General features: G+C 34.4%; 1 protein-coding gene and 1 pseudogene across 1 annotated transcript; one reads left to right on the forward strand and one right to left on the reverse strand.

Moving 5' to 3' along the window:
• The first annotated feature begins 51,832 nt into the window (after positions 1 to 51,832).
• Radx (RPA1 related single stranded DNA binding protein, X-linked) lies at positions 51,833 to 113,744 on the forward strand. Its single transcript, XM_047536231.1, has 14 exons — positions 51,833 to 52,523; positions 59,918 to 60,060; positions 64,433 to 64,625; positions 72,085 to 72,193; positions 72,394 to 72,485; positions 72,585 to 72,707; positions 75,224 to 75,328; positions 76,705 to 76,869; positions 77,874 to 78,034; positions 82,685 to 82,860; positions 89,017 to 89,090; positions 99,902 to 100,192; positions 106,682 to 106,849; positions 112,524 to 113,744. Exons 1-14 carry the CDS (start codon positions 51,881 to 51,883, stop codon positions 112,652 to 112,654), a joined length of 2,574 nt encoding a protein of 857 aa, XP_047392187.1. The 5' UTR covers positions 51,833 to 51,880; the 3' UTR covers positions 112,655 to 113,744.
• LOC124972200 (AP-4 complex subunit sigma-1-like) lies at positions 81,707 to 82,198 on the reverse strand (annotated as a pseudogene).
• Positions 113,745 to 144,179: the final 30,435 nt, after the last annotated feature.

Genomic DNA, 144,179 nt, shown 5'->3' on the forward strand with positions numbered 1-144,179 from the left:
GAGATTGCAAAGGAAAGCCTGGGAGATCAGGCAAAGTGCAGCAGGGTCGTAGTCCCTGCAGACAGCCCCTGAGAGGGTAACACATGAAAATTTGATAAGGAACCTGAAGCTGCAGTGGAGACCCCCAAGATTAAGAGATGCCAGTACCATGGGATATCTGCCAAGAACCATGCAGATGTGAAGCAGAAACCAGCGAAGAGAGAGGCTATGTGAGTTTCAACCAACAGGCCATAGGGGTGGAGCTACACAAGCCCTTTGGAGAGAAAATTGTGATGCCATGTGCCCTAGATTCTGGACATGGAGTTACAGGATATGTTTGCCCAGTTCAATTACAGTCTTGCTTTGGGTCCATCCCTCCTTTTATGCCCCTATTTCTTCCTTTTAAAATGGAAATGTTTACTCTGTGCCATTATATATTGGATGTATGTAACTTCATTTTTGCTGGGGCTCACACTGAGAGTTTGCCTTGAGTCTCAGAGTAGACTTTGGACTTGGACTTTTGGACAAGGCAAAAAATGTTAAGACTATGGAATTCTTGGGAATGGAGTAAATGTAATTTTTTACAACAAGGTACTTATTTTCTAGATGTCAGAGGAAAGAACTTGTGGACAGAGAGAGAAGAAAACCACTAAGTCTGCTTATGGGAATCAGAAACTGCTTCAACAGATAGGTTATATTTGAACTCAGTTTTCTTTTGTAAGATTTAAAAGATTCAACTCTACAGAGAAGTACTGAGAAAAATAATTTTTAAAACACCCTGAAGCTAACTATACAGTTCTAAAAAGCATTTATTTTCTTTTTCTCATTTTCCCCGAGAAAGAATAAAAATGAAATAAGCCATGATAGATATGGAATTAAATTCCTCTTTATTATTCAACTAAGCATTATCATGAATATGATATATTTATTTCCTGTCCATATTTTCATGCTTTTACATCAAATGTGTCCAAGAATTTAGTATTGTTTATGTGGTTTTCTAAGTGATATGATATGTCACATTTTGTTCTGCAACTTGATTTTTATCAGATAACTTTTAAAATATATATTCAAGTTTAGACATGCATCTTTAGTTTATTAATTTTGCTTGAACAATATTCCATCCTGTGAATATAATATAAGTTAGTCATTAATTTCCACACTGATGTATATTTTGGTGGTTTGCAGTTCTTCCTTACTACACCATTGCTCTGAACTTCCTGTCATATGTCTCTAAGTACACATGTGCAGGTGTTTATCTAGGGCAGTGGTTCTCAAATTGGACTGTACATTCAAATACTTGGGAAATTCTTAAAGAACACATATACATCTCCTTCCATGTAAAAGAAGTAGTTCCTGATAGACCAAGTTTTCTATAAAGAACAACAAGAAAGGTCAAATATACTGCCAAGATCTAGTGCAGAAGAGGCTTAAAAGATAGCAGCAGTGAAACATCAAAACATGGAGTCAGACTCTTTAGTATAACACCTAGACAGGTGCAATTTACCCTTCTTCGTCATGAAAAATAAAGTATGTTTTTATATAATGGAGATAAACAGAATATTCTTGGTAACTAAGTGATTCCCATGGGTGTCTCTTAGTACTCCTTTACCCAGTTTTGATGGTAAATGGAAAAGTGCCATAACCTTAGCCGTGATAACACTCACTTCAGATTCATCAGGGATGTCACCAGGTCAGTGATAGACACCAGTTGAGGGAATCTAGACTAGACAGTGGAGAAGGGAGATAACTGTTAGCAGTTGTGATCCTGAGACCAGTTACAGTAACAGAACCTGTAATTCATTCCACAAATTGAGACCCATCAGAACCCTGCAGGAGTTATTTCCCAGATTTTTATGAAGTAAATTTGTTCAGCAAAAGGGGTGAACAGTGTTGAACATGAAGGTGCTCCAAACGGATTCCTCTTCAACAAAGAATTTATTGTTCCACATGCTAGGAGTTCTGTTAGCACTGTTCAGCTTTTAGCCCCTTCAGTGACAACCTCCACTGCAGAGAGACATCACTCAGATACAGTAACTGATTAAGATGGGTGTATAAAGGCATAACCATTTTGTACTTACACAGGACAACTATAATTGGCCAATTTTGCTCCAGATTTCCTCATGCAGTCATCCAAGGCTGTTACTATTTTGGCCTGCATTTCTGCTTGACTTCTACCCCAGTCTAATTATATTTCTTTCCTTTCATTTTTACAGGCATCAGTCCCAAAGTCATTCCCACATAAACATCATGTACAGTAAATTCTGTTTCAGAGTTTGCTTCTTGGAAAACCTAATGTACAAAATTTCCACTACTGCTACCAGTTTATGTATTAGTAGGAGCACAATTAGACTGCTTAGTAAATGGATCTAGCAGTAAATCAGATTCTTAAGGGAATATGTCTTATAGAGGGTTTTACCTTGTTTTGAAATAATCCAGTTCTTTCACCAGCAGTTTCAGCCACTTCCTGATGAAGACAGTGTTTTACACCTGCAATTCCAGTTACTTCTTTGGAAGATTCAGTGAACATGTTACATGCTGCCCTGCTGAATTTCTGCCATGGAGGGGTCTGTGAGGCTGAACTCCAAGTACTTCAAGATATGTTCTTGGGTTTGGAAGTAGATCTCAAAGGAAAACATGTCCAAAACTTCCAGAAATGTTCTAGAGGAAAAGATGTTCTGGGCTGGGGTCTCCATAGTGAACCTCTAGTACAGGTTGAATGCAAAACCAGCATTGATGAATGGCATCTTATAGAGAATGGCATTTTATTGAGGCAAATGGCAAGCAGTTTTTTTTTTTTTTTAACTTCAGAGCTGTTAGGTGGTGCATAATGAACTGTGGCATGTAACCCAAGTACCAAAAGAATCAAAAACTGAAATGGCAATGTTTTGGAAGGAAGGAAATTCTTATGGTTTAGATATGAGGTATCCACCAAAAGGTCCTATGGTAATGCAGCAATGTTCAGAGGTAAAATGATTAGATTATGAGAGCTATAAACTGATCAGTCCATCCCAATTTGAATGGATTAACTGGGTGGTAACTATACGTAGGTGGGGCTGAAAGAAGTTAGGTCATTGGGAGCACACCCTTGGCCATTCTATCTTGTCCTCCCTCCTCCACCCCACCCCTGCTTTCCATGAAGTAATCAGCTGTTTTAACCAACTTTTTCACTGCTGCAACTAAAAGACCCAACCAGAACAATTGTAGAGAAGGAAGAGTTTATGTGAGGGCTCATGATTTCATATGTTTTAGTCCATAGAAGGCCGGCTCCATTCCTCGGGGATCAAGGTGAGACAGGACATCATGGTGGAAGAGTGTGGTAGAGGGAAGCAGCTCACATGATGATCAGAAATCAGAGAGACTCCACTTGCCAGATACAAATATATACTCCAAAGTCATGCCTCCAGTTCCCACATCCACCAGTCCCACCCACCACTTCAGTTACCACTCAGTTAATCCCTTTCAGGGGATTAATTCACTGATTAGGTTAAGACTCTCACTGCCCAATCATTTCTTCTCTGAACCTTCTTGCATTGTCTCACATGAGAGCTTTTGGGGGACACCTCACATCCAAACCGTAATGGCCATTTCCTCCACAGCTACCCTTTTGAAATAATGTGCTACCTCATCTTGAGCCCAAAGTGATGGATTCATGTGACCATGGACTGAACTTCTGAAACCATGAGCCCAAATAGATTTTTTCTCCTCTAAGTTGTTATTGTCAGGTATTTTGGTCATGGTGACGAATATCTGACTAACACAGAAATCTATAAGAGATGAGGTGGTAAAATCATTAGGGAAACTTAACTGGGCAAAACACTCTTAGTCAGAGACATAAAATGATCATCCACATTGATTACCAAAACAATAGCAAATATTTTATGATGCGCTCACCAGAGGCTGGGCCAGGGCCTCTTTCTCCTGAAAAACTGATGACACATGTAATAGGAGCAGGGCATAGGAGAAGTGACTTGCCGAGGCCACAGAAATAATGCCATGGACTCTCATCTGGATGTGATAGCAACATTATGAAATGTGTGAGTAAATTAAATTTATGAAAATCGATTCACTTTTTATTTGAACCAGATCCCTTAGGTAAACCCAGTGTACTCTCTGCATACATTACTCTTTATAGATTAGAATTTTGGATTGCATTATTCTTTAATTTAGTATTGTAAGATAAAATGTATAAGATATTACATGAGAGAAGGTCTATAATTTGGCTAAATGAAAAGTAGAGAATAATTTTCAAAATATATGTTTAATTGAAATGGAAAAGGTAGTAGTTTAAGGAGCCATGATCAGGTTCGTGTGCTGAAATCCTTGCATTTGTGTGATTCATGAAAGTCACATAAGTATTTCTAAACAAGAAGATGAAAATATATAGCATTTTAGATCACTCATTGTTATTATCACCTAGTCATTCCTAATATATAAGTCACCTTAACACCAATATTCTTATATCCATGTGCATCATGTCTAAATTACTAAAAAGGAAGCCAGAAAGATATGGAATAAGATGATATGAGCCTGGAAGAGTATAAGACAATGAAGAAAGGAGTTAGATGTTTGTTCAGATGGAAGAGACCCAAATCAGAACAGGGCCAGGGCTCCTTCCACAGGCCTCCATCCTTTTTCTGGTTTATATAATCTACTCCCATAAACTCAAATACAACCTCACAAAACAATATATCTTTAATACAGATTGTTCTTATGAACTCCTAGCCATTTATCAGCTTCCTATTGGATACATTCACCAGGATGGTCCACACATGCCTAAGTCTCAACTTAGAAATCTCAAGTTTGCAAAAGTGTACACCTCATCTTCCCACCTTGCTAGCCTGCTCCTTTGTCTTCATTCTGCATCTGAGTCTATTGCATGACTGTGTGTGGAGAAACCCATGCCAGAAACCTGAGAGCCATCCTAACAGCTTTCTTCATTCTCATTTTCCACTTCTAATGTGTCATACACCTTATGAATACTACTTGAACACCTCTCACAACTTACCCTTCTCTTCATCCCAACTTCCACTGCCTCAGTACATGACCAGAACCACTTCATCAGCTCCTAGAAGGTCACAATGCCTCCTCTATCCTCCATCCCAACTTCCCTCCTTTCACCACAATATCCAATCTCCATGTTGGCATCAGAGTTCTCTTTCTATAAAAGGCTAAGATTCAATAGAAGATCACTTATCACATGACAACATTGAAACCTTGACTCCTGTTCTTAGGAACTTGAAGTTTATGGTTATTTTGAACTCTCATTTGATAACAGAAATGTTCAGAATTCCCAAAGAGAAAAATTACTTTCAGCATATGCCCAAGAAGCCAGGGTATCTCTCAGAAAGGAACACCTTCCTATCATTATAACACTCCCTCTATTGCAAAACTAGAGCATGCTTAGTTACAAACTAACCCTGACATGAACCCTGAAATGATATGCTCAAAACTGAAGTACACAACCAAGGCCAATAAGAAAAAAAAACTGTAAAAATGATAATATCTGAACTTTGGGTGATTACTTTGGTTGCTAGATTCTTCATCTGAAACAAAAGAGTCAAAGGATTGTCAAAGCTGATGGGGTCTAGGTTCATGCAAAGGAAAGTGCCTTTCCAACAGACAGACTGATTTCCATGGACAAAAGTGACAAAAGTCAGCAGGAAAAGGCAGTTCTCACCATCAAGGCCAAATAGTGCCGGGACTGGCAACCTTTTGAAGAAAAGATATCCATAAGAAGAAGCTGAGTGAACCTCTATAATGGGTGCTATAGAAATGATTTGTGCATTGGTGAAGGAAATATTGTCAGACATAGCTTCTAAACCTAGAATTCTGATGCTTCACACACGTATGTCTACTGGGGGGAAACCAGTCTTGTCCTCTGGTCGTTCAAATCCCTTGTACACAAGACACAAAAAGAGGATATGGGTGAAGCTGAGGAAGATGGAATCAAAAATTTGACTACCCATGATTAACTGTGTACTTGTTATGTACAAATAAGCAGTGAAAGTAAAGAATACTAGACTCAGTCAGAAGACCAGAGTTCACCCTTGCCTCTGTCAATATCTAGCTATAATTGTAATAATAGTAACAATGACTTCTGTTATTTGAACATGTGTAGGACATGGCATGAAGCATCTTCATTCTACACACGGCCAGTTTCAGAACTACATTAAGAACATATGTGTTTAAGTCAACTGGGGGAGGGGATTAAGTAATGGGGAATAGTTTGCACTAAACCTAGATGTAATCTATGGTGGGATTTGGAAGCCAGAACAAATAAGGCAGACTTTATCATCAGCCAATTAGGAGACCAGGAGTTGGGACTAAGCAATGATTAAAGAGAGTGTGATAGTGCTCTACCATTTTTTCTTCTCAATCAAACAGACTGAGCTCCAAAAGTGTGGAAATCACCACACTCAGCACTGGGGTTTTACAGGTGAATGCTGAATATCAGTCTTGGACCCAAGAGTTCTCCCTAATTTATATCCACTCTCTTAACTAAATAGAAGAAGGCACATACCACATGGTTTTGGCAGTGGTATGTGTGTCCCATAGAAAGGCAAAGTCAAGTTCAGGTCTCTCAACTCCTGAAAGAATTGAGAAGGGAGAAACTGATATTTACAAAATAATAGGTAGGAAGTCAACATCTCACTATTAATAAAGAATAGAATAACTGGTCACAAGATCAACAATGTATTCAGAACATGACCAATACCATAAATGAAATAAAACTAACAGATATATACAATACACTCCACTTAACAACAGTAGGGTACACATTCTTTCAAATATACATGGAAATTCTCCAGGATAGGTCATATGTTAGGCCAAAGTATCTCAATAGTTGTGAAAATATTGAAATCACACAAAGTGGGGAGTGTTATAATGACAGAAAGGTGTTCTTTTCTGAGAGATGCCTTTGGCCTCAATGGATTGAAGCTTCAAATCCATAACATAAGGAAAATAGATTCATGAGTAAGTGGAAATTAAATAACATACTTGTAAACAACAATATATCAAAGAAGAATTCATAAGGTAAATTAGAAAATACTTTGAGTTGAATGAAAATGAAAACAAAATATACCAAGTCTTAATAGGAGCAGTGAAAGCCATGCTAACAAGGATGTTTACAACTATGAATGCTTTCTCTGATAAGTGCATGACAATATATAACAATGGAGGGGTGGTGGGGGGAAGAGAAGAATGAAGGAACTTTGGATGGTGTAGAGGTAAAAGGGGTGGGAGGGGTGGGGATGGAAAAACAGTAGAATGAAACAGACAGTATTACCCTATATATATGTATGATTACATGAATGGTGTAAATATACATTGTGTACAACCATAGAAATGAAAAGCTGTACCCCATTTGTGTACAATGAATCAAAATGAGTCCGTAAAAATAAAAGATATTTTTAAAAAATAGGAATCTGAAAGTATTCCCTCTAAAAACTGAAACAAGACAGGGCTGCCCTCTTTCACCACTTCTATTCAACATTGTTCTTGAAACTCTAGCCAGAGTGGCTGCACCAATTCGCAAACCACCAGCAATGTATGAGTGTACCTTTTTCCACACATCCTCACCAACACCTTTTGTTGCTTGTATTATTAATTTCTTTGGTCTGTTTAATTGCTCTGGCTAGCAGAAGACATCAGGGAGGAGATAAAAAAAATTCTTACAGGTAAACGAGAACAATGATACAACATATCAAAATCTCTGAGACACTATGAAAGCAGTACTAAGAGGAAAATTCATTGCATGGAGTGCATTCAATTAAAGAATAAAAAACCAACAAATAATGACCTAACATTACAGCTCAAAGTCCTAGAAAAAGAAGAACAGATCAACATCAAAGGTAATAGAAGACAGGAAATAATTAAAATCAGAGCTGAAATCAATGAAATTGAAACAAAAGAAACAATTCAAAAAATTGACAAAAAGTTGTTTCTTTGAAAAAAATAAACAAAAATTGATGAACCCTCAGCCACACTAATGAAGAGAGGAGAGGAAAAACTCAAATTACTAAAATTTGGAATGAACAAGGAAATATGACAGACACAACTGAAATGCAAAACATAAGTAGAAACTATTTTGAAAATCTATACTGAATCACAAGGACATATAGAATTTAAACAGATCAATTTCAAACAAAGAAAGAGAAGAAGCCATCAAAAGCCTACCAACCAAGAAAACCCAGGGACCAGATGGATTCTCAGCAGAGTTCTACAAGATCTTCAAAGAAGAACTAACTCCAATACTTCTCAAGTATTCCATGAAATAGAAAAGGAGGAAACCCTTCCAAACTCATTCTATGAAACTGGTATCACCCTGATACCAAAACCAAACAAAGACACATCAAGGAAAGAAAACTTAAGACCATATCCCTGATGAACATAGATGCGAAAATTCTTAACAAAATTCTGGCAAATTGCATACAAAAACATATTAAGAAGATAGTGTTCCACGATCAAGTGGGGTTCATCCCAGGGATGTAAGACTGGTTCAACATCTGGATATTAATAAATGTAATTCATCACATCAATAGTCTTAAAGTTAAGAATCATATGATCATTTCAAGACCTGTATAAAAAGCATTTGATAAAATACAGGACCCCTTCATGCTCAAAACACTAGAAAAAATAGGAATAGTAGGAACATACCTCAACATTGTAAAGGCTATTTATGCTAAACCCATGGTCAACAACATTCTAAATGGAGAAAAACTGAAAGCATTCCCTCTAAAAAGTGGAACAAATCAAGGATGCCCTTTTTCACCACTTCTATTCAACATCATCCTTGAAACTCTAACCAGAGAAATTAGACAGACCAAAGAAATTAAATTGAAATGAGAGGGAGGGGGAGCATGAAAAACGGTGGAATGAGACAGACATCATTACCCTATGTACATGTATGATTACGTGAATGGTATGAATCTACATTGTGTACAACCAAAGAAACAAAATGATGTGCCCCATTTGTGTACAATGAATCAAAATGCAGTCTGTAAAAAATTTAAAAATAAATAAATAATTAAATTTTTAAAAACAACTATCAGCAAAAAAAATTAAGTATAAATTTTAAAATAGAAAAAAATGGTAATTACCTCAAACTATTAACTTAGAATTACCCTTTTAGAAACTAGAAAGGGAAGGGGAGCAAACTGAACCCAAAGCTAACAAAAATAATTAAATAATAAAGATTGGAGTAGAGATAGATGAAGTAAGAAATACAAAAGAATGGAGAAACCAATGTTGATTCTTAAAAAAAAATTCAACAAAATTGATAAAATGTTAGCCAGACTAACTAAGAAAACAAGACATGAAGCAAATGTCTATAACATGAGAGGATATTTGTACCACGCTTAGAGAAATAAAGGGATTATAAGACAATATTTGAAATTTTAAGTCAACTAATTAATCTAGATGAATGGGGAAAAAATCATAGAAACATTCAAACTACCAAAACTGAGTAAAGAAAAACTAGAAAGTGTAAAAAGACTTAAAAATTAACAAAATTGCATTGGTAATCACAAAAACCCTAACAAAGAAAAACCCAGGACCGAAGAGTGAATTCTATCAAATATTTATAGGAAAATTAACACCAATCATTTTTAAACCCTTCCAAATACACAGGCAGAATGAACACTTCCCAGTTCATTCTATGAAGAGAGTATTACCACAATAACAAAGCTAAACACAGAAATCACAGAACACTAGAGCTGAATATCACTTATGAGTATGCATACAAAAATCCTGAACAAAATACTAATGAGCCAACACCCACAAGACTAGAAACCATGACCATATTGGATTTATCAATTCCACTGTGGTTCAATATATAAATATCAATGTAATAAGCCATATGAATAAAATGAAGAAGATCAATAACATTGTTATCCATATCAGGGCAGATAAAGCATGTGAAAAAAGTCAATGCTTTTTCATCAAAAACTATTCAGCAAACCAGGAATAGAAGGGAACTTCCTCAACATGATTAAGGTAATTTATGAAGAAATCCACAGCCAACATCATACTCAATGATGGAAAACTGAAAGTCCCCCGACTAATATCAGGAACAAGGTAGATTCCTATCTCTCACCCTATATAAAAGTGAAGTGAAAATGGATCAACGACCTAAATGTAAGAGCAGAAACTTTGCACACATTTGAAGAAAAAATAAGAGAAACACTTCACAATATAGGTGCAAAGACTTCCTAAATAAAGCCTTTATATCTCAAGAAATAAGAGAAAGAATCAATAAATGGTATGGCATCAATTTTAAAAATTCTGTGTAGCAAAGGAAATGACAGACTAAAATAACAGCCTAGAGAATGGAAGAAAATCTTTGCCAGGTGCACTTTTGATAAAGGATTAGTATATTGAATATATAAAGAACTTAAACTTAAGACCAAAAGAACAAATAACCCTTCCAACAAATGGGCAGTTAAACTGAACAAATGCCTCTCAAAAGAAGAAGTACAAATGGCCAAAAATTATATGAAAAAAAATGTTTACATCTTTAGCTATTAGGCAAATGCAAATCAAAACTACACTGATATTTCATCTCACTCCAGATAGAATAGCATTCATCAAGAGTACAAATAACAAAAAAAAAAAAAGAAAAAGAGTACAAATAACAATAAATGCTGAGGAATATGCAGGGAAAAAGGAACTCTTATACACTGTTGATGGGAATGTAAATTAGCATAACCACTATGGAAATAAATATAGAGGTTCCTCAAAATACTAAAAATAGAAACAGTGTATAACCTGGCTATATTACTCAAAATAATTGAAGTCAGCATACTTTAGGTCTACATGTATACCTATGTTTATTGCAGCATAATTCACAATAGCATAATTATAGAATCAGCCTAGGTGTCCACCAACAGATGAATGGATAAAGAAAATGTGAGATACACACACATGCAAATGTACACACACACTGGAGTATGATTTAATTATAAGGAAGAATGAATTCATATCATTTGTAGGAAAATTGATGGAACAGGAGAACATTATGTTAAGTGAAATAAGACAGGCACTGGAAGACATATCAAGTGTTTTCTCTCATGTGGAAACTTTAAAAAAAAAGGGAATAAAAAATATAACCTGAAAGTAGAAGGGGAAGGGGACCAAGGGGAGAAGGGAGACAGGGCATAGCAAGAGAGGGTAGTAAGGATGGTAGATATGATTAAAGAACAACAAATGCATGTATGGAATTGTCACAGTGAATTTCACTGACTTGTACAACTAACATGAGTTAATATTTTAGTATTAATAAATACAATAGTAAAAGGAAGAAAATTTAAAAAATAAGACTCAGAAAAGTATCATATATTTTCTCTCATGTGAGAACTAGAGGGAAAAAACGGGTGCCATAAAAGTTGAAAGGAGAATTTTAGGGTAGAAGGAGATCAGGGGCATGAAGAGGGGTAAGATGGGAGAGGTTTTAAAGAATTGAATTGATTGAATTATGTTTTTAGGTATGCATGAATGTGCCACACTGAAAACCATTATTCTGTATAATTAATATGCACCAATAAAAAAGCTAAAAATGTTTCCCCACTTTGATCATTGCTGTTGAATGCCATTATAAAAGAAAAAAAGGAATTGGAAAGGAAGAAATAAAATTACCTATATTTCCAAATAACATGAAAAATCCAAAAGAATACACACACATGCACACACAAAGTTGTTAGGGCCAATAAACATATTTACCAATGTTACATTTTACATAATCAATACACAAAATTCAGAGATCTTTCTATATACTAGCAATGAATAATTGAGGAGGAAATTAAGAAACAAAGTTTACAATAGCATCAAAATGAATAAACTGACCTCTAGTTTATGATCAAGCGTATAAGACAGAAGTTGCCATTCCATCCTAACAAATAAAAAGCAGAACAAGCTGAATAAACAACTATTTATAAATCCATCAGAGAGGTGGGGGTCAGAGGGAAAACCACTGTGCCTAAAGTGAAGAGACCAATGGGAGAATACAGAGACCCACAGCTTGCTGGAGCAGAAACCCATGAGCACAAACCTCCATGGGGGTTAGGGCTAAAGTAAGGAAATATGAACTATAGCTGATGAATTGCTGGGGGCTTATCTTGGACAAGGATGAAAGATAAAAACTCCAGGGAAGCTCACATATTGGGGAGGAGACACACATTTGTTAGTTTTACCTCCAGAATCTCCATCAGATTCTCATGGTGTAGATCAGAGAAAATCTCCTGGTGTTTCTGAAATGGAGTAGGGAAATGAACCTTTTGGAATACACAAGAGCATTATGTTCTTCTTAACAAGGCTTGCCCTCAGGAGAAACTAATCAAAGTCTAACCTGGAGGCATTTTATCAGAACCTAATTGATATGGGTAAAGAGAAAGATCTAATTCCTGCTGACTTTAGTCATCCTCATAGTCTAGTGGTATATGTTCACCAAAAGACTGAGACCTATCCATAGGACTATAGAAAACTTCCTCTTGCCCCAAACCTTAACACCATATTACTAAAAGCCTCTTCACAGCATTTTATTTTATCCAGTACGTCATGTCCAGCTATTAAGAAAAAAATTACCAGACATACTAAAAGGACAGAAATCCCATATAGAGGGGGAGAGAGAGAGAGAGAGAGAAAGAGAGAGAGAGAGAGAGAATGAATCATCAGACTGAGATATTCCTGAAATATTATAATCATCAGGCTGGGAATTTTTTAAAAAATGATTAAGATGCAAAGGGTTCTAATAGAAAGCATGCACGAACTCATGAGCAATGTAAAAAGAGAGATGGATATTCTAATAAATAATAAGAACAAAATGCTAGAGATTGAAAACACTGTAACAGAAATAAAGAATGCTTTTGACAGGCATATTGGTAGACTGGGTTCTGATGAAGTCACTAAAACAAAAAAAGCAATGAAAAAAAAGATGAAAAAGAACAAAATATTCAAGAACTGTGACATAACTACAAAGGGGTAACATGCATAATAGGAATTCAATAAGAAGAAGAGACAGAAAGTAACAGGAAAAATATTAGAAACAATAATACCTAAGAATTTCTCTAAACTATTGTTAGACACAAATACAACCCTACACCTGGTCATATAATTTTCAAAGAACAGAAAATCAAAGACAAAGGAAAAATACTAAAAGAAACCAGAGGGAAAAACACCTTAATTAAAAAGGAGCAAAAATAAGAATTACATCCAACTTCTCACGAACCAGGAAGAGAGGGCGCAGAATTTTTCTAGTGTTGAGATAAAAACTACCAATCTAGAAATATATACCATGCAGTTATTCTTCAATAATGAAGAAGAAATAAAGACTTTGTCAGAAAAACAAAAATTGGGGAAATTTGTTGCCAGTAGGCCTGTCTTGCAAGAATTGTGAAAAGAACTGATTTACAGATAAGGAAAAGTACATAGTTCAGAAACTGAAATCTACAGAAATATAGGAAGAACATTAGGGAAGAAATGAGGTAAAATAAAAACTTGTAATTTTTATTAATCTAACAGATAAAGAGTTTGTTCAAAATTGCAATGGCTTATGCATAAGTATATATATATAAGAAATGTATGACAGCAATTTGTAAGTGAAATTAATGATAGCAATGATACAGAGACAAGAAGGAGGAATCAGAATTATTTTTTGTAATTATGTGGCACTCACATTACCTGTGAAATGACATAGTGTTATTTGAAAGTAAACTTAGATTAGTTGCAAATATATATTTCAAACTTTAAGGCAAAAACTAAAAAGTTTTAAAAGAAGAATAACTGATATGAAGGACAGAAAAAGAAATCATATAAAATGTTCAATTAGCCAGGCAGAGCGGTGCACACCTGTAATCCCAGCAGCTCAGGAGGTTGAGGTGGAAGGATCACAAGTTCAAAAGCCAGACTCAGCGACTTAATGAGGCCCTAAGTAACATAAAAGTCTCTTTCTCAAAATAAAACAAGCTGGGGATGTTACTCAGTGGTACCGGGTTCAAACCCCAGTACCAAAATTAAAAAAAAAAATATTTAAAACTGCAAAAGGCAGAAAATGAAGACAAAAATAGGAATAGGAACAAGGGAAACAAATATAAAACAGAAATTTGGTAGATATTAATCCAACATCATCAATAGTCACTTTGAACAATGGCAAAAATGCGACAACTAAAAGGATTAAAAGAATGAATCAACTAGACCCAAATATATGTGCTCTACAAGGAACCTACTTTAAACATTAAAAATGCATATAGATTAAACATAAATGGACGAAGAAATAGGTAGCCAAGTGCTGTAGTGCACGCCTATAATCCCAGCCCTATTTTGTATTTTATTTAGAGACAGGGACTCACTGAGTTGCTTAGCGCCTTGCTTTTGTTGAATCTGACTTTGAACTGATGATCCCCCTGCCTCAGTCTTCCGAGCTGCTGGAATTATAGGAGTGCACGTGATGCCTGACCTCTCCCTGTATTTTTGACATAGATTAACTTGAGGCTGTCAAGTCATCTGTGAAAACACCACAGCCTTAATTTTTTGCTCTGAGTAATTTTATTAATTGAAAAGTTTTACAGGGGATCACATTGGTGTAATTTTCCCCAGTACGCTTTAATAAGTTGAAATGTTTTAAATGTGTGCTTGTTCCTTAGAATCTCTCTATACCTTACATTTTATAGTTTGGGGTTAAATCCAGTTGGTTTGCCAAATGTACAAGGACTGAAATTCCCATGAATAATTTGTTTACAAACTCATTCTTTCTATGCTCCCCTCTTTCTTGCATTATTTTACCAATCAAATCCAGCAGCAATAAATAAATCCTACTACCACAACTATTAATGCTACTAACATTCTGTTTTTCAGGCACATTTCCTAGAATACCACTTCTACTAACATTTTTCCCTTTATCTCTTTGAGTTATAGGTTTCTTAATTTTATGTGCCTAGTCTTCTGCAGGTGACAATTTTAACAAATTTTGCTGCTCCAAAAATCTAACCCCAAAACCACTTCACCAATATGACATTTCAGGTTTTCATTAAGATAATACTCCTTTCAGTACCATTTTTTATTAATCAGGATACATTAAGCTAGGTAACAATCCTATAATCTCAGTAACAATACAATAAGAACATGCTACTGACACATATACATTACACTGTGAGTTTGGACAACTCTTACGTGTATCTTCTCTCTATAAGGTGATTTAGTAATCAGGCTTCTTCAAACTTTAAGCTCAGGCATCTCAACACAAAGTCTCTTCAGTTGCTACAACTAGGAAAAATAGGTGTTAAGAGATTTATACAATAGCACTTAAATGTTTCAACCTGGAAACAAAACATCACTGTTGTTCACAGATTCTTGACCAGAACTAGTTAGATGGTCCTCTCTACTTACAGGCTGTCTAGAAACTATAGCTTTCCAGTGCCTATAAAATGAAGGAGAACCAGGTATTGCTGAACTGTAGTAATAAAAACCTCACATACCATTGGAAGCAGTGTAGTTTATAGGTAAAGAGTACAACTGGATTCAAAACTCTAAATTTAAGCCCTAGTTCTCTGGCACTTGCTACTTGACAAGTGATTTAAACTCTGAGCATGGGATTAAAGTGTAGGCAATAATACCTGCCAAACTGGATAATTATTATTTCATATTATGCTTGTACTTGTACAATGCTTAGCACAGTTCCTGGCACAAAACACATTCAATTAATTATTTTGTGATATATAATACAAAAAGAGATTGTGATCCACTAAGTTGTGATCATGACCAGTAAAAGCTACTGAGTCTCAGGGACATCATGGCAGCACCACTTGTGAACATATGCATTATGACAGTTCTCGGCCATTTACCAGTCTTTAACAGACTGGGAAAATATTGACACTGTTATAGTCCCCACAATAAATTAGAGTGAAGACCATGATGAAAGAAATGTGTTGACAGGAAGAAAATTACTGTGGCAGAGGCTATTTCATTTTTCTAAAATGTTATATATTTTGTGGAACAATGGTCATTTACTATAATTAGTAGATACTGCAAAATTACATGCTGAAATAGAAATTTGAAAAGGAAACACATAGCTAGAGCAAGTAAATGACCCTGAAGAGCCTCTCAAAAGAGCTATTTGTAACATCCTTTTATTTGGTTTCTGGAAATGCTATTACATCTCCTGAGAAGTAATTTTACCCAACCTTTATCTGGCATCAATAAGGACTTTTGAATAAATAAATTTTCATAATTCATATCATTGAAGGATGATTTGGCCCTTTTAAGGAAAGAATCTTTATTGAAAACAGAGATTTTTCTGAGAGAGAACTAATAAATATATTTTTATGCTTATGATACTAAATGCTAAGCATTTACGTAACATTATTTTTCTTCTCTTAGGTAACAAGTTTATTACAAATTTAAAACAAATAATAATTACACCATGCATTCTTCAATTTATATATCAATATTAAATAAAAGATTTTCAAATGTGTATATTTCTTCAATCTGTAATTATGCTTCCAGAACTATAAAATTAATGTGTTCACTCCAAGAAAGGGAATGAAATAGTATAATGATTTTATAAATAATTAAATTTCACATATTCATATGCCATTCCATTCCTTACCTCCAAACTCCAAATAACATACTGCTTAGTACACACTATTCTCACTAATCATTGTGTGTGTGTATGCATTTCATGTAACAATATATCACAAATAACCCTTCTATTTATTAATACAGCTATAACTCATTCTTTCTCTAATAGCTGGAGAAAAGGTCTGTTATTAATACAGCAAAATTTGTTCAAGTTTCTACCCATTGGTGGACATACAATTAGTTTCCAGTATTTTGTCATCATAGACAATGTTTCAATAAGCATTCTTATGCTAATACAGTATATTGATAAAAACATTCACCTCTCATTGGTAGAAGGAAAGAAAGAATAAGAGTTACAGTCCTCTTGGTACCAAATCTAAAATGAAAGACATCTAGAATATTATATACATACGTGTGTGTGTGTGTATGTATGTGTATTATATTAACAAAAGTGTTAATAGAGAATATCTTGGAAAGGGATCTAGTTATAGGGTCACAGGGAGGACAATAAAATCTTACTTAATAGATGTATTGTTTTTCTTAAATATGAACTACCTTTGTAGTCAGAAAAGTAAATAAAATATAAACATTGCAAAACCTATTCCTTCTGCAAATAATTCACAACATAATGATGTAGACAGTATGAGCATGGAAGGATATTAAATATGCAACTGAGTTTCTTAATATTTATAATTTTTATTTACATGTATTGTACATATTATGGGGTTCAGTGTAATTTTTAAATGCATATATTCGATGTAGCATACACTGATCAAATCCAGCCTTGCTTTATCCACCCTCCCTATACCTTCCAAACCTCTAGTAATTACTATGATACATCCAGGTTAACTTTTTTTAACTTTCACATATGAGAGTGAACATATGATATTTTTTTCTGGGTTTGACTTAATTTCTTTTCACATAGTGTACTTAAGTTACATCTATATTTTTTGTCAATAACAAGAAATCTTTATTCTTTGTGGCTGAATAATCCACTTTGTATATAGACCACATTTTCTTTATGTAATCATCTGTTGATAAGACCCTAGGTTGATTCCATATTTGAGATATTGTGTAGAGTGCCACAATAAACATAGGTGTGCAGGTGTCTCTTTGGTATATTAATTTCATTTCTTTGGGATATGTGCCTAGAAGTGAAATAGCTGGATCTTATGCTAGATCTATTTTTAGGGAATCTCTATACTGTTTTTCAAAATCATTGTAACAATTTACATTGCCACCAACCATGTGTGAGAGTTATTTTTTCTCCATATCCTCTCCACCATTTCGTTTTTAGTTTTGTTTTTGTTTTTTAATAATAGCCATTCTAATTAAGGTGAGGGGATATCTCTTTGTAGTTTTAATTTGCATTTTCCTGATGGCTAATGATATTGAATAATTTTTTCATTTTTTTTTTTGTCATATTTGTATTTCTTCTTTTGAGAAGTATCTATTCAGATCATTTACGTATTTTTAACTGGATTACTTGTTTTTTGTTGCTACATTTTTTTCTGTTCCTTATATTTTCTGGATATTAATCCTTTGCCAGATGAATGATTGGCAAATATTTCTTTCATTTCGTAAACTGTATATTCAAACTGTTGGTTCTTTGCTTTGCAGAAGCATTTTAGTTTGATGTAGTTCCACTTGTCTGTTTTTGCTTTTGTTTCCTGTGCTTTTGGGGTCATATCCAAAAAAATCATTGCCTATGCAGAGTCTTGAAGTATTTGTTCTGTTTTCTTTCTAGTAGTATATAGTCTCAGGCCTTGCATTTAGGTCTTTGTTCCATTTTGAATTATTATTTCAAGGTGAGAAATAGGTGTCCAGTTCCAACTTTCTGCATGTAGATATCCAACTTTCCCAGAAACATTTATTGAAAAGGATGTCCCTTATTCAATGTTTGTTTTTTATGACTTTGTCAATAATAAGTTGACTATAGATGCATAGATTTATTTCTGGAATCTCAGTTCATTCTATTTGTCTATAAGCCTGATTTTACACCAGTAACATGTAGTTTGGGTTACTGTGGCTCCTGAAATGTCTTAAGCTCAAGAATCATGATGCCTACAGCTTTGTTCTTTTTGTTAAAGATTCCATTGGCTATTTGATGTCTTTCATGCTTCCATATGAATTTTTTTAAAGTTGATACTAGAGATTGAACCCTGGGGTGCTTAAAACTGAGCCACATCCCTAGTCCTTTTTATACTTTTTATTTTGAGGCAAGGTCCTACTGAGTTGCTCAGTGCCTCACTAAGTTGCTAAGGCTGTCCTTGAACTTGTAGTTCTCCTGCCTCAGCCTCTCATGCCATTGGGATTACAGGTGTGCACCATTGCACCAGGCTCCAAATGAATTTTTATGTTTTTTAAGAAATGATTTTCAGAGGGGGATCCAAGATGGCGGACTAGAGGTGACTGCATCTCCCGTCACTCCAGAACCCAGGATTCAAGAAGGGGAGGCATTGAGAGATTCAGACTAACATAGAGCCGCGGGGTGAGTCACTCCCACCGGGTGAAGTTCGGCCCTGGGCAGCAGGCCTGGACAGGGGCAGCTTCTCGGAGCAGGGCAGGGCAGCTAGAGTCTTCCCCAAGCAGCCCTGCTTTCTCCAGCGGCAGGCGCGATCCACAACCGACTTCTTGGAGCAGGCCGCCCACTGAGAGCTTTTCCACACAGAGCCAGTCACAAACCCTGAAGCCAGCAGCAGGCCCCAGCACGTAGGCGGCTTCTTGGAGCAGGACAGGGCAGCTAGAGACTTCCCCAAGCAGCCCTGCTCTCTCCAGTGGCAGGCTCAATCCACAGCCAGCTTCTTGGAGCAGGCTGCCCAGTGAGAGCTTTTCCACACAGAGCCAACCCCAAGACCTGGACCCAGCGGCGGACCCTGACCCATAGGCGGCTCCTAGGAACAGGGCAGGGCAGCCAGAGACTTCCCCAAGCAGCCCTGCTCCCTCCGGCGGCAGGCGGGGTCCACAGCCAGTTTCTTGAAGCAGGCCTGCCCAGTGAGAACTTTTCTGCACAGAGCCAGCGCCAAGCCCTGAACCCAGTGGTGGGCCCTGGCCTGCAGGCAGCTTCTGGGACCAAGGCAGGACAGGGAGAGGCTTTCCCCTAGCAGCCTGGCTCCCTAAGGCAGGGACAGGCTCTGTCTATAGCCAGGTTCTAGGAGCAGGATCACACAGTGAGAGGATTTCCATGCAGAACCAGCCCCCAGCCCTGGAGCTGGGAGCCGGCTAGGGACAGCTTTCTTAGGAAGCACTGCATTATCAAGTTCCTCCAAGACTTCAGTCTACTGAAAGCTGGGAGGTGATATACTGGAAATCTACAGGGACACTATAAGCCAAAGAGGAAATCTGCAATATCTCAGAGTTCCACTGATATCTGACCAATATGAGAAAACAAGGGAAGAAAATGTCCCAAACAAACCTAGATACTATATCAATAAAACCCAATGACAGCACAGCAGAAGAAATGTCAGAAAGGGAATTCAGAATGTACATAATTAAAACAATCAGGGAAGCAAATGAGGAGATGAAAGAGCAAATGCAGGCATTGAAGGAGGAGATGAAAAAGCAAATGCAGGCATTAAATGATCGCACCAATCAACAGTTAAAAGACCAAATATGGGAAGCAAGAGATCATTTCAATAAAGAGTTAGAGATATTGAAAAAAAAACAAACTGAAATACTTGAAATGAAGGAAACAATAAACCAAGTTAAAAACTCCATAGAAAGGATAACCAATAGGATAGAACACCTGGAAGACAGAACCTCAGACGTTGAAGAAAAAATATTTAATCTTGAAAACAAAGTTGACCAAACAGAGAAGACGGTAAGAAATCATTAACAGAATCTACAAGAATTATGGGATATCATGAAAAGGCCAAATTTAAGAATTATTGGGATTGAGGAAGGCTTAGAAAAACAAACCAAAGGAATGAACAATCTATTCAATGAAATAATATCAGAAAATTTCCCAAATCTGAAGAATGAAATGGAAAATCAGGTACAAGAGGCTTATAGGACTCCAAATACACAAAATTACAACAGACCCACACCAAGGCAGATTATTATGAAAATACCTAACATACAAAATAAAGACAGAATTTTAAAGGCTGCAAGAGAAAAGAATCAAATTACATTCAGGGGGAAACCAATACGGATATCAGCAGATTTTTCAAACCAGACCCTAAAAGCTAAAAGGGCCTGGAACAACATTTACCAAGCCCTGAAAGAAAACGGATGCCAACCAAGAATCTTATACCCAGCAAAACTTACCTTCAGATTTGACGACGAAATAAAATCCTTCCATGATAAACAAAAGCTAAAGGAATTTACAAAAAGAAAGCAGGCATTACAGAACATTCTCAGAAAAAATATTGCATGAGGAAGAGATGAAAAATAATGATACAAATCAGCAATGGGAGGAACTAGCCTAAAGGAACAGCCAAATAAAGGAGAAATCAAATCATGTCAAAAAGCAAAAATGAATCAAATGACTGGGAATACAAATCATATCACAATAATAACCCTGAATGTTAATGGCCTGAACTCATCAATCAAAAGACATAGACTGGCAGATTGGATTAAAAAGAAACATCCAACAATTTGCTGCCTGCAAGAGACTCATCTTATACAAAGAGATACCCATAGACTAAAGGTGAAAGGATGGGAAAAACCATACCACGCACACGGACACAGCAAAAAAGCTGGAGTATCCATCCTCTTTTCAGATAATGTGGACTTCAAGCCAAAACTAGTCAGAAGGGATAAAGAAGGACATTACATACTGCTTAAGGACATAAATCAGCAAGACATAACAGTCATAAATATCTATGCCCCGAACATTGGCTCATCCATGTATGTCAAACAAATCCTTCTCAATTCCAGAAATCAAATAGACCACAACACAATAATACTAGGCGATTTTAACACACCTCTCTCACCGCTGGATAGATCTTCCAAACAAAAATTGAATAAAGAAACCATAGATCTCAATAACACAATCAACAATTTAGACTTAATGGACATATATAGAATATACAATCCAACAAAGAAAGAATACACTTTCTTCTCAGCAGCACATGGATCCTTTTCTAAAATAGATCATATTTTATGCCACAAAGCTACTGTTAGCAAATACAAGAAGATAGAGATACTACCTTCTATTCTATCATAACGGATTGAAATTATAAATAAATGACAGAATAAACAACAGAAACTTCTCCAATACCTGGAGATTAAATAATGTGCTATTATATGATGAATGGATAACAGAAGACATCAGGAGGGAAATAAAAAAATTCTTAGAAGTAAACGAGAACAAAGACACATACCAAAATCTCTGGGACACTATGAAAGCAGAACTTAGAAGAAGATTTATTTCAGGGGTCGCAGTCAACAAAAGAAGTAGAAATCAACAAATAAACAACTTAACACTACAGCTCAAAGCCCTAGAAAAGAAGAGCAGACCAACACCAAAAGTAGTAGAAGACAGGAAAGAGTTAAAATCAGAGCTGAAATCAACGAAATTGAAACAAAAGAAACAATTGGAAAAATTAACAAAATAAATAGTTGGTTCTTCAAAAAAATAAACAAAACTGATAAACCCTTAGCCATATTAACAAAGAGAAAGAGGGAGAAAACTCAAATTACTAAAATTTGGAACAAGGAAATATCACAACAGATACAAAACATAATTAGAAGCTATTTTGCAAATCTATACTCCAACAAAACAGAAAACCTCGAAGACATCAACAAGTTTCTAGAGACATATGAATTACCTAACCAGGAGGACATACACAACGTAAATAAATCAGTTTCAAGCAATGAAATAGAAGAGGTCATCAAAAGCCTACCAACAAAGAAAAGTCCGGGACCAGATGGGTTCTCAGCCGAGTTCTACAAAACCTTTAAAGAAGAGCTCATTCCAATACTCCTCAAAGTATTCCATAAAATAGAAGAGGAGGGAACCCTCCCAAACTCATTCTATGAAGCCAGTATCACCCTGATACCTAAACCAGACAGAGACACATCGAGGAAAGAAAATTTCACACCAATATCCTTAATGAACATTGATGCAAAAATTCTCAACAAAATTTTAGCAAATCGCATACAAAAACATATTAAAAATATAGTGCACCATGATCAAGTGGATTTCATCCCAGGGATGCAAGGTTGATTTATCGCGTTCCCTCTGGCCGCAGAGAGAGACACGACAAACGTCTGAAGCTTTGGAAGTTTATTGTGCACAGTCTTCCTTTCTTTCCCTCTTTTCTATCCCCTTCTCTCTTTTCTTTCTCTCGCTCTCTTTCCCTCTGCTTAACTCTCGCCTGCTCCGGCCGCTCCGCTCCTCCCGCTCGGCTCACACCTGCTTCGGCCGCTCCGCTTCTCCCGCTCGGCTCACGTCCTCGCTCGCACTCTTCTTCCTCGCTTCTTCTCCTACTCTCAGCTTCTTCTTCTCTCAGCTTCTTCTTACTCCCAGCTTCCGCGCCTACTCCCCCACCCACCAAGCTTATATACACTTCAACCAATCAGGGAAGAGCACACGAGGTAAACGCGCAGACAGCTGCAGGCATAGAATAGGTACACGAGGGGGGCATGCTCTAATCACATCGTTAACTAGCCAATCATTGGAATTCGCTGGTTGTTTACTGTATAGCTGGCCGCTTTTGGCTCAGTGCCAGGCGCCATCATGACTGTGCCCAAGGCTGGGGGTCCCGGGAACCCCGACATTGATTCAACATCCGGAAATCAATAAATGTCATTCAACATATTAACAGACTTAAAGTTAAGAATCACATGATTATTTTGATAGATGCAGAAAAAGCATTTGATAAAATACAGCATCCCTTCATGCTCAAAACACTAGAGAAAATAGGGATAATGGAAACATTCCTTAACATTGTAAAGGCCACCTACGCTAAGCCCTGGCCAATATCATTCTAAATGGTGAAAAACTAAAAGCATTACCCCTAAAATCTGGAAAAAGGCAGGGATGCCCTCTTTTACCACTTCTATTCAACATCATCCTTGAAACTCTACCCAGAGCAATTAGACAAACCAAAGAAATTAAAGGGATATGAATAAGAAAAGAAGAACTCTAACTATCCCTATTTGCTGATGATATGATTATATACTTAGAGGAACCCGGAAATTCCACCAGAAAACTTTTAGAACTCATAAGTGAATTCAGTAAAGTAGCGGGATATAAGATCAATGCACATAAATCGAAGGCATTTTTATATATAAGCGATGAATCTTCAGAAAGAGAAATTAGGAAAACTACCCCATTCACAATAGCATTGAAAAAAATAAAATACTTGGGAATCAATCTCACAAAAGAGGTGAAAGACCTCTACAGTGAGAGCTACAGAACACTAAAGAAAGAAATTAAAGAAAACCTTAGAAGATGGAAACATCTCCCATGTTCGTGGATAGGCAGAATTAATATTATCAAAATGGTCATACTACCAAAAGTGCTATACAGTTTCAATGCAATTCCAATTAAAATCCCAATGACGTACCTTACAGAAATAGAGCAAGCAATTATAAAATTCATCTGGAAGAATGAGAAACCCAGAATAGCTAAAGCAATCCTTAGCAGAAAGAGCGAAGCAGGGTGTATTGCAATACCAGATGTTCAACTCCACTACAAAGCAATAGTAAGAAAAACAGCATGGTATTGATACCAAAATAGACAGGTAGATCAATGGTACAGAATAGAGGACACGGACACAAACCCAAATAAATACAATTTTCTCATATTAGACAAAGGGGCCAAAAATATGCAACGGAGAAAAGATTGCCTCTTCAACAAATGGTGCTGGGAAAACTGGAAATCCATATGCAACAGAATGAAATTAAACCCCTATCTCTCACCCTGCACAAAACTCAACTCAAAATGGATCAAGGACCTTGGAATCAGACCAGAGACCCTGCATCTTACAGAAGAGAAAGTAGGTCCAAATCTTCAACATGTCAGCTTAGGATCAGACTTCCTTAAACAGGACTCCCATAGCACAAGAAATAAAAACAAGAATCAACAACTGGGATAGATTCAAACTAAAAAGCTTTCTCTCAGCAAAGGAAACTATAAGTAATGTGAAGAGAGAGCCTACAGAGTGGGAGAAAATCTTTGCCACTCATACTTCACATAGAGTGCTAATTTCCAGAGTATATAAAGAACTCAAAAAACTCTACACCAAGAATACAAATAATCCAATCAACAAATGGGCTAAGGAAATGAACAGACACTTCACAGAAGAAGATCTACAAGCAATCAACAGATACATGAAAAAATGTTCAACATCTCTAGTAATAAGGGAAATACAAATCAAATCTACCCTAAGATTCCATCTCACCCCAATCAGAATGGCGATTATCAAGAACACAAGCAACAGTAGGTGTTGGAGAGGATGTGGGGGAAAAGGTACACTCATACATTGCTGGTGGGGCTACAAATTAGTGCAGCCACTCTGGAAAGCAGTATGGAGATTCCTAGAAAGCTTGGAATGGAACCACCATTTGACACAGCTATCCCACTCCTTGGCCTATACTTGAAGGACTTAAAATCAGCATACTCCAGAGATACAGTCACATCAATGTTCATAGCTGCTCAATTCACAATAGCCAGACTGTGGAACCAACCTAGATGTCCTTCAATTGATGAATGTATAAAGAAATTGTGGTATATATGCACAATGGAATATTACTCCACCATAAAGAATGACAAAATTATGGCATTTGCAGGCGAATGGATGAAATTGGAGAATATCATGCTAAGTGAGATAAGCCAATCTCAAAAAACCAAAGGACGAATGATCTCGCTGATAAGCAGATGATGACACATAATGGGGGGTGGGAGGGGTTAGTGTTAGGGTTAGGGTTAGGGTTAGGGTTAGGGTTAAGGAGGGTGGCAAGAATGGAGGAAGGAAGGACTGTATAGAGGGAAAAGAGGGGTGGGAGGGTTGGGGGAAGGGATAAAATAACAGAATGAATCAAACAACATTACCCTATGTAAATTTATGATTACATAAATGGTATGCCTTTACTCCATGTACAAACAGAGAAACAACATGTATCCCATTTGTTTACAATTTAAAAAATGGAAAAAAAAAGAAATGATTTTCAAATAGTTTACTTAAAATAGTGTGTAAGCTTCCTAGTGTTGTCATAATGAAACAATACATAGTAGGAGGCTTAAAATAAGAGGAATAGGGGGGGTGGGAGGGGGAAAGAATGGAGGAAGGAGGGACTGTATAGAGGGAAAAGAGGGGTGGGAGGGGTGGGGGGAAGAAAAAAATAACAGAATGAATCAAAAACTATTACCCTAAGTAAATGTATGATTACAAAATGGTATACCTCTACTTCATGTACAACCAGAGAAACAATATGTATCCCATTTGTTTATAATAAAAATGAATTTAAAAATAAAGAGGAATACATTGTTTCAGTGCATGAAACCTAGAAGTCCAAAATCAATACGTTGACAGGCCCATGTTCTCTGAAACACTAGGGAGGAAATTCTTCCTTGCCTCTTTCTAACTCCAGGGAGTTTCTGGCAATCTTTGGTATTCCTTGGATTTTAATTGAATTACTCCAATCTCTGCCTCAGTCTTTGTGTATGTGTGTGTGTGTGTGTGTGTGTGTGTGTGCGCGCATGCACTTGCACACATGCATGTGTGTGCTGGTGGTAAATTTTTTGTTAATAATAGAAGAAAGTTTGTACAAACCTAAATATTTGGGTATCTTTTTTGACAGGTAATTTGTGTCTTCTGTGTTTTCTTTTTATTAGTACATATTAATTATACAGAATGGTGGATTTCATTGTGGCATGTTTATATATATATTATATATACATATATTATATATATAATGTAATTTGATAAATTTCCCTCAGTCTTCACATGGCCTTCTCTTCTTCCCTCTGAATCTGTGTTTTCCCATGACATTATACTCTTTCTCTTTTTCTTTTCCTCTTCTAATATTGGATTAGAATCCCAATGCAGTGTGATCTTACATTAGCTTGATTACATCTGCAAACTCCTGATTTCCACATAAGATCACATTCATAGGTAACAGGGTTGGGGATTTCAACGTAGTTGGGGTGTGGAAGTAGCGTCATATTTCAACCCACAACACATAGAATAAAAATTTGGTAGTTAGTTGATTTAAACAAAAGGCTCTTGGTGAGATGACTACTGTGTATTTCCTTCTTGATAAGTTTCAGCATCTTATTAGGTTTTCCAAATGAATATTTATGAAATCAGAAACAAATTGAAACTGAAAATGGCCTTTCATATTTTGTTACACACACACACACACACACACACACACACACACACACGAACTTATCTTTAGGTGAGAATGGAATTCTCCATGGGCCTTCAGAGTAGAATGATGTATGTGTACCTGATGTTAAGAGTTGTCTGGCTGCTTAGAATGTGTTTCTTTTGTCATCTCACTCTTTAGGCCACAGTTTATAATCAGGAAAGGGACCTGAAAATGACATCCCATTTCGTTATACACCACACATTTTCATACATGCAAATATACAATATCATTGTCTTAAAAATGGAATTTCCCATAGCCAAAGAGTGCAATACATATGTATACATATGTGTGTGTATACATATATAGTCTCTCATTTCCTGAGTTCCCTGGATATAATTTCCCATTTCCCTCGTCATCTATCTGTATAGAATATATAGATTATAGATGACTAGCTCTGGTGAGCTACTGGTACTTATCAATAGTCCTATGCTTTTCTAGGAAGGAGGTATGGATACAGACAGTCCTGGGTTCTGATTTAGGCTTCTACACAGCCCAGCTATATGACCCAGACCATGTTCCCAGCCCTACTGCAGTATGGTCTTTCTTTTTCTAATTTGTAAATCCAAATAGGTGTAAAAAGAAATCTCAGTTCTACTTGTTTGAATTAACTTGTTTATTGGGTTTTGCTTTGGTTTGGTTTGGGGTTGGGTTTTTTTGGTTTTTGTTTTGTTTTGTTTTGTTTGCTTTTAGTTGGTTGGTCTATCCAACCATTGATCATATTTTTTGTAGAAATGTCACTTTTGCTCAAATTTCATTAACCAAAGTTCATTCATGGCAATATGTAAGTCCAAGGGAACTGGGAAGAACAATCTATCATGTACCTAGACTACAAACCAATTTTATGAGATAAAAAATGATATTAACTACTACAAATATATTCCCAGAAGTGGAATTGCTTGGCCAAATATAGGAATATTTTACATTTCCAATGTTTAAAAGGGATATAGCAGTCAACTTTCAATACAAATATACAAATTACCTATATCCACACATCCTTTCCAGCTGTGGATGCAATCACACAATTTTTGTAAATTTTTAAACAAAATATAACATACATAAAATACACACATCTTAAGTATACAACTTGATAATTTTCTACAAAATGAGCATATCCGTGAAACCAATAACCCAATAAAGATATAGTACATTGCCTGTACTCCAGAAGCCTCCCTCATGTCACTTGGAGTCATTGTCACCACAACATAAGCCACTATTCTCACTTCTATCACCATAGATTAGTTTTGCCTATTTTTGAACTTCCTATGAATAGAATAATACATTTGTATTTTTTATATCTAATTTCTTTTGCTCAATATTATTTTGTGAAGTGTATCCATGTTGTTTTTAATTGTGGTTCATTTCCATTGCTGCTACAAATTACATTGTATGTCTATAACATAATTTATTCACTCTATTGTGGATGGACATTTTCATTATTTAATATTTCTTACTATTACAAATAATGTTAAGATAAACATTCTCATATATTTGTTTTGATGCATATATATAGGCATTTCTATTATGCTCATGTGTCTGACTAGAATTACTAGGTAATATGACAAACTAAGATATTCAGAGCATCACTTTTCCAAAGTATTTGTACCAATTTACACTCACACAGGTAATGCATTAGAATTTCCATATTTTATGTCTTTGTTTACACTTTCCTGTTTATTTTTTTTATTTTTAGCATTCCTGCTGAATGTATAACATTATCTGATGGCGATTCTAATTTGCAGTTATTTGAAAACCTCAGCCTCCTGAGTCACTGGGATTACAGGCATGTGCCACCACAGCCAACCAAAGTTTCTTTAAATCTTATTGTTGAATTGACCCTTTTATCATTTTTAAATATCTATTTAATATCTCTCAAAATGCTTCTTACTTTAAAGTCTGATTCATCTGATATTAATATAAATATAACAGTTTTATTTTCGTTTGCATTTGAATGGTATATCTTTTTCAATATTTTTACTTTCAAACTTTATATATCTTAATTAAAATGTCTCTTATAAGCAGAACATAGTTGGAATTTGTAATTTATGTTTTTACCCAGTCTGACAATCTTTGTTTTTTATTGGAGTACTTAGTCCTTTCATATTTAATGTGATTGCTTGGAAGTTTGGGTTTAAATCTTCTGTTTTATTATTTGTTTCATGTCTACTTTCTCCTATTTATTCTTTTTTTCTTCTTTATTGCCTACTTTTGGATGAATCACAGTTTTTTGACATTTGTAATACTCCTGTATTTTATCTGTGATACAATGTATTAATACTTTTAGTCACTCACAATTACATTTCTTCTTGACTTATTAAAATTTATTTAAAGATAGTGCTTTTACCACTATTAAGACAACATAAGAACATCAAAACACTTCAAATCCATTTGTACTCTCCCACCTTTTGTGCTGTAATCATATATTTTAATTGCACATATATTTTAAACTCCCGAAGTTACCATCATTGTTGTTTTAAATAATCAATATTGGTATAGACTTATCCATATTAAACCTTTTCAGTGTTCTTCATTTTTTTTTGGCTGAGAATTGAACCCAGGGGTGCTTAACCCAGTCCTTTTAATTTAATTTTGCAGAAGGGTCTCACTAAATTATTGATGCTAACCTCAAACTTCTGTTCCTCTTATCTCGGCTTTCTAAGAAGCTGGGATTACAGGCATACATCACCACACCTGGCTCATTCCTTCCTTTTTACTATTTAATTGGAGCTTCATAATTATACATAATAGTAGTATTAATTATGTCATATTCATACATACACACAACATAATTTGATCAGTCTCATTCCACTGTACCTTTCCTTTCCATCCTCTCCCTCTCCAGATACACTTGCTGATTTCCATCTATTATTGTTATTTTAATTATGCTTTACAATTACACACACAAAAAAAATACATGAAAGACATGGACATAGCATAAATATCATTCCCTAGTATTTCCCATTGCTTTCAGTCTTCCCACCTCTCTATCCTCTTTCTCTACTCCACTCGTCTCCTATTTTCATAAAATCCCCCCTTTTTATTATTCCTCTTTATCTCTCTTGAGCCTCCACATATGGAGAATAAACATGCAACCCTTGACTTTTTGAGACCTGCTGATTTCACTTAGCATAATATTCTCCAGTTTCTTCATTCCTCTTTGAATTACCTTGCTTTTTTCTGGGATTATTTTCCATTTGCCTAAATAACTTTAATATTTCTGTTGGTACATGTCTGATAAATTCCCTCAATTTTTGTTTATCCTAAAATTTCTTTGATTTGCTTTCATTTTTTAAAAAAAAATCACTAGCTTGACACTTTTTCAGCATTTTGAAAATGCCATACCATTGTCTTATTCACTGTTTTGGTTGAAAAAATCAGCTGTTCAGCTTATTGTTGCTCCTTTAAAGATGGAGTCTTTATTGCCCAGTGACTCTTAAATTTTTCTCTTTGTTTCTCATACCCTTCATTTTACTTGGATGTACCTATGTTTGCTTTCGTTTCTTGCTCTATTACTTTTCTATTGTTCTCATAACAAATTCTTACAAACAGTGTTTTGAAACAACACCAATTCATCATCTTACAGGTTTGTAGGTCAAAAGTCCAGTAAATATCTTACTGGGCTAAAATCAAGTTGTCAGCGGGGATGAGTTCCTTTCTGGAGGCTGTAGGGGAAAATGCATTTCCTAGTTCATTTAGGTTGTTGATGGAATTCACTTGTTGTATTTGTAGGACTGAAATTCTGGTTTTCTTGTTGGCAGTAAGCTGAAGACCATTTCCAACTTCCAGAGGTCACCTGCATTTTGTGACTCATTGTTACTTTTCATCTTTAAAGCCATCAATGGTTGTTCAGGTCCTCATGCCACATTTTTCCCTAACTAATATGGCTACCATCTTCTTCTACACTTAAGGGCCCACCTGGATAATTTGTGATAATATCCTTCTCTTACAGTTATCTGATTAACAAACAATTATATCTGCAAATATAATTCCCATGTAACATAACATATTCACAGGTTCTGAAGATTAGGGTGTAGACATTTATAGCTACATTCATGCTACTTTGGATTTATACAGCCTTTTGAACATGAATCTTGATGTTTCCTAAAGATTTTGAAAATTCTTGGCAAGTGTTTTTTACCCCTGATTGTTCTTTCTTCTCTTCTTGGATTCCAGTGAAATATGTTAGACCTGTTGATCATGTTATCTGGGTTTCTTATTCTCTTTTCTCTATCCTCCAATCTTTTTTTCCTCTGGGATTTAATCTGACCTATTATCCTATTCATTAATCCTCTCCTCTGCTTTGTCTTTGTTAATTTATCTATTGAATTATTAATTCTACTTATTCTATTATTTATTCTTGAATTTTTATCTGATTCTATTTTATAATTTGCTTCTCTCTGTTAAAATATTTGTCAAACATTTATAGTTATTGTCAACAGTAGAGTTAGTTTGATACTAGCTACTCCATTGCACATGAAAGCAAAAACCAAAACATAATTTTCAAGTCACAAATTTTACATTTTAAAATATGTTTATCTTAGAGGTACCCTCTAGTATTACAGGGAAGAAAATACATGTCTTCTGTACTTAATATGATATTGAGAGTTTAGATCTGTCCCATAGTATGAAAAAAATAAGGGATGAAAGATCTATGAGCAATCCAACCATATTCTAATGTAGCTCAGTATCTTTGAGACAGGTGCCTTTTCTACAGTTCAATTACAAAGACCTTCTCCCTGTACCTCTGGCCTCACTGGGATTCAATTCCTTGGAGTTGAGACAAAATGGCTGCCACCCAATAACCCATTATCACCTTCTAAAAACTTTTGGCCTTTTTGCGAGTAATTTTAATTGGCATTTCTTTGACCAATAGAGAATTTAGACACTGTTCATATGTGTATTAGTTATTTAATATATCTGCGTATATACACAAACTCAGAGAGGCACTAGTTGAACTCATTTAATTCTTATTACATCTCTAATACTGTAATACATCTTATATACTACACCTTAAATTATAAAAAATCTTTTTATTATTGAACATTTGCTCTTTGGAAATTCCTATTTAAGCTCTCCAAATAGTGTTAGCTTTCAAATACACTATTTCCCGTACCTTCTAGGTACACTATAATTTAAATCTCATAACAAACTTGTGAAGTAAGTGCTCTACTGCACTGTTAAAAGGAAGATATAGGAGCAGAGATTTTGGGTCACTTAGTTGAGGAAAAACAAATAGTAAGTGGAAGAACAATAATTAGTATAATTAAAAACTAGTTTTCCAGGTCTAGTAGTGAAACTAGGAGAAAACTATGGAAGCACACATTTGTTGTCAACGTCTGTCTTCTGAGATCCAGTGGTACAAGATCCCCAAACAAAAAAAGTGTAAGTTGTAATTTCCCATCATTCTTCAGAGTATAAGATACATTAATAGATGCAGATGGGGTACATTGGGAGATGAAATAATTTTAAGACTCTAAGGTTATGCAAAAAAACTTCCAAAAATACTGTCAGGTAAGTGAAGGAACACACATTTTTAAAGCATACATCAAAAGTTATAAGAATACTGCCACAGACTAATAATATGAATCATTTCTAAGGTGTTAAAGAAATAAAACCATTGGAACTTCTATCTTGAAAAGCTTATCTTTTATCAAAATTGGCAAACATTTGAGGTCCAGGTTTTCCAGGTACATGAAAGGTCACCAGACATCCAGAGTATAAGCATTTTAATTATTTCAGAGGTGGCCAGATATTTAGAGGCTGCTGTTCAGGCATAGTAACTAACTTTACAAGTGATATAATTAAATCCAGTCACACACTAATTTCAAAAATAATATTACCTAAATTTTTAGTGTTGTTTTATCAACAAACTTCACCAGTCAACATTACATCTAAGTACTACACGATCCATATATTTTAGGAAATAATTTTTTGGTTAAAGAATAAAAGTATAATTACAAGAATGCATTTGTTTGGCAAGACCCCAACTAAAGATCACTGATTATTTATAATTCACAGTAATTTTTCAAACTAGTATTTTCTTGGATGCTAGGAAATATATGGTTAAATAAGGCAAAAGATTATTTTGCTTTTACATTAAGGAGCCTGGCAAGGGATGGGAATGTAGTTCCATGGTAAGTAACTTGCCTAGAATGCATGAGGCCCTGGGTTCAGTACCAAAAAAACAAAACAAAAAAAAAACCTGAAAATGAATTTCAGGCTCTAACAGTTTCATTGGCAAACAACACCAAATGTTCATAGAAAATGTAACACCAATTCTAAATAGTCTCTTCCAAAAAATAAGAGGAGTGAAATCCTTCTAACTCATTTCATGAAACCACTATTACCCTAATACTAAAACTGGACAAGGATAGTTTTATAAAAGAAGAAAACTATGGATCAATAGCTCTCATGAATGTACATACAAAACGTCTCCACAAAATATTAACAAAACATATTAAGCAATGTATAAAAATAATAATACATCATGTCCAAGTGATATCCATTCCAGGTAGTCAAGACTTGTTCAATATTTTAAAAACATTTGCTATTATCCACCATATCAATTACATAAAGAAGAAAAATCATAGAGACCACATCCATTAATGAAAAAAGTGCATTTTACAAAAGCCAACATCCATTCATTATTTTTTAAAAATCACAACAAATTAAGAATAGAAGGAAATGATCACAACTTGATAAAGAACATCTTTAAAAATTCCATAATAACATTATACTTAATGGTGAAAGATTGAATGTTACCTTCCAAAGACTGAGAATAAGGCAATTATATCTACTCTCATTACTGCTATTAAACATTATACTGGAGATCCTAACCATCACAATAAAAAAGAGAAGAAGTGAAAGAAATTAAACTCAGAAAGGCATAAATAAAATTATCCCTATTTGCAGATGGTCTATACTGCATAAAACATTCCAGGGAATCTACCAACAATTTCTAGAACTGACACATGATTTCAGGAAGTTTCTAAGATACAATTTCAACATACAAAAATCAATCATTTTTCTACATGTGGGCAATGAGTATACTGACACTGAAATATAAAACATGGAGCCCATTATTTACATATGAGGTGTCCCCCAAAAGCTCATGTGTGAGATAATTCAAGAAGGTTCAGAGAAATTATTAGATTATGAAAGCTACAGCCTAATCAGTGCATTGATACACTGATATGGATTAATTGCATGGTAACTATAGGCAGATAGGGTGTGACAGAGGAAGTAGGTCATTGGGGGTATGACTTGGGGTTTATATTTTGTCTCTAGTGAGTAGTGCTCTCTTCCTGGTGGCCATGTTCTGAGCTGCTTTCCTATGCCACACCTTTCAACCATGATGTTCTGCTTCACCTCATGCCAAGAGCTATGAAATTGGCCAACCATGAATTGAACCTCTGAAATCATGAGCCAGTATAAACTTTTCCTCCTCTAAGTTGTTCTTGCCAGGACTTTTGGTCACTGTGACACAAAGCTAATATCAACAATGCCATTTATAATTGCTCAAAGATTGAAATACGCATAAACCTAACTTGCACAGGACTTACAAGCTCAAAACTACAAAATACTGATGAAATAAATAAAAAATGATTTAAGTAAATGAAGTTCATACTTTAGAAGTTTCACTGTAATAAAAATGTCAATGTCCTCAAATTTATATACAGATTTATAACAATCTATCAAAATCACAGCAAGAGTTTTGTAGATATGGACAAAATGCATCTACAATTTATATAGAAAATCAAAAGGGTTAGAATAAATAAATATAATTGAAAAATTAGGTAAAAAGGGAAATGAGTTTATCTTATGTTAAGACTTAAACAACTCCAGCAATACGGAATGTGTGGTATTGATGAACAGATATACACATAGATCAATGGAACAAAATCGAAAACCTGAAAATATCCTAACACAAGAACTAGGCGCCATCTTAGAGATCAGGCCAGGGTGCAGCTCTGGGCCCCTCAGAGCCCGCCCCTGACAATTCTGTTCTTTATAAATTACTCAGTCTCACATATTCTGGTAAAACAGCACAAAATGGAACCAAACATTTGCCATATATACAGTCCCTTCTGTGAAATTTCTCAGATTTTTTACAAAGTTGTAAAAGTAATTCAATGAAGGAAGATTAGTCTTCTACAAATGGTGCTGGAACAATTGGATATCAACAGGCAAGAAAATGATTCATGACCAGGTCTCCTACCTTATACAAAAATTAACTCAAATTGAATTGATCATGGACTTATATTGAAGATTATTTTTTTAAATCAAGGGCTAGGCAAAGAGTTCTCAGACTTGACATTAACAAGAAATAACAATAAATGTTTTGCTCTATGAAAGACACTATCAAGAGGATGGAATGACAAGTTACAGGATTTAGGAGAATATATTTTCAAACCAAATATCTGACAAAGGATATTAAAGAAACCAAATAATCCAATTAGAAAATGGTCAAAAATTATGAAGAGAAATTTCACAGAAGGGACTGTATATATAGCAAATGTTTGGTTCCATTTTGTGCTGTTTTACCAGAATATGTGAGACTGAGTAATTTATAAAGAACAGAATTGTCAGGGGCGGGCTCTGAGGGGCCCAGAGCTGCACCCTGGCCTGATCTCTAAGATGGCGCCTGGCAGCTTGCCAGACATAGCTGCACTCATATACAAATTTTAGGAAGTAACTCTGGTTGGCTGTACATGAGGCAATCCTGGTATCTGCCTGGAGCCTGTTCCTTGATAGGCTGACTTTCCTGGTAGTCTACTCTCTGATAGGCTGATGTTCTCGATATAAGTCTGAGACTTGCGGAATAAACAGCTTTTGGTTCCTGTGATCAAGAAGAGCGTACACATTGTGATTGTCCCCGCGGGTAGTGGGCGATCATAAGTGGTGCCGAAACCTGGGAACTCGAGTTACAAAGAAGGAACTGATCAGGTAAATACAGGGTAAGTAAAGTACAGTCTGGCCAGGTTAAAGTTCATGGAATAAGCGATGGAGATTGAGTGTTTGTAAGTGCTTTTGCTTTTGTTTTGCTAGTTAAAGTGCTTTGCATTCTGTTCGTTTAATAGAGAAATATGGGCACTGAAATGTCACGAATGCGCATGGAAGTTCCCTTAAAGGATTTGCTCCGGGCCAATGGAATTCCTCTTGAAACTAAAACAGCCCGAAACTTTTAACATCCCTACAGACCTAAAAGGTCCCTTACCTCCTGATACTGTTGGAATTTTATTAGGTAGGAGCTCTAGTGCACTCAGGGGACTTATAGTTATCCCTGGAGTTATTGACTCTGATTTTACAAGAGAAATTAAGGTTCTTGCACATTCTCCTCAAGGAATTATCTCCATATCACCTGGGGACCGCATAGCTCAGCTTTTGATTATTCCCAGCCTTCATAATAATTTTCCATCAACCACAGCAACCAGGGGAACTGCAGGTTTGGGATCTTCTGGAGTTTATTTTGCCTGTCTTACCATGGACTTAAAAAAATAGGCCAATGCTTAAAATAAAGATTAAAAATAGAGAATTTTCGGGACTCCTAGATACAGGAGCTGATACTAGCATTATTACCCTAAAAGATTGGCCAAAAGAATGGCCTCTACAAGTAACCGAACAAACCCTGAGGGGATTGGGTGTAGCTACTAGCCCACAAAGGAGTAGTTCTGTATTGACATGGAAAATGGATGAGGGCCAACAGGGAACATTTCAACCTTATGTCTTAGACCATTTACCTGTTAATTTATGGGGCAGAGATATTCTCATACAAATGGATTTAGTACTCACTACAGAAGGCCATTATAGCCAAAAGGCTCAAAATCTAATGGTAAAACAAGGTCATGAATGGGACAAGGGGCTTGGCCGCTATGGCCAGGGAAATACCCAGCCAATTAGTGTTAAGGGCAATCAAGGTCGCCAAGGCTTGGGTTTTTCCTTGGGGCCACTGAACAAAAGTATGTAAACATAACTTGGAAATACATAAAAGAATCTTGTAAAGGCACTTAAATCATCTATCACAGTGTTTGGAATTCATCCAGCTACTATCATTATTCCCTATGATAAGCATCAACTTTCTTGGTTATGTAATTTCATGGATTCTTGGACTGTTGTTAGATGCTCCACTCAAGCTAACTTTGATATTCACTATCCTAAACATCCTTATATACAATTTTGTAGTAATAATTATGTAATATTCCCAAGAGTTACTAGACAACAACCTACTCCTAAGGCTCCTGTGATTTTCACTGATGGATCCAAAACAGGGACTGGAGCTATTTGTTAAGTCCAAACATTCCTTTTCCCTAACTCTTCTGCTCAACAAACAGACTCTTAACAGTTCTTGAAGTTTTTAAAATGTTCCCTAATATTCCATTCAATGTTTACTCAGATAGTTTATATGTAGTTCAAGTTCTCAGTAACTTAGAATGTGCAGGGCTTATTGCCTCAAACTCTACTATTTTTCATCCTTTACGGACTTTACAACAAATGATTTGGGATCGTTATAATCCTTTCTTTATTGGACATATCAGAGCTCATAGCAATTTACCTGAACCTTTAGCTCTAGGGAATAATGTAGCAGACATAGCAACTAAGGATCCCCACATTTTTTCTGCGTTTGAGGCAGCAAAAAATTATCATCAACAATTCCATGTTAATTCTACAACATTAAAACTGAAGTTTCCCATTACTAAAGAAACTGCACGTGCTATTATTAAATCTTGTGGCCAGTGTACAGTCCTCCATCATCCACCTTCTATAGGAGTTAATCCTAAAGGACTGTTACCTAATCATCTATGGCAAATGGATGTTACTCACATTCCTGAATTTGGTAACCTTAAATATGTACATGTATCTGTAGACACATGTTCAGGTATCATCTTTGCGTCACTACACAGCGGAGAAAAAGTCAAAGATGTCATTTCCCACTGTCTCCAGGCTTTCGCAGCCTGGGGACTTCCTAAACAACTTAAAACAGACAATGGCCCTGCTTATACTTCAACCTCCTTTAACCAATTTCTCACTAAATTTGAAATAACTCTAACCACAGGTATACCTTATAACCTACAAGGACAAGGTATTGTTGAACGTGCACATCTCACCCTCAAAAATACTCTTTATAAACAAAAAGGGGGAATAGGGGAGACCTTCAGGTCCCCTAAAGATAAACTTTCTCTTTGCCTCTTTATTTTAAATTTTTTAACTCTGGATAATGAGGGTCGCTCTGCCGCTGAGAGACATGACAATCATAAACAACATGATAGAATGACGGTAAAATGGAAGGATGTTCTTACTGGACAATGGAACGGCCCGGACCCGGTGCTTTACTGGAGCCGCGGCTCAGTTTGTGTGTTTCCACAGGATAAAATGTCACCTATCTGGGTTCCTGAACAGCTGACTCAAGCAGTGGCAATGCTACCAACAAGTAATTCAGATCAACAAAACGAAGACACCAAAGACACTCCTGACGATCATGCTGTTGACAGTCTTTCACCCCTTAGCCACGCTTTCTTTTCGCCCGGGTGAAAATGGTTCTACATTTCAAGAATACATAAAAAACTTAACAGGAGATGCTGTTTTAGTTTCAGGGTGGATGCCTCGCAGATATAATGCTACCAACAATGGTTTCTGGACTCCTAGAATTTTCCCTCCTTGTAACCCTAAATATGCTACACCTCCCATATGAACTGGCTGTCAATATGCAGGATCTGCTGTTCCTGTTCAGTATGGGTTTTTCTTCTCCCCCAACTTCACTTCTTATAGTGCCAATAATAACTTCACTAAAAATGATGTTCAATTAGGCATGAAACGTGTCAACCCCTTTGACAATTGGATGCTTTTCACTGCAGCTTCAGGATATACTAACTTACAATCTTTTTTTAGTCTCTTAGGAGGGACATTTCGGCTATGTACTTGGAACTCCTCTACATGGACAAACAGTTCTAGGTTCACTGGTGCTGCCTCACAATCTACGTGTACCAGAAATATTATCTTTCCACCTACCCCAGTTTGTGTGTCCCCCCCTTTTTATGTTTTTGTTAGCTAATAAACCAAATTCAACTTCTTCTCTTCTCAATTGCACCTCAAGCAATTGCTCTCTCTCTCAATGCTGGAATGCTTCTGCATTTGACCTGGTAGTCTTAATGCGTATTCCTACCTTCCTACCTGTTCCAGTCTCTGTTACAGATACAGAACTGCCAGTACTACTATCTAGAAACAAGAGAGATTTTGGCATTACAGTGGCTGTGGTCACTGCAATAGTGGTTTCTGCAACAGCAGCACTAGCAACTGCCATACCTACAGCAACAGCAGTCAATCACTTGGCCGAAAATACAGCTGCAGTCTTACAGACTAAAGAGACCCTAAACCAACATCTAAGAGCAGGCATACTCCTTGTAAATCAAAGAGTGGACTTACTACAAGAACAAGTGGATATCTTGCAAGAACTTTTGGGACTGGGATGTGTTTATCCTTTAAGAGCAGTGTTTATCACCCCCATTGCTTATAATAACCTTAGCTCTGCGGCTATGTTATCTAAAAATCTCTCAGTCTACCTTACTGGCAATTGGTCATCTACGTTTGATAATTTAACCAGTCAGTTACGAGCTGAAATACTCAGAGTCAATGCCACCAGGGTTCAAGTTGCATCGATATCCAAGATGTTCTCTTTGTTATCTAAAGCCCTGGGATTGACAAAACAGTGGGCTGGAACAGTAGCTGTTCTGATTATTATCTGCTTAGGGATGGCCTATGTTATACGCAGCCAAATCAGAGCTCGCCAAGATGCCCGACGTCATCGACGGGCTATAGTACAGGCTTTGACAGCCATTGAGACAGGCACATCCCCCCAAGTATGGCTAAGCATGCTGGACCAGTAGTCAAAGACGGGTAAGATCCGTGGAAATGCATACCAACCTAAGACAGGGTTCTGACGCCTGGAGGTCAGAATTCCAATGACAGGTAAGGATGTAATTTGCCATGGACAACCTAAGACAGGCATGGTCCCAAGTCATCTTTTCTTTATTTTAAGAATAAGGGGGAGATGTCAGGGGCGGGCTCTGAGGGCCCCAGAGCCGCACCCTGGCCTGATCTCTAAGATGGCGCCTGGCAGCTTGCCAGACATAGCTGCACTCATAAACAAGTTTTAGGAAGTAACTCTGGTTGGCTGTTGTACATGAGGCAATCCTGGTATCTGCCTGGAGACTGTTCCTTGATAGGCTGACTTTCCTGGTAGTCTACTCTCTGATAGGCTGATGTTCTCAATATAAGTCTGAGACTTGCGGAATAAACAGCTTTTGGTTCCTGTGATCAAGAAGAGAGTACGCGTTGTGATTGTCCCCACGGGCGGTGGGCAAACATACAGAATCTTACTGGTTCATGTTTCTATAGGCTAGGAAGTCCAGTATAAGAGGGTACCAGCATCTGGTGAGTGCCTTGGGGCTGTGTCATTCCATGGTGCATTGTGAAATGTCAAGAGTGGAAGTCAGACAGAAGGGGATTCAGCTCTCCCAATCTAATTTCCTTAACTTATTCATTATGGTAGAATTCTATGGCCAAATCACCTCATGATAGTTCCACCTTTTCACAGTTCACCCCTTAATACTATTGCATTGGGGATTAAGTTTCTAACACATGCTTTCTGGGAGACACATTCAAACCAGAGCAGCATATAAGCACATAAAAAGATGTAAAGCACCACTAGGCATTAGGGAAATGGAAGTCAAGGCCACAGTGAAATATGACTATTTGTAAAAATAGAGCTAAAATAAAAAATAGTGACAATACCAAATATTCATGAGATGGTGGAGAAACCGAGTCACTCACATACTGCAGATGGGAATATAAACTGGTAGAGCCACTTTGGTAAAATAGTTTGCCAGTTTTGATCCTTTTTGTGATGTCTGTCTGTTGCTATATAGGCAATAGAAATTGTAAACTATATCTCACATGATATGCAAAAATCAGCTCTGGATACATAATTTTATCCCAATACATACTGTCAGATAGGAGCAAGAAAATTAAGGAGACATATTTCAAGTCATCTTAGCTGAGAAGTTTCCCGAGTAAGGGGCTCTGGAAAGCTCAGTTTAAAAAGCTGTATTCATAGTAGATCTCTTGCATGGATGAATATAATTAAAAGAAATATAATTAAAAGAAATCAGAAACATAATTTTTCTCTCCATTAGCCATGTGAAAGGGGAGCAGAAATGTAAGACTCCTGAATATTCTAAAGAGAATTGTCATAAGTTAATGATGTGATGTATATTATGCAGATCAAATCAATATTTATCTATTTATCATTCATTTGCCCTTTCTTTCTTTCCTCTTTCCTTTTCTTTTCTTGCTGGGGATTGAACCCAAGGCCTCACACATGCTAGGCAAGTTTCCTACCTGAGGTTGTTATGGTTTGAATGTGAGGTGTCCGACAAAAGCTCACATGTAAGACAACACAAGAAGGTTCAGAGGAGAAATGATTGGGTTATAGCATTAATTAATCAATGGATTAATTTGTAATGGGATTAACTGAGTGGTAACTGGAGGCAGGCGGGGTGTGGTTGGAGGAAGTGGTTCATTAGAGGTGTGGCTATTGGACATATATTTTTATCTGGAGAGTGGAGTCTCTCTGCTTTCTGATCATCATGTGAGCTGCTTCCCTCTGCCACATTCTTCCACCATGATGTTCAGCCTCACCTTGATATCCAAAGAATGGAGTCTGCTGTCTATGCATTGAGACCTCTGAAACCGTGAGCCTCCAAATAAACTTTTCCTTCTCTACAGTTGTTCTAGTTGGATCCTTTTAGTCAAGCAGAAAGGAAAAAAAAGTTGGCTAAAACAGAGATATATCCCCAGCCCTTTTTGTTATTATTATTTTTTTTTATTTTGAGACAATGTCTCATTAAGGTGCTGAGGTTGATCTCACACTTGTGATCCACCTGCTTCAACCTTCCAAGTAACTAGAATTACAAGTGTGCACCACCATGCCTGGCTTTTGTTTGTTCTTTTAACAAATCTTTGTATATCTATTACTTATCAAGCAACATTCCAGACACTGAAGAGAGCAATGAGAAAAGTATTTGCTCTTATGATGTTTATAGTCTATGGTGGACAGACAATGAATCAATATGCATAGGTGTAATAAAGCAAGTGAAGAAAGTGTAACAGGAGTGAAAACAGTTTAGGAAAGAAAGCATTAATAGGAGCAGGGACGTTATTCTATACAGGGAAGTCAAGGTAGGCCTTTCTGATTTTGAGCAAGGAGTTAATGGATATAAAGGAGTAGGCAACGGACATATCGGAGAGAAGTTATCTTATATTGTAGAAGTGTTTTATCAGTCAGTGTTTGTGGTCTGCTGAGAGACTATATGCCACACATAATTCACAAAAGTAAGCCAGAACTGACACTTGGCAAGGAATTGTTCCAAACCTTCCTCCTCTCAGTTATCTAACCTCTTAAGAAATCACTTGACAAGTTACTCTAAAGTACTTATTTCCAAACACAGTTGTTTTGTCTCCATAAAAACACCATCTCCACATACTCAATGTCTTTATTGTATGGAGTCAATTTGCCTGGAAGGAAACTCTGAGATAGAAATTCTTGGGCGAATGTTTCATGGTGGAAGTACTCTCATAAGAAAAACTTAGAAGAAAGTAAATAAACCTGGCTACAACTGAGGAAGAAACCAAGTAAATATAAGGTTTCTGCCTAAATCTAAATCTAAATTCAGCCTTATCCAAAGGGAAGCTCCAATGCATGAGTCATCAAAGAATTTTCCCACACTGAGGCCCAGGCATTTGTGCCTCTTCCTGGATTGATTGCCTTTTGGCTGTGGGTGGGAGAGCGAGAACAAGATGTAACTTCTCTAGTATTTCCGAGCAAAACCTAGGAAAGGGGATGTGTAGGAGGAATCAAAAGAATCCTCTACCCCTCACAATATTTTTCAGCCACTGACAGTATAGTTTGAGCCCGCAGTTACCCTAAGACATCCATATGAGTTGCATAATTGCATAAATCACTTATATTATCAGAATGACCCTTCTTTAAATCAAATATAGCCCACTAACTCCACAGTAGACAGTTTAGGATTTCAGGAAGTTGGGGCATAATGCATATGAATGTATGTGAATCCATTTAATCCATGTATGCTCCACAATTATTTGATTATTATAATCTACATTTATTCTTGTATAATCAACACACATCCTAATTTTCTGGATTTTATTCATAAACCCTGAAACCTAGACATTTTGACACTTTGCTACAATGTTATTCCTCTAATCCCAGTGGCATAGGAGGCTGAAGCAAGAGGATCATGAGTTCAAAGCCAGCCTCAGCAACTTAGTGGGACCCTAAACAATTTTTGCCAACCCAACAAGTCTTTTATACTACACAAAGTTTGAATAGCTTGGCAACACTATTCTTTCAGAAATGTCCAGAAAGAAAAACTATGACATTTTCTGAAAGAGCTCTAGGTGATATTGAAGTCTTACAGTCAATTTTGAATGTTTTTAAAGACTCAAATAGTCTATGACAGGTAACTTTTAAGGGTAAGATCATTTCATCACACATGTATATGCTTGACAATGATTTATTGACTGCTTACCATGCACTAAGTACTATGTACTAAGGATTCTATGATTAAGTAAAACACCATCTTTGAGATCAATTTTGAAGATGCTAAGAAAAGTAACTATTTAGCAATTATATGATACTTAAATATTACTTTTTACCTCGGAGTTAAGTTTCCACCAAACACTATTCAAATTATTTATAAAAATAAATCACAATTTTTCTTCACTGAAATTTAACACAGGAGGAATTTTTTTGAATAATGGAGTTAGAACCTCCAAAATCCACTCCTCCATAAAGGCAAAAATAACATTGGCAAAAATTTCAAAATTAACATTTTTCATAACTCTGAAATTATCCAAAGGTTTTTAAAATCCAAGGGGGGTTTACTAGAGAAAAATGGCTGGATTTCAGTAAGAATGGTTATCTATGTGGTATTGTGGTATTTTAACTCTCCTAAACCTATTCCCCTCTATCTAGGTTTATAGAAGTCTGAAAACATCCTCACTGACAGTAGTATCTATGCAAACCAGAAGCATGATGCATACAGTGATGCATGACCGTAATTCCAGGCTCTGAAGAAGCTGAAGTAGGAGGATCACAAGTTTGAGGCCAGCCTGGGCAACTTAGAGAGACCCTCTTAAAATAAAAAGGGCTAGGGATGTCATTCTGTGGTAGGGCACCCCTGAGTACAATCCCCAGTACCATGAGAGAAAGAAAGAAGAAATCATTTAAAAGGAAGAAAAAGAAAACCAGAAGCATAGCAGCTACTGGATGGGGCAAAAAGTTCTGTTGCCCCTAAATATCCCACCCCCAGAGAATTTTTACTATTTCATTTTTCTGACAGCTTTATTGCAAAGTTCCATTCTCAAAGCTTGTCTTTATTTGAACACATATATTATTCTACATGAACACCACTATATCCAGGACATTTGTCAATATCAACCAACAGAGATTGTTTTATATAGAAATTGCCTATGGCAGTGTTACAGTTTGAGACAAACAAGAGACTGACAAAAAATTAAAAGCATAAAATGATAGAAAATTGCATGTTCTCATCAGATCGGAAAAATAAAAAAGATGACCATTTCTATTTGAAATTGTACTGGCAATTAGGCAAGAGTATTTAGGCAAGAAAAACAAAGGCTTCCAGATTTGAAAAACAAATAAAACTCTCTATTCACAGATGACATGATCTCATACATACAAAGTCCTAATCAGTCCACTAAAATCTTATTAGAACTAAAATACAAGTATTGCAAGGTTTTAGGACAAAGTCAATTCAATTTCTATGTATAACATCAATGAACAATGTGAAAATAAAATTATGAAAAATTCTACTTATGATAATGTTAAAAAGAATGATCTACTTAGGTAAATGTTTAACAAAAGAAGTGCAATGTTTGTACATTGAAGATTAAAAAATATTCTTCAATGATATTAAATAAAACCTTAATGAATGAAAAGACATCCCATGATCATTGATCAAAAGACTGAATATTGTTAAGACAGCAACACCCCAAATTGATCTAAAGATTCAAACTTCCTGCTTTCATTTTTTTCAGAAATTAATAAACTGATCTTAATATTCATATGGAAATGAAAAGGACTTGGAATAGTGAAAACCATCTTGAAAAAAGAGAAGCAAAATACAGGACTAACATTTATCAAGTTCAAAACTTACTACAAAGCTACAATTATCAGGACTGTTGCACTAGAATAAGAATCGATATAAAATCAGAGCAATAGAATCAAGAGGCCAAAAATAAATCCTTAAAATTGTGGTCAATTGATTATCAGCATGAGTGGCAATATAGTTCAGTTGGGGGAAAGAAATGTTTTCTACAGATGGTTCCCGGACACATTCATATCCACAGACCAAACAATTAATTTGAATTTCTACTTCACACTGTATACAAACATTAACTCAAAATATAACATAGACCTATATGTAAGAGCTAAAACTATAAAACTCTAAGTTTAAAAACATAAGAGTAAATAGTTGTGACGTTGGCTTATATAACAACTTCAGATGTGTCACCAAAAGTGCAAGCAGGAGAAAACAAAGAAATAAACCTTTTATTTTTCCAAGAACAACCTGGATATCCAAGCTGGATAATGAAATATTCAGAAGGGAATTTGAATATATCTGATATAGTCCTGGGAACTTAGAAGAAAATGTGAATGTGTAAAGTTGTGTGCCTACCAAGTAAAGACTATAATAAAAGAGGAAGTGGGCAATAACAAGTGTTGTTGGCAAGGATGTGGTAAAACTGGAATTCATACATTGCTGGTGGAAATGTAAAATGGAACAACACTTGGGTAGTTCCTCAAAAAGTTAACCATATTGTTGCCTTATGAGCCAGCAATATCACTCCTAGGTAGCTATATAAGAGATTTGAAATCATATATCCCCACAAATTATTTTACATTAATATATCAGTTTTTTTTATTATAGCCCGAAGTGGAAAGAACCTAAATGCCCTTCAGCTGATGAATAGATAAACTTAATGTGGTATATCAATACAATGACATATCATCAGTCAAGGAAAGGAATGAACAACATGAATGAGTCTTGAAATAACTCTGCTAAGTGAAAGAAGTCAGACACAATGAAAATTTCAAGTTACATGAAATATGTAGAGTAAGCAAATCCACAGTGAAAGAGAGTAGATCAGTGGTTGCCTGGGACTGATGCAGGGAATTGGAATTGGGAATGTCTGCTAATGTTTATAGAACTTTTTTTCAGGGTGATAAAATGTTCCAAATTACATTGTTTTGAAGACTGAATCAATGTAGTAAAAACAACTGAATCCTGCACTTAAAATGGGCAAATTGTGTGCTTTATGAATTATACCTCAACAAAGATATTATTTTAAAAAACTGTCAGAGATTTCTTGAAATAAATAAAATATTGAGTACCAAATTACTGGCCTGTTTCTCATTCAGGCAAGACAACCTGGTATACACCCTGGAGTTCAAATTTCCAAAATGTTATCAAATTTTAGCCACATATATTTTTTCAGTGCTGGGGATTTGAACTCAGGGCCTTGTGCTTGCAAGGCAAGCACTCCACCAACTGAGCTATATGCCCAGCCCCTAGCCACATATTTTAACAAATATAAATTATTGAAACAATGTAAATATTGATGCTAGATACAGCATGCTATGTTGATAAATGAGGATAATAGTGAAAAAGTTAATTTCTAGAATCCCAGAAATTTACTGGCAGTCCTCCTTTCTCTTTAAGGAAAGAGTCAGGAAAAGGAAAGGTCTAATAAGTTGAAATAAGCTAATGGATTATAACACTCGGGTCTCTTACAAACCTGTAATATTGGGGCACAGAAGAAAATCTAACATACTGAGATTTTTATGAAAAATAGAAGTAGGATTTGAATGGGTAAAAAGAGAAGGAAAAGGGAACATCAATAAACCATTTATAGTGCATCTAATATGTGCTCAGTGTAAGCAAAAGACATAGGGGCAAATATGAGCATTTGTTCTGATACACTGAGGGGCAAAAGGAGACTAAAACCACTGAAATGGTGAGTCTGTTTTAAAGATTTCTGTTTATGCTCTTCCCATAAATAAATCAAGCCATATTCCACATCTGAGAGAAATATAACATAGAAACATCCTTGATTCCAATGAAATAGGTGGTATTAAAAGCTATACAAATCCATCCTCGTATATAGAGGCAATTTAGTTAATAAAATCATCAAGAGCAACCATAAAAGAGAAAGATGTTGGAAAAGGGCAGCACCGAGCTGGAGGTTGTAGTGCTCTGGTTGCCAGGCAGCCACCTTCAGGCCCTCTCTTGTTACCGTGGTGATGTTTGGAGAGCTCACCTAAACACTCTTTGAGATAGCATCTGAACTCTCCACATCCTTTTAGCACCAACTAGTCATGCCACTTCTTTTTACTCCTCCCTCACAACTCCACCTACATTCTCATAACCTCACAAATTTGATGCACCTACAAGTGTACCTCCAATGTCTAAGGCCAAGGAATGATGCTAATTTGCCTATCCTGGAATAGGAATGAAATGATAGTTAACGAATGAGAGAATAGACCAAAATAAGTTTCTTCACATTAAAAAGAAATTATATATTTGAGAAATAATGCAGGGTTTTTCAGACTTAAGGTCTTGAAAAGTCTTTTTAATGTATTTTTTTGTTGTAGATGAACAAAATATCTTTATTTTATTTATTTATTTTTTATGTGGTGCTGAGGACTGAATCCAGTGCCTCACACATGATATGTAAGCACTCCACCACTGAGCTAAGCCCCAGCCCATTGAAAAGCCTTTTTATTAAGGCTTGGTAACCAGGAGTCTTGACTTACAGTTCTGATGCTCTGCTGCTTATCACTGTGTGATCTTATTCACGTTAGTCCCCTTTTCTATACCTCAACTTTTTAATTTGTAATTAAAGGAAGTTGAATTTTAATAGTTGCTTTTAAACATTTCTGCCCATAGTCTATTGTAAGAAATATATTTTACAGTATACTTGTATATGTGACAACAAATCTGAAACAAAAATTTTATGAGGCAATTCTTACACTTACTATGTGTGTTGCACTTTGATATTTTCTGTGCTATTCTTTTTCATATTTTTAATTGCTGGTTGTGACCCAGTAAATCGATTTCATAACCTCATTAATGCTTCACAATCCACAGTTTGAAGAACACTGAACTAATGGGTATCTAATGGCTTCCTATAGTTCTAGTAGTCTATGATTTTATGTCATTCCTTTATCTTCCTTTTAGAATAATAGCAATAATAGCTAACATTTATTGAATTTTTAGTATGTGCCATTCATTACTTTAAGTACTTTACCCATATGAACTAACTTAACTTTTCAACAAATGTGACTACTTTTATTAGTACAATTTTAAAGATGAGCAAAATCGATGTGGTTCATATCTGCACCAAATTTGGTGTTTTACCAAAATGCATTTTGTGATATATTTAAAGTGTTTTGAATATCTTATTTAGAACATGTCCATTTTATAAAATATAGCCTTGTCTCTTTTAATTTAACCTCTGGAGGGCACTATAACAAAACTTCCAGATGAGGTAGAAAAACTAACCTAAAGGTTACCCATTACTGATTCTAAAAGTCACTTCCCTTACTTGTTCTCTTATTGTGTACTATAACTGATCCTAAAACAGGTGTGGTAGTACCACATCAGGGAGCATTCATACTCCTATAGGTGTAACAACTGCTCAAATAGACACCTAAATCCTTAGTGTGGTCCACATTATCAGCAGATTGCTAGAACAATACAAAAGACTCCAAATATGTACCCTTAGTCATGTACACCTTTATTGTGAATTGTAGTGTAAAAACAAACATGGATGCTATTTCTTCCCAATTCCAACTACCAAGCACCACAAAGTTCATCTTTCGTGAATTTGCTGGAAGGACCAGAATGTGATGATACAGTATTATTATGCATAAATTTCATTGAGTATATATTTTAATAGATACTAATGAAATAGATTTGAAATATTTCAATTATGTTTTTAAAGGATAAATAATAGTTGATATTTAATGACCTCTACAGTAAATCTAATAAAAATCCACAATTTCATTTATTCATTTAACAATTACTGTTGAGTATCTGCTCAATGCTAAATACTGATTTTGTCACTGGAGATTCAGCAGTGAAAATCATAAAGTGCCCACATTGAGGGAACTTATTTTAAGCTTTATAAATTTAAAGTATTTGTGTATTGCATTTGTGTGTTTGTGGGAAGCCACACCTGTATATTTCTTTTGGATGAAAGATAATGATAATTATGTTCTCCATTCATTTAAAATAGTCAAATCATAGCAGCAGTGAAAATACTATAGGAAATAAAAAGGTACAAATCAGGTTTTGCTTTCAAAAATCTTCTAATCTAGTTAAACCAACAACACGTAAGCAGGGAAATTTTGTAACCCAGGACACATTTGGTAATAACTGGAGATATTCTTGACTGACACAATGGAGTCTGAGGGAGCAGGTAATATAGTCATGTAGCAGGTACAGTTCATGAATAATTCTAAACTTCTTATATATAGTGCACACGACAGCCTTGCAACAACAAAATTTCTAGCCAATAGTGTAAAGAGTGTCCTAAGTTAGACAGAATACATATGATGAAAGGGCATTTTTAATGTTTTTATTAGTGCAGTATAGTTTTACATATTCCTGTGGTTCATTTTGACATAATCATACATGCATGGAATATAATTCGTTCCACTTCAGTCCCCAGTACTTCCTCTTTCCCTCTCATACTCCCTTCACCATTTCCCTTCCTATACTCTAATGGTCTTCCTTCTATTTATTTATAGCTTTTTAAATTGATGCTTTAGAGATACACATAATGGTGAAATTCACTGTGGTATATTCATATATGTACATAGCATAATGATCAACTTCATTCCACAGTTCCTCTTTTCTAGTCCCTCCCCGCTTCCCTTCAACCCCTATCTGTCAATTCACTGATCTCCCTTCTATTTTCATGGGATTCCCAGCACACCCAAACACTTCTTTCCTCATTTTGTTCTAGCTTCTGCATATGAGAGAAAACATTCAACCCTTGACTTTCTGATTCTGGCTTATTTCACTTAGCATGATGTTCTCCGTTTCATCCATTTACGAGCAAATGACATAATTTCATTCTTCTTTATGGATGATTAAATCTCCATTGTGTACACGTATGATTTTTAATTGCAAGTTATTAGATGATAAATGTTAAGTGAATGTTATATACAAGGAAATACTGAGAAGAGAAAGATCATTCTAGATTTAATTGGTTCAGAGAGTTGCTATGAAGAAAATGGAGCTCAAGTTAAAGTGTAATGGCACTCTTCTGCTCAAGAAAGGAAAACATCCAGGGTCAGCTATCTATCTGACTTCATCTACCACTCTGCCTTTCTTCCCTCCTCTACAATCCACTTGGTTTTGCATTTCCTTGAAAATATCCAACATATTTTCCATTTTTTATGGAATCTACTCTTGCTATTCCCTTTAATTCAAGTGCCAATCCCCACATATCCAAATAGGTCACCCCCTTGCTTTCTGCAGGTCTCTTCTGTTCAATACCTTATTAGAGAGCTTTTCCCTAATGAATCTCTAAAATATTAACTCCTGTCCCTCCACTCTTTTCCTTTTACTATGCTTTTTGTTCTCCATAGCCAACTATACATGGCCCAGAACGATATATGTGGAATGAATTAATTAAATATGAAAAACGGCAGAGTTCTTCAGCCCAAGTAGTGAAAAAGCTAGACTGTGAAACCCTGGCATAGTTATCCCCAGTAGCCAAGAACAGAGCCTGTTTCTTTGTAGAGACTTAATAAACAGTGTATAAAGAATAATAAAATAGCAAAGGGAAATTAATATAAACAATATTAGCTCATAACATCTTTCAAAGTATTCTTAGGACAATTACTACATTGTGTGTAATATTAGCATATCTGGATACATCTAGTAAATATATTAATTCTGACTATTCTAATCATATTTTTCACATCAAATGTATTTCTAATATATGCTCTGTACTTATGAAATGCAGTTATTAAAGGTCAGTATCTTAGCTGTATATTAGACTAGGTATTACATTAAAAATAAGTGCATTTTGAAAGAAAGCACAATCTAAAGGTGACTTTATCAAGTCAATTCTTCTATCTTCTGTTTTAATTTGCACTTAATCACTAATTCACCCACCCTGCTCTCGAGGAGTTACAACAGACAATTATGCTAATGATAAAAGCAGTAGCAATTAATGTTTATTGAGGACTTTTTCTTTTCTTGTCTTTTGTGTGTGCATTGTGTGTGCGTTCAAGCTCACTAGAGACTGTCCCGAAGGCTGTCCTAAAGACATACATTATCCGGTTTTGTTCGTACTACAGGAGACCCATGTTATCACATTCATGTATATTAACCAAGGATAAATTACCTTCTGTTGTTCACCAAGTCCCAAACCCCAAATCTCTGAGCTGTGACTACAGGCACCCTACTTCCTGACACTTTCTTTTCCCATTGCCACTCGTACTCTCCTTTCCGTGGGAGCCAGTAACTCTCTTCCCCTCCCTCCTGCTAAGCTTTGAGAACCTTGATGACACCGCTTCCACCTCCTACTCTTCTGTCACTCCTCCCCCAGACCACAATCGGGCAGGCACCAGATCGGATGACCTGCTAGGTAACCCGCTGGTGCGACTGCCTAGTAACAGCGCCTCAGAATTAGAAGCAAGTCAAGCTAGGGGTGGGGCGGGAGAGCTGGTGCGCGCGCAGGCGTAGCGTCTTTGCAGCCTCGCTACGGGGTGGAGACTTGCCAGTTAGCAGGGGCAGAGTAGCAATCGTCGCCAAAGCGCGCGGTTTCTTTTCTCCCAGCTTTGAAACCGGCAAAATAGCTTTTAGGAGTACAGAGAGTTCGAGAATATATAACAATGTCTGGTGAGTCAGGTCAGCCTCAGGCTGGCCCCTCACACGCTGGGCTAGATTGGCCAACCCTTCAGAGAGATAGGGCTGGGGTCCCAGGAGGGGTGATCCGAAGGGCTGGTGCCCAAGGGCCCAGGTCTTGGATCCAAAAGGTTCTTGAGCAAATAACTGGCTCACCTCGTCAGTGGGTCACCCCCTCTGAGGTAGTGCCTGTCACTGTGCTGGCTGTCCAAAGGTACCTGTTAGAGGATGAGCCACGGGACACGGTACCCAAGCCTCCCCTTTACTGCTATGATGTGACGATCTCGGACGGTGTGTACCAGGAGAAGTGCTACTTGGACCCCAGCTTAAACTCTCTTGTATATCAGAATATTCTTAAAGTTGGCATAGAAATGAAAATTTCCAGAGTCTCATGTCTTTACAATGAGAAAAGGTTAGGCCAGGGAATCCTGTGCATAGATAACGTCCACTGTGGGGAGACCCTAGACGCAATTTCTTTAGAAACTCCCTTCAGAAATAGAGCACATGAGGAGAAACCCGAGAGACCCTTAAGGGGCGGGAAGAGTCACTACCTGGCGCTGTGGAATAACGAAGATCCCTATGGAGATATCTGGTTAACGGACAAGCAACCTGAGGAATACAATTTTAACAGTAAGTAATCGGAGGGAACAGCAAAGGGTTTTCCCAAAAGTAGTTTTTCGTTTGTTTGTTTATTTGTTTTTCCTCCAGGAGCTTGCGCTAAGGGCAAGGAAATAAGATGCTTTTGTATTGTTGGTTACAAGCGAAGGATAGTAGCAAACAAGTTTTCTTGAAAGAGTGAGAGACACTCTCTTAATGAAATTTGTGCAGCCCCTCTCTTGCTTTGATTGCAAAGTGGCCATTCAGGAGTGCCTTAATATATCTTAAATTCAGTGTAGCAAAGATACTGATGTGGAATTCAGTATTCCTCGTGCATTAGTTATATATTTGGCTATGGTGAATGACGCTTAGTTGCATGGCATTTCAGTTGTGGAAATAGTACGTTGTATTGATTGGAGAGTATGTAGATTTGAATTTTGTATAAAAGTTGTAAATACTTGCCTGTTTGTTCGTTTTAATCTTCATTCATAAAGGATGTTCCATGATTCATTCCTTAATGATTTACATTAATCAAAATGCCACTTTTATATCCTTGTAACAGTTATGAAAGTATCACTTTATGAGGGTGTGATTTTGTGGACAGACTCAGAATTCTCCTTTTCATATTTCTTACTACTTACTACGGACATTACTGACCTAGGAAGTTCAATTTTTCAGTATGAGAAGTGGGAAGTTACCCAGAAAATGCCAGCTTGTCCTCAATAACTGCTCTAAAACGTTTTTTCCCTATGAGATGAAATTAAGGGGAATGATAGTACTGTGGGCATGAACACATATGGGACAGGAATAAAATGCAAAAATTGAAATAAAAAGAAAGTACTAGAAGGAGAAATATAATTTTCTACACTTACTGCTTTTCTGTATTTTTTTACATTTTCATCAAAGTGCTAAATCACAGGTCATCTTACTGTGATTTGTAGCAGCAACAAATGAGAGCAAAAGGGTAACTAGTCAAAAATATGCAGTTATAGTCATATCCAGTTATAAAGGAAAAAAAGTTATAGAAATTTGTAGTCAAGGATGATTTAAATAACTAAATTTTAAAGAATAATTATTTCTGGGGTGAAATAATGAACTGATTTTATCTTAAGCATAGAATAAAGCAGTAGTGCATTACTACTTTAAATGTTGATAATTTTTATTTTTAGAATTGAATATGTAAATGAAACATTGGTGTCCTCCAAGAGTTACAAAGGGGAAATAACTTATATAATGTTTGTTGTTATTATTAAAGTAATATCTATTCATTTATCAAAAACATATTTCATTACAAAATGCAATGTCCTTATTCTTAAAAAAATCCAAACTGTGTATGTAAAATTATGTTGTGCTTAAAGTGTAAGATCCATGTATAGAAAAATGGTAAAATCTAGGAAGTGAATTTATTGTTGTTCTTTGAAAAATCCTTTCAGGTTTCCTATATGTTTGAAATTGTTAATCATAAAATTCTGGAGTGCAATGAAAGACCTCTTTAACCTTCCCCTATCCCTTCAACTTCTCTCTCAAAATTCCAAACTATTTGCATTTCTGTGTGTATCTTTGAAAAATAATGAATTATATGTCTTTGCATGACTTGCTATTTCCACTTAAGACATCTTTCATGTATACCTATATATACAATATTCCATATTATGGATATACCCTAATTTCTATAATCATGCCCATGTGAATGGTAATTTGTAACTTTAGGCAGTGTGTAACCTTTCAATATCACATACAGTGTTGAACATTGTTAGGATATATGCATATTGATTTTATTCAAGTATTTCTATTGAATTGATGAATTTCTAAAAGTGGAATATTGGACTAAAAAATATTTGAGTCAATTTAATGGACATTGATAAATCATCTTCTGAAAAATTTGTACTAATTTTTATTCACTAACATATATGAATGCCCATTTCCCTATGTCTTGCTATTTTAAAATGATATCTTTTGAGTTTTTCTTATTAATTTATAAGATTTCTTTGCTAATGGGCATTAAATTTTTGTCTGCTACATACTCCAAATTATTTTCTCACACTGTCCATTTTTCTCTAATCTTTGTTTATGGTATGTTTTTGTGCCTTTGAAACCTCTTATTAAGGTTAGGGTTTACATGGTAAAATGAAGTCTTAAAACTACAGTTTGATAATTTTTCTACTAATACATACACCCGTGTAACCACCTTCCCATCAAAACAGAGAACATTGCAAGCACCCCAAAAGATTCCCTCATACTTCTTACTGGTCGGTACCCTGACTGAAAGATAACTCCTATTGTGACCTCAAAGATAGCTTTTTAAAATGGAGATTAGATCATGCCAATTGCCTGCTTAAATCTCTGTAATGACCCATTGCATTTACACAGAAATTCAAACTCCCTAGTAGGATCCACAAGGCCCTACAAAGGAGGTTGGCAAATTTTCTATAAAAAGTCAGATGATAAATCTTCTTATCTTTGCAAGACATAGGGTCATTGTCAAAATTATTCAGTTTTGCCATTGTATAGTTAAAGCAGGTCTACATGATGTGTAAATGAACGGGTGTGCATTCTAATAGAACTTCATTTACAAAAGTAGGCAGCAGCATGATTGGCTATGGACCTGGGTTTGTTGACCCTGCCCTACAGAATCCCCTTACTCACCTCTCTAACCTCATCTCGAACCCCTTCCATTCCCCATTTTATTCTAGCAATACCAACCTTCTTTTATTCCCCAAACCTCCAAACTTTTGCCTGCCTCAGGTACTTTGCACCTGCTTTTTCCCCTTTCTGGAAAGCTTCTTCCCATTCCCAGGTTTCAACTCAAATATATAAAACATACTAGAAAGGGATATCTAAGTAAGTATTTCCTACCGATTTATTTTTATTATAGCACCCAGCAAATGCCTTTCATTGAGTCATAACACTGTGAATTTATTTTCTTTGTTTCCTTTCTCTTCTGAACTGTTTATAAGTTTGTGACTTTTTTCACAATTGTGAGCCATAACCCTTATACCCAGAGCAATGTTTGGCACACAGTAGGCATTAAGTAAGTGCTTTCCTAATAATGAAATGAATGAAATAATTTACATTGGTGGATTTGCTAATGTTGAGTCACTTTCGAATCCCAGCTTGGTCATGGTTATTATTTTTACATCTGTATATTTAAGTGAATTGATTTTGCAGGGGAGGAAGTACTTTTTCAGTCCAATTTTAATATCAGGTTAGTATTAGCCTAGTAGAATGAGTTGGGAAGCTTGTCTATTTTTCTGTGCTTACAGACATTATGTTTTCATTGAAGGTTTGATACAGTTCACACCTAAAACTAACTGAACATGGTGTCCTGGGCTGGGATTAGGAGGTAATGAGAATGACTCCATTCTAGTTTCTTGTAGAGAAAATGATCAAATCAATAATGCTTCTTTTTTATTTTGAGACTTAATATTTCACTAGGATTTCTCATTTCACCTAGATCTTAAAGTTGTACATAATAATCTATAATTTTAATCTGTCTTGTATAACTCTTTCATAGTCCTGATGTTGGTGTATTCACCTTTTCTCATGATTTAGTTCTATCAGAGTGTTGTCTTTTGTCATTAATTTTTAAAGACTCTTAGCTTTACTAATAAATCGATAGTGGGGAGATGCTTCCTACTTAGTTTCTACTGTCCTCTTTAATTCGTTCTATATCATTTCTTTATATTTTTATGGTACCCATTTCTTCATTTGAATTCTTCATTCAATTCTTTCTTCCAAAGTTTTTAAAATTTTGAAATTTCTCATGGGTACTGCTTTGCCTGCATTTCCCAGGTTTTTAAGTGTAGAGACTTGTTATTTGCTATTCATATTTTTTTATTTTAACTTGAAGTCCCTCTGAACCTCCAAAAGTTTGGGAAAGGCTTATTTTAGGTATGAAGTTCCTTATTATATCAGATTTTAAATTTTAATTCAAATATTCCATATCCTTATATTTATTCTCTTTGTTCATTTCTATGAGAGGAATATTGTCTTCTCTCCATGATGATAGTTTTGTCCATTTCTTTATATTTCCAAGTGTTTGCTTTGGATGTTGATATAATGTATAAAATTTATAATTGATTAATATCTTATTGGTGGATTTTATTCTTTATCAATACAGAATTAGCCTCTTTGTTCCATTTTGCCTTTCATTCTATTACTTCTAATACTGATATTCACCATTTCTGCTGTCTTTTGGGGTAGCATTTAGGATAATGGCTCTAAACATGAGTGGGCATGCATATCACCTCAAAAGAATTTTAAAATATATATCGCTGAGCTCCACTACCAGTTTCTGATTCATTAGGTCCTTGGTAGCCCCATAGGAATTTGCATTTATGAGCATCTTCATTACCACAAGTCCCTAGTGGTAATGATGCTGCTCATGCAGAGACCACACTTTGAGAACCAATGACCTAGAGTATCTTTGTCCATCCCTTTATTTCCACTTAGTCTTAAGTTTGTCTCTTTTATGAGCATATAGTAAGATTCTGCTTTTGACCCAAACCAGTTCTTTCCTTTTAAGAAATTAATTTAATTCAATTGAATTTAATATGATTGATGATGTTTGCATCTGTTCTTGATGTTTTCTACTTTATGTTTGCTGTAGGTTAGCCTTTTTTTTTAATTTTGCAGGATAATTTTTTTTCTTCTAGTATTTTTCTTCTAGTGGTGAATACTCAACTATTCAAACTTAGGTGTCTGTGTCAGTCTTCATAATTTATAATTTCCCTCTCCTGGACAAGAAAAGAAGTTAAGGACTCTAATTATTCCTGGCACAATTGTCCCTTAGCATGCTGCTATAGTAGATTAGAAAGTATTTGATTTAAGATTTTTGCCATCATAAATTACTTTGGTTAGTTATTCTCCTTTGTACTATTTCTGTTGCAATTTTTCAGCATTATTGTAAGTTTATAAATGAATGGGTACAATTAGTATATTTTACTAGGCTCTGAAACAATTTGTGTTTCAGGGAAAGAGCTATTCTTTAAAATGTGTTATAATTTTCTTGTAAAATCATGCAAACTTGCTGCCATTTTGAGACCATTGTTTGTTACCTGTTTTTTCATTTCCTTCCATGATTGATGACCTATCCTGGTTTTCTTCTTTACAGCAGTACAGGTAATTCGTATTTTCCTAGATTACCTATTTCACTGGTATTTACAAATTTATTTATATAGAATCATACATTATACTCTTTTGACAATATTTTCACTGTGTCTGTGGTTCATCACATTCTGAATATTACACCTTATATTCTTTTTTTTTTTCATGATTGGAATTGCCAGACATTTACCTTTTCATTAATTTTTCCAAATGATTTGATTTATTGGTACCACTGTATTCCTTTTGTTTATTGTAATATAGTATTTTCTGATTCATTGTTTTAAGGTTTTATATTTGTTCCTTTCTGCATTCTTTAGATTTATTCTTCTGCAGCAATTCTTAAAGTATCCCTGCCATTGTCCTCGATACATTTTCAAGAGATTCTTGAGGTCAAACTATTTTCATAATAATACTAAGGCTTTACTTACCTTTTTCCACTCTCATTCTCTCACACGTGCACAGTGGAATTTTCCAGAGGCTGCCTGACATGTGTTATTGAAGCAGACTGAATGCCAAAGAAGATATGAGAATCTGGCTGTTTTTTATTAAGTTAGATACTAAAGATATTTGCAGAAATCTAACAGTACCATTCTTCTCACTACACTATTTTTCTTTTGGAAAATACATTCATTTTTTAAATTATAATTATATCTTAGGTCTATTATTATTTTTAAGTTGACGACTTTTAAAAGTTCTTAATTTATAACACAATAAATATCGATAGCTATAACCCATATAAACAAAATCTCTTTGAGATATTAAATACTTTGTAAGAATGTAAGGAGGTTCCAAGACCAAAAAGTTTGAGAATCGCTATTCCATTGCTTATTTTCTAACTTACTGTAACCAGTTTATTTTCATTCTTTCTGTTTTGATAATGAACACACGTTTCTGTGAATTTGCAAGGATTCCTCATGCCCTATAAATAGACTGTAGTTCCTTTTTGGATTTGAGAAATATGTATGTTCTGTCAAGTTTTTAAGTTAAAAACCCAGACTTGGAAAACTGTTAACTGAGCAGATGTCTGATCGCAGCTAACTGTCTGGACCTAATTATGGCAGAAACAGTAGCTCTTAGAACTCTGGTTTTTACAAAACCATGTAGTTCTTGAATTTATTTCAGTTGATAAAGAAGTCATATCTGCCTTCATTGATCAAAAGTGTTATGTGTACAATCTAGATAATTCAAAATTGATAAAGAATTTGTCTGACCATGTTAAAAAATAAATCACTTAGCCACATCTGATCAAATAATAAGACCAGTGATTCTGGACTACTAATGTTTTGGGAAAATCTAGAGAGAAAATCATACACGGTATCCTGGTAATATTGAAAAGTGTGCTTTTTTATGACAGGCATAATTATAGCATACCATTTAAACTCAGTAAAAATAAATTTCAAGTATGATTTTTATGCCAAAATGTTGACTAGATAATAAATTAGGTGAACAGAGATGGAAAAGGAGGATGCCTTAACAAACTAAAAATATTGAAACTCTTGCAAATTCAAGTTTTAAAAGTTGGGACTGCGGTCTTTGAGAGTAAAATGGAGAAAGCTGCGGATGGAACCCTTCTTAACCCAAGGGAGAATAAATCAAAAGTATGAGTTAATTCTTTAAGATGATGAAGAGCTTTTAAGTAGTTCTTATCCTTAAGCAGGCTTGGAGATTAAAATGTTTCAAATTATATGGCATATGAAAAGATAATAAGCTCTCTCTGGGATGGGGTAAAAGTAAAGAGGTTACTTTTCGGTAGGTTGGTTAGGGATAACATCACTGGGAAAGTGACCTTTTAGTAAACTTGAAGAGGAAAGGGAGGAAGTCATTTGAATATCTAGGAGGAAGATAGTGCAGATCCAGAGAACAGCAAGTACCAAGACACTGATACACAACCATACCTGACATGTTTGGGGAAGATGAAACCTCTTTATATGAAACTGAGGTGAGAATAATACAGAAATATATTATAAAACAAACCTATATGTTAAGTAAATAAGTACTTCATAGTTAGAAAATAATTAAGAGGTAAGGTTATATCTACATTTTCCAGGAAGTAATCAGAATGTTTGGTAAGGTAGAGGGCAATCTAGATGAAATACTGTTAGTTTATATAGGTATTTACCCATGTTCCTGGCATAATATACTTTTATTAGGAGTGATATATAGTTTATGTAATAGAAGTATATTTAAGTATATAAACTGGCTTAGTTGGCAAAAAATTGCATTCAGTGTGATCTGCTGCCATCTTTAATCACTAAAATAGATCTTGAAAGTTAACCTTGACATGTGAAGTAGAAATAATTTTTCTCTTTTTTATATTCTAGATATCAAAATAATTTCCCTTTCTCATCTTGAAATGACCTGGGCTAACAGAAGAAATTTTCCTGCCTTGCTTGTGAGGATCTTGCATAAATCAAAACTGCGATACTATGGAAAACCTGATAAAAAAATGATTGAGCCATACCAGGTAGAAGTAATGACAAGATAATATATATTAATGTACATTTATAGATTATAACTCATATAGCTGCTCTATATAGGATAAAATACTAGTTTAAATAAAATGTGCGTTGTAAAGTATTGTTCTTTGTAACTTACAGTAAGGCAGAAATTCTTGGGGACTGGAGGTAGAGCTCAGTGGTAGAGGATGTGCCTAGCATATGTGGGGCATGAGTTCAATCCCCTGCACCAGAAAAAAAAAATGAAAAGAAATTCTGTATTGGTGTTCTTTTTTTTTGGGGGGGTGCTGGGAATCGAACCCAGGGCCTTGTGCTTACAAGGCAACCACTCTACCGACTGAGCTATCTCCCAGCCCCTGTATTGGTGTTCTTTAGGTCCTTGATACAGCTGATCTCCTTCACATCTTTTTCTTTGTCTTTATATTTTTCTTCTCTACTGTGCTTTCCACACCATCATATAAAATACTGTAGTATCCCATTAAAAAAAATAAAGGGAAGAAAATCTCACTTGACTTCATGACTCCTCTATTTCCTCTTTCCTCTTCAGCCAAGGTTCTTAAAGTAGTAGTCTACACTGTATGGTCTCCCTTTCTTGACTCCCATTTACTTCTCAACACAATTACATTGGCTTAATCCCAAAAAACTAAAGTTTGAATACTCTCTTTGATATGTGGATGCTAACACACCACAAGGGAAAGGAGGGGAAGAATAGAAGTTCAGTGGATTAAACAAAGGGGAATGAAGGGGAGGGAGGGGAGATAGGAATAGGAAAGACAGTGGAATGTATCAGATATAACTTTCCTATGTTCATATATGAATATACCACAGTAAATCTCCATATCATTTACTTCCACAAACCTGGGATCTTAATTATATGATATACTCCATGTTTGTATAATATGTCAAAATTGACTCTATTGTCATATGTAACTAAAAAGAACAAATAAAATATAAAGTTACTGTAACTAAAAATGGTAAGCTGGGTAATGGCCTTTCCCTGACAGCTCAATGCATGGGTTGTGGTTAAAAAAATCTTGGTGCCATACAATTCCAGTTCATAGAAATATTTAAAATTTTTATTTTGTGATTTAAGATTTTTAATATATTATTGAATATGTGAATGGATGAGGTGATATGCTCTGAAGAAGCCAAGGTAATTCTTCGAGTAAAGTAATGCTATGTTTAAATAATAAGAATCTAAACACCCATGGAGTCCCCATTTAGAAAACCATGAGTTGTTGGCAGTTCTGGTGCGTCTCAGTGATATCGTGTTACTTCTGTACACAGAGATGATGAGAGTTCTGTGACTCTTTTGTTACTAATAATTTCACCATGTATTTCTGAAGAGTCATTGTTTTCTTTGATTGTATTTCTTTTGAGTTTTCAGTAACTTATTGTTTTCATTGTTATTCCATTAGGATTATGTTAAATATTTTTGTCTTTCATTTTTTAACCATTTCTTTGCCTCTGTCTGTTGAACATATGCTGCTGTGCTACTGTCTGGGGCTGTATTGTACCCAATTTATTCACTCATTGAACTGCTATTGAACCTGAATTGTTTCAAGTTTGTCTTTTCATGGTGTTGACAGTATCATTTTTATTTGTCTCTAAATATTAATGTTTTATGAATATTTACACATGGTGGATGAAGTGGGTTGTACATAATGGATGAATTCAAATGTATTCTCAAATGTCAATGAAAAGTAAAAAGAAAACAAAACAGTTACATTGGCTTTTTCTTTAGCTTCTTATTCACTAACAACCTTATAATTATCAAATGTATCTGATACTGATACTTTTGTGTTATCTTGACTCTCTGTGTGAGACAATGCTGATTCAGACCTATTTCATTGATATATGTGTGTTCTATTAGGTTTTTTTACTTACTAGTATACTGTAGTTTCTCATGTTAATCAAGAACCATTTTAGGTGTCTTATTAAGCTTTTTTTATAAAAATTGTACATACTTACTGGAGGAAATTTGGAAAATATAGAAAGTTACATAAAGAGAATGATATTATCCAAGATTCTACCACTTAGGGAAAGCCACTGTTAACTTGGTGTGTTTTATTCTCTTTCTTGTATGTATGTAAATTATGCATATACATATATCTGCATATCCAATATACTCATATCGATCATATCATGTATATCATACATAGCACATGTTATATATTACATATGACTATGTCATATAGCACATTAAATTATCTTACAAAATGAAAACCATATTGTACCTAGAATTCTGTATTAATATTTTCTTATTTTCTCCTATCCCCCAAATTCTTCATTCAACATTTTCAATCTACAAATTCTATCATGTGATATAATAAAACCTATTCATTCATTTATTTATTTATTTATTTATTTTATTGTAAACAAATGGGGTACAATTTGTTTCTCTGTACATGAAGTAGAGGCATACCATTTGTGTAATCATACATTTACATAGGGTAATGGTGTTTGATTCATTCTGTTCAGTGATTTTCTTACAGATTTTTGCTTCCTCATTCTCTAAATACTTTCCTCTTTGGATTTTCCTTTCCACTTTTTCCATTGTCTTACTTTCTTGTGTCTCCATCATCTAGTACGTACTTTCCTCTGTAGACTCAGCTCCTCCTGAACTCTCTCCATGCCTTATGCTTAGCCAAACTGCCCTACTGAGAATTTCTCAAAGGTAACCAGTTGTTTTCTTCCTTTCATGCCTCTCTATGTTGTTCTTTCTTCTGAATATATTCTACCTCTCAGTTCTCATCCGATTGGCAAAGCCATCTGTAAGATTCAGTTCAATGCTGACCTCTACTTTAAGCCTTTCCCTGCATAACCATATGCATAGTTACTAAGGAAAATCAACTGCATTCTACTATATGGCCTTATATTTGTCTATAAGAACATACATAATTCAGTTGTACATATTTTTAGTAGATTTGCTAAACTAACTCTTGTGTGAGTTCTCTGACTATTGGGAGGCATTATAGGATAGTGCTTAAGAATATTTACCCTGTAGTCATATGGAATGATTGAAAGCTTCGTCTCTGTTTACCACTCCTTAACTTTATGGCATATCCTCTTTAAGCCTCAGTTTATTCATCTATAAAATGGGTATATTGATTGTACTTTCCTTACAGAGTTGATCCAAGAATTGAATTAGTTAATATAGGTAAAGGACTTACCTATGTTCTATGCACATAAGTAAGTACTATGTCTATTTTAGCCATTATTATTAGGGGTGCTGTCTGATTCACCTCTTTATCCCAGAGTCTAACAATGTCTGGACCACCATAAAAACTCAGTTCATGTTTAATTAATGAAAGGATAGATTACTCAAAATGTATAGTCATCAGTATGAGAAAGAATCTGAGAATATAACATCATCATTTAAGAAGAAATTTGGAGTCTAGGAAGCACCACTTTATGAGGATGTTCCAGAAGAACCGTGGTGGTGTTTGAATACCTCACTGTCTCAAAAATTCAATTATGTATTCAAGCACCAAACTGAACTGAAATATTTAGGCATGACCACTGATTAATTTCTCAACTTACTTTGAATGAAATATGAATAGATTAAAAAAAAAGAAATTAATATTAAAATACTTCAAAGACTGCCTTCTCTGTGGGACTAATATATGCATTATATTTTAAAATTGAGAAAATTATACTTTTTACTGCAACAGATTTATGTATTTTAACTACACTGCCTCTTTCTATTTTTATTTTTTGTAGATATAGATAGACAACATGCCTTAATTTTATTTATTTATTTTTATACAGTGCTGAGGATTGAACCCAGTGCCTCACACATGCTAGGCAAGCACTCTGCCATTGAGCTACAGCCCTAGCCCTACAATGCCTCTTTCTGCTACAATAATTTCTCAAGCATTATATCACAAGTAATTTCCATGTAATTTATAGTGAAGTCTCAGATTCCAGTCTAAGTAAATTAATGAAATCAGGACATTATGTTCACTTAGTTATGTCTTTCTGAAGTTCTATAACATAAATATCAAGGCCCTCCCACAGTTTCAATAACCAAGAATTATATCAAGATCGTCATTTAAAATCTCCAAATTCGACTGGTCTGATTCATTTTGTGTGGTTACTATGTGTGAGGCACTATGTTAAAATTATGAGAGAACCAAATATAAATAAGATGTAGCCTACGCTTCATAGTTCACAATGAGTTAATAGCACATCTGTGACTTCCATGCCTCTTATAGCAGTCTCTCCTTTAGATTACCATTATTAGCAGAGTTGGCAGCTAAGAAAAAAGAATTAAGAACCAAATGGTTTTTTTCTATAGGTCTAAATTTTCACAGATAATATGTATATACATATACATATACATATACATATTTATGTGCTTTTGCTCTTTTTTTCTAGACCTTCCTGGAAGTTGCTGACAGTTCAGGCACAGTGTCAGTGATTATGTGGAATGCCCTATGTCCTGAATGGTATAAAAGTTTGCGTGTTGGTTTAGTTCTTCTACTTCAAGATTATTCTGTTAAAAAGAGCTATCCATTCAGAATGCAGCCTCTCCCTGTGGATCCACAGATCAAACTAATTTCTACAATGGGTTAAGTATTCAATGAGTTTGTTTTATTATGGCTGTTTTGTTTATGTAAATTTGCAGAGTATCATATCAGGCAAAGGACCATAAAAACACTGAAGCTGTTGAATCTAACAAATTTTCAAACCCCTCTATCTATTAAATTTAGTTTTTGTTATATAATATTAAGTTAATGACTTGTATATATTTAACAGTTACTACTAGGTGCTATCCTGAGAGAGCTATTGTTATATTTTGGAATTCTTTCAAGTTCAAAGAGTAGTATATAGACCTCTTACATTCCCTACACCCACATTAAGCAATTATTAAGATTTACCTCTGCTTTATCATTCTCTCTTTTCACATACATATTTCTCTGTGAACCATTTAAAAGGAAGTGATAGCTGCCATACATACCTCAGCCTATCAGTAATATTTCAGTGTATATTTCTGAAGAACAAGAACTTTTTATTACATAATCACAATACAGTTACAAAAATCAGAAAACTTTGAATTGATACAGTATTATTATCTAATATTTAGTCAATTTTCAAATTATGCCAATTGCAATCTTGAAAGGGCTTTTTCTAACTAGTATTGATATCAAAGCTTTGATTTCTACACATCTTAAATATTTTAGAAGCATTAGAATTAATGTAATTTTTTGTACCAGAGACCAAAGCCACAGGTGCCTAAAAAATGAGCCACATCCCCAGTTCTTTTTATGTTTTATTTTGAGACAGGGTCTCACTAAGTTGCTAAGGGTCTCATCAAATTGATGACACTGGCCTTGAACTTGCAGTCCTCCTGCCTCAGCCTCCCATGTCAGTGGGATTATAGGCATGCACCACCACACCCAGCTCAAAACACACATTACTATGTCTATCAAATTATAAATTATGTTACACAACCAGGCATATCCTGGTGACAAAATTCCTTTAGTAAAGACCAAGACATTCTTTGTTAATAACAGAAAGGTAAGTGACTTTGTCAATGATTCATAAAAATCACTGGAATAATGGAAATCAAATCCTCATTCTCATGATATTTAACATATGTATTCTACTATGTAAACATTTTTCTGGATAAAAAGAATGAATTCAAATCATAGTTTTTATATGTCTGTGGACAAGTCCTCTAACATGTCCAGTATTAATAGCTGCTTCTAAACCTTAAATATATGTGAAAAGTAGGGCAATAGACAGCATGTAGCCAATAGAAAAGCAGCCATTAAAAAAATTAACATTGAAACCAAACCAAACACTGGTGCCACTTTTGTTATATAGAAGTATAGGGGCAGATTTTGATAGTGGAAACCTTTTCTTTAAGATATGAAAAACTATGCTTTCAAATAAGCAATTACAGATACATAAATTACTTTTTAAACAGTAACCTCCATGAAAGTATATGTTTGTCAACTTTTGTTGCTCTGATCAAAATACTTGATGAGAACAACTTAGAGGAGGAAAAGTTTATTTTGATCTCATGGTTTCAGAAGTATAGTTCCTAGCTGGCTGACTCCATTGCTCTGGGCCCAAGGTGAGGTGGAGCAGAGGAAAGCTGTTTGCCTCAGGGAATCCAGGAAGCAGAGTTCAGGGGAAGAGGAGGGAGCCCAGAGAAGATAAACCCTTCTAGGCCATGCCTCCAGTGACCTACCTCCTCCAGCCATGTTTCACATGTGTACATGTAAAACGCAGTTAGTCCACTCACATTACTCCATCAAATATATTAATTCACTGATTGGAATTAATATTAATTAATATTAATAATCTAATCTTAGCTCTGAACATTTCAGCATTAACATATGAGATTGAGGAGCATCTTATATTCAACCATAACAAAGTATATTTACAATGTGCCTTTTAGTGTTTAAAAGAGTTTTACTGCTTACTAAGAGTAGTGGCAGTCTCTGGTTTCTCCTATACTTTCTGGATAAGTAACAGAATTTTTCCTTCTCTATCAGAGGTCAACAAACTGTTTCAGTAAAGTTTCAGATAACATATTTTAGACATTTTAGATTATGTGGTCTCCATTGCAGCTATTCAGCTTCACCTTTGTAGAATGAAGACAACCATATATTATATGTAAACAAATGAGCATGACTATGTTCTAATAAAACTTTACTTACAAAAATATAGACAGCCACCTGCAATCTATAGTTTGCCTACCCTACATATATAAGTAGATCTGAACTTTGGTTGTACATTTGAATTGCTTGGGGAGCTTTAAAGAACCATTGGAACCCCCCAATTGATATAATCATTCTAAAAAGGAGACCAAGGCATTGATATGTCTTTAAAACTCCTCAACAGCCAGGCACAGTGATGTACAGTGGTGCCTGTAATCTCAGGTCCTTGGAAGGCTGAGGCAAGATGATCACAAGTTCAAGGACAACTTAGCGTAACCCTGTCTCAAAATTAAAAATAATAAAAAGGCTGGTGGTGTAGCTCAGTAACAGAGTGCTTGCCTAGCATGCAAGAGGCCCAGGGTTCAATTCCTAATACCACAAAAAATAAATAAATAAAAATATAAATATGAAAACTGAAACCTTCAGCTGATTCTAATAATACATTCAGGGTTGAAAAGTATGAATTTATGATGTTTGAAAATTACCTATCTCAGGGGCTGGGTTTGTGGCTCATTGGTAACATGCCTGCCTTGCACATATGAAGCACTGGGTTTGATCCTCAGCACCACATAGAAATAAAGAAATAAAATAAAGGCATTGTGTCTATCTACAACTAAAAATATGAAATTAAAAAAAATCTAGTCAGACTATAACTTTTAAGAAATTGTCTATCTCAAACTGATGAATGATCTTATAAATGGAAAAAGGGCAGTTCTATAAACCATACTAGGCACAGGAGATACAAAGATAAGCAATATGCCCTTCTATCCTTAAAAATTAATTTAATTGGGGACAGATATGTACAATAAATAAAGTACAAAGAAACACTAATTACAATAGATAAAGTTGAGATAGATAAGAAGGGAAAAATGAGTGGAAACGTAGTCGAAGAAAGAATGGGCAGAAGAGTAGAATGGATTGGATAGGAGAAAGTGTAAGCAGGAGTCAGGAAAAATACATGGTGGTTTAAATGTTATGAACAGTGTAAATGAGAAATAGTATGTAATCAGGTTAGGGTTGGTTAGTAAGGGAATAGGGGACTTAGATACCATCCCTGTCTTCTAGGTTTTTATGTTAGAAAACAAACTATTATGGTAATTTATCTTGGTTTATTTTTAATATTTACATATGTAGCAATAAGAGAAACTGTGATAGAAGTTTTTATTTTTAGTTGTAGATGGTCAAAATACCTCTATTTTATTTATTTGTTTTTATTTTTATGTGGTACTAAGGATCAAACCAAGCACTCCACCACTGAGCCGCAACCCCAGCCCCTGATGTAATTGTTTTAAAAGGCAAAATAAATGGAAACCTATAAAAATGAAATCCTATTGCAAAAAAGGTATATTATTTTCTGGTAATATGTGCCATTGTATATTTTTGTTTTATACATTATTCTCTCTGTATTTTATAAAATATTATTCAAATGGCATACCCAGTAATAAATCATTTAAAATCTTGGGATTTTAGACCATATTGAATAATAGATATTGATATGATAGTATCAAATATTTTTAGTTTGGAGGGAGGTTATTTATTTAATTAGAAATCATATCAGTTTAGAGCTGTGAGGAAACTTGAATGTAATCAAGTAATAATATGACTATAAAAAGCAAACTTTGTAAAATGAAAATAATTTTATAGGTACAAAGTGTTATGGTGTAATACAAACTTTATTTACTTCTGTATGAATAGATTGAATATCATAAAGATAAAGTAAATTTTTCTAGTCACATGGCTAGAACTAGAAATCAGGTATCTTCATCCTTGTTTAATCTTTCTTTGCGATATAGCAAATACTTAGAAAAATTTAACTGAGACAAATAAGAAGTAGAAAACCCAAATGGCTTTATAACTTAAAGGAATTGAAACATATTTAAAATCTTCTCACAAAGAAAATATCAGATATACATCATTTCATGGAGACATTCTACCACACACTGAAGGAATATATCCTTCCAAACAATTCCCGAGAATAAATTTAGTTCATACTCTAACTCATTCTTCAACACTAATGTACCTATAATAATCAAAACTGAACAAGAATAGTGTGAAACAGGGAAATTATAGGCCAGCTTCAGCCATGAACACATATGCAAACACTTTGAATAGAATATTAGCAAACTCAATTAGGTTCTCTGTCTACAAAAAGATCAGGCAAAGTGACCAAGTTATATTTTTTCCCAACAGCAATACTATGTTAATTTTACATATGAAAATCTGTGTCACTTACCAAATTAACAGACTGAAGATAATTATCATCCTAATAGATACCCAAAAGGTACTTATTAAAATTTTTAAACCATTCTTCATTTAAAAAATATAGAGAAGTGACCATTCTTAACCTGACAAAAGGTATTTATAAAATCAAAACAAAACAGCAAACACAATTTTAATGGGAAAAGTTTGCAAACACTCCTTTATAAAACAAAAAAATTAAAAATTGACAGAAAGGATGTAGAGAAAAAGGAATTAATACACTGTTGATGGGACTGTAAATTAGTTCAGCTACTATGGAAAACAGGATGGAGAGTCCTCCTAAAACTAAAAAGTAAACTACCATATTATTCAGCTATATCATTCCTAAGAATATATCTGAAGGAAATGAAGTCAGACCTCAAAAGAGATACATGTTTATTGAGGCACTATTCACAATAGCTAAGATATGGATTCAACCTAGGTGCTCATCAACAGATGAATGAATTACAAAAAATATGGTATATATACACAATGGAGTATTATTCTATCATTAATAAAAATGAAATCTTGTCATTTTTAGGAAAATGGATAGAACTAGAGGACATCATGTTAAGGGAAATAAGCCAGACACAGAAAGTCAAGTATTACATGTTGTGTCTCATAAGTGGAAATTGAAAAATAAGGATGAGAAGGGGAATGGAAAGAAGAAGAAAAGAGAAAAGAAAAAGAAAAAAAAGTTGACCTAAAAGTAGACTAGTGATTACTAGGAACTGGGTAGGGGAAGAGGTGAGCATGGAAAAAGGTTGGATTGTTATGATCCATGTACATGCTGTATGCATGTATAGAAATATGAGTGAATCCCCTTCATAGGTAAAATCAATATTTTAATAGATTTTTAATGGAGAACATATATACCACCTTTCAATATTTCTATTTAACCCATTAAGTCCCAAGTTTTCAATTCTGTGAACATTTTAACAAAATTGACATAGGTGCATTAAAATAACTTGGAAATAACAATATAGAGCTCATATATTATTGTATTAATATGTTGTAATATAATGTCATTATCATGATATAATTATATTACATATAATTATATATCATTCATGTAGTATATATAATTATATATAACATACTATAAGTTTTTATAGGTGTTCTACATCTGGAATGATGGGACAAAATTGGTTAATGTTGTACTGACTGTCTTAGCCAGTGTGAGAAGACAAAAATGCATTAAAGATATAAGGATTTAAAAAAAATACAAAACACTCATTATTTATAAGTTAAAATATTTCTACACAGAAAATCCATAATAACACAAAGTATTAAAAATAATATATTTTCAAGTTTAGCTATAACATCACTCTACAAGTAAACTTATTTTGTACATTCCAATACTAAGGAGTTGGAAATTATAATTTAAAAAGTATTATTTATGGTGTTGATAAGGTATCTAAAAATAAATCTAGCAGAAGATACGTAAAACCTCTTTGGAGATGATTATAGCAGATTATTGAAAGACATTAAGAAAGCCCTGAATTAATGAAGGAGTATCCCATATTCACAAATATGAGGTCATCCTCAATCTCATCAATATATAAAGTCCCCCCAAACTGATCTATAGATTTAATGTTATTCCATCAGGGTTTTTTCCTAGAACTGACAAACTAATTCTAAAATTCATGTGGATGCACGTAACTGCCAAGAATAATCAAGACACTTCTGAAGAGAAATAATAGAGGAATAAACAGAGAGTGAGGACTTGACCTATAAATATTGATAATTACAAAGCCATAGTGTTTATGATAATGTAGTATTGGTGAAAATGTGGACAGATTGACCAATATGTTCCAATACAGAGCCAAGATAAAGCCCTAAACAAAATTTTGATATAGATGTACTATACGGAGCATCAAGGAAAAAGGAACTAATCAGTAAATAGTATTGAGATAACTAATTACATACATGAAAAATGGCATATCCCTTTCCATCCCATTATGGAAATCAATCCAGGTATAGAAAATACTTAAATGTGAAAGGCAAAACTTTTAGAACTTAACAGGAGAATTTATGGAATGTAACCTGGAGTTTGACCTTGGGATGAGAAAGGATTTCTTATATAAGATATAAGAAGTAGTAACCTTAAAAGAATTGTTAATAACACTAACTGCATTAAAAGTATAATATGCACCCATTAAAAGACACCATAAAAAGAATTTAAAAATCAAGCCACAACATATATTTGTATGCTCAAAATCAACAGAATTGATATTCAATATATAAACTACAAATAAATATGAAAATGATAATCCAACATAAAAAATGACAAAATACATAACCACTTTACAAAAGTGGATATATGTATATATAATATATATATGAACCATAAGTATATTAAATGTTGTTCAAAACAATTAGTATAAGGAAAGTGCAGACTAGTATCACAACAAATTTTTACATTACTGTATTGACAAAAAGTAAGAAATTTGACCATAAAAAAATTTGGAGAGAATGTGTATCAGTAGGAATTTTATATATTGGTCCTGTAAGTATGCTCATGACTTAAAATGATTTGGGCTTATCCTGTAGAGTTGATGTTTTCATATAGTACAATTCAGGGTTTCTAATTGTAGGTATACCAACAGAAAATTTCTTGCCTATGTGCACAGGAAGGTATATATAAAAACATTTATAACAACCTTGTTTGTAATAAGAAAAAAATGGAAATAATCCAGGTAGCCATCAACACAGCAACTACTAGATAAATTGTTGTATTTTATCACACCAGAACATTATTCAGTCATGGATTTTTTAAAATCCCAACTACATATAACTACATATGTAAACTTTAGTAATATAATGTTGAGTGAAATATAACCCTAGAATACTACATTCAAAAATAAAACCAAGCAGTATTTTGTTTAGGCAAAAAGTCATGAGATAAAACTTTCTAAGTTAAAGAAATAATAAAGGTTAAGCTTTGGTGGGAAGATAAGTGCATGCTATAATAGAGGTGAAAGAAACCATTAATATTGGTCTACATTTTAATTTAGTTGTCAGATCAAAAGTGTTTTGTCTATGTTTTTGCTGTGTAATTAATACACATGCATATCTTTAGTGTATATTAAATATTAAAGTAATATATTTGTTTTTCAGAGATTTGCCTCAATCTTCGAGATCCTCCAACTAATATAATTATAATTCCAGAAAAGCAGGTGAAACCAGAATGGAGATTGCCAAAATTAAATCACCGATTTATCACAAGGTAAAATAATTAATTATAAAATGTTTTAAATATTAGTTTTCAAATATTAGTTACTAAAAAGTAATGCAATATAATTTGCTCAAAATCTATCCATAATTTGATTTAGCAATTATGCAGATATACATTTTCATAGTCATTACTATACAGTTTTTTCACTAGTGAAATATATGATATCTATTTAATAATTTTGATTTTTTTAGATCAGAACTGGATGATATGCCAGAAAATCATATCTGTGATGTTATTGGCATGTTAGCTTTTGTAGGAAGGGTGCAGAGGTCAAAAAAGAAAGGTAAGCTTTAAATTTGAAAATAATAAAAAGTATTTCAGTCTTGTTTTCAAATGTGTATAATCAGCTACCTTCATTTATTTTAATATTCTATTCATATAGAAAACCGTGAAGATTTTTGGTCATATCGCTGGATTCACATTGCTGATGGAACTTCAGAGCAACCATTTATAGTGGAACTGTTTTCTACATCTCAGCCAGAAATCTTTGAAAATATTTACCCAAGTACTCAATTCTTAATATTTTATCTTTTTATTTTGGGAAGTGAGAGATTTGCCTTAAAAATAGTATAATAAGCTGACAAACAGAAATGACATGATATTGAGTTAGCAATCTCAAGCAGTCTGACAGCATGTTTAAATCTTTTCTACATTAATTTCATATTTAGTATTATAGATATTAACTACCTACTGTTTGTCTATTTAGAATTATCTTAGGATTGAAATCACCTTTTCAGAAAAATCAGTGCTCTTATCCATTTTTATTGTTAGAATTTCACACATAAAAAATACAATTCCACACATAAAAATACAATTCCTTTTGTATCCATATAGAAGTTGACTAAGTAGACCCATTAAAAATCAAAGACTTTACTAATGTGGCATTAATTAGTAATGGATTGGCAGACTATGTAATTAAATAGTGATAATGACAAGTATGATTCCATTTGAGAATTAAATTTATATTAGCTTGGTGGTATTATACCAGCTGGTCAGTATTTTGCTTACTTTGATATTGACATTTTCCAAGTATGTTCATTCGGATATAGAGGTATTTTTCCCTAGTTGCATTATTTGAAAATATTTTAGGTGTGCCCTATTATATATTTCATATAACATAGGCTATTCTTTTATATCTATCATTATAAAAAGTACATTTAAGACCTTTCAGCAATTTTAATGAATATTTTCTTATTTGAATTCAGACTATAAAATAGTTTAGATATTGTATACTATTTTGTTATTTTCACTTGCCAACACTGGGAAAGTCTGCAGTATTTACTGCTTCTAATTTTTCTTATCCATTAATGAGATAGAAATTGTAGATCACTAGATCACCTACAGACCATATATAGCACTGTTCTACTGTCCTTTTTTCCCTATGCAAAATAGTATTACACACCTCTGCTCCATAAAAGTCTATCCTTGGCTTGCGAGATAATTTTTTAAATATATTTGAATAGAATTGAACTTCACTCCAATTTATCAGGGTTGAAACAGAAAGAGAGTTTGGCCATATCAAGGGCATTGACTTCCATGGTCAGTGTGCTATGATGTCTCAGGTAACATCTTTGGAGGGCATAAATGATTGGCAGTGATGAACTATGGTGATAATTCCATTACATCATTTTAGGTGGGTTTTATAGTCAAGCGCCTCTCCGTTTGTAATCACTTTAAGCAAGTTGCTGAAATGAGTTTTGGGTAAAGCTCACAGAAAGTTTGTCAAACAAGCATCTTCTATTTTTGTGATAATGGGAAATACATCTTTCTAATTAAGGTATTATAGACCTTGGTGAGATTTATTCTAGTACGACAGTCACAATTTATTTTTGTCTTTTAACCAAGAATGAAGGGAAAATATCAATAAATGAATGGTGAGTATTAAGTGTGCTTCAGTTTGTGCAGGGAAGCATGACCAAGGGTCTTCTGGAATAATACCAAAATCCTTTGGTAGAACTACAGATTTTTTGTTTTGTTTCATTGTTAAGGAAAGTAAAGAACTAAAGGGAGCTAATTATGTGTATTTATTATGTACTAGATGCTTAAAGCTACAATTTCATTTTTTGTTCCCAGTTACCTTTTAGAGTGTTGATTTTATAACAGATTTTCAGGTGGGAAACCAAAGATCCAAAGGGATTAAGTTGTTTTCTGGTTGTCAAACCAGTAGAAATCGTAAGATTTTTAATGGCAATAAGTTAGAATTAGAGATTTCTTATTTTTTAATTTGAATTTTTTGTGGAAATAACACAAACTGAGATCTGCTCTCCTAGGAGATTTTTAGAGGTCTCATTAATACAGTTATGTTAGCATCTTTTGCCATTAATATTCATGTTTCTAGTTTTGAAATAAAGAACAAAATATAAATTATTAGCATTTGAACAGATTTCCTTTATTTTCCTTGTTACAGAATAAAGAACTAATAGAGGAGATATAGCAAATGAATTTGTACTTATTCTATTTAAAAATTTTTATTCTCAAATAAGAACCCACTTTTGTTTAAAAACTCAAATTTACACTTATTTTTTTATATCCTTGAAGTCTAATTAAGATAAGTACATGAGAAATACAAAACACTTGCACAAGCAAATACAAATAATCTATAGCCCTATATGGTAAAAGGAGTTGAAGTAATTGGGGGTTTCGAGTGAGATTGAGTTGTTTAATCAGTGAAAAGCATCGTGGAGAAACTCTTCTCTGTAGGAAATAACTGTTCATACTCAGTTGCTTGCCAATTTGAATGATTCTCTCACTCTTCATCTTTACAACAAGCAAATGACTTCATTACAGGCTGCTCCATGTGTGGTGACAAGATAATCAGCACCAGTATCACCTAGGAGCTTATTAGAAATGCAGAATATCAGGTCCCCTTCTAGAACTATTAAATCTGAATTTGTGTTTAACAGTAGTTCTCTGTGATTCTTATGTTCCTTAAAGTTTGAGAAGCAGTATGTGAACTCCTCATTTTGGTATATACTCTTTGAAATGCACAAGTAATTTCATAAATATTTTCATTTTCTACAGTGACATATTTTGTGTGTACACAGTTGAAAGTTGTCAGAAATGACACTCAAGTACCTAAGCTTCTTTACCTCACTACTACAAATGAGAGTCGAGTGTTTATTACTGGTGAGTAATTTCTTTTTGTTATTTTTTATTGCAAATGTAATATACTTTCTTTACAAGAACCCTTTAGCATAGGTTTTTATATTGTAGCATTCAACTACAAGTTAACTTCATTTTAGACTCCATTATCACTATAAACATACTTTAACAAAGACTATTTGGCCTATGAGGTATATTGCTTCTAGATTACTTCTGATTGAAGAAGTGATTTTCTGACTCATTCGAAATTTGTGTTTTTGTCCTTTGGTTGACTTTAATTTCTGCTTAATATAGAATGTAGATAATCCCAAAATGCTTCCTCTATTGAAGTCTGGTAGGCTCAGTACCACAATGTGAATTCAGCTAACATTATTTTTAAATCATACTCAATAAAACAAAAATGTATGTCAAATTTTGGCCCAAGGTATCACATTTTATTTATGTTAAGAAGAGTTTCAGTATTTGGGTACAGGTAGAATCTCCAAATCTGTGGGATTCAAACAAATGTGAATCAAAACTACTTGAAAAAAATTACATCTGTGCTGAATATGTACAGAGTTTTCCCTTGTTATTAATCCCTAAGCAATATAGTAATTTACATAGCACCTACACTGTATTAGTTATTATAAGTAATCTAGCAATGATTTAAAATATATGGAAGGATTGCATGTGTTACATGCAAACACATTTTATACAAAGGACTTCAGAATACACAGATTTGGTTATCTGCAGGAGTCCTAGAACCAATCCCCCACAGATATTGAGGGACAACTGTACATTCTTTTTCTGTATTCCCTTTAAAACAAGTAAGATAAAAGTTTCCAAATGAGAGATTAGTGTGGAATGGAGTATTTACCAGAATTCTACAATGTTGGTAATTTAGGAATATGTTAAAAATTCCAGGAAAGACAAGGTATATCTTAGTCAGTACCTTATTTTATAAATACAAACAATATCAGATATAAATATTGTGACTTTTAAGTATGTTTTAAGAACATGAATTTAAATGCTGAACTGTATTTATAGGCAGTTTAGTTTTTAGATGACCTCATATATTCAGATTAATAAGTGATCTAAAAAATCAGCTTTTTTTGGAAGATGCTAACCATTTGATTAGTTAGAAAAATAGTTTATTATTATTTTTCTTTTTTCTATGTTTTTTAGCCTCTTGTAGACCATTGCAATTCAGTCCATGTAAACTCTAATGTGTCTGATTTTCTTAGGATTTGTTTACTGTCTTTTGATAACTGTGTGCAACAGAGTGAATAAGTGAACTTAACTTTTTTTCTTGGTGATATGAAACTGTTTTAATATTAAACTTTTATACATAAAATTCATACACTTTATTACAGAGACCTTTTTATTTCTTGTTTTTTATGCTTTACCTTTCTTGCAAGAAGGTCATAGAGGCCAGCCGTATACCTACGATACCAAGGTAAAAAACTTTATTCAGTGGATTAAAACAAAGACCGATTCTGGGGAAATGAAGAATACTGTTATTGGTGGATATTACCCCTATCCACCAGTTCCAGAGACATTTTCCAAGTATAGTAATTCTGTCAAAGGTACTAATGTAATTGCCAGTTTCTTCATGATTTGTTTATATGCTACACATATGGTGTATAGTATTTTAGGTAGTCATCTTTATTCTTTTATAAGAGTGAACCCAAGTGTAGCAATACCCAGTGATAATCATTTGGTCTTAACATAGACCTAAATATACATGTTGTGCTTCCAAAAGACTAATGTTTGGTTTTTGTTAGAGTGGAAGAAAAGAAAAAAATGTAAAATATAACTAACTAGGGGTAATATCTTTACTAATGTCATTAAGATCAGATCTGACTTTGATAAATTTCAACTCCTATGATATTATACAGAAAGATTAAAGATATTTAAAAGAGACTCTGGACAATTTAATATCCAGATACTGACAACTGTATTGTGCTTCCCTTGTGGAATGATATATATTGTGTATAATGTAATCGAGTGCTACTTTTAAATAAAAAATGACACCAGAATAAATGAGATGCTAAATTTGGAGTTGAAGTACTGACGGGAGGCCTAACATTTACATTTTTAGTAGAATTATTATATAACAATTGAAAATTTTAACATAATCTTTTTCATTTTAAAAAGCTATGAGATGATTGAACAGTTTGGGGAAAACAAACTTTGCAGAGCTAAACTATTCACATCTAAATATTGGCATCATCTTGTACGTCATAATGTTAACAATGTGTTGTATGTGATGGTAATAATTAAAATGTGTTTTTCAATGAAGCAACTAGACAGCACCTTATACTTTGAAATATGATATATAAATTATATTCAGTGTGCAAACTTTGTTACAAATGAATATTTCAGACTAGAAGCCTGTATCACAATTTAACTGAAAAATGCATTTTGCCTATTTTATAAAAATTACATAAGAAGATGACAAATATAAAGTCTTACATTTAATGTAGCAAGTTTATAATTTTATGTTGTGATTATTTTGAAAATCTAATTCTTATTTTTATCATTTCAGTTCTTTAAAACTTACAATTTCTTTGGAATTACTCTTTTGCAGTTGAGTCGCTTTTGACAGCTATAAGTGAAGTGAGGAAGGAGATTGAAGACTTGCAGTATAGGGAACAAAAGCGCATTGCAATTCAGGGGATAATTACTGTTATAAAGTATATCCCCCATAGCTGTGCAACTGAAAGTGCCTCAGCATCGGAAACACTTCGGGTATGGTGCCAGAGAATTAATAGTACATCTCTGAAAGCACTGTGATCTTAATTACAGTTGGTACCTTATACATGATATATTGACTCTTAATGATGTAAACCTAGGAGAGAAATTTTACTTGAGCATTTTATTTGTTTCTTTTTTCTGTCACTTATTTTGTGATAGATGGGGTTAATGGTCATAGCCTCTGACATTTCCCAAGGCTCTCAAAACTTGTTTTTTGCTTTCTGCATAATTTGAATCTATCACGAATGTCTTAAACTTCTATCTGATATATATGACTAAATTTGTTTTCTTAACTTTTGTTCAGGCCAAAATTACAAGAAGTCCTCCACAGAAAGTTTTAACCTCTGTATCTGACATGATAGTTTTTTCCAGGTTTTTTAAGAGATAGCAGTAATTTTGGTAAAATAAATGGTCTAATAAAAGAGGCCAGGTCAGCATTTGTGGGTAAATGGGTGGAGCTGGAGAATATCATGCTAAGTGAAATAAGTCAATTCCAAACAACCAAAGGCAGAATGTTTTCTCTGATAGTGGATGCTGATCCATAATGGGGGGGAATGAAGAGACTTTGGATTGTGCAGAGGGGAGTGAGGGGAGGGGAGGGGTGTGGGGATGGGAAGGATGGTGGAATAAGACGGACATTATTACCCTACATACATGTTTGATTACACTACCGGTGTGACTGCACCATGTTCAGCCAGAGGAAAGAGAAGTTGTACTCCATTTGTGTACAATGTGTCTAAATGCATTCTACTGACGTGTAACTAATTAGAACAAATTAAAACTTTTTTAAAGAAAATTTTAAAAAAGAGGCCAGTTCTGGATTCTAGGCACAATCAAGACAAGTTAATTTTTCCCATGAATTTATCTTTTTAAAAAGTATGTCTAGGATTATTAATGTTTATATGGAAATAAGCATTTAGACCAGGCATCATGGTGCACACTTATAATCACAGGGACTTTGGAGGCCAAGACAGGAGGATTGCAAATTTAAGGCCAGCCTCAGCAACTTGGCAAGACCCTAAGCATCTTAGCAAGATCCTGTCTCAAAAACTAAAAGGACTGAGGATGTAGCTCAATCCAATCCCCGGTACTGAAGAAGAATTAGTCAAAATTTTTCAGATATACTACTTAAGAAGACTTTTATCTTCCTCTTTAAAATATTTAATAGCACATAGATTAATCATCTTTATAAAAGCAATATCATGATTATCAAGTTTTTATGATTATCAAATTTTGCCCAACTCTTGAAATTATGAAAAAACAGATAAACTAAAATTAAAGTCTTTTAAGAGAGAAATAATTTTTATTTGAGCATTATAGTTATACATAGTAGTTGGGTTCATTTTGACAAAATCATATACATGCATGGAATTTGATTACTCCATTTAGTTCCTGTTCCCCTGCTTCCCCTCCTTTTCTCCCTCCCCTATTCTCATTGCTCTGCTCTACTGGTCTTAATTTTTCTTATTTATTTATTTATTTACTTATTTTTAATTAATTTTTTATTTGTTTTAATTACTTGCACATGACAGTAGAATGCATTCACACATTTTGATAAATCATACACAAATTAAGTGTAATTTCTCATTTTTCTGATTGTACATATTACAGGACCCCATAATTCATGCAGTCATATATATACATGAGGTAGTAATGTCTGTTTCACTCTACTATCCTTCCACCCCCCCACTCCCTTCACTCCCCTCTACCTAATCTAAAGTAACTCTATTCTTCCCTTTATTTTATTCATTTATTTTTATGTGGTCCTGAGAATCAAACCCAGTGCCTCACACATGGTGGGCGAGCCACAACCCCAGCCCTATTTATTTTTTTTATTGGTGCTTTCTACATATACAAAATATGGAATTCCCTGTGTGGTATATTTATAGATGCACATAGCATGATTGTGTTAAATTCATTCTGCATTTCCTTCCCTTTCCTATCCCTCCACCCTCCCTCTCAATCTCCTTCTTCTACTCCACTGACCTTCCCTATATCTTTATGAAATACCACCCCTCTTTTTTCCCCTTATTTTACTCTAGCTTCTGCATAGGTGAAAAAACATTCAACCCTTGGTTTCCTGAGGCTAGCTAATTTTTCTGAGCATAATATTCTCCATTTCCATCTATTTACTAGCAAATGCCATAATTTCATTCTTTTTTAGGGCTGAGCTAAACTCCTTTGTGTATATATAGCATATTTTCTTAATCCATTCATCTGTAGGCCAGCACCTGGGCTGATTCCATAATTTGGCTATTGTGAATTGGGCATGGTTCACATTGATGTAGCTGTATCACTATTATATGCTGATTTTAGTTCTTTCCAATAAATATCAAGCAGTGAGTTAGCTTGGTGATATGGTGGTTCCATTCCTACTTTTTTGAGGAATCTCCATTCTGCTTTCCAGGGTGATTGCACTAATTTGTAATCTCAATAACAATGTACAAGTCTACCTTTTCCCCCACATTTTGCCAGAATTTATTATTTATATTCTTGATACTGGCATTCAGACTGAAGCGAGATGAAATCTCAGTGTAGATTTTATTTGCATTTCCTTTGATCACTAGAAGTGTTGAACTTATATTTTTCATATATTTGTTAGACTTTTATGTTTTGTTCTTTAGAGAAATATCTGTTTAGTTATTTTGCCCATTTATTGATTGAATAGTATTCTGGTGTTTTTTTCAGTTCTTTATATATTCTGGATATTAATCCCTTGTCAGAGGAGTATCTGGCATAGATTTTCTCCTATTCTGTAGACTCTATGTTTACATTCTTAATCAATTCCTTTACTGTGCAGAAACATTTCAATCTAATGGCATCCCATTTATTGATTCTTGGTTTTATTTCTTGAGTTTTCAGGGTCTTGTTAAGGAAGACAATGCCTTCACCAATACGATAGTGTGTTGACCTTGTGTTTTCTTCTAGCAGTTGTAATATTTCTGGGCAAATTCCTAAGTCTTTGATCTACTTTGATTTGACTTTCATGCAGAGTGAGAGGGATGAATCTAGTTTCATTCATCTACATGTGGATATCCAGTTTCCTAGCACTTTTTGTTAAAAAGGCTGTCTTTTCTCCAATGTATGTTTTTGGCACCTTTGTCAAGGATCAGGTGACTCATCTTGTGCATTTATCTCAGTGTCTTCTTTTCTATTCCAGTGGTCTTCATGTCTATTTTGAATGTCAATGCCATGCCATTTTTGTTGCTATAGATCTGTAGTATAATTTGAAATCAGGTATTGTGATGCTTCCTCCATCACTCTTTTTGCTAAAGTTTGCTTTGACTATTCTGGGTCTTTTATTCTTCCAAATGAATTTAAGGCCTGTTTTTCCTAGTTCTATAAAGACTAACATTGGCATTTTAATGGAAATTGTATTGAATCTGCATATTGCTTTTGGTAGTATGGTCATTTTGACGATATTAATTCTGCCAACCAAGAGCATGGGAGGTCTTTCTGTCTTCTAAGGTCTTCTTCAGTTTCCTTCTTTAGTGTCCTATAGTTTTCATTGTAGCAGTCCTTCACCTCTTTTGTTAGATTGATTCCCAAGTATTTTTTTTTATATTTTAAAATAGCTTTATTTTCCATTTAGGAACTGTGGAAATAGTTACTTATAATGTTTGGGAGGGTACCCCATTTTGTAATAGGTGGTCTTCCAGATTCTTTTCAAAGGGTGTTCACATTTCCTATAAATCGATGCTGTTTGGCAGAGCCTTCTATGCAGCTTTCTGACATCTTATCTAGAATTTGTAGAGGGGCAAGAATTCTTGCCCGATTAGTTTCCACAATGCAGCCGTTTAACACCATCTCATCCAAAATGATGTGTACTTTATCCAAATTAAACATTATATCTAGTTCACTCACTCGGCTGAAGTACTCATCTAAAACTTCCACAAAATTATGGATGAATTCATAAATAGCCATCTCTTCTCAGTGTCATTAACTCCAACCACAATGAAGAGAGCTGCATATTGCCGATATATCAGTTTAAAATCCTTATATTCAATGAAAGAGCATTGTTCATTGGATCGAGAGAGACAGCTCTTTATGACTTCTGTTTCTAGAAGTGTATACTTATTAATCTCCACATGTTCATAGTACTTAGAAAGTCGGGTCTGCCCTTGTTTATTCACCATAAGGAAAAATTTTATCATTTTTTCCTGGTCAATATTTTTTCAAATATAGTTTAAAAGTTATGGCAAGGGATGGTTGTAATTGGAACCTGTGCGGCTCAGGGGATGATGGTCCTGCTTCCTAGAGTCCCCCTCCCCCTTTCCCGCAGAAGCTTGTTCCCCAACCCTCCCTAGCTACGCTGTGCGGGCTTCCTCGGGGCAGCCATTTTGGCTTTTAGTATCAGTATTTTATTTTTTGAGGCTATTCTGAATGGGATAGTTTTCCTAATTTCTTTTTCAGCAGATTCATCATTGGAGTATAGAAATGCGATTGATTCATGGCTGTTGATTTTGTATTCTGTTACTTTGCTGAATTAATTTGTCAGTTCTGGAAGTCTTCTGTTGGAGTTTTATGAGTGTGCTAGATATAGGATCAGGTCATTAGCAAACAAAGATAATTTGACTTCTTCTAAAAGATAAATAATTTTTGTGAATTATTTTAAAAATATTTTCTCCAAATTGTTGGTTTTAGAATGCTAACCAACCCTCAACATCTCAAGCAGCTAGAGAAGAAAGTCAAATTCTGGAAAGAGATGGTAAATGGCATCAAGACGACAGGCCTATGAGTTCTCAGTGTTTTCAAAGTACATCTACAAGTTTGAGTCCCAGCAAGAAAAGAAGAATTCTTCAGGGCCCATATGCTAAACCGTAAGTCACTTGCATCAAGTATGTATATGTAAAGCATATGAGTTATTGTTTATATCTACCCTGTAATATAAGCAATTGTGATAAAAGACTTATTAGTTTACAGGAGCTTCCATAACAAAGTACAACTGAGTAACTTAAACACAGAAATACATTGTGTCACTGTTCTCGTGGCTAGAACTCAAACAAGTTTGAGACAAATATCTCAGAATAAAATAAAAAGGCCTTGGAATCTAGCTCAGTGATAGAGTGCTTGCCTAGCATGTGCAAAGCCCTTTGTTCAGTCCCCAGCACTGCAAAAATTAATTAATTTATGAAATATATATGTGTGTGACTATATATGTGAAATAAATAATATATATGCATAATATATGCATAATATCCACATATTATATACATTATATATCACATAGTATTACATATATATTATGTGTATATATTATGCTACATATATATAAATTTTATATCTATAAAAATCTAAGTCACACATAGTTTAGACTCAGGGTGATTCATATCCTGGGTTGAAATTCTCCATCTGTATACCTGGGAAAATGGACAAGTTATCTGTCCAAAAATACAATGGTAGTACAGGCATAGGATAGACATTCCCATTCTGAAATGGAGAATTTGAAAGGATGAAAGGGATCATGGGTCTCAAGCAACTCCAAAATTTAGCAAAGAAATTTCCATTATATTTTCCAGACTTTAGAATTATCCTCTCTAGCTGGATGCTATGTTCTTCATGCCCACCAAGATAGCCCCACTCCCTCAGCACTGCATGGTGTTCCCATAGTCTGGAATCAAGGTGATGATCTCACACTATGGAATTGAAAAGTTAGCCCTGTTCTCTGGAACCCAGGAGTTAGCCCCACTCTCAGGGTCATTCTTCCCTTTTCTTGGAGAATAACACTTATTTGCAGCTAAGTATCTCTGTTGGCTCTTTCCTGCCTGTAGAATGCCAGAAGTCTGACAGAATTTTTTCATCTCATTTCATCTATGTCCCTTTCAGTCCAGTCTATCAGCCCTTCTGTTTTGATGGTGATTGGATCCATAAGTAACAAGCCTAATTTCTTGAGCAAATGTTTCTCTGTCTATACCAGTAGTGATCTCCTCAGGGCAAGTTTTCTCATTGTTTTCAATATTGATAGTCTGATGATTTTCCATATCTTCATATTCTGGATTCTTTTTTTCTTAGCAATTTCCCTTTCAACTTATCTTTCTCTTCTTATATTTACTATACAGTAAGGAGAAACCAGACTATAACTTCATCACCTTGCTTTAAAATCTCCTTGGCTAAATGTACAGGTTTATCACTTACAAGTTCAGCTTCCCATCTAAACCAAATACAGTTTGACTGAGTGAGTCCTTTGCCACCATATATAAGGCTCACCTTTCCAATAACATTCTTCATTTCTCTCTGAAACCTCACCAGAAGCATCTTTTTCATTCATATTTCTAGCTATATTCTGTTCATGATGATATATGTATTGCCTAAGATGACAGTTTTCTCTCTACAGTTCTCTTTTCTTTCTGAGTCCTTGCAATATCCTCCTTTGAAGTTCGTGTATCTATGAATGTCTCTTCAAAGTGTTCTAGGCCTTTTCTATATGCCCTTGAAAATCCTTTCAGCTTTCACTAATATCTAATTTAAGGCCATCTTCACGTTTTAGGTATTTGTTACAAGAGTAATCACACTTACCAGTACTAAAATATGTATTCATTTGCTAGGGTTGCTATAAATAGAATACAATGAATGGGGTGACTTAAATGACATAAATTCAAATCTTACAGTTTTGGAGGCTGAAAGTCACAGGTCAGGATTTCAGTAGTGTTGGTTCCTACTGAGGATTGTGAGGAATAATCTGTTCAGGTGAATTTTTTGGCACTCGTTGGTGGTTTCTTGACTTACAGAAGCATTACCTCAACCTCATCTCTGTCTCCACATGGAATTTTCCTTGTGTGCATGTCTGTATCTAAACTTCTGCTTTTCATAAGGTCATCAGTCATACAGAATTAGGGGTCTACGTACTCTAGTATGTTCTGTTAAATCAACTAAATTACATCTGCAGGAACCCTGTATCCAAATAAAATCACATTTGAGATATTAGTGGTTAGGAATTCAACATATGAATTAGGGGAGTGAACACAATTTAACTTAAAGTGGGTGCCCTCCTATTTGGCCATGTGGACTAATGGAAAATGAGTTTAAGCGGGTACTACTTTTAAAAATAAACATGTACATATTATTTGAATTTTATATTGATTTAAAATACTATAGCTTATATTTTTTACCAATTTTTCAAGCATGGGTCTTACCTATGTAAAGTGCATCTGTTATAAATTGTACATGATCAACACTTTTGGTTTCTTTAAAGTGTCAGGAATACAAAGATATTTGTAAAGCAGACTATAGAATCATTTTAGATTTTAAGATTTTTCAACCTATAGTACTTTATAGGAACTGTGCCAAATTATCAAGTAGCTACCTTGATAAATTCACTTACTACTTCTAAAAGTTTGTAGAATTATTGTGAATTTTCCCTGATTTTTTTTTATCTTCATGTAATCAGCAAATAATAGTAGTTTATTTCTTCCTTTCCAACAATTTTGCCTTCTATTCCCTCTTCTTGTGTTATTGTACTGGTTAGGACCTCTAGTATAACAATTAATAGACTTGATCAATAATAAAGAGCATCTTTGTCTTATTTCTGATCTCAGAAAGGAATTTCTCAAGATTTCATCATTTATGAATTGGTTGGAAAAATTTAACAGATAAATTAAATTCCCTTTCAGTCCTAGTTAGCTAAAATTTTCTCATAAATGTGAGATGAATTTTACCAAATATTTATACCAATTCTATTTATCTATTAATTTTTACTTTTTGTTCTTGTCACATAGTTAATTACATTGAATAATTTCTTGAATATTAAGTCATTTACACATTTCTATAATTTTATTTGCTTTTTAAATATTATTGCCTTTGTTATATATCAGTGGACTTGATTTTGCAATATTTTGGTTAGCATTTTGGTTCCCATGTTCATGAGAAAATTAGTCTGTAATTTTTTACTTATGATATTTTTGTCAGGACTATAAATCAAATATGTGCTGGCCATATTAAAAATAATTAGGAAGTAAATTATTATTTAAATAATAATTAGGAAGTAAATAATTATTTTATTCTCTGGAGGAGAATGTGTAAGATTGTTGTTATTTTTTCCTCAAATGTTTGGATGGTCTCTAGTTAAATCATCAGGGTCGGAAGTTTTCACTGGGGAAAGGAATTCAATTTTTCTAATAGATTTTGAAATATTCATATTTTCTCTCTTTGGCAGTTTAGTTTTTCAAAATAACTTAATGTTCACATCTAAATTGTAATATTTGTTGGTATAAAATGTGTTGGTATAAAATTTTTCATATAAGTTCCAGGGTTCCTCTGACCTCCTAAGATTTCATAATGCACTAGGACAACTCACAAAACTCAGGAAATCACTAAACTTAACAATCACTATTTAGTAATAAGGATTGATCAGGAATAGCCAAATTAAAAAATACATAGAGCACAGACTGTGAAGGAATGCAGAGCTTCTGTAACCCTTTCTTCATGGAATACAGGCATGTTGTTCAACTGGCACATCAATGTGTTCACCAACAAGCCTTGCTACCCAGAGTTTTGTTTTGTCTTGTTTGTATTTAATTATGTAAGCATGATCAATTGAGTCACTGACCATGTGAGTGAAGTAAATATCCAATCTACCCTCCCTTCCCCAGAGGTCTGGCTAGCTCTGGGCTCCAATCCACAGATTACTTGTTTGGTCTTTCTGGTGACAAGCCCCCATCCTGAAACTATCAAGGGACGTACTAGAGTCAACTCATTAGCATTAAAGGTACACCTATCACTTAGAAATTCTAAACATGTTTGAAACTATGCCAGAAACAAATACAAAATATAACCTTTACTGCACCACAGTTCTTAAGTTCAGTTATTCTGATTTTCAGTTTTAGGAAACCCATTTGCTTCTTTATCTAAATATTTACTGTTGAAATTCTGTATCTGTTTTGTCTATCTTTTCTTGTTTTCTTGAACATATTAAACATACCGTTTGAAATCATGACCCATTAACTCCACAGTGTGTAGATTACCTATTGGTATGATAACACTGTGGAACTTATATCCACCAACAATTTAATTCTAATGATAGATAGTCAACTTAAGGGATACTGAATGTTCTCTGTTAGATTTTAAAATATAGTAAAAATCCAATAAAATATAATAAATGGGACATTGAAACTTCTGTGTTTCATTCTGTTTAATATATTTACTCTATAAACAGAGAAAGTGAATCATACCAAGGTTAAATGAACTCTTAAATATCATTTTCAGCATCTCCTAAGAAAGGCAAAAAACACCATATGAAAGATTTTTTTTAAATGATTGTTGCCTGGAAGTCATTTGCTAATTTGAATTAAGGATCACAGGGCTGTGGATGTAGTGCAGTGGTAAAGTGTTTTCTTAGCATGCATGCAGCCCTGGGTTCAATCCTCAGCACTGACAAAAAATAAGGATTACAAAATACTGTAGCATTTTTGATCATTATAAATTTTCTAATTTGCTTATATTAGCAACTTAACAAAAAGAATATATATTCTTATCTTTATGGGTAATGCCTTCTGCTTTTTTTAGGTAGAAGACACTGAAAATATTCCTTCAGTTTATTGTATAGAGCATTTCAATATACAAAGCAAGATCATTACCCCATTTGATACTCAATTTCCTATGAGGGAGAAGCAGGATAATTATCTCAATGGTACAGATTAGGAATTTTAGGATCATAAAGATTATATATTCCAGTGAGCATCTCTTCAACCACTTCTTTAAAATTCCATATAATTGCAACATTAGAATTTTAAGAATTATTTCTCCATATTTATTTCAGAAGGAATAAAATCATGATATAGTCACCCTTTTTAAGAAATATATACATTCTGCTTAAGGTTCTCAAAATACATGCAATTTAATAATTTATTTTTAATTATTTAGACTTCTCTTAGGGTCATGTTTCCTGTTTACTAATTTCTAGAAATATCATGTTTTCATTAACAGAAAAAAACTTAAAGCTATAATTGTAAAATATATTTTTATTTGCCAGATTTTTAAAGTTAAATGATTCTTCCTTCATGAACACTTCTTTTTAGTTAATTGATAATTGACTAGCAGAATTAATAATGCTATTAGAGAGAAGTCTACTGATTAAATAAGTTGAGCATTGCAATGTGGGGTTTTATGATATGACATTTCTGTTCCACTTCATGACCTTATCTTTGGAAATGCAACAATTGAAAAAAATCTCATCACAGCAATATTGCAAAAAAGCTCATAAGGTGAAATATTCCTTATAAAAGCATTATTCTCCTTAGCTTCAAAATAAGGTGTTTCCTCTTTCCTTCGGTCATTTCAGTTCCATGAACAGTTATTGAGTAGCTAACACAGAGAGATAAAAAACCAAAATAAATTCTATGCCTTTGTAGAAAACTTAATCTTATGGAAGATACAGACATACAAACCAGTAATTTTGATACATAGTAATGCATGCTATGATATAAGTTTATTCTTTGTGCTGTAACAGCATGTTCAGGAACAGTTACCCATGACTAGTGATCAGAGGAGGCATCTTAAAGGAAATAATACCTGAGCTAAATATTGAAGGATGAATAGGAGGTAAGCAGACAAAAGGGGCATAGGATTTTTCCATATGGAAAGAAAAGCACAAAGGTTTGAAGCAACATGGGTCTTAAAAAACACTATGAAACAAAGTTGCAAAAATAGGCAGTGTTGTTTTCCAGAATTGTTGAACAAAGCAAACATGAGAATTAAAATATTTTCATCTTTAGTTGATATTTAATGAAGTCAAATGCTTCTTCTTATGGAATACTCCTTAGAAGAAAATTTACTTTTATTGCAGTATTTATTGCACATGTTATATGTGGGTATTTTTCATAATTATATCCATATTCACATTTAATGCATTACTTTAAGAAACTTAACCTGCATATTTTATACTTTTATTGAATTGCATCAAATTCTGAATAGAACCAAATAGGATTTTTGTTCCCATTTGAGTGACTTTTTTAACTATTGTTTATTTTGATTCTTTGTAGAGTTGCTGTACCTCAGCCAGAATTTTTGTCACAAACAAAAGGAAATAAGCCTGGCATGTCAAGCATCTTTCAGCGTATGTTGCTGTTGTTTATTTTTATTATTTATGAAACAATTATGTGCATATTACTATTTGATTTGATTCTGCCTTGTGTCATACTTGCTACTATTAAAATGTAAGTGGTTTATATTAGCTTAGATCATTGTCAAAAGTACTGATAAATTTTGTCATCCTCAAAGTTAAAGTAATTATAATAGTAGTTACTACAGGGTGGGAAGGAGGAGTAACCAGAGGATGGCTAACAGGTACAGGGTTACACGAAATGTGGTAGACATTTTCTCAAAACAAAGGAAAGATAACATGGTGACATCAGTATCAATGTGAGCTATAACATTGTTGCTACTCTATAGTATAGAAATAAAATGTCCAACCATGATGTTTATTACCTTATATAAGAAACAAAGAACTAGTATGTAAAAGGAAACTAGCAAGACTATATAAGGCTAGGCCTCCCTACACTAAATGCACAACTTTTGCATAAGAACCTGCTGAACCTGTGTTGGCACAGATAAACACTGCTTCTTGCTCAATGCCCTGGTGTCCTGTGTCTCTGTGCAAAAATCTTGCAACAGAATAAGAGGAATAACTTCTAATAATCTATGGTACAGTGAGATAGTATGGTTGACATTTAATTGTATATTTCAAAATAACTAGTGGAGATTTTTAATGGTCCCAACACAAATGATAAGTGTTTGAGGTGATAGATATGCCAATTACCTTTACCTGATTATTACTTACTTATTAAAATACCACACTGTACCCCATAAATTTGTACAACAATGTATCAATTAAAATTTTAAATATTTTTAAAAAGAAATAGTTAGGCTACCTAAACAGCCACCATGTATTAAAATGGTAAAATATGAAAAAAATACTTAACCTTAAACAAAGATGCTGTTTGGGAGGGACTCTGTTAACCTCTAGTGAAAAACAGAAAACACTGATAAACAGAGCTGAAGGTTAGGCTGATACCCTCGGGAAGCAGCACATATGTGTGTGTGGTAGAGGAGCAATCAAAAACTTATCAGTCTTACTTGTGACTGTGATCATATTTTAGGTGTGGATTCATGGTCCTATCTGTTGCTTTGAGTTGATCTTGCAAGTAAAATAAATATTAATAAGTCTATATGCATAGTATTCTATAGCCTAATCTTATAAGTGAGTGGCATTCCAAGAAATAGCAACTTTCTGAAAGCAAAAACTTCCTTATATTGGCAAATTTGACACATGATTATGTGTAGCACCATTGACTTTGCTAGGAAATTAAATGTTATGTTATTTGAATATTGTCTGACAATGTTGGTTGATGTCTCCAGTATTTGGGCATTTGTTATCAGTTATAGTTCATCAAAAAGCCTAAAAAATATTTTCCTTGTAAACAAAAGAAATCCTTTTACATTTAGCAACATGTATCTTATTGTCCATTTGGAGGTGCTCTTGTACACTCTTAAAATATATCCAGTGTCAATACAAAATGAATGCAGTTTTTCTACATGTGGAATATTATTTTTCATTTTAAAAGTGACTATTACTGATGTTTTTAGTTAATATTCCTTTTAAGAAGATTTCCTACTATCAGATATGTATATCAGGTACAAATTATTTGACACATTAAATTGGTCAATAATAGTGGTGTTTAAAAAGTGAAAGTACATATAAATATACTTACCAATTTGTTTATTTGGTGGTAGTACAGCCCTGCAAATATACTTATTTGAGTTAACCAAAGAATAATTAATTATGAAGTTTAATTTTAATTTTTTAGTTGTCAGTGGACCTTTATTTATTTATTTATTTATATGTGGTGCTGAGAATCCAACCCAGTGCCTCATACATGCTAGGCAAGAGCTCTACCACTGAACTACATCCCCAGCCTGAAGTTTAATTTTTCATTGAGAGTTCATAAAAATGACTCTTTAAAGTAAGTTTTATTTTCTTTCTTCACTATTGACTGGTGTGAACTTTGGGTTTATTTTATTTTTATTATGTTTTTATTAGTGCATTATAATTGTACCTAGTGGTGGGATTCATTGCAATATATTCATATATGCACATAATTTGCTCCATTTTCATTTCCCAATACTTTCTCCCCTCCTCTCTTCCTCTGATCCCCTTCCTCTACTCTGCTGGTCTTTATTTATTTTTTAAATTACTACATTATAATTACATATGAAAGTGGGATTTACTGTAATATAAAAAATTCAGAATAACACCTAAAGCAAGCTGGAGATAAAGTGCTAAAAATCTAGTCCAGAGAGATAATGATCCCTGTATAAGATCTTATTTAAAACAGATCATCTCTCTGGATTATACATTTTGGCATTTTACCTCCATCCTGCTCTTTGGCATTATTCTTTTTTTTATTTTCATTTTCTACCAAGACAAAGGCAACACTCTCATTTTACTCTATACTCTCATTAAATTTTAAGACTCAATGAACCTTTCCAAAGTATTTTAATAGTGGTGTTTGTTGGCTGTTACATAATATGAAATTGTGGTATTTTGAACAATTCTGTCCTAAAAAACTTTAGCCTTTCTTTCCTTAAATAATAGCCATCTGTACTAACCTTACCTCTTAAATGTTTATGCTTTAGTTAATGACACATTTTTACTTATTTCTTATGTTGTATTCTAGACAGACCAGTTTGTAAATAATGCTGTTTAGTTCAAATATTTCAATGAGCATTTTAGTTGGTTTTATTAAATAAATAAAATAACCTCAGAACTCATGGAGAAAAAGGCTACTTTTCCCGACTAAGCATAACTTGAGATTTGAAAAGAAAATATTTCTCAGAAAATGGATCTTACCTGGATTCTAAATTCTAAAATTTAAGGAGAAAACCATAATTGATTTTAGTTTCTTTGTTTCTGGATATCCAAGAAATTGACTGAATTCCTGTAATCCAATTTGTCAGCTGATGATCAAATTTCATAAAAACGTTCACATTAACATCTCTTTAAATTATCCCTTCTGTTTTACCTACAGAAAACAATATGGTACTTCACACATATATATAATAGTAGTACCAGCCATTGATTGAATATTCATGTGTCAGACTCTGCTTAGTTTTTTGTATTCATATTATTTATCTCATAGGCAGTGAATATTGAAAATGAATTTCATCTTTTCCCTCCTGTTCCATACTTTTTCTGAAAAAAATTTTAGCTGTAAGTTTACCATTCATGAGCTAACTGAAATAAAAGGACATAATTGATTAAGTCTTAGGCTAGAGAAGGAAGAAACTTAAAGAATAACCTGTTAAATTGATAATAAAAGAAAGGATTGACTTCTAGTCAATTCTGGCAGATTAAAAAGCCACAAAAGGATCTGATACCTGCCCACCCCCTCCAAAAACATGGAAAGTAAAGGGAAAAACATTAAAATACAAATATATAACCAAGTCCAAAATAAGAATGAAAAACATAAAAGCAACAAATATAATTTAAATATAGTAATGAATAGGAACCAAAACTATAACTGCTCATGGGCATTTCAGAACTAAATAGCAGTCTTAATTTTCATGAGCTAGAGTATCATCAGTACATGAAAAGGAGATTCCAGACCACAGTCCTCCTTAATGTGAAGAACCAATATAAAGTTGGTAAGTTATGGAAAGCCAGAGAAGTTGTGCTCTCCGCGTATGAAATTATCAAAGAGCTTCCTGTACTACAGGGAAAAGTCAACTGTGAGAAATTAGAAACTTAGATCTATACAGCATGAAGGTGTGGTCACAATTCAAATGACTCAAGTGTTGAGGACATTGAGATAAAGAATTATCTCTTGATATATGGTCCAGAATCAATGAAAACAAGACATTGAGGTACTGACAAAGGTTAAATGTTGAACTTCCTTAAAGACAGTTCTTATAACCTAGGGTGCTTGCAACTTCCATGGAAAGTAACTATAGAAAATGAATTTATGGTTAAAAAATTATAAATTTCCCAAAGAAATGCAGTACTTTAAAAACATGTGATCAGATATGACACTTGAAAGTATTTATACTCCAGGACAGATATCAAAATTTTCAGATGCTCAAGTTTTATATAAAAAATGTAGTGTTTGCATATAACCTTCACACATCTTCCTATATACTTTAAATCATCTATATATCACTTATGATACCTAATGTGATGTAAATAGTCATTATGCAATATTGTAGAGAGAATAATAACATGTTCAGTAAAGATGCAATGGTTTTTCAGATATTTTCAATTCATAGTTGAATGAATCTACTATTATAGAACTTACAGAGAGAGAGGGCCAACTATATTTCACTTGTGGTTTCCCTGAGGATTGAATTTAACATCCTAAGTTTATAACAATATAGTTTGAATTTATAGCAACTTAATTCCAATAGCATAAGACCGTGCTCTTCCTATACATCTCTCCCTAACCCCCACAGTTTATGTTGTCATCACAGATTATATTTGTACACATTCTGTACTCTACAATATATATTTATAATTATGTTTTATACATGTTTGTTTTCATATAGAAAATAAAAGTATAATCATAGACTAAAATATGAAAATACAAATTTTATACTTGTACATGTAGTTAGTTACCTTTACCAAATATCTTTATTTCTTCATATAACTAACAGTTATTACCTAGTATCCTTTCATTTCAACCTGAAGCATTTCTTGCAGGTTAAGTGGTGTGGTAACAAACTCCCTCAGCTTATGTTCATCTTCAAACATCTCAGTTTCTTCCTCATTTCTGAAAGGAAGTTTTGCTATATATAGAATCCTTATTTGACTTTATTTTCAGCACTCTGAATATATCATCCCATTGCCTTTTGACCCTCTAGTAATTGATGAGAAATCTACTGTTAAACACATTGAGACTCTTGTACTTGACAAGTTGCTTCTCTTTTGCTGTTTCCATGGTTCTTTCTTTGTCTTTTGACAGTCTGTTTCATTTTACATCTCCTTGAGTTTGTCCAAGGTGGAGTTTTCTGGATGTGTTGATTCATATCTCTCATCAAATTTGAGAAGTTTTTGGTCATTATTTCTTCAAATATTCTTTGTGCCTCTTTCTCCTTCTCCTTCTTTAACTCCTACAGTGTGAATGTCAGGAAGCTTGATGTTGCCCCACCAGTCCCCAAGACTCTGTTTACTTTTCTTCATTCTTTTTTCTTTCTTCTCAGATTACATGATTTCATTTGACTTTCAGGTTTTCTGTTTCTTCTTCTTCCTGCTCAAAAATACTATTGAAATCCTCAACTGAATTTTTATTTTTCAGGGTTTTTTTATCTTCAGAATTTTTATTCATTTCCTTTTATACTTTTTTTTCTTTATTGACAGTCTCATTTGTTCATGCATTTTTTCTGGTTTATTTTAGATCTATGTCTGTTTTCTTTTAACTCTTTGAATATATTTAAAATATTTTTTTGAAGTGTCTTTTAAGTCCAATATCTGGGCTTTTTAAATGACTATTTCTATTTTGTTTTTGTTTTTGTTTTCCCTTTGCACTGTACTTTACTAATTCTTTGTATTCCTTTCATTTCTCATTGAAAACTGGACCTTGAAATATTATAATGTTATCACTATGGAAGTCAGATTATTCCCTTTCTCAGGATTTGCTTGGGGGTTATTCTTAAAAGTCATAATCATCCCATTGTCTAGTAACTTATCCTAGAGTTTTATAGACTATTGCTTGTTGTGTATAGCCACTGAAGTCTCTGTTTCTTAGCTTGTTTTCAGCTATTGTTCTGACAGAGAGTTCTTTGAACAACAGAAACTAAAATGCAATACCATCTCTCCCAGTCTTTACAGATTGGCCATGTACTTGGGTCCTCCATCAACACTTAGCTAAACTTGCACTGACCTAAGGAGCAGCCTGAGTAGATAGCTTAATATCTTAGGTCTTTTCTGAGTATGTACCTTGGACTGGGCCTGTCCTTGGCTATTTAGATTCCCCAGGATACTTTTGAATGCACTAGTTTCCCAACAAAAGTTTCTGTTTGGCTTTTCCTCTATAGTCTTAGGCAATTGATTTTATGTCTAACCATAATCTTCTGCCCCAGGTGTCTGCAGGTTGTTTGTCCAAGTTACAATGTTTTCAAGCCATATCCACTGCTTTTTCAGCTGGATCATTTCCATGTTAGGTGAAACAGAGACCAGAGTCTTGGTCCAGTACTTCAGGTATACCCCAGGCAGGTTAGAACATGCCTACATAGTAATTTGTGAGTCCCATCAATGAGAATCTGAGCTACCCTCTTCAAGACTGCAGCCATGCCAGGGAAGGGGTGGAGCAAAGGCAAATAAAAATGCCACAATGTCAAGCTCTAGGTTCAATCCCCAGGACCAGGAAAAAATGCCACAAAACTTTCTTACTATTTTTAAATTCCCTTTATCCTGATTTAGTGTTCACTTGGTTGCTCTAAATCTTTGACTATTTTCCAGATTTCTGACAATCAGTTCTGACACTTTCTACTTGTTTTTTTAATACTTCTGTTGAGGGTCAGAAGCTTTGAGATACCTACTCTGCCATTTTGCTAGACTCATAAGGTTTTATTGTTTCTTGATAATGTTATCAACTATTGATTATAAATCCTTAGGTCTGTTAATTCATGAGGTATTATAAAATGTTCATACCCTAATTCTATCATTCCTCATTTATTTTTTAGCTGAAGAAGCTCTGTAAGAAGAAACTTTCCTTCTTCTATTATTTGGTTATATAGCATTTGGTTAATTTTAGTAAAGATGGCTAGGTGCTTGATACTTCATTGTATCAGTTTTCAAAGTAATGAGTTGGATCTATAACATCTTCCAAAGGTGACCAGTTGTCATTGTTGTTTTGTTGTTTTTAATATCATAAACTCATGAATTTAAACATAACATTTTTTTACCTACTTAAATTTCTACCCTTATTGCTGCTTGCATTATCCCATCTTTGGTGAATTAGTAAACCATTCATTTTTGCTTATGAGTGTTTTTTATATATTTAAATATATTTTATATAATTAAAGAATTTTGTCTTCTATCCTTTTCCCCCACATCCATGGATGACTTCTTAATTCATGGAATCATTGATTTTCCATTGTTTGTTTTTAGAATATAAGCAAATATTTCTGTGTATCAGACAAAAAGAGTCATGCCCCATTTTTCTTAGATTAATGTACTACAACTAATTACCTTTTAAGAACAATATGGCAATACCTAATTTGTTGAAAATATGTGATATATACACTATGCCCCAGTGATTCCCCCTACATTTTGGCCGCAAAGGGAGATCTAAGATGTGTATTAGAACATTTTTATAATAGGAAAATTAAAAGCCAAATGTTAATTAACAGAGGAGGTATACATAAAATATAGCATATTTGTATACTTGAAAATATCTTGAAATTTTGACAAATGAATTAGATCTCTGTGCAGTGGGGATGTAGCTCAGCAGTAGAACACTTGCCTAGCATGAACAAGGTATTCAGTTCAGTCCCCAGCACTTAGAAAAAAAGAATAGATCTATATTTGTCAACCTTGTTACCAACATATTTCCAGACATGTTTCATGATAACTTCTATGTCTACAAATTCAAAATTTCTTCATTTTGTGAATATATAGTTAACATGTGTGCATAGTTTGTGCTAGGTATTTTGAAGTCCACAAACTTCAAAATTTTATCCTTATGTCTAGTAACTTATCTAAGTAGATATGATATACATTTGGAAGGTTAACAATTAACAAGAATGGTACATCTAACATCACAAGGCATTAAAGGATTATAGGTAATCTCTGATTTATATAATCCTTTACAAAGTCTATTATATAATTACCATCAAATATAAACCTTGTCATTGACTATAATACCCTGTGCTTCTTTAGCCTTGTAGATCTTGCCCTTCATGGGATCAATGGAGGTAAGGGGAACAGGGCAAAAAAAAATAGTTCCTCTTCTTTCCCCATGCTCTGGACATTCCTGCCTACCATTCTTGTCCTCATAATGAAATGTTCAAAGTAGGTATTGTGAAGAAGAAAATCACCATGCCTGTATACATACATTTGTACTGCATCCTTCATTACTTAACAACCTAAATGTAGTCTTCTATTTAAAATTTTCATTATATCACAAAACTGATCTCACTAGAAATAAGGGTTAAATGAATAACTAAAATAATAGAGTAGTAATTATAATTACAAAATATAAAAATATAATTTTGCTACATAAGTAACCTGTATTTTACCTATATAAAAGTAGACTTAAAACATGTTTCATAAGACAATTTTAATAGTATTAAGCTAAAAATAAAGGTATTCCAGTTCACAATTTTCTGTCTCATATTCAGAAAAACCTAAGCTGTAAATATATTTTGTCTCTTTTCTGCATTCCTTTGAAATGCTGATAATTCACAAGCAGCAATTGTCAATATCTCCTGTATTGGTTTCATACCCATTTGTATAAATTAATTATGAATATATAATTATAAAAATAATAAAACATGAGATTTAGAGAAATTTTTCCTATAAGCATTAATATCTTGGTTGGCCTCAATATCAACATCCAAATAAAATATAGAAAAATTCTTATTTCTGGCAGGATCAATCATGATTTCTTTTTCCAGTAAGGCAAATATAAGTACCTAATTTTTTGAAAACTGCTGTAGCATACAACTTTTTTATAGTAGTGTTGGGGATCCAACCCATGGTCTTGACGATGCTAAAAAATTATTCTACTGCTGAACTATATCCCCAGTCCCAGAATATAACTATTTCATGCTATATTTTAGAACAAATTAGTAAGGAATATTCACTATTGTTTGAGTCATTGCGATAGCTACTTATTGACATTCAACTATGTACTTTTATTGTTTGAATAAGGGAGATTTATTTCTAGAAAATAAAAAAGATGAAACCATTTGCCAATTCTCTGTTTAGTCCTATTAACTCTGAGTTTTTCTTTTACTTTTATTCTTTTCTTTTCCATGTTGGATTGCTTTCCCTTTTGTTTCCAAGCATTATTATTGGAAGTTAAGTGTGTTCATCAACTGAATTTTGTATTTAAAAAATCTCTTATGTAATATTGCAGTGTTTTAGATTGTGTTCAAATTTTTTAATCTTCCCTTATAACTCAATCTAATATTTTACCTTATACTACAATTTTGGTAAGTCTCCATATAGGCTTAAGAAACCAAGCAAGTAGTCTGGGAATATGCAATAAAATCTGAAAAGCAGAAGTGGTATATTAACTGTACTGAAATGTTGCCGTTGAAACCACCTTCTGCCTCAACAGTGTTTCTTAATACTAGGGTAAGAATCAATACCAGGACACAGGCAGCCTGCAAGGAGGCAACAGAGCAAGACTGATAAATTCTGAAAGGGAGTTGCTGTTGACTTGTCTGAGTAGTAGAACTGACAACAAGAGAGTCTTGTTCCATTTCCATTTTTCTGATTTTACCATATGTCTTCAGTTTCCATTGTGTATTATTCAATTAAAATATTGTTTGTACAAATTCCTTATCATCATGTCTGGCACATAATAGGTGCTCAATAATTTTTTGTTGGGCCAGGCACGGTGTCACATGCCTGTAATTCCAGTGACTTGGGAGGCTGAGACAGGAGGATCACTAGTTCAAAGCCAGCTTCGCCAACATAGCAAGGCTCTAAGCAACTCTGGGACCTGAGACCCTGTCTCTAGGTAAAATGTAAAAAACGATTAGAGATGTGGTGCAATGGTAAAGCGACCCTGGGTTCAATTCTTGGTACCAAAAATTACTATTATTATTATTATTATTATTTGTTGAATGACTGCCATAATGTGTAAGGGATAAATTATGTTCTGCCTTAGAAACTAAACATTTTAGATAAGTTGTACATAAGAGATAAATTGACTTATTCATTTAGAACAATCAAGAATTGAAGAAGCAGCTAGATGCAATTGTATGTGCCTATAATGCTAGTTACTTGAAAGGCTAAGGCAGGAACATCACAAGTTTGAAGCCAGTCTGGGCCACTTAGAAAAATAATAAAAAAGGACTGGAGATGAAGCTCAGCAATAGAGCACCCTGGGTTCAATCCCCAATATCACAAAAAAATTAAAATTTAACAAGTAAGAATTAAGGTCTTTCATCTCAATTCAGTTCCTTCTTTGTTTTCCATATGTTATTTATATCTAAAAGGATTGTCATGTATAATAGATGATTCATTTTAAGAGGAGATGTGTCTAAGGTAAAAACTGTATTTGTTCAGGTTACTTTTACCAGAGATTAACATAATTTTATTTTATTCTCAAATTCCACCAATAATGCCATTCTCATGAATTTGATTTAACTTGAATTTGTCACTGAATATAAAAGGAATATATGTTTATTTAAGAACACTTGGAAAATACAGAAGAAGTATAAAGAAGGTAGTTATAATAGCTGGGTGTGGTGATACATGACTATTATCCCAGGAGCTCAGTAGGCTGATGCAGGAAGATTGCAAGTTCAAAGCCAGCCACAGCAACTTAGCAAGGCCCTAAGCAACTCAGCAAGACCCTGTCTCTAAATAAAATATAAAAAAATGCTGGGAATGTGACTCAGTGGTTGAGTGCTCCTGGTTCAACTCCTGGTACCCCCCAAAAAAAAAGATGATTACAAATCTGACAATAGAAAATCTAATATTGCTTTTAATATATTGGATCAAAGTTTAATTTGAAAGTGAATCTGTTCTTTCCTTGCTTTGATAAGAGTTATCATTTAGATATTCATTTTGTATTTTATGTGACTTTGATTTTCAAATTTCTTACCTAGTCCTCATTAATCTATACTTTTTTCATAGTGAATGCCTTGATTTGACTAATTTATAAGTCAGATGTGTTTGTCTCATTGTGTCTTTAACAGGTCAAGAAAGTACAAGTGCTAGTATCTTAGGCAAAGCCAGAAAAACCATAAGCGATAGGTGGGAGAGCCAAATGTGGAGAGAGAAAAGTTTTGGCTTAATAGACCACCTACACTACAGCCATGTGTATCCTGAAAGTATTCCACGTAAATTTATTTTAGAACACAGAAAGTTTCTTACTCAGCAGTATAATTCCCAGCCTGCAAAATATATACCACCAGAAGGAAGGCCCCCAAAACTTGATGACTTTATGAGTGCTCGAAGTCTTGGACATTTCGAAGTAACCATCCTAGGTAAGACACTTGTTATTCTCTTCAATTGTTTTTAACAACATATTTTAAATATTGATATATTTTGCTTTTAAAAATTAAGCCCCCTCCACATATGTATGTGAAAATTAAGCTCATGGGCAGCTTCCTTTTAACTAAAAATAAAGGAATGGAGCATGAATTCTGGAACAAATGAAGCTCTAATTTTGGGTTTTTCAACATTGACAAATCCTTGGAAATTATTTGAGAAGAGAAGAATGGAAATTAAAGGAACTTTTCCTCACCCTTGACTACCTGACTACTGTACATCTAAGACTGGTTCTATTATCTCTTAGTCACCACTTTCTTGCCTATATACTGCGCTTCTTTCTCAGTCCATCTGAACCATTGAAAGGTAAAGTATAAGTTAAAGAGAAGTAGTAATAATCAAGGGAAGCCCCTATGAAAACAGGTTGATTTGGCCCATGAAGAAAACAAAATTCTCAAGTAACTCAGGTTGAACAGAAAGAAATTATTGAAAAAACTAACTGTCTGATAAGGAGAAATAAGCTGATTTTCCCATTATGTTCAAAACTAAGAGATACCAATATAAAACTTAAAAAAAGTGAAATTTTTAAACTTAGATTTATTTGTTTGTTTCTAATTAAAGAAAAATATACCCAAAAATAATTCTAAAATAAAATCTTTGCCAAAATGATTCTCAGAGTCAAGGAAATAATTTTGTGTTTCATAAGATGTTAGCACTAGATCTTGCTGCCTTAAAAGGAAGCAATGAGGAAGAATCATGAGCACATTAATTTAATGCCTGGAAAAAATGAAGTTAATGGATTTTTACATCTGTAGTACTGGAATGAACTGCCCTGATTTTTGTCAAGATTATCTTCCCCTTTATTCTCCCCCAACCCCTTCTTTTGTCAAGATTATCTTCCCCTTTATTCTCCCCCAACCCCTTCTTCCCTATCTCCTCAAACATAAATGTGGATGTGGATGTGGATGAATATGCGCATAATCTATGAAAAGGATGAATTTCCACTGACTTGTAGAGATCTAAGATTCAAATATTCTTCACTAAACTACATAACTTGATCTCTTCAGGTAGTTTATCAACCTTAGTTTAATATGTAGGAAGTAAAAACTGTAGCAAGATTCCCCATACATCAAGAAAAGCAACCATGGAAACAGTGAGTTCATCTCAAAACACAGAAATTTAATGTTTTTCTTCCTCTTAACATGGTACTGATCCATTAAGACAGATTGACTAAGATATCTCAGCTATCTTATAGCTAATTGTAAATTTTCTGTAACTTTGGCTGTGAGTCAGCTGGAAGCAAATATCAAATATGAAGAAGACAGGTTTGTTCTGCTTGCCAGCTCTAATTCGTGTTAGAAGTACGCTATTTATATATATATTTTATATCCCTGCCTGTTTCCAAGGATGGTTTGCCAATTTAAAGTGAAAAACAATCCATTTATGAATAAAACAAAACAGAACATTTTAAAGGAAGCAGAAAAAGAAGGTGTTACTAGGTCCTTGCAGATGACTAAATTACTACTATTTGGCATTAATTTTCCCTGAGCCTTCTGGTTGGAAGGGGAAAAGAGTTTTTTGTTTTGTTTCTGATTACATATTCAGTGTTAAAACTTAAAGAAACTTGGATAATTTCTAGTCTTAATATCTGGGTAGGTAGAAGCCAGATCACTATAAGAATACAGTACTCCTGAGTCTCTAAACATCTTCTGTTGCAGAGAAAACACTCAAATAGATGAATTCTTTTTTTTTCCTTCACACAAAATTCAAGTCTGAACATACTGTATGAAATTGTTGTATAAATAACACAATAACAAATAAGTTGATATCATCAACTACAGTTTTCTCTTTCAAAAGTGTGGAAATGTCCTTTAGACAGTTTATTCTTGTATCAAACTTATACACAGTCATTAGACATATCTTAATAAGGCACTTCAATAATGGTGTTTATTTTCACTTTATTATTATATCATCATGTACTCTGCTTTCTAATGGCATAATATAAAAAAAATATGCAACTAAGATAAGTGGTACTGGATTCAATGATTCTCATATAACCTTAGTAAGCCAAGTAAATTATCAGACTCACCCATACTCCTTGGAATTATGATACATGCTGGAGAAGCAGCTCATTCAGTGTTCTGCCCTTCATGAGGGAGACATTGCCACAGAAAGAAAGCCACTAGCAAGGATGCATCCAATCATCAGGCATGCAGGAGTAGAATAAGGTTGAAAAACCACTACTATCTAACTAGAACTTGAAGTTTAGGCATTCTCTTATACTGGTTAAAATGAGAACTGATTATCAGATGTGAGAGTGATAAATTTGTCATTTAGTTTAGGAAAGTATTTCAAGCGTGGACACAAACAATGAACACAGAAAAGAGAACTAAATCTTTATGAACAGACTGTTCATTTAAAGATAGAATCCTAAAACTAACAGATGACTTTAAGTATATCCTGTACAAGGAGGCAAATACTTATGTAAAAGACAAAGGGCAAACAGGTTTGAGGCTTTACAGGCCATACAATTTCTGTTGCAGTAACTTAGCTGTGCTGTTTTTGGGTGAAAGCAGCTACAATGATATATAAATGAATGTGTGCATGACTGTGTTTAAATAAAAGTCAATGCATATTGCACTCTGAATTTCATAATTTTGTCCATCACAAAATATTTTTCCTTTGGGGTTTTTTTTAACTGCTAAAAATGTAAAACCCAGGGCTGGAACTGTAGCTCCATGGCAGAGTGCTTGCCTGGCATGTGTGAGGCACTGAGTTCGATTCCTAGCACCACATAAAAAAATAAACAAATAAAATGAAGGCATGCTCTCTATCTACAACTATAATTTTTTTTAATGTAAACGCTGAACTTTACTGTGGGAAGACATCCTTATCTAGCAGAATCAGATGGTTCCCTGTCTAGTTTCCCTAAGAGAAGGGCTCCTCTAACTCCACCCTGTCCTGTCCATCACAGAAGAAGCTCCTCCCGGTCTTGCCCCCTTTTCCTATGTGTCTGTAAATAAAAGAGAGTTGGGCTACTCTAGGTTGTTAGAGGCCAGAGCTGGTAGGGCCAGACCCACCACACTCCCTATCATTTAAAGAGTATTGGCTCTTGGGTGTTTATTGATTAGATAAGTTTATGGGTAATTGATTGATAAACAGCCAACATCATCCTCCAGCAGTTAACACTTTTCTCATCCACATGGGATGTGGCTGAGACCCCCACATCTTACCTCCTGGTGTGTACAAAACTAGCCACAGACTAGATTTGACCCCCAGGTTCTAATTTTCTAACCCTCATTCCAGGGCTCTGTTCTTGGTTAAGATTGTCAACACCAATCTAGACTTGTGAATCTGTATATTCAACATACTTCTGGCACAAAAATTGCCTAACATATATTGATACTATCTCCTATTGGTTTCTTAGCCCTCTGCATTATTTTGCTTATCTATGGAGAACCCAGCAATTTTTATGTGCTTATTCTTGAAATCAGAAATTTTATTTGGATCCCAACCTCAGTCAGTTGCTCTGACTGGTAAAGGGTGAATTGTTATTAAAATCTTAAAAGAACTATTAATCTCCCTACAGTTTTAATGGTTCTCAACAACCAGTTGGATACTTTCTCAATACCGCAAACCTATCCCAGAAGTACTGGTTCGTGTCTTAAAATCCTCATTTTGCTATCGCACCCTCCTCAAATCAATAGTCATTAATCACTAAAACTTCAGCCCGTTGCCTGTCAAATTAAAATTTTAGTGCTTTTACACAGGTACAAAATTTAACCTCTATTGGTCAGTCTTTTCCAATTTTAAGAATCATTTCTCACCACCAGGCATGGTGGCACACCCCTATAATCCCAGTGGCTCAGGAGGCTGAGGCAGAAGGATCGTGAGTTCAAAGCCAGCCTTAGCAACTTAGCAAGGCCCTAAGCAATTCAGCAAGACCCTCTCTCTAAATAAAACACAAAATAGGGCTGGGTATGTGGCTCACTGGTCAAGTGCCCCTGAGTTCAATCTAGTAACACTAATGTTATACTGTTAACATTTTTAAGTCCAACAAGCTTTTAAGAAGTATCTTCTATAAGGTAAGAAATAATTCTTTTTTAAAAAATTTGGTACCAGAGATTGAACTGGTGAGGGAACCAGTATTACTCAACTAATCATATAAATAGCCTTTCAACAAAGAAGGCAGTATATACTTCAAGGGTACATACAAATAATTGGTCCTGAACAAAACAGGCTAATACCAAGGAAGGCAGGAATTATGTTGGTCTACTTGGCTACTTTAATAGGAGAAAAAAATCAAGATTAAGTAAAGTCCTATTATTTCAGTGTAACTATAACATATCAAACTTCCTGGATGTCACAATTAGTACTGTTAAACTATTATAATATCATTATATATTGCATAGTATCATTATACATAATTATCACACATATAATATTACATCATCATTTAAAATTAAATAGAAGGAAGAAAAAAACATGAACAAATTTGCCCCAAAACTCTTGACAAAAATTTTGGAAAAAAATTATCTTAACAACTCTCATACCTCATAGCCATTGTTACTGAGGTTTATACAAGATATTCATCTCTTGGCTGTGGGTATATAGGTGAATTTGTATTTGAACACTAATTCAAAAATGTCTTAAAGTCTGATGTTGGAAAATTATATAGATCAAATATATGAATATACATTTGTTTATTCAAATTAACAAGTATTTATTGAATGCCTACTATATGCCTAATACTGGTCTTGGTGCTAAAGTTAAATTAGTGAACATAAATGGATAAAATCCATGCCCTAGAAGAGCATATTGTAGAGTGATATGGTGACAGGTGCTAAAACAAATGGGAGCTGTGGAATGCTGTAGTGGGAAAAGGTTCCATTTGAAGTAGTCAACAAAGGTCCCATGAGAAAGTAGCATTTCACCAGAAACCTGATGGAGGAGAAAGAGCAAGCCATGTAGTTATCTGGGGTAAGAATATCCTAGGCACAGCACTAGAATTTGTACTTGCAAATCTAGTTTTAATCAAATAACCTTAATTTTACTGATAATGTTAAAGCTAAACTCATAGTATTTTATAATTTAGAATGCAGCTCAAAATACATTTACAAGTTGGAGCAGTATGGAGATCCCTCAAAAAACTAGGAATGGAACCACCATTTGACCCAGTTATCCCTACCCAGTTATAGAGTTGTTACACTTCTTATAACACTGAATTGGAGTCCTCAGGAAATTGTCTTAGTTTATGAATACCAAATTTTAGTGATCTGTAAAAAGATTTAAACAACTCTTAATTGGACCTTAAAGTTACAGGATCTATTGTCATTTGCTCATAAATAGCAAAGAACTTGCACTTCTGAGTCAGTTTGCAGCTTAACAAGAAGGACTTTGTTTACCCATCATTGACCCATACCCAGTCCTTGAGAATCACTGTAAGGGATGAACAAGAGAAATATTAAGAACATAGAATTTAGGTGACTAAATATCCAGGAAGAGTCAAAGGGCTAATGGGGTTAATGATAACTCCTGGTTTTCTAGTTTGGAAAACTGGATGGGATTCGTATTTCAAACCTGTTCTCTTTTTGTTTACACTTGGTCTAGCCAGACTGGTCACCTTACTGTGGTCTGTACCTTTGGTTTGTGCTAATTGATGCCATGCCTGAAATGCCCTCCTGTCTGTTTATTGAAATGCCACTCATCATTTAGTACCCAACTCAAATCCTTGTCTTCCTCCAAGAAGTTTTTGTTTTGTTTTGTTTGTTTTGTTTGTTTTTATTCATCCTAGCAGACATAAAGAGGTGACAGTCAAAGGACAGGATTTTCTCTGGCTAAGAGCCATTTTCTACTGAAACCATTTAATAGTTCATATGTGGACTATGTCTTATGTATTTGAGATCTGATGGGACTAGTTACCACCATCCCTGGACTTGCTGGAGCCAGATATCCCGATGGCAAAAAGGGAACCAATAGTTCTCTCTTCATTCTTCTACCTGTCATGAATGACCACGGAAGCACTCTCTGTGACTTCATTTATGTGACAAGGCTAACCTCTGGATAATAAAACATTAATTTTCTATCAGTAGAGAAAACATTTTTAATTTTTAGTTCTAGAAGTGGTGACAGGTTGCACTGAAGTGCCTACTTTTTCAACCTATAGCAATTCAGCACATTAAGATCAAACAAGGATGGGAATAGGAAAGACAGTAGAAAGAATTGGACATAGCTTTCCTATGTTCATATATGAATACACCATCAGTAAAAGTCCACAACATGTACAACTACAAGAATGGGATCCTACTTAGAATAAGTTATGCTGCATATATTTATACTATGTCAAAGTGCACTCTACTGTCATGTATATCTAAAAACAACAAATAAAATAAAATTAAAGAAAGATCAAACCCAGCAAACTTGGACTTATTAGCACCATAAACTAACCCATCAAACTTTTAATAATGTGTCATTTTCTCCAATAGGTCTGAACCATGAGATCGCAATTGATGTTGCATTCCTACCCATGTATTGTCCAGAAGATGTCCGAACATCTCAAATAGACACACTGTTGACCTGCATGAATTACAGTTGTGTATATCCTCCAGAAGTAACTGTCAGTGACCGATTTCCAGGCCCCAGAGCACTTGCAGGTAAGAAAATCTGTGTTCCTTTTACTCAGGAAAAACTCAAACAATCCTAACCTTTTCCCTTTGATAGTATTTAATTATGTAAACAACTCTAGCCTTAAATTTTGATGTAGTTTAACTAAAGGTTTATTTGGTAAAGGTGACCAAAGACACATAAAATAAGAATGTTTCTTTTAAATAAATTGAGCAGCTTGTTTCTATTCCAGGCAGGCATTAAGAAATTTTTTTATAAAACAATTTGAAACGTAATTATTTCATCAGAACTAAATGGCATACATATGGAACTGTGCAGTTCTACTCTTTTCTTTTTCTTTTTTAATTTTTTATTGGTCCTTTTTAGTTATACATAACAGTATAATCCATTCTGATAAAATTATATAAGCATGGATTATATCTTATTCTAATTAGGACCCCATTCATGTGGATGTACTCTCAACTCAGGTGAGGCAATTTGTCTTTTTCCTTTATAATTGCCTGAAGTCACAATGCCTCCCTAGAATAGTACAGTAGAATTGTTTTCTCTTATAAATGTTTAGTTATTCAAGTGCTAAGCAATAAATTCCTTGAGGACCGCCAGGAGTATATGTAATCCCAATAGTGAAACTCTTCAACCAACTAATTGTTTAGGCTACTGCACACTACATCAAACTTTATTTCTTTAAACTTATAAAATTTTCTGTCAGATGGTAATTATCCTATTTATTGTCTGTTTTCATTTGCATTTCCAAAGTGTAGTGTGAAATTCTAGCAGTTTTTACTGAGCTTATCAAGATAATACATTTAAAAGAGCATTTAAGAAAGGCTTTATTTTCTTGTGCTTTTGTGGTAATTCTTTCTAAGCTGACAAAACTCGAGTGTATGTTGTTTTTGAGTGAATCTTTTATGAACTGTACCCAACGAAGCAACTTCTGACAGTAATGGTTATGCAAACTGAACCCAAGTGTCAACTTTCATAAGCGATGAAGCTTTCTATTTTCCCACAGCCCATTTTAGAGATGACATATTAGTTGACTTGCAGTAATACTTATGATATTACAGCTCCTTAGACTCCTTGCAATTCCAGATTTCTTAATTTATACCCTAACATTGTAGTTTAAATATTTGTGCACTAATTTTTTTAAACTTTTCTTAAACTTTTTTTAGTTGTCAATGGATCTTTTTTTTATATGAGGTGCTGATTATCGAACCCAGGGCTTCACACATGCCAGGCAAGTGTTCCACAACTGAGCCACAACTCCAGTCCATGTGCTAATTTTTGTTCCATGCAGTATCCACTGCAGTCACCTATCTTATGCTCTGTGTATATGCTACTGATGATACAGAATATCAGGTCAGAGTTCTCAGCTATGTGCTTCTTGTTAGTGACAATTTGAACCCAAATCTGTCTGATTCCAAACTTTTCCTGATTCCTTTCATGATTCTAGACTGAAAGATAAAAATAGAGTGGTGTGATACAGTGGGTCATGGTATAACACTGAGTTCATACTTTAAATATTTTTAATAAACTAACATCTTTTTATTACAAAAGCTATACATTAGTAATTTAAAAAATTGAAACAGATCAGAAAGGTACTGAATAAAAGTAAAAGTTCCCCTCCTTCCCTTCCCATGTTCAGCCCTTCCACCAACCCACTCATCTACTCTCTGGAGATAACTAGAATTTTTTATTCCTTTAAGAAAATAATTTTTTAAAAGGAAATTATTTTTCTGTAAAGCAGTATCTATTCCCATTCTCTCTCTCTCTCCCTCCCTCTCTCTCTCTCTCTCTCTCTCTCTCTCTCTCTCTCTCTCTCTCTCCACACAAATAGAATTACATAAAACTGTGATAAAACTGTGGTTCTACAAACATCTTTTTCCTTTTGACAGTTTACCAGTTTACCTTAGACATTTTTAATGTTAGTATATACAGAGAAATCTCATTCTTTTTAATAACTACAAAGTATTTCATTGTGTAGCTATACCAAAATTTACTTCACCACTTACCAATTAATGGAGAGTTCGAGTGTTTCAGGTATATGTAATCTTGATATACTACTATATCTGCACGATTAATTCTTAGACGTCACTGACTCAAAAGGTGTGTGTACATTTAAAATTTTGGTAGATATTTTCAAATGGTTCTCCATAAGAGAACTAACATTTACTAATTTACACTAGAGTCAAAATCAAGAGTTCCACTTTACTCACACCCTTGTAAAGTCTAGGTACTACTAGTCTTTTTAATCTTTGGCAGACTGCTGGTAAATTGTAATGTGTTAGTATTTTGATTAGAATTTCTTCATTATTTCTGGAAAATCTTCATATGTTTTTTAACTACTTAATTTTTATTGCTATGAACTTTCTAGAAATTTGTGCTAGTTTCATTTTTTCTATTTAGCTATAAGAATGTTATTTTTCTTGTTAATTTTTATCTTTTCATATTAAAAAAATTAAACTTTTTTCATGTGCTTAAAATACTTTTACCTGGTTTGTCATTTATTCAATAGAAGGTTTTCTTTGGTATTTTAAGTAATTCTGTTTCTGTGTGCTCAAATACATCATCTTTTATTTTGTGGCTGCTCATTTTCATACTCAGAAAGGCATTGCGCAGCCCAAGACCCTTTTTTAAATTCACTATGCTTTTTCCTAGTACTTTTATAGCTTCATTATTTTCACTTATATATTTTTAATTTTGATCAAATAGAAAACACAAAAAATTGTCAATTTAACCATTTTTAAATGTCTATTCAGAAGTATAGCACATGGCAGAAGGGTTTTACACATTCATAAAAGCAGTTTTGTTCTTTAGGTAATCAGGGATTCCCATCCTGTTTTCAGAAACAGGAATACCACACTCTATTACAAGATAGGTTGGACCATGCTGCAGTTAGTTACAAAGCAACTCAAAAGACTCAGTGACTTAACATAATATTTTTTTCTTGCTTCAGTGTGATGCAGTCAGTCACCAGCTCTCTTCCAAGCACTTATTCACCAGTCCAGCAGGGAAGCATGTATCACACAAGAAATTTTTATTATGTTAACTTCCCTCTTGTTGCTACCCTAGCAGAAACAGATGACTTTTAGGGTTGTCAAGGCAAAGAAAGGATAGATAAACTCACTTATTCTTTGACCTATGTAAGTGACACATCAGTCCCACTCATTTTCTCATTTTCCAAAACTCAATTACATGACATCAACCTAGTTTCAAGGGAGACCAGGACACTTTGTCTTACCTTGTGACCAAGAATAGCAAACAAAGTGAGAATACATAGAGCTTCCTTTGTCTCACTCACCTTATACATGTTCGATGATATGAAAATGTACAATTCATGTTATACTGACAATTTCAAGTGAAATGTACAGAAGCTCATTTTATAGGTAAAATCAGTAGTCATTCTTAAAGTTTTCTGTCATATAAATGATATTCTTATTTTGTAATAGTTTTCCTTAAGTAAAAATTATTGCTGCAATTATTTGAGTGTTTTCTGTGTGGTTAGCCACCACTTTAAAGTGCTTCATGTGTATTTAACCCTAAAAACACTGTTCTAAATAAAACAATTGAGACATAGAGAAGTTGTCTTTTGCTTAATGAATTACATAATTGGCAGAGTAGATGGTATGTAAATCATTCTTATAAAAGTCAGTATATGATAGCAATTAGAATTAGTAAGGTTTGGGTTATTGATGTTATAATCAATGCTGAAAGTCTGGCAATCTTTTTTGTCAAAGAAGACTAAAATTATATAGTATTAGCATTTGTTATAATATTAATTGTACTTTATTGAGCTAATATAATTTTAAATTATTCATCAGATATTTTATCTAACTAAGATGAATTTACTGTGAAGTTATTGAAACCTGAGTATACATAGGTCCCTTCCAAAGCCTGTTTGGTATTCTTGTGTATTTGTTTTTTTTTTCTTTTTTTTCATAAAAAGGGTTCCCAAGTAGTACTCCCTTTAGAGGTTGGCAGAGTGCACTAGATTCACTCCCAAATTTTAGTGCAATTTTGTAGAGATATATCTCTAACGTAAAAGGTTAAAAGTTTATACCTTGAAGCTTTATTGTCTGAATTATAATCATTTGAGTTTGCTTGTTACTTAACCTCTAAGTGGTTTTGCTTTCTCATATTTAAAATAGTCTGTCATAGCCAGGCATAGTGGTCAAGTACCCCTGAGGTCAATCTCCAGTACCAAAAAATAAATAAATAAATAATTAAATTGTCATGTGTAACCACTGAAGTCCGTATGATCTATTTGCTTAGTAGTAGTAGACTAATGTTTTGACAGTTTCCTTAAACACCAAGGGCCAATAAAATAAAGAAAGAAAAGAAAAATATATTCTCCTAGTTCTTGCAGATTGACCCTGTGCCACAGCACTTCTTCAACACTTAGCCAAGGCTATTTAAAACTCTGCCTTAGCCTTCACTTCCTGCTTGCTCAGAGCCTGAAGGTCAGCCAGAGGTAAACGATCAGTCTTCTCAGGCCTTTTCTAAGCATGCATCAAGATCTGGATATGTGTATTGCCTTCTTGATTCCCCAGTGTACAAAGGCATTTTTTCAAAACCCCTTATCCCATTTATCTCTTTTCTCAACCTCTATCCTGCCCAGAATTTTTGGTCTGTCTATTGCTTCTTCCAACATTATACTATACTCAATTTCACTGTCCAATACTTTTGCTTTATATACTTTCAATAAAAGCTGCTGTAGGGAAAGCACCACCCCAGCTAGAGAATGATCTACTTGGGGTGAAATGAAACCAAGTTCTTGTATCTGTCCTTTGACAGAACTGTCAGACCAGTCAAAACGCACAACTGCATATTTGAGAATAAGTTCTATGTTTCTCCCTTTGGTACTAACAACCTCCACTAAGGAGTGTGAGTTGTCATCCTAATGGTTGCCAATTATCTGGAGTATAAAGTGTGATAGGCAGACTATTTAAAACATCACAGCACACTCTTACCATAGTGCAGCACCTTCTTTCTTTGTTAATCATATCCTCTGCTGGTCCTAAATTTTTGTCTAGATTCAGAGTTGGGCAAATGTTGATTCTGAGATTTTTTGCCAGCTTATAAGATGCTTAATGGCGAGACAGAGCCCTGGAATTCCCTATTCTGCTATTTTCAGTGATATCATTCACCTGATCCAATTTTGGTAAAGCTTGAAGTGTATCTAAAGGTGTCCTAGTTGATACAAGCCATTTCAAAGGACATATACTTAAAAGAATCCTCAATTACATACACATACACATATTATGTATATGCATATGCCATTAAAATATATGTTAGATTGTTTTGATTTATGGCTCAAAAATTTGGCAAAAACTTTGATAATTGAATTTCAAAATAGGAAAACTTATCTGTGTGCTTCTTTGAAGTGTAATATAAGCTGTTTATTTGGAACCTTATAAATGACCTTGAAAATATGTGCTTTTTTGCTCCACCAAAAAAGAAAGAAAAGAAAATTAAATGACTTTGGAGAGCCATATCTTGAGATTATTGGTAGAAGCTCTTTGATGTGCTCACCTTTATTTGAAAAAATTACTATAACAAAAGTTTCATAAATGCATATGATGAATGGGATGGAAACGGGGGACAGTGTTAATATTGTAAGAAGAAAAATCATCAGGTAATATGATTCTAAATGCAGGTAAATATTTAACTATTTTACAATACTTACCATCTGTTTTTTACTTTTAGGTGATATTATAAAAGCAGCAACTGAACTGGATAGAGTACATATCATTGGTATCTTGGATATCTGTAATTTGGGTAACAACAAAGTGGAAGTCTATTTGCAGAAAATTTATAGTCCGGAGAATACCTCTTAAAATTGCCAAATGAAATTATTACAGGTTATAAAGAAGACACTGCTTTAAAGATATTCTATTATTTTGTTGATATTTTTAGCAACTGTTTTTGGCAAGAATATTACTTGAGCTCTGAAGTTAAGTGGCTTATGTTTGTCCTGTATTTGGAGCTAATGCACTAATACTAGATTCATTATTGAAAAAAGTCATCAAAACCATCCTTGCGTATCAAAAACTTACCTTACTTCTATATGACTATTATGTTTACTTGTCATAATTTATGTTCAGTGTTAAATTTGTGAAGTGTACTTTTATTCTAAAGTTTCACCATAAGGCAATCCAGACTTACAAGAATTAACTTTTCCTAGAGATTGAGCATCCTTCCAGTTTTGTTCACATGTAATGGCAGATTTTGAATTGCCAATTTGAAGATTAAATTCTCATTTTCTTAAAGTGGTCAACCTGCATTTCTCACAACCAAAGTAATTTCAGTCATTTCCAAAAGCACACATGGATTGTTACAGTCCTGTTGCCCCAGTTCTTAAAGTTTGATCAGCTGTAAAATGAATGCACCAAATTAAATTATCTTCAAGTTTTTCCATACTATATTGTGATTTTTATATGCTTTGGTTTTCTAACTATTTTGGCCAGTGTATGATGTTAAATCCAGAGACTGCAGTATGTCTATATTCTTGCTGTATTCATTTTTGTAGTTTCAGATATGTAATGTGAGTTCAGATAGTGAAATTTCATTTGATATTAGCATCTTAAGTGCTCATATTAAAAGTAGAAAACAGTAACTAAGTAACTGATTTTGTTCTAGTTGTCTATTATACTTCATGTTAAATGTAAATGGCCACTCCACATTTGCAATTCCCTGTGGTTGACATCTATATGGTTTGTTAGATGAGCTAAAACAACCATCAAATGAGACTAAAGATTATTCTATTTCAAAATGAATTCAAATGTAGTTAAGCTATTAACTTGTAAGATTTTCTTGAAGCCCTATAGTTGTGACTTCATATGCTATACATTTTAAATTGTTGGGCAGCCTAAGAACTTAAAGATATACTGCAGTTTGTTTATAAATGTGTTCACTCTTTTATTCTTTATAACTGTGTTTAAATGTTAAGTAAAATAGTGAATCCTTCTTGTGTTACAATTTTGAGTGTATTATTAAAGAAACTAAAATGCAATGAGTTTTTTGTCTCCTGTTTCATTTTTAATGTGTTTGATGTGTTTTCTTCTTATTTGGGGGGCTATGTAAGTACTTGCTAAATGAACCAAGATGATTTTTCCGTATGGGTTGTTTATTAAATGGAATCTAGGTTTTTGATTTAAGCTATAATAACTTTTAAAAGGCAATTCCACTGTAGTGCTACATAAATGTGAGAGAGGGGGAAAAACTTAAATAGCTATTGACTGAAAACCACAGGCAAAGATTTCAAAACTATGCATGGGTATAATTTCAGTTTTTATATTGCATAGGAAATAAAATCTATTTTAAATTTTGAGGAGATTCAAATACAATTTCACCTGAAAATTTAGTTTATGTTCTAGCAATGTTTCTGTTCAAATTTGGAATTAAAGATCTCCATCCCTATAACTGGTTGTTTCAAAATTGAAGTGCTACTATAGTAGGTTCCTACAAAAATAGCATATTACAATCAGGAAAAATTATCTTCAAGTGATAATGTGTTATTAATTACAAATCAGCACAAATATACTTCTTTAATTCCATCTTCACATTAACAAATCGATTAGTAAATTATGAAACACTACATAAGCTACCAGAGGACCACAGTAGCCTGCCAAAGTTTCTAATTTGGGGTGGTGGATAAGATATACATACATGTGTGTGTAAAAACATACAGATTTAAAGCCAGCCATGGCTCTGTCCCTGTAGGATCTTAAGAAAAGACATTTAAATTGCTTGGCCTCAGTTTATTTATTTGTCTAATTTGCAAATAGTCCTATCCTGTTCCCACACCTCAATATATCCAAAAGATTTATAATCAGCATACTACAATGATGCAGCCACATCAATGTTTATGACAGTACAATTTACAATAGCCAAGCTATGGAGCCAACCCAGGTGCCCTTCAACAGGTGACTGTATAAAGAAAATGTGAGCCAGGTGTGGTGGCACATGCCTGTAATCCCAACAGCTCAGGAGATTGAGACAGGCGGATCACAAGTTCAAGGCCAGTCTCAGAAACTAGTGAGACCCTAAGCAACTGTGCAAAACCCTGTCTCAAAACTTTAAAAACATAAATATAAAGGACTGAGGATGGGTTCTATCCCCAGTGAGAAAAAATAAGAAAAAAAGAAAAGATGGCATACACACACACACATAAAATGAATTATTACTCAGTCACGAAGAAGAATGACATTATGGCATTTTCCAGTAATGGAACTCGAGTCTGTCACATTAAATAAAATAAGCTAGTCCCAAAATGTCGAAAGTTGAATATTTTCTCTGTTATGCAGAAACTAATCGAAAATAAGTGGGGATGTAAAAAATAGATCAGTGGAGTATACAAAGGAGACTGAAGAGGAAGGAGGAGGTATGGGAGAAGGAAAGAACGTTGGAATGAATCTGACCTAAGTTTTCTATGTACATATATGAATATACCAGAGTGAAGCTCACCATCATATATATCCAACATTTAAATTATATATAATTTAAAATTATATATATATATATATATCAGTAAATAGCAGAAAGATAAGTAAATTAGAGGGAAAGAAACAAGGAGAGGGAAGAGGGAAGGGAAAGGGAAAGTCCTGGAAACTGAATTGGAACGAATTATATTCCATGCTTTATAATCTTGTTAAAATTAATTCTTATGTATAACTAAAAAAGAACCAATGAAAAATAAGCTGAATTATTGTACCACATATCCAAATATGTGAATGTCCATTCTGCCAAGCACTAGGTTAGCACAAGGAGCACAACACAGTGCAGGGAAAGACAAACAGGGTCCTTAGTCTCATGGAACTTTCAGTGTTATGAAGGAGAAAGACATTTAAATAGTTACACAAATAGATAAATGTCACAAAGTAAGTTACATGGTTTATATTAGAGTTTGTTAACACAGGGTAAGGATACTAGGATAGTTTATCCTGACCAAGTGAGGTCCAAAGGACTTACAGCAGAAGGAATTGAATAAGGAATAATAAGACTGGAATGCAGAAAGTAGCCAACAAGATGAAACAAGGACTCTTGCAGGCTATGCAGAGCCTCATAAACCATGGTAGGAACTTTTTTTATCTTTAAAGCACGAGGAATCATGGAATAATTTGGGGCAAGTATAGGTCCTGATTCCATTCATGATTTAGCTTACTCATTCTGTTTGGAAGGAGAGTGGGTAATAAGGATGTTAGCAGAGACCACTATTTGTGCCCGAATGCCTATTCTCCTCTATAGTAGCAGATCTCCCAGGTTTTTTTTTTTTAAACTGGGCAGGTGGATACCTATAATAAAGCATACTTCACCCTGCTTCATTTGTAACTATGTTCTGATCAATGGGAGTAAGCATATGTGATGTATACAATTTCTGAATCATTCCCTCAATGATTAGGAAGGAATGTTCTCTTCCCTCTTTTCCCCTTTTCTGCTAGGTAGAATGTGCACAAATTAGACAACTTGGATCATGCAGAGAAGGGCAACATCCTAGGACTAGCAGACCCACCAACTAGCAGAAGTCTAGGTCCATATCATTGTAGAACTGCCATACCAACTTTGCACTCCTTAACTTATTTGGGCTGTTACATGAGAAAAAATAATCTCTGTGTTTTTTAATACAAAGAAGTCAGACTTGTAGCCTACTAACACAGGAGACAAAAACAAAAACAAATCATATATGAGGCAAATAAGATTGAAAGAGTTAGATACATTCATATAAATTTTGAAGATAATATTAAAATACAGAATTCACTGTTCAGTTAAAATACGGATTTTAAAGGTAATGAGTTACTTTATTGAAGTACTGAATATTAAGTGCAAGTAATCAAAAAATCTAGTAATATTAAATGTTTTAAACAGTACAATGTAGCCATGGTTCTCAAATTTGGTTATATTTTGGAATCACATCGAAAGTTCTGCAAATTACTCTGCCTGCTATTTCCTTATTTCATTCTAGCTTCCACATAAAAGAAAACATTTGACCCTTGACTTTCTGAGTCTAGTTTATTTTGTTTAACATTATTTTCTTCAGCTTCATACATTTACCAGCAAATGCCATAATTTCATTTTTCTTTAGGGCTGAGTAAAATGAATATGTCAGAATTAACACCACTACTATGTAAAACTATAATGCACTAATAAAAACATTTTTAAAAACTAAAAACTACTATGTCCAAGACTCACCCTGAGTCTTTGAATTGGGTGTGACCCAAGCACTGGAATAATTAAAATATCCTCAGATGGTTTTAATGTGCAGACAAGGTTGATGACTATTGGTATATAGTACCGTTCCAAGCATCTGTTTCTTTTATTAGAACTCAAGCTTCACATGACTCTTTGAAGTTTCCTCCTGTTTAGGTACTATAAATTTCATGTACTCTTTCAATGCAACTTTGTCATGAATTGGGATGATGGGAAAGAAAAATTAGAAATCGATCATTTCTAAACATATTTAATTTTCATAGAGTTCTAGCATGTGAGTTCTGGAAAATACTTTGTATATAAACCCTAGCCCAATGTCTTATATTGTTCAAATGAAGAAAAAATCCCACAAAGGTTTTTATTTTCATATAGATATGACAATACTTGTCATAGAGTTGTCACTTTTGGAAACTTCTGATTTGCAAGATACTTCATAAATATTCAGAGTGCTATCTAAAGTACAAATAAACATCAAATGTTTATAGGCTAGAAGTTAAATCACACTTAATTTGCAATAAAATGACAGCAACGCATCTGTCAAAACCAGAACTATTTCTAGTATTGTGTCCATTATACAATTTAAATGATCTAAAGTTCTTTTTTCTTTTTTATTTTTTCTAATTAGTTATATATGATAGTAGAATGTATTTTGACATATTATACATATGTCATGTAAAACTTCTTGTTATTCTGATTGTACATGATGCAGAATTACATTGGTTGTGTAATCAATCACAAATGCACATAGGATAGTAATGTCCCATTCATTCTACTATCTTTCCTATTCCCATTCCCCCTCCCTTTACCTTCACTGCATTTGTGTAATCCAAAGTACTTCTATTCTTCCCTAATATCCCACTTGTTGTGAATGAGCATCCACATATCAGAGAAAACATTAAACCTTTGATTTTTGGGGACTGACTTATTTCACTTAGCATGATATTCTCCAGTTCCATCCATTTACCTGCAAATGTCATAATTTCATTCTTCTTTATGGCTGAGTAATACTCTGTTGTGTATATATACCACATTTTCTTTATTCATTCATCTGTTGGAAGGTTCCATAGTTTAGCTATTGTGAATTGAGCTGCTGTAAATACTGATGTGACTGAATCATTGTAGTATAATGATTTTATATCCTTTGAGTATAAACCAAGTAGTGGAATAACTGGGTCAAATTGTGGTTCCTTCCAAATTTTCAGAGGAATCTCCATACTACTTTCCATAGTGGTTCCACTAATTTGCAGTCCCACCAGCAACATATGAGTGTACCTTTTTCTCCACATCCTCGTCAACATTTAATGTTGCTTTATTCTTGATAATTACCATTCTGATTGGAGTGAGATGAAATCTCAGTGTAGTTTTAATTTGCATTTCTCTAATTGATAGAGAGTTTGAACATTTTTTCACATCTTTGTTGACTAATTGTGTTTCTTCTTCGGTGAAGTGCCTGTTCAGTTCCTTAGTTCATTTATTGATTGGGTTATCTGGGGTTTATTTCTCATTATGATTCTTCTTATTTTATTTTTTCCACAGCTTTATTGAGGTAAAATTGAAGTACAATAAAATGCACATAGTTGAAGTATGCAATTTGATCAGTTTTGACATGTATGTAACCAATAGAATCAATACAAAAAGCATTTCCATGATTTTTTAAAATTTGAAATCATGCAGACTGTGTTTCCTGCATGATTTATTACATTAGAAATGAATCACCTTAAGATATATAGAACCCCAGCTCCACATGTCAACTATTTCAAAATTGAATGGCACACTTATAAACACCTCACAGGTCAAGGAAGAAAGCACAAAGAAAGTAAATAAAAAGTGCTTTGAACTAAGTGATAATAAAAGCTTAAAATATCAAGATCTCTAGGATAAAACAGTACTCAGATGAACATTTATAACTTAAAGTACTTGTATCAGAAGGAAGCTAGAATAACAAATTATTTTCAAATTATGTATTAGGAAGGAAAATATAAGAGTAGGAGCAGGAATGTATGAAATAGAGAAGAAATAATACAGCTGAAATGTGATAAAAAAGAAACATCTAATCAAGAAAAAAGCAAGAACACAAAAATTAATATCAATGTAAAGGGAGCTATCAATGTTAGGGGCAGTTTTGGTTCATCGATAACTCCCAGAAAAAACGCTCCGCAGACACAGGTCTCACACGAGGAACTTTTATTTTATGCGGACGATTCACATCCGCTCAGGGAAAAGGGAAGAAGGAAAAGAAGAAGATGGCGCAGGGTTTCTCCTCAGATATCGGAATTTCGCAGGCTGGGAGGAACCATTCGCGGAGGAGAATTATTACAGACTGACTGATGGACCAATGACATATTAGAACGTAATGTGGGAGGCAGGAAGATTACGGCAACGTAAGCTGGAAATTCCTGTAACGGGAGAGGCGGATGTATCGCAGATTGACAGGTGGTTGGGAGGCCAGGTTCCTGTAACGGGAGAGGCGGGTGTAATGCAGATTGACAGGTGGTTGGGAGGCGAGATTCCTTACAATCAAAATAACTCTCCAGATGCTAAAAATATATAAAGGCAATATTACAATTGTATGCCAACATATGTGATAGATTACATAACATGGTCTATGTTAGAGAAGGATTTGTGTGCTGCTGAGAAGAAAGTGTATTCAGTCATTGATAGATGAAATATTCTACATACGTCTGTTAAGTCTAAATTGTCAATTATATTTCTTACTTCTACAGCTTCTTTATTTAGTTTTTGTTTGGAGAATCTATCCAGTGGTAAGAGAGTCATGTTAAAGTTACCCAGTATTATTGTGCTGTGGTCTATTTGATTATTGAAATTGAGAAGGGTTCGTCTGATATATGTAGATGCCCCATTGATTGGGGCATAAATATTTATGATTGTTATGTCTTGACATACAATTCCCCTATAAGCAGTATGAAATGGCCTTCTTTGTCCCTTCTGACTTACTTTGACTTGAAGTTCACTTTATCTGATATGAGGATAAAAAACCCTTCATTATTACACAGTCCATGTGAGTGATACATTTTTCCCATCCATTACCTTCAGTCAGGTGAGTCTCTTGGTGACAGCATTTTGTTGGGTCTTGTTTTGTAATCCAATCTGCCAGTCTTTTTCTTTTGATTGATTAGTTTAGGCCACTAATATTCAAGGTTACTATTGGGATATGATTTGTATTCCTGGTCGTTTTGGTTTATTTCTAATTTTTAATTTGACTTAGTTTCTCCTTTCATTGACTACTCCTTTAGTGTAGTTCCTCCCTTTCCTGGTTTTCACTTTGTTTTTCATTTCATCTTCATGGAATAGTTTGTTGAGAATGTTCTGTAATGCAGGGTTTCTAGTCACAAATTCTTTTAACTGTTGTTTATTATGGAAAGTTTTTATTCCATCTTCAATTCTGAAGCTTAATTTTGCTGGATATAAGATTTTTCATTGGCATCCATTTTCTTTCAGAGCTTGGTATATGTTATTCTAGGACCTCCTAGCTTTGAGGGTATGGGTTGAGAAATCAGCTGTGATTCGAACTGGTTTCCTCCATATGTAATCTGTTAGTTTTTCCTTGAGGCTTTTCAAGTTCTATCCTTATTCAGTACACTAGGCATTTTCATTGTAATGTGCATTGGTGTGGGTCTGTTGTAATTTTGTACATTTGGGATCCTGTAAGCCTCTTGTAGTTGATTATACATTTCATTCTTTAAGGTTGGGAAATTTTCTGATATTATTTCATTGAAAAGATAGTGCATTCCTTTGGTTTGTATCTCTGTGCCTTCTTCTATCGTGATAAATCTTAAATTTGGTCTTCTTATGTTATCCCATAGTTCATGGAAGTTCTGTTCAGAGAGATACGTCTCTCCCAGCCATTCCTGCAAGCTATCAGATTAGAGGGGGAGGGGGAGAGCCAGATGGGTTTCCATGACCAGTTGTCCCCTGTGTAAATCTCTTTCCATGGTTGAATTTCTCCTGGTCACTTAAGCACACTCTATGTCATGCAGTGTGTGCTTATTGGGCCTGTATTTCAGGCCAAACTCAGGTTTGCCAGGAGTGGTCCCCTTCAGCTGCCAGTCCCTGTGCAGTGACTGCAAAATGTTTCCTTCTTTGTCCTCCATATGCTACCTAGAGAGATGGCATCTTCTTTCCCCATGCACAGATATTACACAGCACATCTTTCAGGTTTGCCAGGTAATGTCCTCCCAAAAATGCGGGTTCTTTTAATTCCCTTATCCCTCCACTATGCTCATGGAGGAACCACTCTCACTGTTACTTCTGGCCTGGCCTCAGCAGAGGCTGTGCCACTGGGAATTTCTTCCTTATTTTATTATATCCATTCTCCCGAGTCCCTGATCTGCTTTGAATGTTCAGCTTTAAAGTCCAATAAAGTCTTACCATTGTTTTTAATTCACCCACCTTGCTGAGAGGCTGCTTGTCTGCTTTCTTGGCTTCATTCCAAGGAGCAACCAGGAAAGTGACCTCATGTATTCCACCATCTTGAAAAACTCCTGGTTTGTTTTTTGTTTGTTTGTTTGTTTGGTGCTAAGTTTTTTGAGTTCTTTATATATCCTAGAGATTAATGCTCTATCTGAGGTGCAGGTGGCAAAGATTTTCTCCCATTTTATAGGTTCTCTCTTCATGTTCTTTGTTTCCTTTGCTGTGAAGAAGTTTTTTAGTTTGATTCCATCCCATTTATTGATTCTTTTTTAATTTTTTAATATAATGTTTTTAATTGTAGTTGGACATAATACCTTTATTTTATTTTTATATGGTGCTGAGGATCAAACTCAGGGTCTCATGTGTGCTAGGTAGACACTCTACCACTGAGTCACAACCCAACTCCCCATTTATTGATTCTTGATTTTACTTACAACACTTTAGGACTCTAGTTAAGGAAGTAAGTTCCTAAGCTGACATGATGCAGATTTGGACCTATATTTTCTTCTATTAGGTGCAGGTTCTCTGTTCTAATGTCTAAGTCCTTGATAGACTTTGATTTGAGTTTTATGCACAGTGAGAGATCTAAAGTTCTTGAACTGGACAGTACATAGGAATTACCTGGAGATCTTTTTTTTTTTTTTTTTTTTTTTGGCGGTATTGGGGATTGAACCCAGGGCCTTGTGCTTGCGAGGCAGGCACTCTACCAACTGAGCTATATCCCCAGCCCCTGGAGATCTTATTTTAAATAAGAGTTTCAAGATTTTCCTTAGATTCTGATTCATGGTGATGGAGAATGGTACCCAGGAACCTTCATTTTAATAAACCTCCAAGGGATTATAATGTAGGTGCCTCACAGACAAAACTTTAAAAATACTGAATAAGCACTTAGACAATTCACCCTCTAGAAAACTACTTTGAAGTTAAAAAGAGTTAATTTTACTTAATTGCAGATATTTAAAAGCAATTTAAAAGTATCTTTGGATATAATAACTCTTTCTAAAATTCATAAAAGGAAAACATAACACATGTACAAGTTATACAATGCTGGCTACCATATGAAATCATGTGCTTCAACCTCCAGGATAATTTAACCTAAAAGTTCAGTGAAGTTCTCTTTAACACTCCAGCACTGCCACAAAGTGTTATGGGAAAGTTTTAATTTTTAAGGCACATAATGATGCAACATTTATCAAGATATAATGTGAAGATTTGAAACTAGTATTTTAAGATTATTTAACAAAACCTAGCTTTTATTGTATTTAGCTAACTTCTCACTGATCTGTTTTTAAACTATTTCATGAGTAGTTTTCCCTTTAGGAGCAATGTAACAAATGGTAAAAATGATTATATCAAACTTCTGGGACTTCACTAATTACTTGCATGCTAGATTCTGGTATTGAATTTATCACAAATGACTGCCCATCAGCAATCAACAAGCTAATGTTTTGACAATAATATTTTCATAACAATATTTGTTTTCAGCCTGATTTTCTTTGTCTTTAACACATCAAAATGATAATGCTGCTTGCAAGATGATAAACTATTTGTGTGTATTCTGAAACAGACCATAAGCTAATACACAAAACCTTTACGCTTTTCAGTTTAATTACATAAATTATTAAATAATTACTATGTGTAAGATGCTACTAATACTGGCTACTGTGTAGAGATACACAGATGAATCATTGGCAGCTATGATATGATAGAAAAGTTAATATTTTTATTATTCGCCTGTTGGAATTTATTCAGCAGGTTTTACTGCTGATTCCCATAACTCCTCCCCTCTGCTGGATGGTATTGATTGTCAATTCCTACCTGCAGGGTCTACTAATAATGTAAATATCTAACATACCTATGAACAGACAAGAGGGAAGAAGTAAATTAATTAATCATCTCCATCAACAGTATCTTTTATTTTCCTCTTTTCTGTTGTCCTATCCCCTTGATTCTGGTAGTCTTCTGATTCCTGACTATTTGCCTTGGACTTTGAACTATCACTGTCTGCCTTCCTTTTGACCCAGTGGCTTTCTGCTTCTCTGAAAGCCTCATTCTTGTTTGTCTAGATTGCTCTTGACCCAATGAGACTCCTGTTATCTCTGTTTGTCTTCTTGTCTTTTCATCTATTCCTTCAGCAGCCCTTAGCACATGTTGCAATCTCTCCATCCCAGAAAAATTGCCCAGACTAGATGACCCTCTAGCAATGTAAGTCCAACTGCTGCTAGGATCCAGCATACTCTTGATTTAACATAGAGCTTAAAAAACATAAAGCAGTTTTTAAAAGCTGTCTATACGTTTGGAGGAATGAAAATTACAGACTCTAAATGTTAAAGATGAAACCTTGAACAGTCCTTTTAGAGTATAAAACATGCGAGGGGAAATTAACGAAATGCAGCAGCTCATAGTATCAATCAACAAATATTTGAGTGCCTACCATGGGCAACACACTGTGTGTGAAAGGATCTCTAGCCATTGAATTACTTTTAGTTTCTAACAAATAAACAAAGTAGCAGAGGATATTCCTTGGGGAGCCTGCTAAGAAAAAATTCACAAAGAAATTAGAGGATAAAAAAGTAGTAAAATTCTTTCTACAAATGCCAGGACAATTAAAATTACAGATCTTAACTTACTCCTAGCTGAACTGGTTGATAACATATTTCAACAGGGCTTGGAAAACCAGTTTAGTGTTGTAGATATTCTGAGAGGTGACTTTCAGCTTTGTCACGTGTGATTCCCAAGAGTCCAGTTCCTCATTCCAATCCACTCCGTGTTTATGAAAGTGCATTAGCTGGAACAGTAAGAAGAAAAAAAAAATTCACCGCAGGAAGTCATCCAATCCTGATAAGTTGACATGTAGAATAAAGTTGATGGTGTTATTTATTTCTAAGGTAGTCAGGATAAGGGTTATGTGCATGTGTACAGTTGGAGGAGGGACAGGCAAAGGTGAATGTAGATAACTAAAGTGAAAAAAGAGCTGATGTATTCAGAGCTTATGTTGCTAGAGGCGAGATCAGTTACCTGCCTGCAACTGAAATTTCAAACTTCTGTTTAGCAGGGAAATGAGTGGACAATGGTGACTGATAGTTGGAAATATCAGCAGACATCTTAAGTTTTATGCTCAAATGAATGAGCAATGAACCAGGACAATAAGCCCAGTTTTTCCTGGCTGCTTGTAATTTTTACCTTTTTACTTAAAAATACAGCAACTTTTTCAATGAATGCCTATGTAACTGTGACTTATTATAATGAAACCAGCAACTACACTGCAACAGAGACATGTGAATGTGGTGTTTATGGATTGGCCTCACCAGTGGCTAATGCTATGGGGGTTGTGGGCATCCCCAAGAACAATAACTACCAAGCTTGTGACTTCAACACTGAATTTACTAATACTAAGAAGCCCTGGATCGCACTGATAGAAAGAGGCAATTGTACATTTTCAGAAAAAATTCAAACAGCGGGTAGAAGAAATGCTGATGCTGTTGTGATTTACAACGCTCCAGAGACTGGCAACCAGACAATACAGATGGCAAATTTTGGTAAGTAAGAATTGATTCCCAAAAACAGTTAACGTCTTTGTATATCTTACAGTGGTATTTCCATCTAGAATTACTCTAGGACCTGGCAATGAAGTTATAAAATATTCTTATTTTAAATTTATACTTACCTGGACAAAACTTGGAATTATTATTCAGTATCTGTAATTAATTTGTCCCAAGAACAATAGCAATCCATGAAGTAGTTCCTGTTTACTTTCAGTTTTTTTTTTAGTTCGATGAATTTTTTCAGCACACATTTTGTAATTGCTTTTTAACAAGTCCTATATTTACCTCTAAACATTGAAATATAATATTTTAATTATTATCTGTGCTTTTTAGTTTGATTCATTTTCTCCTCCAACAAAGATTGTATATATTCAAGTATATTAAACTGCAAAACTGATTATTATGATTAAAGAATAGCATACTGCAAAAGTGCAAAATGTTACAGAAATGAGAATTAGATTATACTGTAGGCATACAAGACTAAAATATCTGTGGGATTAATATATACAAAACTACTCAGCAAGAAATGTTATCCATTTAAAAATGTATGGCAGAAATAGGTTAACATAGTAATTCACATCAAAAATAAAGATTTGCCTTAGAAATGTTTACTGATAACTTCTTTAGTAAACAGGACCATCTAATTTATTAACTTTATAAAGGAATTTACTTTTGAAAATTACTATTTTTATTCTATTTTATTTTGTAAAAAAATCATTTTCTAGGTAAATGGTTTTTTAAACCAATGAAGTAAACTCCTACCCCAAGTTTTCTACAATGTGTTTGGGCATGTGTGTCTCTTACTCCAGATTTAGCATAAGGGACTAAAGGGGAATAATTTTGAACAAGACAAGAGCTGACAGTAAATGAACACAATGTTTTGATAATGGGTGTCATCACCATCAAATTTGACCTGCAAGAAAGTTAATGCAAATTAAACACATTTCAGAAATGCAAAAAGGAGAAAATCAAATTTGTATTAACAGGAGGAGAGTACTTGGAATATTACAAGTTGTATACATATAAGATGACACTTTAGTACTAATGTTTGAAAAACAAGCTGCTTGTTTCTCTGAGTATTTAAAAGCCAGGTATGGTTTTTCAGTAGTACAAGCTTATTGTAAATGCACCAAAAATCTACTTGCTACCTTTTGTAACACATTCTGGATTTTGCCAGGGCTCAAGTATTCACATTTTTTTATTTTCAAGTCAAAAACTTTTCATAAGCATTCCCTGAATGTTCCTGTTTTCACAAGTGACTTTTATATCCATAGAAATAAGCAATGCAACTTTCTGATGGCAAATGGAAATTAAAACTGTCTTAAGGAAACTATTCCCATCCTAGGCAGAGATACTAAGTGCCCTAGGTTTCTTTTTGAATGCATAATCATATTCTACATAGTTGCTCTTCTGCTCTTTTTAAACTATAAACATTATCAAACTAATTAGTAGTCCTCTTTTCAAAACATGACTTGCAACCTGCAGGCAGGGTAAACATCTAGTGGGATGCAGGTACTCCACTGATGAATTTTAAATATTTACAAAAGATCCCTCACAGTAAATCTCTCCAAAAAGTATGTGAACCATCATTTGAATATATATCCCTGACCATAGTCTTAAAAAGAAGATAGTTAGACTTATCATTCAATATATACCTTCAATATAATAAAAGACAGGTGAAAAAAACATATTTTTAAAACTACAGCATTACCCCTGTATTAAAATAAGCCCAATAGGCTGGGCATGGTGGCACATGCCTATAATCCTAGTGACTGGGGAGGCTGAGGCAGGAGGATCTCGAGTTCAAAGCCAGCCTCATCAACTTAGCGAGGCCCTAAGCAACTAAGTGAGACCCTGTCTCAAAGTAAAAAATAAAAAGGGCTGGAGATGTTGCTCAGTGATTAAGCACCCCTGGATTCAATCCCAATTACCAAATTAAATAAATAAATAAATAATCACATTGAGCCAAGTAGGGCGTCACATGATCAGAATCCAATCACTCAGGAGACTGAGACAGGAGGATCATGAGTTTGAGGCCAGTGGGATCAACCAGGTGAAATGCCAGGCTAAAATTACAATAAACACATTGAAAAATATAGCATAATTATGAAGGGGAGAGAGAGATGGAGAAATGTTAATCAATGGATACTAAATTAAAGTTATATCAGAGTAAGAAATTCTGGTATGCTATTGCCCAGTGGGATGACTAGAGATAACAATAAGCCACTGTATATATTTCAAAAGAGAATAAAGGGAAGGGATAGGGAATGGGAATAGGAATGAATCTGACTCAGCTTTCCTATATACATATATGAATATACCACAGCAATTCATAACATCCTCATGTACACCCACAAGACTGGGACCTTAATTAGAATATGATACAGTCTATATTTGTGTAAATATATCAAAACAGGTACTACTGTCATATATAACTAAAAAGAAAAATTTTTTAAATTTAAAGAAGGAATTTTGAATGTTTTCACCTAAAAAATTATAAGTATTTGAGATAGGTATATTTTCCCTGATTTGAACTTTGCAATGTATACAATACCCAAACATCACTTTGGTATCCCATTAATGTGTATAATGTTTACATTTTTATGTATCAGTTAACATTCAATTTAAATTAAAGAAGGAAAAGAAAGCACAATGATAATGACTATAATAGTTAACATTTATTGGATTTATTATAGATCAGGAACCATTTTAAGGCCTCTATTTTATTTAATGAATATTGTTCTTTACATTGAATGATCTCAACTCCAAAGAATTAAAATCATAACTTTAGAGTTTTGCAGTTATTCGTACTCTCAACTAGTAAATCATTGGATTTCTTTCTTGCCAGAGATTTCCTTTATATAGAAACTGTTTTCTGTAATGCAAATGACAAATATAATGAAGTAAGTGTGGAGATGAAAATTATATGATCAGCCTATAGTTCATGAAAGACTGAATCAGTAGTTTATAACACAAGCCAAAATTGTGTTTGTGGTTGCTGTCTTTTCATCAGTGTTTTGCTTTATTGACACAAAGAATGGGGACAACAACACATTCTCCTACAAAAGTTCATAGCTTCACCTTATATCATCTCATCTTTTATCACTCCTGAAGACACATTTTCAGAAAGCCACAGTGGACTCCCCTCAGGCACATGCACCTTTTCACTCTTCCCTGGCTTCCCCTGTGTCTTCAGGCCTTCCATCCCATTTTCCTCTGGTAGGCCTTACTAGCCCTTTCACGGTTTTGTGTGTCTTTACTTCTCACTGATTTCAATGTCCTCAAACCAAAGACCACTAACAATAAATATGTGGTTGGAAAAGGTAGATTTATTACTTGCTGCATCAAAGGGACAATGCCACCCCTGGGAAACCACCAAGCATTCAATAAGATTGAGTTTGTTTTAGGTAATTTGGGAGAGGGTTTAAAGAAACAGGTTCTTGATCAACCATCCTACTTTGCTTGAGATTAAGGGGTTTTCCAGGACTTGGGACTTTCATTTCTAAATGCAGAAGTTCCTGTATAAACTGGCTTTGGTCTGGTTTGGGATGCTGTCAGGAGATAGAGGCAATTACATGATTGCTTCTAAATAATTTGTTATATATGGTGAAGAGTAGTCTAAGGCTAGAGCTGTAATCAGTAAAGAGGCAGTAGTCACTTGTATTTGCCAGGATAGGGGAATATTTGGTCATTTTTGTGGCTTAGATACTATTCATATTTTGACTGTGTTCAAACATGATTACAGAGTGTCTTGTTTCTGTCTTGATCCATCATGGTCATAGAATGACCTTCACTATTGCTGATATTCTGTGAGGTGGTTTATGTTCAATAAGTAAACACCAAGGTCCAACTGATAGTGCCAGACCAGGTCCTGGATATCAGAGCCTACTTGTTTCCTTCTCAGTGACAATCCACTTTGCCCTCTCCCTTACTGATATGAAAATACAGTTTCTCCACATATGCCTTAGTGCATTTCTTTGCTTCCCCTTCCCCTCTAGGTTGCTTCTAAAGGCCCCAATAAGCCTAAAGGATGCTCCTACATATCCCTTTTCTCATGGTTTCATAGTGTACATACTGAAAGTCCTTCATCCAGTCTATTTATAGCCTTTTCAATAGCAGTTATTATTTTTCTGAAAGTGATAGCTTCAGTGTGAAGAGAGCTGCCTTGAAGAATAGTGTATAGTCTAATACTTGGAGGTAAACTTTCAATGTTTCCCAATCTGCTATGTGTTTTGATTTAGCATGTTTTTTTTTTTGGGGGGGGGGTACCAGGGTTTGAACTCAGGGGCACTCAACCACTGAGCCACATCCCCAGCCCGATTTTATATTTTATTTAGAGACAGGGTCTCACTGAGTTGCTTAGTGCCTTGCTTTTGCTGAGGCTGGCTTAGAACTCATGATCCTCCTGCCTCAGCCTCCCAAAGCCACTGGGATTACAGGCGTGCACCACCTCACCCAGGTTGATTTGGCATTTTGATGGGGTTGGAAATAAAATTATATGCTTCACATGCCTTTAAGTAACAACTTCATTTTGCTCATTTAAACAATTATTTTTAATTAAAATTGTTATTGACTATTATGGGTATTTTTATTTTTAATATTTCATGTTTTTATTAGTTTTACATATTACTGGGATTCATTTTGACATAATTATACAAGCATAGAATATAATTTGCTCCACTTCAGTCCCCTGTACTTCCTCTTTCCCTCCCCTCCTCCCTCCCCCTGTTTCCATTCTTCTACTTTACTGGTCTTCCTTATATTTATTATAGTACTTTTAATTAATGATTTTGGAATATATAATGGTGAAATTCACTGTGGTATATTCATATATGTACACAGGACAGTTTGGTCAGTTTCATTCCACTGTTCCTCCCTTTTCCCATCTTTCCTCCTTCACCCTCAATCCCCTTCTTCTGCTCCATAGATCTCTGTTCTATTTTCATGGGATTCCCTGCCCACTTTTTGTTCTCATTACTTTCCAAATGCTGCAGAGAATGTGATCAAATTCTATCCCAGATGTGCAAGAAAAGTCAGGAATCCTGAACTATCCAAGCAGAAAATTCAGAACATTTAAGTACTTTCTTGCTGAGCAGACAGTTTTTGAAAGTTAAATATGCTATTTATAGGTAAAATGCCTTATGAAATGCTTATATTTGAATGTAGTTTATGTCAGCAAAGTCAATAACTTGGGAAGGATAGAATAGTTTATATTTTTAATCTTTTTGACTGTGATGAGGCTTGCAGCATTTCAAAATCCACACCACTCACCAATTCCAGAGCAACTGAATGCATGGAAAGGAAGAGTTTAATCACAGTGGCAAACTCACATGCTTTATAAAAATGTTTTCCTAGAATTGAAAGAGGAAATACAGGGATCCTATATAAATGAAGTAAAAGGATAATAAAAACACTCCAATAAGACTTGGACTCAGATATAAGCATAAAGAACTTAATTCAAGAAAACCAATCAGTTCCACTTCAAACAAAACTCAAATTTGTCTAGTTCAATGCACCAAAACCTTCTGTTCTCTTAGGCCTCTACAATTGCTTTCTAACTGATATCCCTTCACATCTTGTCCTCTTCCAAGCCCAACGGCCACACTGCAACCAAAGTGACAGAAAAGATAAATCTGGCACTGTTTAAAATCCTTCTGTGGCTTCCCACAAAACTCAGAGTAATTTCAAATGTCTTTTCATGAGTTTACCCATCTCTGAATCACCTGACTCCTCCTGACCACTGGGATCTGACCTCCTCACACTGTCCCCTCCACCACTCTTGCAGCCCGAGCTACACCATCTTCCTTGCAGTCCCTCAATCCCATGAAATCCTTCCCTGCCCTACAGCCTGGAAGTAATCAACGATACTGTCCTCATCTTCACTCCCACACCTCAATAAACATAAAGTCCTGTTGATTCCCTCTCCAAGCATTTCTTAAGTCCATCTTCTTTTTCTACCCCTGCTGCTTCCATTCAAACCTAGGTCATCCTCGTCTCTCGCCTGGACCACTCCACAGCCTCCCAAATGCACTCCCTGCTACCCTCACCCTTCTACAGTCTGTCTTCCATAGAGATCTAGACAGATGCTGTGAAAAATGTAATTCAGTCCCAATTAGAGCAAAATCCAGGCTTAGTGCCCAGGCCTACAGGGCACTATATGATAAGACCTTTTTTTCCCACATTCACTCTGTTCCTTTTCTTTGGTACTGGGGGTTGAACCCAGGGGCACTTTAGCACAAAGTTACATCCCCAGTCCTTTTGTTATAATTTTTATTTTGAGACAGAGTCTTGCTAAGTTTCTGAGGCTGGTCTGGAACTTGTGATCTGCCTTGCCTCAATCTCCGAAGTCACTGGAATTATAGGAATGTGCCACTACAGTCAGTTTTTTTTTTCTGTTGCTTAACCAAGGAAATATGTGAAAGTTTGCACTCTCTGTTCCCACTATTTGAGTTATTTCTCCTTCTTTTTTTCATACAATGCAGCCTTCAAAATGTCTGCTACCACTAGTCTAGTTCAGGTTACTTTATCTCTCACATTGACTACGGCAGATAGCCTCCAAACTGGACTCCCTGTTTCTATACTTGCTACCTTATGCATCACAACAGTATGTTCTCTGCACCACGGCCAGAGTGATCTTCAAAAACTATGAGTTAACCACATCACTTACCTTCTCAAAGCCCCCCTGTGACTTTCTATGATTCTTTCAATAAAATCTAGATATTAGCATACCTCAAAGGACTTGCTGGACTTACCTCTGTCTACCTCTCCACCCTAGCCATCCACTCTCCCTGACCCTCACACAATCCTTCTATCACTCTGTCCTTCAAATGATTTCTCCAACACATGAAGATTTTTCTGCATGAGACCCGTTTTGCTTGTTTTTCTCCTTATCACTACCATTACTATAAATTTCAGTTTAAGTGATGTCTCTTTTTCTAAGAGGTCTCCCTCGACCATACCCACATTATTTCCCATAAAAACCTGCTACCTGGGCTGGGGGTGTAGCTCAGTGGTAGAGAGCTTGCTTAGCATACTGGTAGTCCCTGGGTTCAATTCCCAGTACAACCAACAAAAACAAGCAACAACAAAAAACAAAGAAACAAAAAAAAAAAACCCTACTGCTTATTCTTTTTTAAAATTGATTCTTTTTAGTTATACATTACATTAGGGTTCATTTTTACATAATTATACAATGGAATATAATTTGCTCCAATTCAGTCCCCAGTATTTCCCCTTTCCTTCCCCTCCTCCCTCCCCCTGTGACCCTCCCTCTATTCTACTGATCTTTCTGCTGTTTCCTTATATTTTTTAATAAGTGCCTTGTGGATATAAATAAAGATGAAATTCACTGTGGTGTGCTAATTTCTATTGGAATCTCTTATAAAGTATAATTAGTTTGTTGTTTGCTTATTATCTGTCACTCCCACTACATTGTAAGTTCCAGGAGAATAGAGACGATGTCAGTCATACTTGCCACTGTTTCATTGTACAGAGCATACTACATAGTCTTCTCTAGTTGTTCAATAAAAAAAAGTTTAAGAAACTGGAAATCAATTCCCTTTTATATGTGAAAAGATGGACAAGTTAAAATTGATTATGTGAATTCATCAAACTATTGCATTTTGAAATTGTTTTTTACTTTTAGTGGTACAATCAATAATGAATACCTTCTCCTGATAAGAATTACTAAAGATCCAATAAAAGTCCCCACTTGACTACCAGTCCTAATCCTAGTTCCCTTTCAAGAGATAATTATTGTTTTTCACTCAGTATTGTAACCTTTCAGACTTTTTCTAGTAATTTTCACATACATACCTATAGAAAACAATTATTTTGTGTTTTAACATTAACGAAGTTATTCTATATCTTGCTTTAGCCACTCAGTATAAGAATTGGAGTTTTTTAATATCAGTAAATTTATATTACAATCTAATTCATTCTTAACTATCACATGTACATCCTTGAGTTGTTCCTGGATATATTAAGAAGTGCTAGCATTAGATATGTTGTTTCATAGAACTTTCAGTGAGACATTATTTATCAAGTTTCAGAACTTCAGTGAGACTTTCAATTCTTGCTATTCTTCTCCGGAAAACAATATGAATATATGCATATATACATATATATATATATATATGTATATGTGCTGATAGATATGGATATTAAATATATTCACCACTGTGGAATATGACCCAAAGGGGAAATCCAATCATTAACTGTCAGCCTTGGGGAAAAATAAAATTGTATATAGAAACAATATATAAAAAGGATAGTTTGTTTTTCTTGTTTTTCAAATATCATTTTATTGCTGTTCCATAAAAAGGAACTAAAAAAAGTATTGCTTTTCATATCAACCCAAATTGAGTGTCAAGTTGTAAGACAAACAAAATTTAAAAGCATCTTGACAATTAGAAAAATTGTTTATTAAAAACAAGATTGAGTACCTTAACAGATAGTGAAGAGTAATAAATATCATGACAAATGTAAAATAGAAAAACATGGCCAAGAAAACCCACAAGTTTACAAGCAAATTATTTGACAATCACATCATACCCACAAGTTAAATAAACCAGAACAGTCATTTTAAAAAGCTAATGTGGCCAGGGAATGTACTAGCAAGTTCCTAACATGTTAGGTATAAGAAATAACTATACTTGGAATTCATGAATCTTTGTAAACATCATAAGCCTTTGTATAACCTTGTTTAAAATAACAAAATTTTAGTACCCTTCTCGTACTTTCACACAAGTGCCCAAGTGCTCCCTATCTTGCCTGGGTACAGGCACATAGAAACATAAATGCATAAAAATGTATGTATTTATCAAAAAATAAAGATAGAGACTTCTGAACACTGATGTCCAGAAAAAAACAAAATGAGTAAACTGAATCTGAGTCCTTTAAAGTACATTTTATCTTCCTTTATTCCATTTTAAAATCAACAAATCAAGAAATATTTTGAAAGAGCCCAACCATGTGCTTTTTGTTCATCAATATATTCTTTTCTTAACTCTTGATCTCTTTGTCCTATTTTTGGTTGGTTGGTTTGTTTAGTATGGGGGATTGAAGGCAGAGATGCTTAACCACTGAGCCATATCCCCAGTCCTTTTTATTTTTGAGGTTGAGAAAGGATCTTGCTAAATTGCTTAGGGCCTCGATAAATTGCTGAGGTTGGCTTTGAATTTATAATCCTTCTGCCTCAGCCTCCCAAGCCTCTGAGATTACAGGTGTGTGCCACTGGGTCCAGTTTTCCCAAACTTTTATTGTTTCTTTTGTTATATTGTGATTTGCTGCTAGAACATTGATTTCTCCAAGAATTACTGATAATTAATAGGAAAGAATGTGTGCATGTGTGTGTGTGTGTGTGTGTGTGTGTGTGTGTAAACACACACAGAACAAATGCCTGAACAAGATTGTACAAAGTATAGGCTAGTTGTTCTTCAGTACTCTATCCCTCTCTTTTCAGTAATTGTTGTTTCATAAGTAACCATACCCCAGCTACCTCTCTTTCATCCTTCAACTTTACCTACCCTGGGCAGCAAGGACTTTGTGTACATAAATTATATCCATTTTCATCTAAACTTGCAAGTCCTATCCCCTAACTCCTTAAGCTATACAGGTGCTATTTTGATAAAGCAGCCTAGATAGAGGTGGGTATTTTAATTGTAGCACCTGGAAAGGCTATGCCTTAAGGGAAGAAAACAAATTTTTAAACTGGTGATAATATCAGGAGCTTTGATAGACTATGGAAGAATGTATTTGGGGTAATGGTATTTCATATCATTCCTCATCATACCATATAAGCAACAACCTAGTCCACCTATACTCAGGACCTGGTTTGAGCACATAAATGTTTAACAACAAAGTAATATTAATAATAACTTTTTAGATTTTTATATGTATACCATAGTTTATCAAAATGTTTAATAATATATATTCTCAGCATGACCTATATAATGACATCACTATACAATGATAGTGACACAATGTGGTCAAATAAACTAGTCTCTAGCAATAATCAATACATTGACATCTTGGTAAAAAAAAACAAATTATTGGGAAATGAAAAAACTCCCTTTAAAATCACTTGCTTCCCATTTATAATTCTTTAAAAAATTTTACTTGTAGATGGACACAATAACTTTATTTATCTTTATGTGGTGCCAGGACTTCACACGTGCTAGGCAAGTGCTCTACCACTGAGCCACAATCCCAGCCCTTCATTTATATTTTAAATGACTATCTCTCAATATCATTATTCATAATAATTGGAGTTCTTAATTTCTTTCAGTATTACACCAATGAAAATCTGTTTTTCCTTCCCCCTGGTGAAGGTAATTGTTAATATCGAGTACTATGTTAGCTCTAAGCCAAACATTCTTGGAAATGTAACAATCTCAACAACTCCACAAAATACACAGTATTAATATCTCCATTTTATACATAAGGAAACTGAAGTACAGAGAGGTTAGTTAAATTCCTCATGGTTACAGAGCTAATAAATTTCAAAGCTAAGGCTTGAAAACTAGTACCCTGACTCCAGAGTCTATGCTTCTAATCAGTGCACAATACTACCTCTCCAGTAAGCATGTACTGTGCAAGGCACTGTAAAAAAATGATACAAAAATATCATCTTTGCTCTCACGCAGGAAAATGTAGTAGGGAAGGCTGATATTTACACAACTACTAGAAGGCAGAATTTGAAAAGATCTATAATAGAAGTGTTAAGATTTAGGGAACCAAAGAGATTAAGAAATTGGGAGGTCAGAGTGTTAGAAGGGTTGTGTCCACACGGATGTAAATTATACATCATAGTAGTGAAGTCGAAGATCAGTTCTGGTGATATGAAAGTCAAAGAATTATAGGATATGGAATTAGAAAGTAGAATACTTCTGTTAAAATTTCACAGGATGAGGGCAGGGGTTGTAGCTCAGAGGTAGATCACTTGCCTAGCATGGACGAGGCACTGGGTTTGATTCTCAACACCACATAAAAATAAATAAATAAAATAAAGATATTGCATTCATTTACAACTTAAAACATTAAAACAAAAAAAAAATTCAGAGGTTGAGCAAATCAGGATAATGTCCAGGTTATAGCCACAGCAGTGGGGTGACTCAAATAGAATGGAGGCAATATCCCTGAAGTTGAATCACACTGAGGCTAGAATGTTGGAGAATGGAAGAACTTGAGGTGGGAGAATGGTAGGTTGGTCTATGATTGAACAGGGAGGAAAGCAATAAAGGGTAGTAAAACCAAATGCCAATGCTCCAAGACACAGCGGTTTTATTTGTAAGCATGCAGTAGAATCACAGAACACAGTAATAAGCAGTGTGGAAAGGGGAGCACTTCAGAGCATTAAGCCAATTAGCCTCCATTTGAGGCAGTAACCAAGGATGAAATGAATGGGAGACCAGAGAGCATCAGGATAAAGATTTCTAATGAAATTCTGGAATTAAACTGTCTCAGGCAAGTACAGGACTTGGCTTGTCAGTGTAAAAGCCGGGCAGTGTGTATAAAACATAAGAGAATTATTCTCAAGAGAGCAGGCACTTTTGAAGGAACTGAAAAGGGCAGAACTGAACAGGTTAGAGATGAAAATATAAAAGAATTTAAATCACAAGGGGTTTTCCTAGAGCTGTGATCATAGATCACAGGGATGAAGGAGAAGCATGTTAATGCGGGAAGGAGCGAGGGTTCAATGGAGGGTAGAATGTGCCGAATGATCTGAATGAAACTAACCTGCCCCAAGGTTCCAAATGGAACTGCTTTAAAACCTTGATCTAGGTACAAGTCAGGCCTTGACTTGAGTGCTACCTGGGCATGTGGAGGATGTTTGTAAAAATAGGAAATGATTATAAAGAATGAGCACATGACAAAATTCTTTCAGGTCATTTTAATAAATCAAAATATTCTGGGAAATTATAGTGTTTGTTATGACTGATGGTAATTACCTATCTCTGCAATGAGGAGATTTGAATTTTAGTAAAACCTGGTAGAAACTCAGTCAAGACTGCAGGTTATCAAAATTGCAATCATTAAATGCCTGGATACTCTGCATACCAATTGAATTAAATCCAATCTACATTTACTTGTGTATATTTCTAACTTTTAAATGGAAATGTAGATTGAGTTCTTTTCCTCAGAGCAGTCTATTCAGCAGAGGAAAAGGAGTGTAGAATCAGTCAAATAGAATGTTTAAAATTATTTTAACTCTAAAAATGTCAGCATGGATCAAATAACCATTTTTCAGAAATAAATTTTCGACTGATTTTTAGCCTCATACTGGATGCAGCCAGTATCTAAATGTTCACTAACTTGTGTAGAGCAACATTAGTTGCAGGTGGAGGCCATAGTGGTTAATTCTAAGAAATTCAGTACCATTTCAACCATTCAGGCAGGCAAATGTTCTTAGTAATTAGTCCTCAAAAAAAAACCAGGATATATAAAAAGGTCATATTTACCAAAAAGCCTTGTAAGAACTTTTTGGAATTGAATTCAGGTGAAGAGAGGTTAAAGGAAGATGCAGGGTTGGGCCATTTCACAAAGAACACATTTTTCTAACCTGAAAGCTGCAATCCATTGTCTCCAGAAGGACAATTTAAAGAAGGTCTAAGGAGGAATCCTAAGGCTCTAACCTGATGCATATTACCACAGATACGTATCCCACGTGGGAGGCTAAGAGGTAAAGACAAACCCTAGAGGGTTAGGCCCTGGGGTGCCCTTCATTCTTGTTTACCTATCCATAGACAGGACCAAGGGTGGTTAGGAGGAATTCTCTTAGGGAGAGCAAGTTCTGGCTGACAATTGAGTTTTCTAACATAGGACTAGAAGACAAAACTGTATCTTTTTAAATCCAAAAAGCAAAGGTTGAGTGATTCATCAAACACTGTTCTTCCAAGTTATGCATCTCGTAGTTCTATCTCTGAGACCACAAGCATGCATCATGCTTCTACCAGAAGCAAAGGAATATAGTGGTGACTCAGTTTTGTAGCTGTGTGGTCTGGACAAGTTACTTAACCCCTCTGAATTTCAGTCTTCTCATCTCAGGCATACTGGTGTAAGGCCCTGGTTTTGATCCCCAGCAGTGAAAAAAAGAGGGGAAAAAGTGCTTCACACAGTCTATTCAATAGTAGAAACTAAAAATATGGCAGCAGTAAGATGATGCTGACGAAGTAATATGCCTTCTTAAATTATTCTTCCTCTTTTCTTCTCTTTCTCCTTTAAAATCTTGGGCAAAGTTTAATATCCTATGAGAAGTCATTTTTGACTAACAATTTATCCTGCTCTCTCTTGTATTTGGCACCTATTCAACACTTATATACATAGTTTAGGTCATGGTAATTTGTTTTTCTGCCTATTTTTATATATTTTCAGTTATTCACATAGCACTCCTGGATTACTACTTGTCATAGACTAATAGGATCATAAAATCCTGTGGGTTTTAAAAGCTATGGGGTCTTTTAGTCCCTGTTTAAAAGGCACATGGAGGAAAGATACCTTCCTAACTATAACAATTGATACCATATCAGGGATTAACTCACTGATAGCAATTTGAATATAAAAACAGATTGGTTCAACAAACATATGGAAAAATGTTCAACATCTCTAGTAATAAGAGAAATGCAAATCAAAACCACCCTAAGATTCCATCTCACCCCAATTAGAATGGCAATTATCAAGAATACAAGCAACAATAGGTGTTGGAGAGGATGTGGGGGAAAAGGTACACTCATACATTGCTGGTGGGGCTGCAAATTAGTGCAGCCACTCTGGAAAGCAGTATGGAGATTCCTTAGAAAACTTGGAATGGACCCACCATTTGACCCAGCTATCCCACTCCTCGGCCTATACCCAAAGGACTTAAAATCAGCATACTACAGAGATACAGCCACATCAATGTTCATAGCTGCTCAATTCACAATAGCCAGATTGTGGAACCAACCTAGATGCCCTTCAATTGATGAATGGATAAAGAAACTATGGTATATATATACAATGGAATATTACTCAGCCATAAAGAATGATAAAATTATGGCATTTGCAGGCAAATGGATGAAATTGGAGAATATCATGCTAAGTGAGATAAGCCAATCTCAAAATACCAAAGGACAAATGATCTCGCTGATAAGTGGATGATGGACACATAATGGGGGGTTGGAGGGGTTAGTGTTAGGGTTAGAGTTAGGGTTAGGGAGCGGGGCAAGAATGGAGGAAGGAAGGACTATATAGAGGGAGGACTATATAAGGGTGGGAGGAAGGGAAAAAAATAACAGAATGAATCAAACAACATTACCCTATGTAAATTTATGATTACACAAATGGTATGCCTTTACTCTATGTACAAACAGAGAAACAACATGTATCCCTTTTGTTTACAATAAAAAATAAATAAATTAAAAAAAAATAAAAACAGATTGGTTAAGTGACCCAGAAACAGTATTACACTGTTGGAGATGCAGAGACCTTGTTTCAGTTATCTCAGTATATCTAGCTCTGAGCACAGTGACTGACTCAGAGTTGGCCCTCATTGATGAATAAATAAATGAGACTTTGAAAATGAATGAATGAGGGGCTGGGGGTGTAGCTCAGTGACAGCTTGAGCACTTGCCTAGCATGTGTGACACCCTGGGTTCGATTACCAGCACCAGCCAAACAAACAAACAAAACAAAACAAGAATGAATGGGGGAGGCAATAGGGGGAGTGTCTTCTCACCCCACCCCTACCTACCTCACATTTCTATGTGTAGACATTAGAGTGCTGTAACACCTGAAAGTGTGAGGGTTCCTCAATTTAATGATGCTTTCCTGGCTATTAACAGTGTTCTTTTTATCTCTATCTCCTCTCCCTACTGTTACTTGGTGTCTCATCTTTAGCTGGCAGTTGGGGACATGACTTCTTTGTTAGGCTGTTTCTATATAAAGCTCTGGCAATAGGAACTGCCTAGATTACCACCAGTGATTCACACAGCTATGTAGAATGCTTGCACCCACACAGGGTCATGGAATGAAGGAACCAGATTGCAGCTCAGATCTTGTTTCACTGCATGATATTGTAGAGTTAATGTTAGCCTTCCACTTATCTATATAAGCTATTGCTGATGCAGTGATCTGTATCATACATGAATTTGGGTAGCATATTAAAAACCTCATTAATTCTCATCAGTGTTTAAGTTAAAAATGGAGGGTTAGCACTTAAAGGACAGAGGAGATGATTAAGTACCTTCAGAGACAGAGACTTCTTCAAAGCAGTATATAGAAGTAACTGTTTCCTGCCAGCAATCTTTGCTTATTCATTAAAGCAGATACAGCAGTGCTCCTCTTTGGCACAGTTTTAGTAGAAACTCATTTGTGTCATTTTATTACTTGAAAACAACAATACTCCATTTTGTATTTTATTAAAAATCTAAGGGGAAGGCCTATTCAACTGCAGACTTCTGGATTATGGTGGATTTTTAAATATGTATATGTATATATATGTGTGTGTGTGTGTGTGTGTGTGTGTGTGTATGTGTGTGTGTATATATATATATGTATATATATATATACACAGAGAGAGAGAGAGACAGACAATTTTCAGATATATACAGTAAGGTAACCAAAGCCACTGAAATATAGAAATCTGCTTCAAAGAACAATGTAAATTATTTGAATTTGATTGTCCAATTGCAATTATGCAAATGAGTACATCCTAAAGCACTAGAAAATTTTGTTTTCTTGTACATAGTAACTGTTCCTAGTGAAGCACTTATATACAATATAAAATTCCTTTCATCATGAAATGAATCCTAGTCTTTCTCCAAAATAATGAAATATTACTATATTCTGTAGTTCTAATTATAGAACTTGCCAACTTCAAGCAACTCTGACTTAGTAAAAATTTTACTCTATTTTAAAAAAATTTCATAGTGAAAGTAGAGTTCTATTTTTTATTTGATATGCTTGGAAAACGGAAATAATTAAATCTGAAAGAATATCCCCATTGCTTACTTGTAGAAATTACTCAAATTATTGAATATCCTACAAATGCTTCTCTGAGAAGTAGATATCCACAGCCCATTAATATTTATTCTGCGAAGTGTAAAATTTTTGTAGAGTGGTAAATGTTGATAAAACTTGTCTCTGTCAAGCAGTGATACTTTATAAATCTGCTACTTTAAGCTTCCACTTAACTGTGCCCTTTACCTATAATTACATTTTGAAAACATGGTGGTGATATTTTGTTTTGCTTTACATTCATTTGGGACATTTTCTGCTATAACATATTATGAGAATATTTCTATTTCCTTATAGTAAGATCTTGGAGATAATGTAGTTTTTGTTTTGTTTTGCTTTGTTTTGTTTTAAGAAAGGTGTTTCTTTTTTATATGCATATATTTTTACTGGTCATTGGATCTTTTATTTATTTACATATGGAGCTGAGCATCAAACCTAGGGCCTCGCACATGCCAGGCAAATGCTCTACCAATGTAGTTTTTAAAAAGTCTTCTAAGATCACATATACTGTTAGTCACCTTTCCATTGCTATAACAAATATCTGAGAAAATAACTTAGAAAGGGTTTATTTTGGCTCATGGTTTCAGAGGTTTCAGCCTATGGTCACATTGCTTTTGTGGACGGGCAGCACATCATGGCAGGAAGCACATAGTAGATCAGAGTTGGTCACCTCACAGCCTGAATGCAAAAGAGAGGAATAGGAATAGACTAGGATCCCACAATTCCCTTTGAGGGTAGTCCCCTAATAACCAAAGACCTCCCATTAGGTCCTGCTCTTAAAGTTTCCACTACTGCCCAAGAGCATCAAGGAGACCAAGGCTCTTACACACAGGCCTCTGGGGACTCTTAAGATCCAAACCATAACGTACCTTATTTTTACCTTAGAGAAAGGAAATATTACTCAGCGTAGAAGGTAACTCAAGCCTTTTTGCTTACTGCCAAATAAAATGACAAAGAAAAATCCTACTGTCCTAAAATTACTTTCAGATAAATTTAATTACCACAGAAGTTGTATTCTGATTTCAAGAAGCTAAACAGTAAAATACCATGTTCTACTGAAATATGAAAAATAATCCCAATTCCTTTAATATGGTTATTTTCCATGTTCTTGAGTCAGTTTTACTCAAATCTTTGACGTGCACTAACATTCATATCCAAAGGAAAGCAGCAATGATTAATATACAACAAAAGGCAAATTTCTAGTGTTCTAAATGCATTTGCATCTGCTATTATTTATTGTTAAAATGGCATAAGCATTTGAGAATGATGATTTTGGAAACGAAGAGACCTATGATTTAATTGAGGGAATTGACTTAAATAAGTCCAAAAAATTTTTCAATTTGATAAAATTAAAACCCTTTTCACTCTCAGGGGTATTAAAAGCTAATCTGGGTGCCTTTAGGAGAAATTCATGAGAAAATAGCCAACTATATTTTGGCCAATATCATTTTTTGAGCCATTTGGCACTGAGGAGCATAGTAGCAGTAGTCTCTCCAGGTTCAATCTCATTTCATGAATTGCTTCTTCTGAAGCATTAAGCAGGAATATGTGGTCAACTCATATGTGGCTGGTGTGAAAATTTCTACAACTGAACTACATAAAATCCCATTTGAATGTGAAAGAAGTTGTAGGGGGCTGGGGATATAGCTCACCTGGCAGAATGCTTGCCTCGCAAGCATAAGGCCCTGGGTTCAAATCCCCAGCACAACAACAACAACAAAAAGAAGTTGTAGGAAAGACACTTGTTGGATATTTACTTCTTTATCATACAGGATGTTGAAAAATATTTAGATCCATGACAAAGATGTGAATAAAGTTTGCTAAAAAAAAACCCCACTGATTCTAATTCCTTGTTTTCCTCCATAAGCAAACCCCCACTTAATTAAGAGTAAATATGTCTTAGATACCGACCCCCAATAAGGGACCAGCATGGGAATAGAAAGACATCTTTGCAACCCCTGCAAAAATCTTGAATTAACATCCACTCCTTCACCCTCTTGTGGATTGCAGAATTCTTTAATTGGTTTACATATGTATGGAGAGTTTACTTGACAATAAGATCATCTTGTTTCATAAAACACAGGGAAATTCCTAAATGTATAACAAAGTTTTCATTGATTTCAGCCTAGATGGTATTTTAAATCTTCCTTCTGAAACCAGCTAAGTAAACCAGACTTAAACGTGCCAGGAAGATTTGTTGATTCATTTTTTAGTTTATCCATCATATATCATAGTTAAACTGGAATTTCTTTCTCAACCCAGGTACAGCGGAATGACACAGCATTTTTTTGTTGTGTTCCAATCTTATTAATGAAAGGCCCAGCAGAGGGCATGTTGAGCATTTTTATAGCCAATGCAAATACCAAACATCAAAGCTTGTCTCAAGCATATTTAAATGTTAACTTGTCAGATTGGCATCTGAAGTGAAATTTCCAATGTCTTCTGACACCATATGGCAAATCTTTTGATTTAGAGAACACCAAGACATTTAGCCAAGGTCAGCCAAGAAGATTTGAATAAAACAAAAATCAATCTAATTGATTATTTTAAAGCCAGAAATCTTGATGCAAATAATTTCCCAGAATAAGTAAGAGCAGTGAGTACATAGACTCTCTTTTGAAGTTACATACTTATAGGAGTAAGGCAATATACAGAATATAAATATGCTAATTTATGCCATTATTTTAGCTATCTGAGTGTGACTGGTCTGGCGGCAGTATTTAAATCTTAGGCTAGCCTTGTGTGGTGGCACTCACCTATAATCCCAGCAACTTGGGAGACTGAGGCATGAGGATCACAAAGTTCAAGGCCAGTCTCAGGAATTTAGTGATACCCTTTTTCAAAAAAAAATTAAAAAGGATATTGGTCAAATTATATTATTATATTGGGTACACATACAAATATGTAACAATGAATCCTATGATTATGTATGACTTTAATGCACCAATAAAATATGGAAAATAAAAATTTTAACAAGTACTGGGTATGTAGCTCAATGGTAAAGTGCCTCTGAGTTCAATCCCCAGTCCAAAAAAAATCTTAGGGTAACTTACATCACTCAGCATACTTCAGAGTCACCTTATGGGTCTGAAGGGAATGCCTGCATAGAATCTAAGATGAAAATGTGCTGAAAAATGCATTTCAAAGCCAACTCCAAATGTCTTTTTGATTATCTGCTTTTTGTATT

The sequence above is a fragment of the Sciurus carolinensis genome, chromosome X (assembly GCF_902686445.1).
Source record: "Sciurus carolinensis chromosome X, mSciCar1.2, whole genome shotgun sequence".
NCBI classification, from domain to species: Eukaryota; Metazoa; Chordata; class Mammalia; order Rodentia; family Sciuridae; genus Sciurus; species Sciurus carolinensis.

Coding starts and splice junctions, on each gene's coding strand:
- Radx (XM_047536231.1), top strand. CDS start 51,881: ATGTCTGGTGAGTCAGGTCAGCCTCAGGCTGGCCCCTCACACGCTGGG. Junction 76,870..77,873: donor GTATAGTAATTCTGTCAAAG/GTACTAATGTAA, acceptor ACTCTTTTGCAG/TTGAGTCGCTTTTGACAGCT. Junction 82,861..89,016: donor CAGGGCCCATATGCTAAACC/GTAAGTCACTTG, acceptor GATTCTTTGTAG/AGTTGCTGTACCTCAGCCAG.